We start from the raw sequence: 144,179 nt of genomic DNA on the forward strand, positions 1-144,179 counted from the left end.
GTGCTAATTGATATTTGGTTCTGGCATGTATAGAGAAGACGAGGGATTTGTCTTGTTGAGTAACTCTAATGTAGACAGAAGCACTAAGTGGAATAGTGCCACAACGACAGAGTTAGCTCGTGTTCCACTTTCTAAAAAAAAAAATTTTGAAAAAAGAAGTTAATTTCAAACTCAAATATAATAAAAATGAAAAATATTTTTTCAATTTTTTTTGCACCGTTTAAAAAATCTTAATGAGATCTATTAAATAAGATCCATATTAGTAAAAAAATTATTTGCATATACACATGATTTTTGAGCTTAAAATTACCTTTTTTTTTTCAAAAAGTTACTTTTCCACGAAAGTGGAACACCCCCTACAAAAGCCGATAGGAAAAAACTGACAGAGTTACAAAAAGTTATATTTAGGCCGGGTGAAGAAATAAGAATCGCATACTTTTGGTTTGAATGTTCTGTAAATGAGCTACTCTGTTGTCGGGATGAGGCTTTTGGGAACATTTTGCTATCTTATTGTTTCTTTGTTTTTCTTTCTCTAATCTGTTTGATGTCATTTGATCCATGACAAGGCCACTTCGATGAATGATCTTTACTGGTCTTGCCAGATCATTGAAGCATATTTATACTCCTTTGCAGATTCTACTCATGTTTGACACTATCATGTTTGACACTATCTCATAGATCTTTTCGTATTGAGTTGTGGTTTGCAAAGGTATGAATCCCGTACCGTACCAGCCTGTATCGATCGGTACGTGCCGGATCTATGTGAAACCGGTACCCCACACCTTTAATACCTTCCCAGCTCCAATACCACTGCTTTCCGTATTGAGTTTGTGGTTTGCAAAGGTATGAATTCCGTACCGTTCCAGCTTGTATTGGCTGGTACGTGCCGGATCTATGTGAAACCGGTACCCCACACCTTTAAGACCTTTCCGGCTCCAATACCGCTGCTTACCGGCAAGTACTGGAGATTCTGGCCAATCTCGGGTGAGATGGAGGTACTGGTGAATTCATCTACTACGTTTTTGAACTGGCTGTGACTGGTGACTGGATTTTCGCAATTCTGGCCAAAGCCTTCTCCGAGAGAGAGAGAGAGAGCCGGAGGCCCGCATCAAAGAAACGAGGAAGGAATGAAAAGCTGCTAGGGTTTGAGAAGGTTTGTAAATTTATATTGAGGCCCTAAGAGACCAAATTACCCTCTTTTCTCTTTACTGTCTACATTTACAACTTTACATGATGAGGCCCTACGGTTCACTCTTTTTATTTTTGTTTGAACTCTCAACTTTTGGTAGTTAGAATGATAATTTCAAGTACAACAAAGACAATATCATGATTGTATTTTTATAGATTCTGGGATGAATTAGATGGTATAAAAAAATTATTGATATATAATTATATAAAACAATGTACTCAAGTCAGTACAGTATTCAGAACCTTGGTGGTTTGTCTTTTTGGCTTTTTTTTTTCCAGGTTTGATCTCTCCCTCACTGGCTCTCGGGGACAGAAATGTGAAAATTAAACGGGGTTCACGGAAAGATTGGCCCCGTTCCCTTGGCTTCTTTGGAGCTTGAATAATGGGAATTATTGGTTGAACTCCTGGTAATTTGCTGTCCAAATCCCCATGATCAATTTGACCATTGTTCATAAACTTGCAGATACAAGGGAACTGACAGAATTAAGCCCATATCCTATCCTCCAAGCATCCATGAGTACTGTTGTTTAAGGAGAAAGAGTGTGTAGGTTATTGTTTAAACCTCACACATATAATCGTTATTTATATTAAACAATAACTCCTTACAAGACTTAGATAATCAATGTGGGACAATGTCAAATACTAACAATATCTTAACACTCCCCCTCAAGCTGCGGAGTAGACATCAAAAAGTCCCAGCTTGCTACATAACAACTCTAACCGCGGTTTGAACAGTAATTTAGTAAACATGTTAGCCAACTGAGCGCCGGTGGATACAAAGGGAGTAGCTATCATACCACTTGTTAACTTCTCCCGTACAAGATGACAGTCCACTTCAATATGTTTTGTTCTTTCATGAAAGACTGCATTTGATGCAATGTGAATTGCTGCCTGATTATCACAGTAATACATTAGTTTAGAGGCGATCTGGCTCTTGTTGTTGGGTTCGTCGTTGATCAGGCATTGGGGCTCCGGCTCTGGGTATTCAAGTCGGGCCTCGGTCAAACAATTGAAGACCACGGGGAAACACGAGACGTGAAAGCATATTCATGGTGTCTTCACCACATCCAAGTTCCATATGCTATTGCTAACCGCGACCTCAAATTCCTTGCGAACCTCCCCACAGGGGAGGTGTTAATGACTGGCATAGAAGAAGAAGAAGAAGCAGCAGCTGCTGCCAATAGTAATTGCAACTCACCTTTCCCCATGCCTATTTATTCATACGATCACACTAGTCGAAAGTCTGAAAAATTTATAACCGGCAAGAATTACCCGTCTTCAAGACGAAATAAGCACGCCAGGAAGTTGGAAGTATTCTACTACGAGGAAGATATTACGCCATTGGACCATTTGAGAACCGATAAGTAACTTTTTATTTTCGAGAACCGCCAAGTGTACTAGTAGTAATTCTGCTTTGCTGTTATCTTGTTGCTGAGAATGCAGTCTATGACTCGATGTTCAGATCTTACGGTTGGCTTGCGTTGCATTGTGCTTATCAAAGGAAGAGTACAACGCAAAGGTTACGCCCCAAACAGCAAAACGAAACGAAACCCATCACACCCATCAAAAAGAATTTCAAAATGTCATCATTAGAAATAACAGAATTTCAAAACATGCGACGAATTTTTCCAGTGCCATCAAATGCATAGTTATCTTCAATACTCATACTGTTTTTTTTTCCCCATCTTCTGTTCGACATTGAAATTTTTGAAGTACTACTAGTAGTAATAGTATCTGTCAATTGTCATCCGTATCATCGAATGCACGAGCATAATTAATTATTCCGATAATAAAATTCGATAATACTACGTGCGTGGATGCTCAAAATCTTGAAATCGCAGTAAGTTGATCGGAGATCACAAGATTGGCAATATATGGAATTTGTTGTTCCTCCATCAGATTCATCAGTCTTTTTCCCTTTATCAGTGCATTTTACTGCTGTAAGTATGTTTAGCGACCTAAAGGTTTGCCTCTCCTTTCCTTATTTCAGTGCGTCTTAAGGCTCTTACATCCCCCTCACATACATACCTCATTCTTTTCTTGATTTAGGAAAAAAATGTTATGAAAGTAGAGATCGTGTCATGGAGTAATTGATTTAACATGTAGTGATACAACAGATCCATGGCATGCATAAAGAAGGCGATATTTAGCCCTACTTTTTGTATGTTATCTACTGGCGATGCCGTTCTGTTTTGAGTTTGAGGAACATTGTGCGATTTTGCATGATTGATCGCAAAGCTTTTGCATGTCTCCCAAGTTTGCACAGAGGACGATCCTGTCCACGGAGAACATCCAAGTGGCGTGACTTATGCAATATTCAATTGTTACCTCTCATTGAATTGAGAAGTTACACCGGGCTTTTACATTACTTGTGTGTTGAAGATTCAGAGTTTCCAAACGTCTTTTGTCCTTGCGTTTTCACTATCTTTTCTGCTGTACAAATAACTCATAAAACGGATGGTTAGTCATTTTCTTGTATCACCCGTGCCCAAAACAACACACATAAATTATGATCTAACTAATATTCTGAAACTTCAATGATGTATAAATGGATGTTTTTCGTAAGTTCAGTAATGTTCAAATTAAATTTATGTTTTCCCGAAGATTTTCAATCTTTAAGTTCAGTGATGTTTAAATTTTTGTTTCTCAAAGGTAGAAAATTTGTTAAATGTGGGGGTTCAAAAGAAACAGAACAAAAACCTCAGTAAATTACGTCTCCGACATCACGCAGGGAACAAACCCATTCCTGGTAGGAATAGGATGTCAGGATCCCCCACTTCATGGTAGCAATGGGATCTCACGTTATTATGCAGTGCCGATATAAACAAACATGAAACATCCACATGAGGCATGGTACCACACAGAGAGAGAGAGAGAGAGAGAGAGAGAGAGAGAGAGAAATAATAAAGCCCACGATCAGATAGTCTGATGGTGAAGGAGAGGAACAGAGCTTGTGGCCGTGGCGGAGGAGGAGTTGTTCCAAGGGATCTTCCCCATGACTTAGTGGCCGGGGAAGTGCTCACAAGGCTTCCAGCCAAGTCCCTGATGCGATTCAAGTGTGTTTCAAAGCTCTGGCGCTCAACCATCAGCCACCCTTGCTTTTGCAAGGCTCACCGTGCTCGTTCCCGCCTGTCTCGCCGCGCTGGTGGTGGTGGTTTAATAATGGTATTTCCCGAAACTATTATCGATGACGACGATAATGATTTACTAGTAGGCGTAGGCTTCTTTTATGCAACCCTCCCCAGCAGCCAGGGTCCTCCTGTAATTGATTTGCTTTACCAGTTTCGTATTGGGTCCCCACGCACGGAGGAGGAGGAAGGCGTTAGCCATATGAAGGATTACCAAGGTTATACCGATTTCATTAACGGCCTCTTTTGCCTGTACACTGCAGATCGCGTGTCGGTTTGCAACTTCTCCACTCGTGAAATTATAGATCTTCCGGCCCCCCCAACGCGTCCTTTCCAAGAGTGTCTTCATTACCTCAGGTTCGATTCTACTACCAACGAATACAAGGTTCTCAAAGTATGCTCGGTGAAGTGCCGCAAGGATGAGGATAATGAGGAGGAGGGGAAAATCTTTACTTCGAATCCAAGTTCGACGTTCTTACTCTGGGCAGGGACATGTCTTGGAGAAGCCTCCATGATGCTCCGGCAATTGACGCGTGGAAGCGGAGCGCTTGCATTGATGGACGACTCTATTGGTGGGATCCTGCCGGACGTGAACTCGTTCATTTCAGCTTCAACAACGAGCGCTTTGGATTTACTTCCCGGCCACCAAGGACTGGAAGACATGTGGGTGAAATACATCAGTTTAGAGGCGATCTGGCTCTTGTTGTTGGGTTCGTCGTTGATCAGGCAATGGTGCTCCGGCTCTGGGTATTCGAGTCGGGCCTCGGTCAAACAATTGAAGACCACGGGGAAACACGAGACGTGAAAGCACATTCATGGTGTCTTCGCCACATCCAAGTTCCATATGCTATTGCTAACCGCGACCTCAAATTCCTTGTGAACCTCCCCACAGGGGAGGTCTTAATGACTGGCATAGAAGAAGAAGAAGAAGCAGCAGCAGCTGCCAATAGTAATAGCAACTCACCTTTCCCCATGCCTATTTATTCATACGATCACACTTGTCGAAAGTCCGAAAAATTTATAACCGGCAAGAATTACCCGTCTTCAAGACGAAATAAGCACTCCAGGAAGTTGGAAGTATTCTACTACGAGGAAGATATTATGCCGTTGGACCATTTGATCACCAATAAGTAACTTTTTATTTTCAAGAACCGCCATGTGTACTAGTAGTAATTCTGCTTCGCTTTTATCTTGTTGCTGAGATGCAGTCTACGACTCGATGTTCAGATCTTACGGTTGGCTTGCATTGAATTGTGCTTATCAAAGGAAGAGTACCACGCAAAGGTTACCCCCCAAACAGCAAAACGAAACGCATCACACCCATCAAAAAGAATTTCAAAACGTTATCATTGGAAATAACAGAATTTCAAAACATGCGACAAAATTTTCCAGTGCCATCGAATGCATAGTTATCTTCAATACTAGTACTGTTTTTTTTTTTTCCCCTGTTTGACATAGAAATTTCTGAAGTACTACTAGTAGTAATAGTATCTGTCAATTGTCATCCGTGTCATCAAACACACGAGCATAATCAATTATTCCAATAATAAAATTTGATAACACTACGCGCGGGGACACTCAAAATCTTGAAATCGCAGTAAGTCGATAGGAGATCACAAGATTGGCAATAAATGGTTTTTCAAACACCTAAGTCATGGCAAGAATGGCTTGCTCACTCTTTTCACATGCTTTTTCTTTAATTTCCTTCTAAATTGCTCGACATATCATTCTTTTTCCTGCAAACATGGTAACTTGTTCAATTCTAATAACCCCTTTTGGATATAGAGATTCCAAGACTGGAATTAATTCAGTTTCCTCTACAAGTTTTTTACTGTATGTTTTACTAGTAATTAGAGAAAAGGGAATTCAAGATATGAAATCTAACGCTATTAATTAAGTTTCCCAGATATATTGAAATCTTCCCAAAAACACAAATATGAACATACATATATATTATGCCATCAGATTTCAGTACAGAACCACTCTCTCTCCTCTCTTTTTTCCTAGATTGAGGGAAAATGGAAGGACGTCAAAGTGTTGCTAACGATGCCAATGTGCATGCTTGTGCTGCATGCAAGCACCAGCGAAAGAGATGTGATTTTGATGCTTGCCCCTTAGCCCCGTATTTTCCGGCCAGCAAAAGCGAAGAATTTCAAAATGTTCACCGGATTTACGGCGTTGTTGAAATCAGCACATGGGCTGCTGAAGTGTGGCTCCAATTCTCTCATTGGTCAAAGATGGCAGCCTTGGCAGCCTTTGTAGACTTCAAAAGATTTGCCTAAATCTTGAAAATCCCAGGCATGGGATTGCAGTAAATGAGCCTCTCGTGGCTCATGAATAGGGCTCCAGGTTTTGGCTATAAATTGGAGTCCTCTGCTTGGGGTTTGTATCTCTCTTGAGTGAGAGACCATTGAAGGAAATTGTGAGGTCTGTTTGCAGTAGAAATGTAGGTCAGAGATGAGAGAGTGTGGTGAGGTGAGAGACCTCACTTGTAAAGCTTCCTTTGTTTGAATAATTGCTCCGGTTTACCCCCGTGGATGTACCCGATTTTGGGGAACCACGTAAATCTTTGTCTCTGTGTTTGTGTGTGTGTTTGTGTTCTGGTTTGGTCCTTAGTTTCCGCAACAATTGGTATCAAAGCGCCGGGTTCGGGCTGCGGACATCACCGGAGGAGCACGGACAGCACGATCGGAAGAAAGCACGGAGCATGGCCTAAGCTGGGTTCTCGGTTGAGCCGTCTGAAAACTCAATCGGACCAGTAAGGGTTGTGCACCTCACTGAGACGAGTCTATAGGAGGTGACGGGGTCGAGTTTCGTCACCGGATGAAGGCTCGGGAGCCATTCGATCGCTGTGGGCGGAGTCGGCGACGGGCAGAGAGGCTGTTTTGAAAAGCCCGATATTGTGGTTGCTCGAATTGAAGGTTGGAGCACAGGGTCGGATGGGGCTTGAAGAGACGATCACAACGGTGGTCGGAACGTCGCCGGAGGTGGCCGGAGGAGCGAGCACGCGCCGGTCAAAGGTGGGGCGTGCGAAGCGCGTCAGATCTGCGCGCGCGCGTGGATAGCGCACGCTGGCCGCGGAGAGCACACGCTGGCGTGTGGAGAGCGTGTGCCAGTCAACGCCACATGGGCGGTCAACGCTGACTAGGCGATGAGTCAGCGGCCCAGTAAGCAGCCACGTCAGCGACCACGTGGCGGTGCCACGTCAGCAGGAATGTCCCATTTTGGTGACACGTCAGCAGGTCAACGCTGACATGGCAGTCCAGTCAGCGGTACAGTGGCTGGTCAATGGTCAAACTGCCAGTTTTGGTTTTTTGCGATTTCGGGGCCATTCGGACTCCGTTTTTCGCGTATGATTAGTCGATTTTGACTATCTCGACGTTCCGGACGCAACCGCGGGCTCCATTTTCGGATTGGGGGCTCCTAGGCCGGTGCGAGCGCTTAGCGGAGCAGACTTGCAGAGATCGGAGGTTGATCGAGGCAAACATGCGCGGAGCTAGTGAGCAAGGATACACTCGGGTTGGTAGTGACACAGGCGCTCACTAGTGCATTGGTTTGCGGAGATGATTGACAGTGATCGGAAGCAGTCTGGTTCAATCGGATTTTGTGCTCTGTGATTGGGCACGGTGCGTTCGGGGTTCAGTCGCGGAAGATCTGGTCTTGCAAGGAGACACTCGGTCAGTTGGTAGATACACTTCCGGTGTGGGGGTGGTGAAACTTCTGATGGCTAGCAGTGACACAGGCGCTTGACTAGAGGGGCAGAACGGGATTGACGAACGCGGATTACAGCATCCAGGGGGTGATGCGGGCGCTCAAGCAGCAGAGGAGCGCGGATAGAAATGGACTTTGCTGCGGATATCTCGGGATTGGGATGTGGAGCATCCGGGTTTGGATGCGGAGCACTCGGTTGAGGGGGTGCAATGTATCGGCGGTGTTGCCGATATGAGTCACGGATATCTAGCTGGGTTGTTTTAGCCTCCTCGTAGGTGATGTGTGAGATTATCTGGCGAGTGGAGCCTCTGGTGTGAGCAGGGGATAGCTGTGGTGCTAGAGTGGCGGATTGCAGTCGGACAACGCTGCGGATTCAACGATTACCCCACTCGGGTGTAGGGGGTGATTGTTGGGGTACACCCTTAGTGGGTGGATGTGACCACAGGGGATCACTTCCCCTTGTTGTATGAAAAGTGCAGTGTGTGCACTGTGTGTGTGTGAGTAAAGCTGAAGGTGGAGCTGCCACCGTTATTGGGGAATTTGATTTTGAATCTACTGCAGATCTGTCCGCTGAAGTTATTGGGAGTGAGTTTGATGGTGGTTCAAGCTCAGTCCACCTGATTCAATGTTAAGCACCTTCGGGGTGCATGCGCCTCTGGGGCGCCTGGCTCAATCGAGGTTGAGCATTTGGCTTGATGTGGGTCAAGCATCTGAATTTGTATATGAATCTGTTGCCGGGACTTTTGAGTTGTCGCACGACTTGTCTGAATCTTTTCTGAAGTTTACTCGAAGACTTCAAAAATCTGGCTCTTCTGTTGGTTTGTTCCGGTATTCTGAATTTGTTAAGAGCATCTGTTATCTGCAGTCAGTCTGTTTGTTTGTTCTGTTTTGAGAGCACTGTTGTTTGCTTCTATAGTTTGCTCTCTTGTCTCTCTTTGTTTGTTCGAGTTTGTAGAGAGTCTGTTTGTTCTGTTTTTGGATTGTATTTGGGGGCAGCATCGGACTTTTTGGAGAATTGTCGTCAAGGTGGAGATTGTTGAAATCAGCACATGGGCTGCTGAAGTGTGGCTCCAATTCTCTCATTGGTCAAAGATGGCAGCCTTGGCAGCCTTTGTAGACTTCAAAAGATTTGCCTAAATCTTGAAAATCCCAGGCATGGGATTGCAGTAAATGAGCCTCTCGTGGCTCATGAATAGGGCTCCAGGTTTTGGCTATAAATTGGAGTCCTCTGCTTGGGGTTTGTATCTCTCTTGAGTGAGAGACCATTGAAGGAAATTGTGAGGTCTGTTTGCAGTAGAAATGTAGGTCAGAGATGAGAGAGTGTGGTGAGGTGAGAGACCTCACTTGTAAAGCTTCCTTTGTTTGAATAATTGCTCCGGTTTACCCCCGTGGATGTACCCGATTTTGGGGAACCACGTAAATCTTTGTCTCTGTGTTTGTGTGTGTGTTTGTGTTCTGGTTTGGTCCTTAGTTTCCGCAACAATTGGTATCAAAGCGCCGGGTTCGGGCTGCGGACATCACCGGAGGAGCACGGACAGCACGATCGGAAGAAAGCACGGAGCATGGCCTAAGCTGGGTTCTCGGTTGAGCCGTCTGAAAACTCAATCGGACCAGTAAGGGTTGTGCACCTCACTGAGACGAGTCTATAGGAGGTGACGGGGTCGAGTTTCGTCACCGGATGAAGGCTCGGGAGCCATTCGATCGCTGTGGGCGGAGTCGGCGACGGGCAGAGAGGCTGTTTTGAAAAGCCCGATATTGTGGTTGCTCGAATTGAAGGTTGGAGCACAGGGTCGGATGGGGCTTGAAGAGACGATCACAACGGTGGTCGGAACGTCGCCGGAGGTGGCCGGAGGAGCGAGCACGCGCCGGTCAAAGGTGGGGCGTGCGAAGCGCGTCAGATCTGCGCGCGCGCGTGGATAGCGCACGCTGGCCGCGGAGAGCACACGCTGGCGTGTGGAGAGCGTGTGCCAGTCAACGCCACATGGGCGGTCAACGCTGACTAGGCGATGAGTCAGCGGCCCAGTAAGCAGCCACGTCAGCGACCACGTGGCGGTGCCACGTCAGCAGGAATGTCCCATTTTGGTGACACGTCAGCAGGTCAACGCTGACATGGCAGTCCAGTCAGCGGTACAGTGGCTGGTCAATGGTCAAACTGCCAGTTTTGGTTTTTTGCGATTTCGGGGCCATTCGGACTCCGTTTTTCGCGTATGATTAGTCGATTTTGACTATCTCGACGTTCCGGACGCAACCGCGGGCTCCATTTTCGGATTGGGGGCTCCTAGGCCGGTGCGAGCGCTTAGCGGAGCAGACTTGCAGAGATCGGAGGTTGATCGAGGCAAACATGCGCGGAGCTAGTGAGCAAGGATACACTCGGGTTGGTAGTGACACAGGCGCTCACTAGTGCATTGGTTTGCGGAGATGATTGACAGTGATCGGAAGCAGTCTGGTTCAATCGGATTTTGTGCTCTGTGATTGGGCACGGTGCGTTCGGGGTTCAGTCGCGGAAGATCTGGTCTTGCAAGGAGACACTCGGTCAGTTGGTAGATACACTTCCGGTGTGGGGGTGGTGAAACTTCTGATGGCTAGCAGTGACACAGGCGCTTGACTAGAGGGGCAGAACGGGATTGACGAACGCGGATTACAGCATCCAGGGGGTGATGCGGGCGCTCAAGCAGCAGAGGAGCGCGGATAGAAATGGACTTTGCTGCGGATATCTCGGGATTGGGATGTGGAGCATCCGGGTTTGGATGCGGAGCACTCGGTTGAGGGGGTGCAATGTATCGGCGGTGTTGCCGATATGAGTCACGGATATCTAGCTGGGTTGTTTTAGCCTCCTCGTAGGTGATGTGTGAGATTATCTGGCGAGTGGAGCCTCTGGTGTGAGCAGGGGATAGCTGTGGTGCTAGAGTGGCGGATTGCAGTCGGACAACGCTGCGGATTCAACGATTACCCCACTCGGGTGTAGGGGGTGATTGTTGGGGTACACCCTTAGTGGGTGGATGTGACCACAGGGGATCACTTCCCCTTGTTGTATGAAAAGTGCAGTGTGTGCACTGTGTGTGTGTGAGTAAAGCTGAAGGTGGAGCTGCCACCGTTATTGGGGAATTTGATTTTGAATCTACTGCAGATCTGTCCGCTGAAGTTATTGGGAGTGAGTTTGATGGTGGTTCAAGCTCAGTCCACCTGATTCAATGTTAAGCACCTTCGGGGTGCATGCGCCTCTGGGGCGCCTGGCTCAATCGAGGTTGAGCATTTGGCTTGATGTGGGTCAAGCATCTGAATTTGTATATGAATCTGTTGCCGGGACTTTTGAGTTGTCGCACGACTTGTCTGAATCTTTTCTGAAGTTTACTCGAAGACTTCAAAAATCTGGCTCTTCTGTTGGTTTGTTCCGGTATTCTGAATTTGTTAAGAGCATCTGTTATCTGCAGTCAGTCTGTTTGTTTGTTCTGTTTTGAGAGCACTGTTGTTTGCTTCTATAGTTTGCTCTCTTGTCTCTCTTTGTTTGTTCGAGTTTGTAGAGAGTCTGTTTGTTCTGTTTTTGGATTGTATTTGGGGGCAGCATCGGACTTTTTGGAGAATTGTCGTCAAGGTGGAGATTGTTGAAATCAGCACATGGGCTGCTGAAGTGTGGCTCCAATTCTCTCATTGGTCAAAGATGGCAGCCTTGGCAGCCTTTGTAGACTTCAAAAGATTTGCCTAAATCTTGAAAATCCCAGGCATGGGATTGCAGTAAATGAGCCTCTCGTGGCTCATGAATAGGGCTCCAGGTTTTGGCTATAAATTGGAGTCCTCTGCTTGGGGTTTGTATCTCTCTTGAGTGAGAGACCATTGAAGGAAATTGTGAGGTCTGTTTGCAGTAGAAATGTAGGTCAGAGATGAGAGAGTGTGGTGAGGTGAGAGACCTCACTTGTAAAGCTTCCTTTGTTTGAATAATTGCTCCGGTTTACCCCCGTGGATGTACCCGATTTTGGGGAACCACGTAAATCTTTGTCTCTGTGTTTGTGTGTGTGTTTGTGTTCTGGTTTGGTCCTTAGTTTCCGCAACAGGCGTAACCAATTTGATAAGAATCTTGCACTCTGTTCCCGAGCATCTCAGGCATAAGACCTCGGAGACCCTAATCTTGGAGGCAACGATGAGGAAGGAGTTTCCGGTGAGTGGCAGTCTGGCGGTCCAAGCGCAGGCCCGGGTACTAATACACGAGTACGAGAAAGAGCTCGAGTTTGTCAAGAAACAAATAGCCTTTTTCAAGGAGATGAAGAGAGTGATCCCGCATACGTATAACCATATCTATGGGTCTTGCCTCCAGCCACCACCAACGACAATCGAATCAGTACGTCTTTCTTTATTCGTGATATCCCGCCAATTTTAAATTTGTAAATTGTTTTTGGGAGTTAAATATATACCATGTAATTTTAATTCGTCGATCGGGATCTACGGAATTAAGATTTTTCTTCTTTCGTTACAGACAAGAGATGCAAATTTGGTGAGTGATGCAATCACTTGAGAGAACAATCATGAGTCAAGTGGGGAAGACACTGGAGAATTCGAAAGTTCGGATAGGCAGCGTTTGGATGAACTGATTGATTCTTATCACGCTTTTACCAACTTTGGGGTATTGGCAGAACCCAGGTTTGAACGTCGTAGTATTTCTTTTCGAGATTAGATGTCAGAGCAAGCTTGCGCGCACCTTGACTAATACCGAGACACTGAAGTTAACGCGATTCAAAGAGAAGCTTATTTTAAATGTTTGAATAAGTAAACTTCTTTTCCCGCGCCCGTGCATCTTCTAGGCTACATTAATCGAATTTTATCACACGATTACAAAATCTGTGCACGCGGGCAAAAAAAAGCACGTAATACTCATGCTGGTGCGGGTCCCGCCCTAGTATTCATGCACAGTATTTTTTCGTCGACCACTCTAATGTAGTAAAGTTAGAATTTTATTTATTCTCAAGTGTCCGGGCCAACTTACACTTGCTCAATCATGGGGGATTTCATTTATTTGATTTCAATATTACTAATTGCGGCCATCATAATGTATGCCCATGTATAGATAATTTCCTAGCTACTGGAGAATTTGATTTGTTTAAAAATCATATAGTGTCTTGGTTATTAATGGTACAAATCTCTGAAATGTAACTCTAGATCCGAGGATTGTGGGAATTAAAGCATGGGCACAAGGAGGATTAGAGAAGGATACACCAATGGAATTAAGGTTTGCAAAGTCTTGTTAAAGAAGTTCGATAGTTCGGTTCGACACACAATAACACAGACGCAACTGAGTAACAACTGGCTAATAAAAAGAGTGATCTAAGAAACGACAACGGTGTTACTGGTGATTTGATCAGTTCAATCGATGGCCTTCTGATCTAGCTAGCGTCTAGCGGACATTGCACCTATGAACATCTTTTGAGATGATGTAGTTTCGATCTCATGTTGTTTGTTGTTAATTTTTTCCTTCCTTCGAAACTTGTTACTACAATTTTTTTGAGCGGTAATTCTGGATGGTGGGTGTAGGACCGCTGTTTTGAATTCATATGCAGGAGTAACATTCAATCAAGACGGAATGGATCCCCAATAGTAAAGGCAGCATGAGTAGTTTCAGAATCGACAGCAAATCATCAGTTTCTCGAAAAAGTATATAGTTAGAGATGATTGTTTTCATGATTTGAGAGAGAAGTCTCTGAAACATTCTAGGCTACAGTTGGGGCCATGGTGGTAGGTTGCTGTGCTAGTCTTCTCCGAGGTTTGGATTGCACAGTCGGGTTCAATAGTGGCTCGGCTGCAGAGTTGTTCTTCGGTTACCAAAAAAAAATAAAATTCTAGGCTACATGCCCTTTTTCTTCTTTTTCTTTCGCATGCACCTCATGTATTTATGGGGTCTTGAAGTCAATACATGGACAAATCTTCCGGTGGCGTCTCATGTAAAAAATATATGCATAAAAATAATAATTTAGTAATTTCACATAGATAATAACTAAAAAAAGAACATGAGGATAAAATAGGAGTGTGGAAGTTATTCTTTTCACAGTTTAAACAATCTTTAAGAGCATCTCTTTAACAAAATTGTGTGGCCCGTGATCTCTGGTTCGAATCCTTCCTCCGCTAGTTCAGTGGTCTCCTAGCCTTCTCCACGCAGCCTGCACAGTGAGCGCACGACTAAGACCTGGCCGGGGGTTGCCCGGCAAGGCCCTCCGGCGAGAGGATAAGTATGTGTAGGAAGAGAGTAAAGAGATTAGGGTTTTGAGTGGGTATTCGCGTGTAAGAATGCGTACCTCTGCAGAGGCGTTATCCTTCAGTATTTATAGAGTCTCCTTGACTTGCTCTCCAAGCACAGGCACGTGCCTTGCATGGGTCAGGCGACGTCATCGTGATGCCATCGAACAAATCTGGTAACCGCTTTTGGGGTGAGCTGGTGATAAGCACCCGAGAATGTAATGTAGGGTGCGCTAGTATCTAGTTTTAGTCTAATTTAATTACTTATTAGTTATCATTAACGTGTTTGCTCGTATAGTGTTCTAGTTCTATTTTGTAGGTAAATTGCCACAAAAGGAGTGTTCGTTGCATAAGTCATGTCTTTGCCCGAGCAGAAGATGATTTGCCCGAGCAGAAGATGTTTTGCCCGAGCAGAAGCATTTTTGGCCCGAGCAGAGCCTGTTTTGCCCGAGCAAGAGGAAGGACAGCCAGGGCAGAATTCTGAGCTATTGAGCTCGGCATCGATGGGATGCCATTTGTTACATCGATGCCGAGCCCCTTAGTGGTCCAGTCTCTTATTTAGCTCGGCATCGATGGGATGAAATGCTTTACATCGATGCCGAGCCCCATAGCAGAGCTTTCTAAGGCCGTTGCCATCGATGCCGAAGGGTTTAAGGGCGAATTTTCAGAGCATCTAAGGAATATTCCAGGCGCGGAGCTTAGAAGTATAAAAGCTTATTTCATTGTTAAGTAAAAAAAAGTAGAGTAGATAGAAAGTAGAATTAGATTTGCTTACCTAATTTTAGATCTAGATCTAGATTCAAATTGTTCTTGAGTGTTCTTATTGTTTTTCATTTTTCCAGCACTTATCTTTTAATTTTCTGTCCTTAGTTGTTACTTTTTGATATTGTCGCCTTAATTAAAGTTGTTTATCTTCTCCCGATCTATCTTAATCTCTAATTTTCTTCTAGTCTTGTTATTTCAATTATGTCAAGTAGATTTTTGCTTGCTTTTATCTCTCTAGATATGAGTGAGTAGTTTCAAGGGTTAGGTCATGGGATGATTAGCATCTCATGACTCGGGCAAAAATTGCATTTTGCACTCAATAAAGCTTTAAACTTTGATTTGAAAATTGATGTGGGGTTCGGATTTGTTTGTCAAATCACCGAGGTGTTAACCTCTTTGATCATGTGTAGGTGGGAGCTTCGCCTACCCACCACACATGATGCTTAGAGCTCTTTCGCACGAGGTATTTGCCAAATGAATTCTAGAGCTAACTTGATTCTCAAATTATTTTATTTTCCGATTTGAGAACTTTAACCGAGTATCTTGAATTGTGTAGTTGGGTGAAAAGTGTGATTTAGCTCGGGTCTTGGGTGTTAATAATTCCTAGACCTAACCTATCTTTTCCCTAGTTAATTCCTTTTTAATTTAGCCTTTTATTTCCACCGTTTAAAGTAAAACAAAGTTGGCTGTCTAAAAGCCGAAAGCCCGTACTTCCATCTACAAATCCGAGCAAGCCATATAATTATTCCCTTGGGTACGATCCCGGATTTCCGGTTTATTATGCTTCAAACGACGTGTTAAACCCTACGCTTAGGGTATTATTCCGCATTATTATTATCATCGGAGCGAAACGAAGCAGCTGGCATGATCCATGTGCGCCCTTGATTATCCCATAGCGTAACCGTCTTCGCACATGGGTGGACATGTGGCCGCGCAGGTGGCCGAGCCCAGAGGTGTGTGTTGGTACGCCTAGCCCGAAGGGAAGCCGAGCACGAAGGGAACCCGCGTTAGGCGTCAGTCTGCGTGGCCGTCCCTAAATGGTAGCCGAGCTTGGCGTAGATCTTTTCTGTTTGTCGGACACAAGGTAAATCAGCCGACGACTAACATGTCTCGGCTCAGGCCGAGCATAGATGAAATGGGTTAACAGCCTTTGCAGAGGCTGACGACGTCAAAAGGAGTAGATGTGGTCCAAGGTGGAATCATAATTAAGCTCGGCCTGCTACAAAATCAAACCAATTTTGTATCCTCATTGCACTTAAATACGACTATAAAACCGTTGGTGCCAAGTGTCCTGGTTTTGTTTGACAAACCTTGTGTTCTTTTCTTTTTTATAAATATTTTTGGTTCGCTCTCTTGAAGGAATTAACTTACTCATAGAAAGAGCATTGCAGTACTAATAGCGTAACGTAGGCCCAAACCTGAATTGATAGATCCTTATATAGTTTCAAATCGAAACTGTTATTCTGATAAAACAACTTTGTTCGGTTGCCAATTTAGTTTTAGTTTTAGTTTTGCTTTCAATCATTACCCTATATATTTCTCCAATTATTACCCTATATCTCTAATTATTAATTTCATTTCTCTCTCTATCTCTCTCCAATCATTACCCCTATCTCCAATCATTACCCTATTTCTCTCTCCACCCACTACCAAAACTAAACTAAACTAAACTACCAACCAAACATAAACAATTTACCCAATTGGTTTGCCCAAGTGGGAATTGAAAAAGAAAATTAAAGGGCTTGCCCATTCAAGAAGACGCAAGTACGAATTTCACGAAGGCCAAACATTCTAAGTCTCGGGATCACTGGAGGTTTGTCCGGCTGTTAATTTCAAGGTCCCGAAATTAGTCGATGTGAGGACAAAATGACCCGTACACACTGACGACTTCAGGATTTTGAAAACGTGGGGTCATTCATAAGCATAAATTCTCTTACTAATTATAAATAGAAAAATCAATAGTAATGACAGTTAATAATTGCATCCGATAGGATTTCGCCAAGTGGTGCCCTAACACCTTTCAACGCCACATATTTTTATAGTGTCCATACACGTAGCGGTGAACTTGATGAAAATGTGTAGTGTTTAGAAATATTAGGGTACTTCGTAGCAGTGACCCGAGACCATTCAATAGTAATTTTTTACAAAGGTGAGGTGGGTTTCAATTGTGGAAATAATCTAATTGGGTGTGGTCATCAAATTGTGATGGGTTGATAAAACTTTTAACCGAAGAGGTTGGATTTTAAGCGAGGAAATAATCAAGTGTGTTGTCATCATCAAATTACAATGGTGTCAATTATTATTAATTGGAATAAAAAATGCACCCTACGGGATAGCCCTTCACTTCGTAGTGCATTGGCACTCTAATGGAACCTTGGTCCGACTTTTTGCGGTTACACCAATGAGAGGAGGATGGATAAGTACGGAGAAATTTTTGCTACACGGGTGTGCTACTCGGGCACCACGTCAGTCGTATCCTATTTGCACCCAAAAATTTCTATGGTACGGCTGACGTGGTACTCGTGTAGCATATCCGAGCCATCTGAAAATGCAATCAACGGCTTGGATTGAAAGGTACCGAGCGGATTTAAAAAAGAGAGAGAGAGAGAGAGAGAGAGAAAAGAAAAGGAAAAGAGCGTTACAATCCGAGCTGTTAGTTGCATTGTCTTGACCACTTGAATGTGCTGCACGGATACCACGTGGTACCTGATTTGCAACAAAAAATTTCTCCTATTTTCACCCAAAAAAATTTCGTACGTGTTTGCTCCAGCGCGATGGGCGGTAGAAGGAAGCAGAAGCACCACTGATTAACTAAGTAAATGGAGACCGGATCAGGTTAGCGAAAGAGGTGGATATGGGATAGTCACCTAAAATTATGGCTCGCCACAGATAATCGAATAGAGACGTCTATATATAGTTGGGAAAAGCTCATAAAAATTAACGTAAAAGGCAACTCCAGACGTCTTTCGGACTATGAGCCTCTCAAGAATGGAGGGTGATGGACCTCTGGAGAATGGAGGGCGATGGACCTATGGAGAATGCTCAAAGCTCTGTGGCGAGTAGTAAAATTATTGTGGATATGCCTTTTCGGATTTTTATTCAAATTCTTTTGGACATTGAATTTGAGTTCAATCCGGTGACTCTTGGTCTCCTTGCTTGTTATATGTGTTATATATGTATATCTGATTATAGGGCGCATAAATTAAACTTTGCACTTGAAATCCCTAACCGGGGTTTGCATAGTTTTGGCAATCATAAGGAGGAGGGTCGGTTGTGTAAATGCCATACCATACGCTAGACGTGGACCTCCAGCAACAAACAAGGGAAATGGGTGCAATAAACGAAGGAAGTGGATCTCTGGCGACACAAAGAGAGCCGCCAGTTGATGACATTAGGGATGTAAATTTTGTGGCTACAACTACTGAAGGCCAACGAAGACCGCAAGTGCTAGAGACACACATCCCAAAAAATGTTGGATCCACACCTCCTGCTACAGAAGTGTTGGAGAACTAGGGTTGTTTGGGAGCCTCAATTTTTGGCTTTTTGCATTTTGCTTGTGGAGTTTTTGATTTTTTCGATTATGATCAGAATGTGTTTTGAATCTGGTAAAGTGTTTGGGAGATATGTGCCAAATGTATTTTGCAATAGAAATAATGTTTGGGAGATAAATGATGAAAATGAATTATGGGTTGATTTTTTACCATGTTACCTTTGGTTCTTATTATGGTATTATAACATGTATAAATAATGTTTTTAGCCAATTTTTTAAATTCATATTGTGAGATATGTTTATTTTTTCTTAACAAAAATTTGTACATATCCCTTAATTGAAAGTCTACAAATTTTTTTATTTTGTCATTTAGAATTAAGAATCAAATATTTCTAGCCAAGTAATGGCAAAAAATATAACGATTAATTCCTTAGAATAAGATTAAACTCAAATCCAAAAAAAACACTATGAATTGTCAGTAACGCAAACATATTCAGGTATTTTGGTTATTACCCAACTAAAGATGAAAATATCTTTTATGTGTGCGTATTTTGACGATTTGATTGAACTATATATATAAAAAGTAATCACTTATTCGATTCCTGTAAAAAAAAAAAATGGAACACAATTTTTTTGTTGTTCAAGTGGACGTGACCTTTGAACAGCCGGTTGTTTTATATCAACCTGTGAGGTTTTAATTGGATATTCTTGCACTGTTTCAGATACCCAAACAAATAGAAAAAGACAGAGAAAAAAAACAAAAAACAGAAGGAAAATGAAACAATAACCCTCCTCAAGAAACCTCTGTATATGTCTATATCAAACATCGGATTAGTGCTGTGCAGTATTGTGCATAGCACGGTGCTGTGAACCTCCGAGCCGTCGGATCAATCTCATTTCGACAACCAACGATCGAGAGTCGTTCATTGCCGAGATGAGATTTGAGCCGTCGCGATCCGACAGCTCAGAGGTGCGCAACATGGTATTACGCATACCACTGCTCGGTACCATCCCCCAATGGATCTATATCACATCATGGAGGTCCCTCCGTAGTGCAAACTAGCTAGAGGCTTCGATCGGCAGCATCCAACATGAGTTTTTTCTGCCGATACACTAATATTTCCCAAAAAATTCACCAAAAAATGTAATTTTCTAAACATTTTGTAAAGTAGTGCAAAACACACTTCATGTATGCATTACCCTAATTGCGTATACAGAGATTGCATGGTATCTAAATTCACGCAAGCAAATAGCGCATTCGTCAAATGTGTTTTTTCAACCGGGTAGCGCATTCTCCAAGTGCTTTTCTATGGCAGGTGCGGAGAAGACTTCAGGGTGGCCGTGGGATAGGCCCACATAGTGGTGGCGCAACAAACACTTATTGTTTTCTCAAAAACTTGGCCAACCCGCTTTGGTGATAGAAAAGCTCAAATCATGGCGATGAGTAAATTTTGTACTTGCCTAAGGATGAAGGTGAAATTGTCAGTCATCAAGGTGCACGAGAGCTGTAAATTTAAGGTTTCATATTTGCACAAAAATAGTGAATTACTCAAAAGAAATTGCACAATTCGTTCTCAGAATCCCTACCCAACACTTGCATATAATCTAGAAACAAGTGGTACGGAACCGCTCCCAAACACCCTCTTAAAAACAGGAATGGGGGATGTTGCCAAGCCCAAGCGGGTGTCGGGCGGCCGATCCGACCGTTCATCTCGGCAATCGACGACTCAAATCTTTACTGAGCAATGAACGATTCAAATCTGTATGCACTCAGATACAATCCGAACTGTCCATGTCAAAAGGAACTGTTGGATGCCGCTCGGCACCCGCTCGGCAGCATTACCGGGTTCCTTGAAACAGGAGGCTTGAATCATCAGCTTAGAAAAGGACTCCATGCCACACAAGCATGGGGTGACGATTTTTTGCGCGGTGGGTGTGACGACCGATCTAGAGATTAGAAAAGGACTCTCTATCTCTCTATGTCGTTTTGTTTGGTTTGTATGGGGATAGTTTTAGATTTTGTGGTGATTGTGGTTGGGATGATTAACCTAAAGATGGTCTCGTGGACCTCGTGGTTCTTTGGCGTCTTTCTGTTTACGGCCAGGACATTGTCCTGGGTTGATTTTTTTTGAGGGTACCGACACAGATCGAAATGTGGAGCCTACTTTAAGATTTGATGCAAATGATTCGATCGAGCCCTTCATTAATTGCAAAATAATCTTTCAAGTGGCCTGGTAAAAATTGAGCTCAAAAGAATAATTGTGAGTGCTTCATACAATGTTCAAAATTTTCATTTATGATCCTAAATTCTAAATTTTGAAGAGAATTTGACAATTGGATCAACAACTTACACTCAATTAAGCAGAATTTTTCCGATTTTTTTTTTGAATTTATTGACTGGCTTGAAAAATTTGTGTGAGACCCCGAAGTGGGCCCACATGTCAATTTATGCACCATCGGTGCGCTCCCCAATGATACCAATTATGATTTTTTGTTGTAATTTTTTTTTGAACGGAGATTTTTATTTTTATTTTCATTGGTTAAAAGAATTTATGCTGCCTCAAATCCCTCCACAACCCATCGTATTAATTTTCTTGTCTATGGTAAATAAATTCGTATCCTCATTGCACGTAAGTACAGCTACATAACCGTTGGTGCCAAGTGTCCTGGTTTTGTTTGACGATTCTCCAAGTTAAACCTTTGGTTCAATTTTTTGTTTTCTAATATTTTTAATTGGTTCACTCTCTTAAATGATACTCATAAAAAGAGCATTGCATTACTAATAGCGTAACGTACTATACAACACTAATCAATCCGTGCCACAAATTTTCAACACAGGCCCAAACCTGAATTGATAGAACCTTACAGTTTCAAATCGGAATTGTTATTTTCTCATAAAACAAAATCACTACTATTCCATGGGATGCGAAAACAATTAACCCAAGTGGAAATTGAAAACCTCTTCAAAAAAAAAAAAAAAAAGTGGGAATTGAAAAGAAAATTAAAGGGCTTGCCCATCTAAAAAGACGCAAGTATGAATTTCACGAAGGCCAAATATTTCAAGTCTTGGGGCCATTGGAGATTTGTCATGCTGTTAATTTTGAGGTCCTAAAATTAGTTAATGTGCACACAAGTTAACTTGTACACTGTAGCGAGACTCCAAGGTTATTAATTTATTATACACAAAAAGCACATGGGATTACCAGATCAGTCAATTTCCATAGTCCAATTCCTAAATTTCTATACATAAAAATCAATTCCAATTCCTATTCCTCTAAATTTCTTCAACACAAAAACTAATTATCCTAGCTTTCTATACAAGAAAACCTATTCCTATTCTATATAAAGCTAACATGGTAAATACTTTAATTACCCTAATTTATCTTCGTAATTTTAAGTACTTGAAATATTTTTTGAAGATGATAGCTTAGTTCAAAGCAAACCATGGTTTTAAACTGATACCGATCCGTATTTTAATGGTTTGGATTGGTTTGGTTCTACGTCTTTTGTGAGTTGGTTTGGTTCTCAAAATTCCTAATCCGTAGTTATTGATTTGGTTCTTGGTTTATTATAAAACTAAACCAATTCAGACTATGCTCACCCCTAATTCATTGGCATAAATTCTCCTACTAATTACAAATAGAAAAATCAATAGTAATGACAGTTAATAATTGCATTTGATGGAGTTTCGCCAATTGGTGCTCTAACACCTTTCAACGCCACATAGTTTTGTGATGTCCACACATTTAGTGGTGGACTGATGGAAATATGTAGTGTTTAGGAATATTAGGGCACTATGTGGCAGTGCTCCAAGACCACTTAATTATTTTTTTTACAAAGGGTGAGGTGGGTTTCAATTGGGGAAATAATTTAATTGAGTGTGGTCATCAAATTGTGATGGGATTGGTAAAACTTTCACCGAGGAGAGGTTGGATTTTAAGTGAGGAAATAATCTAACGTGGTATCATCATCAAATTCTGAAGGTGTCAATTATTAATTTGGAAAAAAAATGCGCCCTCCGAGATAGCCCTTCAATTCGTAGTGCATTGGCGCTCTCATGGAACCTTGGTCCGACTTTTTCTGGTTACACCAATGAGAGGAGGATGGGTACATAGGGAGAAATTTTTGCTAATCGGGTGTGCTATCCAGGTACCACGTCAATCGTACCCTATTTGCATATAAACTCCACAAACGGCTCGGATTGAACAGTATCAAACGGATTAAAAAAAGAAAAGGACAAGGAAAAGAGTGTTACAATCCGAGCTGTCAGTTGCATTGTTTGGACGACTCGAATGTGTTGCACGTATACCACGTAGTACATGATTTGCAACAAAAAATTTCTCCTATTTTAACCCAAAAATTTCTCGTACGTGTGTGCTCCAGCGCTATGGGCGGTAGAAGAAAGCAGAACACCACTAACCAAGTAAAATGGAGACCGGATCAGGTCAGCGAAAGAGGTGGATGTGGGATAGTCACCCAAAATTATGGATCGCCACAGATAATCTAATAGAGAAGTCTATATATAGTTGGGGAAAGCTCATAAAAATTAACGAAAAAAGTAATTCGAGACCCCTTCCGGATGATGGTAAAAACTAAAAAGCAATTCGAGACGCCTTTCGGACGATGGAGCGATGAACCACTGAAAAATGCTCAAAGCTCTGTGGCAAGTAGTAAAATTTTTGTGGACGCCTTTCGGACGATCGACCTCTGGAGAATGGAGGGCAATGGACCTCTTAAGGATGCTCAAAGCTTTGTGGCGAGTGGTAAAGTTTTTGTGGATACGCCTTTCGGATTTTTATTCAAATGCATATGTGTTCTTTTGGATATTGAATTCAAATTTAATCCAGTGAGTCTTGGTCTCGTTGCGTATTATTTATATATGGATTATAGGGCGTGTAAACTAAACTTCACACTTGAAAGCCCTAATATATTAGTATTAGTATTAGATGATAAAAAGCGCTACAATGTTGAACGTGATAAATTATGGTTGCAGATGATTGGGGTTTGCATAGTTTTGGCAATCATAAAGAGGAAGATCGATCGTGCAAACGCCACACCAAATGCCGAACGTGGACCTCCGGCAACAAACGAGCGGAATGAGCATAAGTGTAACCTCCCCCGACTGTCGAGTAGCTTTCGTTCATACGCACGAGGATGGAAAACAATGAAAAAAAGTTCATATTGTAACTGATGCACTAGGACCCCAACCCCTTGGTCGATTTTGACCCTTTGGCTTGTTTATGTTTTTTCCATATAAAGTGGGTTTCAATAAAGAAAAAACTTTGCTGTATGATTTTGTTCAAAAAAGGTGATCCACGATATATGCCTGACGATAAACGAAGGAAGTGGGTCTCCGGCGATACAAAGTAAGCTCGTTGGCAGATGACAGTAGGGATGCTAGTTCCGAGGCTACGACTACTGAAGGTCAACGAAGACCGCAAATGATAGAGAAGTACATCCCAAAAAATGTTGGATCCACACCTCCTCCTACAAAAGTGTTGGAGAACTGGGGACTCTTTGGGAGACTCAATTTTTGGTTTTTTGCATTGGACTTTTTGGTTTTTTGAATTATGATCAGAATGTGTTTTGAATCTGGTAAAATGTTTGGGAGATATGTGCAGAATATATTTAGCAATAGGAATAATGTTTGAGAGATAAATGATGAAAATGAATTATGGCTTGATTTTTTTACCATGTTACCCTTGGTTCTTATTGTGGTATTATAACATGTATGAGTAATGTTTTTACCCAATTTTTTAAAGTCATATTGTGAGATATGTTTATTTGTTCTTAACAAATATTTGTATCCCTTAATTGAAAGTCTCCAATTTTTTATTTTTTTTTGGTCATTTAGGAATTAAGAATCAAATATTTCCAACCAAGTAAAGGCAAAAAAGAAAACAATTAATTTGTTAGAATAAGATTAAACTCAAATCCAACTAAATGCACAAAAAAAAAAAAAAAAAACGATGAATTATCAGTAACGCAAATGTATTCAGGTATTTTGGCTTTTATGTTTCTGTATTTGGACGAGTTGATTAAAAACTTATTTGAGTCAAAAAAAAAAAAATTACAGTGGGGGCCCGTGCCCCTGGTTGACCTACATTGACTCTACTGGGATCCCCTGCGCTGCAACCAAAGTTGGTGACGGGAAGAGAGCCAAACAGACAAGAACAATAAGCTAGTTTTGAGGATAACACTAAATATGCATTGAATTTTCCTTAAGTTAGGAATATGGCCATATTGGGTTTCTGTAGTGAAAAAGTTGATCACTAAAAGTATATTGGACGTTCCAGATTGAAACGATTTATCACCTCTCACACCACTACTCTTTCTCAAAATCAAATGGGACGGTCAGGATGCGCCGAGCGGATATCACATAATACCCACCCAACACCCATAAATTTCTCCTGCCTGCCGTTTCCATCTATAGCAATTATCCCCTACGGATCGAAGTCAAGATGGCCGAGTTGGTCTAAGGCGCCAGTTTCAGGTACCGGTCCGAACAGGAGGCTTGAATCTTGAGCTTAGAAAAGAACTCTATGCCACACATGGGGTGACGATTTTTTGCGCAGTGGGTGTGACAATCGATCTGGAGATTAGAAAAGGACTCTCTCTATGTCGTTTTGGAATTGGGGGATGGTGCTATGCATTGGTGTGTGCAGCACCATGCTGCGCACCTCTATGCCGTCGGATTGTTCATCCGACGGCTCGGATCTCATCTCAACAATGAATGACTTTCGATTGTTGGTTACCGAGATGAGATCCGAGCAGTCAGATGCACGAGCCGATAACTCGGAGGTGTGCAGCACGGTGCTGCGCACACCACTGCACAGCACCAACACGAAGTCCGTCGTTTTGTTTGGTTGTATGGGGTGGTTTTAGATGTGTGGTGATTGTGGTTGGGATGACTAACCTAGATGGTTTGTGGACCTTGTGCTTCTTTGGCTTCTCTGATTACCAGGGCATTGTCCTGGGTTGATTTTGTTTGAGGATACCGACTCGGATCGGAATGTGGAGCCTATTTTAGGATTTAGTACAAACGATCCAATCGAGCCCTTCATTATTGTAAAATAAATTTTCAAGTGGCTAGGTAAAAATTGAGCTCAAACGAATAATTGTAAACGCTTCATTCAATGTTCGAATTTTTCATTTACGATCCTAAATTCTAAATTTTGAAAAGAATTTGACAATTGGATCAACAACTTACACTTGATTAAGCAGAATTTTTTTCGAATGTGTTTTGAATTTATTGACTGGCTCGGATCATTTGTGTAAGATCCCAAAGTGGGCCCACATGTTGATTTATGCACCATCGGTGCACTCCCTGATGATACCCATAGAATTATGATTTTTTGTTGTCTTTTTTTTTTTTTGAACGGGGATTTTTTTGTTTTCATAGGTTTAAAGAATTTATACTGCCTCTAATCCCTCCACAACCCATGGTTTTAAATTTTTTTCTATGATAAATAAATTCGTATCCTCATTGCACGTAAATACAGCTACATAACCATTGGTTTCAAATGTCCTGATTTTGTTTGACGATTCTCCAAGTTAAACCTTTGGTTTTTATTTTTATTTTTTCTAACTTACTCATAAAAAGAGCATTGTAGTACTAAGACCCCGTTCCAGAAACCTTCTTAAAAAATAAACAGCTTATTTCACATTTTCAAACTCAAAAATAATGTAAATGAAAAATAAATTTTTAATTTTTTTTGCATCGTATAAAAGATCTCAATGAGATCTTTCAAACAAGATCCATAATGTATATTTTTAGATTTCAATAAACCCCTCATTTTTGAGCTTGAAATTGCCTTCTTAAAAAATAAGGGCTTTTTTCCGTTTCCGGAACGGAGCCTAACAGTCCTTTTGGACGGAGGAATAAGAAAAAAAAGAAAGTGGTGTGTTCTCTTTTATTATTGAGAAAAGAAAAGAAAAGAAAAGGGTGTGATCTCTCTCTCTCTCTCTCTCTCTCTCGGCGACGCACAACCACTCATCCGATGACGATCTAACGAGGGGTTGGATCACACGCTCTCCTTTCTTATGGAATCTCGTCACTTTTGGCGAGAAACGGAACTGGTCTTGGGAGGGATTCTGGTCTCTCTTCGTCTCACACCCTCTCTCGCCTTGTTCCCCTTCCAAACGAGGGAGATATTGAGTTATCTCCCCATCTCTTTTCTTCTCACGCGAACTCTCGGATACCAAACAGGCTGTAAAAGCGTAACGTACTATACAACACTAATCAATGCGTGCCACCAATTTCCAACACAGGCCCAAACCTGAATTGACAGATCCGTACAGTTTCAAATCGAAATTGTTATTCTGATAAAACAAATTACTATGGGTGTTCGGACAAATAAGTCAAAGTGGCTTATTTTTTGTCCTTATTCAAATTTTTTTCGTATCACTTGGCTTATTGTCATTTTTTTTGGAGATTATTGCATCTTCACGACAAGAGGAATTTAAAAAGTAAAAAATTTTGACCGAAATCCAATTTTTTTGAATAAAGACGAAAAAATTGGCTTATTAATTTTTTTCGTCTTTATTCAAAAAAAAATTGGATTTCGATCAAAATTTTATACTTTTTAGATTTCTCTCGTCATGAAGATGCAATAATTCCCAAAAAAATGAGGATAAGCCAAATGATACGAAAAAAATTTGAATAAGGACAAAAAATAAGCCATTTTGGCTTATTTGTCTAAACACCCAATCACTACTATTCCATGGGATGTGAAAACAATTAACCCAAGTGGTTTGTCCGAGTGGGAACTGGGAATTGAAAAAGAAAATTAAAGGGCTTGCCCGTCTAAGAAGACGCAATTACAAATTTTAGTTAATGTGCGCACAAATTGACCCGTACACAGTGGCGACTTCAAGATTTTGGAAACGTGGGGTCTTTCATAAGCATAAATTCTCCTACTAATTATAAATAGAAAAATCAATAGTAATGAGAGATAATAATTGCATTCGACGGGGTTTCACTAAGTGGTGCCCTAACACCTTTCAACGCTACATAGTTTTGTGGTGTCTATAGACTTAGCAGTAGAAATATTGGAGTACCACGTGGCAGTGCCCCAATACCATTCAATAATTTTTTTACAAAGAGTGAGGTGGGTTTCGAGAGGGGAAATAATTTTCCGAGGAGAGGTTGGATTTTAAGAGAGGAAATAATAGTGTGGTGTGTCATCGTCAAATTATAATGGTGCCAATTATTAATTTGGAAAAAAAAAATTACGAGTAATAGTTAGTTTTTTTTTTCGACCCCACGACTAAACACTGTGATGTCCCCACTGCACCAAGGCGCCCTATGGGACAGCCCTTCAATCCGTAGACTAGTTTTGGATTAGTAAGTCAAGTGACATTTTTTTGTTTTTATTCAAAAAAAAATTTGCATTTATTTGTTTTGCGTTAAATTTTTATGATTTATTGATTTCTCGTTGAGTGAAATCAGAAAAGTAAAAAAATATGATCAAAACTATAATTTTTTGAATAAAGACAAAAATTAGTCAATAAAACAACTTTTTTTTGTCTTTTTTGGAAAAAATTATGAGTTTCGATCAAATTTTTTTAATTTTCCGATTCCTTTTGTTGAGACGAATCAATAAATCAAAAAAATTTGATGCGAAAGTAACAAATGCGATAAAAATTTGAATAAAAATAAAAAATAAATTACTATTCTACTTTTTAAGCCAAATCAGCCTGTAGTTCATTGGTGCTCTAATGGAACCTTGGTCCACTTTTTGTGGTTACACCAGCGAGAGGAGGCTGGGTATGTACGGAGAATTTTTCTATACGGATGTGTTATCCGGTTACTACGTCAATCATATCCTATTTGCATCCAAAAATTTATCCGCAAATAGGTATGGCTTACTTGGTACCCGTATAAAACATCCGAATCATCCAAAAATACAATCGATGGCTCGGATTGAAAGGTATCGAACGGATTTTTTTTTAAAAAGAAAAAGGAAAAGAGTGTTTCAATCGGAGCCGTCGATTGCATTGTTTTGATGGCTCGAATGTGGTGCACGGGTACCGATTTGCAACAAAAAATTTCTTCTATTTGCAACCAAAATTTTCTCGTACATGTGTGCTCCAGCGCTATGGGCGGTAGAAGGAAGCAGAATCAGCACTAACCATGTAAATGGAGACCGGATCAGGTCAGCGAAAGAGGTGGATGTGGGATAGTCACCCAAAATTATGGATCACCACAGATAATCTATATATAATTGGGGAAAGCTCATAAAATTATATTAACATATAAAGCAACTCGAGACGCCTTTCTAACGATGGAGTGATGGACCTCTCGAGAATGCTAAAAGCTCTGTGATGAGTAGTAAAGTTTTTGTGGACGCCTTTCAGACGATGGACCTCTGGAGAATGGAGAGTGATGGACCTCTTAAGGATGCTCAAAGCTTTGTGGTGAGTGGTAAAGTTTTCGTAGATGCGCCTTTCGGATTTTTATTCAAATGCTTATGTGTTCTTTTGGATATTGAATTCGAATTTAATCCGGTGAGTCTTAGTCTCATTGTGTATTATTTATATATGGATTATAGGACGTGTAAACTAAACTTCGCACTTGAAAGCTCTAATATGTTAGTATTATTAGATGATAAAAAGCGCTACAATGCTAAATGTGATAAATTATGATTGCAGATGATTGGAGTTTACATAATTTTGGCAATCATAATTAAGGAGGAGGGTCGATCATGCAAACGCTGCACCAGACGCCGAACGTGGACCTCCGGCAACAAATGAGGGGAATGAGCATAAGAGTAACCTCCCCCACGACTGTCGAGTAGCTTTCCTTAATAATTAAGGCGTATATATGCAAAACAAAGGAAAAGAATGAAAAAACATATCATACTGCAACTTATGCACTAGAACCCCAACCCCTTGGTCGATTTGGACTCTTGTGACATGTTTATGTTTTTGCCATACAAAGTGGGTTTCAATAAAGAAAAAATCTTGCCGTCTGATTTTGTTCAAAAAAGGTGATCCACGATATATGCCCGACGATAAACGAAGGAAGTGGGTCTCCGGCGACACAAAGTGAGCGAGTCGACTAATGACATTAGGGATGTTAGTTCTGAGGCTACAACTACTGAAGGCCAACAAAGACCGCAAATGATAGAGATGCACATCCCAAAAAACGTTGGATCCACACCTCCTGCTACAGAGTGTTGGAGAACTACTGTTTGGGAGCCTCAATTTTTGTTTTTTTGCATTTTGCTTTGGACTTTTTGGTTTTTTGAATTATGATTAGAATGTGTTTTGAATCTGGTAAAATATTTTGGAGATATGTGCAGAATATATTTAGCAATAGGAATAATGTTTGGGATATAAATAATGAAAATGAATTATGGCTTGATTTTTTTACCATGTTACCTTTGGTTCTTATTATGGTATTATAACATGTATGAGTAATGTTTTTACCCAATTTTTTAAAGTCATATTGTGAGATACGTTTATTTGTTCTTAACAAATATTTGAATCCCTTAATTGAAAGTCTCCAATTTTTTATTTTTTTTTTGGTCATTTAGGAATTAAGAATCAAATATTTCCAACCAAGTAAAGGCAAAAAAAAAAAAGGGGTTAATTTTTTAGAATAAGATTAAACTCAAATCCAACTATAAATGCCAAAAAAAAAAAAAAAAACTATGAATTATCAATAACACAAACGTATTCAGGTGTTTTGGTTATTACCCAACTAAAGAGGAGAATATCTCTCATGTGTGCCTATTTTGACGATTTGATTGAACTATATAAAAAGTAATAACTTATTCGATTCTAAGTAACAAAACAAATGGAACACAATATATATATATATATATATATATATATATATATATATATATTTTTTTTTTTTTTTTTTGTTCAAGTGGCCGTGACCTTTGAACAGCCGGTTGTTTAATACTCTTACATGTGGAAGGTGCAGGATTTATATCAACCTGTGACAAGACAAACAAATGTAACAAGACAAAAAAACAGAAAGAAAATGAAACAACAACGTACGTCCCTCGAGACACCTCCTTGTCCTGTGTACGTCTATCAACATCATGGAGGTCCCTCCATAGTGCAGACTAGCTAGAGGCTTCGGCAGCATCCAACGTGAGTTTTTTTTTTGCCATATACTACTATTTTTTAAGAAATTAATTCCCCAACATATATCATTTTCTTAACATTTTGTAAAAGTAGTGCAAAGCACACTTCCTGTATGCGTTACCCTAATCGCGCATACAGAGAATTGCATGGCTTCTGAATCCACGCATGCAAATAACGCATTCCCCATATGCGATTTTCAACCGGCTAGCGCATTCTCCTATTGCGTTTTTACGACAGGGGCGGAGAAGACTCCTGGGTGGCCGTGGGGTGGGCCCACCTGGTGGTGGTTTGCGATGGTGGGGGGAGGTTGCGTCGGTGGTATGGCTTTGCTCGAGAGGGATAGATGAGAAAGACTGTAGAGGGAGTTGAAACTGCAGCTCGATCTAAATAACAATAATTGCTACTTGGAAGTTTGCTCCTCCTGCCTACGTCTCATATTCAAAACTTCTTTTGAACAATTTATATATCAAATCTTTGTGGAACTAGTTTATAGTAGATTTTGTTCGACATTAATGGACTCCTTTGGTAATAAATGGTGAAATTAATCTCTTAAAAAATAGTCGACTTGTATGTTAATATGTCAAGACACTTTAAGATACTACAATAAACAATTCCTCAAGTTTTGTCTTGAAAGGGTGATAGGATAAAAGTGACTCTTGATGATAGCTATTTATGTTGAATTCCGTTGGCAAGAGGTCCTTTTCTACGGGTGTTTGGAACTCGGATCGAAGGAAGAAAATTAATCAGTTGTAATTTAGCAGCTTCTTGATTAATTCAACCAAAAACGTTTTGTATACGCAAAAGAAATAACCTCTGAGCCCATGTCCTGATACGAGACCCAGACAACTTGTTAATTGTGTCATTTTATTCTAATTTTGATAACTAATCAGGTGTTCCGGACTAACTTACGTATGTCTTGATTAATCGTGGGGCTCAATCCCGCCGCCCAAATATACGATCTCTTTACTCATGTAAAGGACCTTGATTCAATCGAAGAAATAAAGAAAACAATAAACAAACAAACTTGATTATACAGTAAGTTAAAACATGCACACAAAAAAAAAGGCGCAACTGAAGGCCCTAAAGGATAGGAGTATTTTCTTTTTTCTAAACTTTTAATGATTTGGATGCTGACCCACATGCACCCTTTTCTTCTTTTCCTCAAAATGTACAAACAGTACTTTTGGTTTGTGAATTTGGAAAGTGCTTCAACATGAGGTAATTTGGTTGACGAAACTTTGGAATATTTACCAATAAAACCATGCACAGAGAGCAATTTAAACTTTTATGCTACCTTACTTTTTAACTTAGCTAGGGCAGTTGATCTTTATGAGGCTGATGGGCATGTGAAGTTGTGAACCTCAGTTGATCTTTATGAGGTAGATGGGCATGTGAAGTTGTGAACCTCTATGCTCTCCCTTTCAAGAGCTAGGAGTGTCCAATTCTCTAGTGTAAGAAGTTTATGTGTACTCTTGGTCCAACATGATTATCAATTCAAAATAGTAACACGCTACTCCACATGATATATTACGTACGGCATGTTTGTTTTCACCGTCTTGTATATCATAGTACAGTAATGTGGCAAGATATATCCAAAGTGCGTGCAAACTGCAATTTCCATTTTACAATATCGCCCTCCTAATCTATATCTCCTTCCATCTACAATTCAATTTAAGCTTAATTACTTTTAGAGCATTTGATATAATCAAGACGGAAGACTACATAAATTGGAGAAACTAGTCGGCATGATCGAAGCTCTGCATAGCTTGTCAACAATAATGAAAAAAAAAAAAAATTAGAACTCTAAAATATTTTTGCTCCAAAGAGTACCTTAATTTAGGTCTCTCGGTCAATTTGAATTAGAGTACCAGTAAGATGAAGTTGTTAAACTCTGCTTATCAACTTGATCAAGTTACCTTGTCAACTCCAATTCAGCCAAGGAGTCACAATCTCCAAAATGAGAATTTCAAAACGTTATCATTGGAAACGACAGAATCAACCACCTATGTCAACAAACATGCGATAAGTTTTAGTAATTTGCCAGTGCCATCAAATGCATAGTTATCTTCAATATATAGTACTGTTTTCCTTTCTTCTAGTCGACGTTGAGATTTTTGAAGTACCAGTTTCCCTATAGTATCTGTCAGTTGTCATCCCTCTGTCATCAATTGCACGAGCATAATTTAATTATTGCAATCTTTGAAATTTGATAGATACTATATATGCACGGTAGGAGATGCGGCCTCGTTTATTTTTTGAGTCTCAAAATTTTTGGGCACAGTCTTTAATAAATTTTCTCGATTTATTTCTCTCTATTCATTCCTCTAAAAAAAAATCTTCCTCAAAACCCAAACAGAATAGGGGATTGGCAATAAATGGTTTCAAATTTAACCATTTGACTCTCAACTATGTTGGGGATGTTTCAAGAAATGACCACGATTGAGTAAGTAAATAAATAATAATCCACTCTGAACAACAAAGCTATTTATGTATAAGTCGAACATTTCATTCCGCAAGTGAGCGGTGAGATTGAGCCAAAAGATTTGTTAATTAGGTGCCAATAAACAAGCCCGAAGTACACCTGAGTTGTACATTAAAAAAAAAGTTGAACATGTCTTTCCTTGGCGAGAAATCATGAACATGTCTGAACCTTTGTGAGAAATCATTTCGTCTTTTCCTTTATAATATTACGGCTCCGTTTGTTAAACTTTACTGTACTAATTACATAGTACTTATTTGTAGTATTTTTTATTTTTATTTACTTCTCAATATAAAATAATCCATCTTAATTAAATTGTCTCGAACCTACTTTAAGTTATTAGTATTATTTCAGTTTCAAACGCCATAAATCATTGATGTATTACAAGTTACAACTATCACACTTTTACTTCTTGATTGATGTTTTATATCCTTCATTACTTCCCGTGTACCTTCAACTCAAATAAACCTTTACGAACAAAAATTGCAACATGAGCCATCATTGACGGAGCCAGGATTCAGATTCGAGGGGAGCCCTATGAAGAGATCAATTTTTCTTAGAAATGATATATACGCTTTTTATATTAAAATAAATTTTTGGTGTTCTAAGCATTATATAAACAGAAATCCTATTGGTACTGACCGGACCATAGGGAAAATTCACCGACGGCCATCGGACGGCACTCTCCGGCCACCGGACGGCCGATCCGAGCCGTCCAAAAATATACATGAAAAAGGGGTGCTCGGATCAAGTACCCTACACACCTCGGATGCCATTGATTCTCGCGTAGGCCCACTCGGTTTTATTTTTTAAAATTTTTGGACGGCTCGGATCGGCCGTCCGGTGGCCGGAGACAGCCATCCGGTGGCCGTCGGTGCATTTTCCCTATGGTCCGGTCAGTACCAATAGCAGTACCCTTATATAAAATATATTTCGTTAGTTTTGGCCTAATGTATCGATAATTACTACGTAAATATGGTATACTTTTTCTTCAATTACTAAAGCGCGTCCGCATATATACACGAAAAAGGGGTGCTCGGATCAAGTACCCTACACACCTCGGATGCCATTGATTCTCGCGTAGGCCCACTCGGTTTTATTTTTTAAAATTTTTGGACCGCTCGGAACGGCCGTCCGGTGGCCGGAGACTGCTGTCCGGTGGCCGTCGGTGCATTTTCCCTATGGTCCGGTCGGTACCCATAGCAGTACCCTTATATAAAATATATTTCGTTAGTTTTGGCCTAATGTATCGATAATTACTACGTAAATATGCTATACTTTTTCTTCAATTACTAAAGCGTGCCCGCACACCCACATATATACTACTTCTTGTCTAGCTACCAAAGTAATACATAAAAAATTAGTAAGCTGATTTAAAGGAACCGGGAATCCTATAGGACGCGCTGCGGCTCAGATTTGATTCAAACAATAAACGGCTTGAATTAATAGGAGTTGTGATTAAATCAGAGTCATCGGCGGAATGCACTACAGGATTTCCAAATTCGATTTTAAATTATGTAAAATTAACATAGCTTAAACCATAGACTAAAAGATACTGTAGTACTAATATACAAACTTATAAAAATAAAAAATTAGACTTGTACCTCAATAATATATATATATATATATATATATATATATATATATATATATTTTAAATGTGTGATTGGCGGGACCCCTCCGACCCCACTAGAGCTCCGCCATTGTGAGCCGTTGGAAAGCATTCCAGATTCCTTCCTTTCTTGTTGGCTGTCGCTGACTCGCTGCTCTCACGTTCTTGGAAACCCCCTTTTGGCTTAAATCGATCCCTTCAATTCACTTTCTCATCGATTGACAAGAGTGCTTTTTGACTCATTTTTGACAAAAATCTAAGGAGAAAACGGTTTTGGATATTCAACAACAGGTTCCTGAGATACTCTCGTTTTTACTAGATCAAAAGGTTCTTGGTTTTTTTATTTTCTCCTTAAAATGTGCACGGAGTATTTTTCTTATTTTTCTTAGCATCACGTACTTACTGACATAGCCATTTGTAAGAAATTCAACGTATTGAACCTATGTGGGGGACCAAAACTAAAGTCTCACGGCATGCAAAAGACGCACATATAGTATGGTTAATTTAGTCCTACCAAGCAACTATGGAAACTTGAACAACTCGAGAATTGTAAACTAGAAACTCGAATACTTACCCACTAAACCAACCTGTGTGATGCATATATATGTTATTGTGATAGTAGCTCTTGGAAACCAGTTCAACTAGAGAAATGGTATGAGAAAATACATAAATAGCCATAAAGCCATTAGAAAATTCTAGCAAAACAAGAGGACAGTTTTGGTATATTCAATATTCTCTCGCTCACCTCTTCCATAGGCATGGCATCACCATTCCCTGGAACTTCCAGTACATTCTGCCCACTCCACCATGTGATGGTGACGTGTTACCGACATCACCATAAAAACACCCTCAGAAACTCAGATAACGTAAATACCCTAAGGCCGTGTTTGGAATGTCCAAAGAATCTTTTTACTGTAAGGGTTTTTTTTTTTCCAATTTTTTGCAAAAGATATTATTCTTTCAATTTGTCTCAAGTAAGGCTGCAAACGAACCGAGCGGTTCGCAGCTCGGCTCGTTAGTGGCTCGTTCAAACTCGGCTCGGAAGTTAAACGAACGAGCTCCAGCCGATTTTTTCAGCTCGTTTTGTAAACAAGCTGAGCTTGAGCTAGGATAAGCTCGGCTCGAGTCGGCTCGCGAGCCGGGGTATATATCTTAAATTTAGAATTTTTATTGTTATTTCATTTTTTTTTTCCCGTTTTTACTTTCTAGTCAACCAAGGGAAGCGAGAGCACACGCATACCAGTACACTCCCGCTCCATAGGAAAATGAAAGATATATACCTTCATAATCAAAATAATTTTGGTTATATTAGGCCTATGTGAGGATATATATACATTTTTCGTTAGTTCGTTAAGGCTCGTGAACAAATTCGAGCTCGAGTCAAGCCAAGGCCTGTTCGGCTTGAGCTTAACTCGTTAAGTTTTCACTACAAGTTTGAACACTGTAAAATTCGGCTCGATCGACTCGTTTGCAGCCCTAGTCTCAAGAGCAGCCAAAATCTAAGTCCTTAAAAAATAGTAACAAAAAACAAGAAAACACAGAACTGGTATTTTTATACATTCCTAGAATCTTAAATTTCCCAAATTCTTACACACCCACACATCATTGTATTTTATCAAATTTTTAAGAAATAAAAAAGAAAAAGTTGTCACAAACGGCCAGAAATGCACCAGTACACGTTACACAAGAATTCCGGGGGGAGAAAATAAACTCCCCAAACATAGCCTAAGCACCTTCAACGGAAAAGAGGGTAACACATAACTACATGAGTGGCATAATTGTCAACGTGCAAGACATCATCATCTCCCGTGAAAAAACCTCGCTACTTCCAACGCTATACATACATAATTTTAAAACACAACCCGAACACAATCATATCCCGAAGCTATTCAATGCATATGGGCTCATATGCATCCAACCATCGAACCGTTCAGTGACAAATACATTCAGAATATAATTCTGAACATACTAGCTGTTCAGACACAAATACGTTCAGAATATAATTCCGAACATACTTGTGTCTGTTTAGAGCTGACCGATGCGTGAGGGTCCACCCACATCAAATGACTTCAGACACAAGTACGTTCAGAATTATGTTTTAAAATTGTGTTCGCCGTGGAAATCACCTCGAAGACCCTCTGGTCAGCATCTCCCTGTACCTCAACAGGGAGTCCAGCCTCTGCAACTTCAACTGCTGCTTGAACCTGTTGATGAAATCATCCGCCTTGGCATCCACCTCTTCCTCCTCCTCCCCGAAGAACCCGGCCGCCGTCGTCCCCTTCCCCTCCCTCACCGTCGCCGGCCGCCGCAGCTCTTCCTCCTCCTCCTCCGCCGCCGTCTCCTCCGCCTCCCTCCACTTCTCGCTCACCGACTTCCTCATCCTTGCCGCCGCCGCCGCAGCCGCGTGTCCCTCGCCCTCACTGGTTGTATCAGACTTGCTCCTCGTCACGTGATCCAGTTTGGAATGGTGCTTCGGGTCAGGATGGTCGTACCCGTAGAGAGAGAAATTGAATGACTTGACTCGCTCTAGAATAGACGGGGCTCGGGTGAGTTGGGGTTGTACCGGGTCGGGTTGTTGGGGTTCGGGATGTTGGGGTTCGGGTTGTGCTGGGTCGAGTGAGTCGGATTGGTCCGAAGAGAAGTAATTGATGGACCTGACTCGGTCCAGGATAGACGGGGCTCGGGCGAGCTGGGTTTGTAATGGGTCGGGTTGTAATGCGTCGAGTGAGTCAGATCGGTAGAGGGAGAAATTGATGGACCTGACTCGGTCCAGGATGGAGGGGGCTCGGGCGAGTTGGGTCGGGTTGTGGTCGGAGTGGTTTTGGTTTTGGTATGGTGGGTTTTTGTGGTGGGATTTGAAGTTGGAGGAGAGGAAGATGGTGCCGATTGTGAGGTTGAGGAGGCAGAAGAGAACTGTAGGGGTGAACCAGCTCGAAATTGACGCCCATGCGGTGAAGATTGCTGCACTCATGGCTGTAGCCTGGAGGGAGGGAGGGAGAGAGAGAGAGAGAGAGTGGGAGGGGAGATGTGGGTGAAGAGATATTTATGGCCTCAAAAAATAAAGCTAGGAGCAGTCTTACTATAAATATACTTACGACTGTATGCGGAGCCCACTCTGGGTCATTGGATTCCGTCCAATCCGTATGGTCTAATTTTTTGTATTTGAGTCGTCTAAGGATATTTTGAATAGTCTAAATTTTTTCGGGAGTTTTTTGGATATTTTATGGAGAATAAATTTGTTATATTGTTGGTGTAAACATTTGTTTCTTCCAAATCAATTATATTGCGTCACGTCGCCAAGTTTTATTAATTAGGACCACTGTTTTGATACTTGTCGCAATGCAATTGATTTGAAGAAAACAAATGTTTATACCAGCGGTGTAAAGAATTTATTCTCTCATGATGTAGATGTATCCGAATAAATTTGGACTGTCCAAAAGTATTTTAGATTGTCAGGATGCAAAAATTGGACCAAATTGGTCTGGATGGACTGGATGGAATCCTCCCCTATGCTCCAATGATTTGAGCTGTTCAATAATTTTAAAAGAAAATTTGAATGGTCTAGGAAAAAACAGTTCAATTCAATATGTATAGTTTTTCTCGATCTCTCTCTTTTTTTTTTTACATGTACGCTAATCATGTGACTTGAGTTTAGAGGACCTTAGGGGTGACACAAAAGTAGGAGAGGAACATGTGGAGAAATGGTGAACTAATTTTTAATAATCATAAGTCTACGTCAACATGATAATAGTTTAGGATTTGTTGGTTTATTTAAAATACAAAGGCATAATTTAAAGTAGTGCTCGCGAAGTTCAATGACATAAAGATTGCATAAAAAACATGTGGTTTGGGTTCAAGCGACGCAGCGCAAAAATTAAGTCATAATCATTCGATTAAGGGGAATTGTGGTACTACGAAAGAGACTTAATTATACGAAACATTTGGCCCAATGGACACGGAAAAGTAAATTTTAAGATTGCATGGTCAAATCTCATAAAGATTAAAACATTTTAAAATTTGGAATTGCTGAAGGGTTTGTTGGGTCATAAAATGCTCTAAAATTAGTCGAGGCCCGGACATCTATCTATCCAAATAAGTAAAAGACGCATATCTCAACGTATCTGGATGCTGCTTTGTCCTTCCGGTAATTACATTATAATATCTTCAGTTTAAAGAATAAAGGCGAGTTGTGATTTATAAATACTACCCATTAATACAATTACATTAATGAGACGTTCCTCGTAAATGAAACTTGTTCAAAGAAAAAAAACAGTAAAGAAATTGAGGCCCATACGTGAAAGATTGCTCCTCTCATGGGTGGAGAGAGAATGTGTGTGTTTTTTGAGATGGGGTGGAGTGATATTTGTGGACATTTGTGATCTCAGAAAATAAAGCAAGGAGCATATAGTCTTATAAATACGACTATGGGCACTATACCATTGTGTTTAGAGTTGTTCGATACGTGGTCATACCATTGTGTTTAGAGTTATTTAGAGTTGTTCGATACGTGGTCATACCATTGTGTTTAGAGTTGTTCGATACGTGGGTGAACGTATTTATGGCCTGAGAAAAAAGCTGGGAGTAGAGTTATAAATATATACGACTCTAGACACGATTGACAGTGACACAATGGCATTCACTTTTTTTGGCCTAATTAAGAAAATAAAGCTAGGAAAAGAGTCTTATAAATAGGACTCTGGACACAATCGACACAATTGTGTTCAGAGTTGTTCGATACGTAGGTGCGCATAGATTAAGGCCCCGTTCCACTAAGGAATTATTTTTTGAATTAAATGTGATGTATTGTAAGAAAATGACATGTCTCGTAAAATATGAAATAAGTACTTCAAAAATAAGAACCTTAGCGGAATGAGACCTAAATGGCCCTCGCCACAATTGTGACAAAAGTTGTTCGATACACAGGTGCACCTGTATTAATTAAACGGCTCCTAACATAATTGTGGCAAGAGTTCGATACGAGGGTGCACACGTATTAGTTGGCTCTGGATACAATTGTGACAATAGCTGCTCGATACTTCATGCACGTATGTTTCTTGGCTCTGGATAAAATTATATTCGGAGTAATGTTTAAAGTCGTATTTTTAGACTTTTTGGTTGTTAAGGTTATGGTTTGGAGCTTGGTGATGTAATCTTTAAGTATAATCATTTGCTATCGGTGGGAGATTTATATATCTACACTTATTTTCCCAGTTGTATTGTTACTTTATTGTATGTGGATTTGATTGGGGTTGCATATCCTAGAATTGTAAACGCTTAATTTTAATTAAGGAATTGTCTTTTTTTAAAAATAAAATAAAATACTCCCTCTGTCCCAAATTACTTGTCCCTTTTGGGAAATTCAACTTATTAAGTGCAGTACAACAGTACAATTGCCTTAAACTTGACTTTCTATATTGTCCTTACTTTACAGTACAATTGGTTTTAAGAAATGGTAGATTGAGAAAGAGAAAGGGCAAAACAGGAATCTTCTTAAAATCTATTAGTCATTTGTGGAAAACGGACATTTATTTTGGGACATTCTAAAATAGAAAGAGAGACCAGCAATTTGGAACGGAAGGAGTAATCATTTGCTATCGGGCTCAAATTATGTTTTACGTACTCGCTTTCAATTCTCGCATATTCGTAATGTGAAAACATTATGGAGTACTTTCTTTAAACACGCTTTTAGGCATGTGCTGGGTACTCATTTTACGCTAATCATGTGACTTTGGGTTAGGAGGTTAATTAGTGGGTGACACAAAAGTAGGAGAGGAACGTGTGGAGAAATGGGAAACTAAATTTTTAATAATCAAGAAGAAGTCTACGTCGGTATGATAAAGTTTAGGATTTGTTTGTTTAATTAAATAGAAAGGCATAATCTAATTTAAAGTAGTGCTCATGAAGTTAGTTCAATGGCATAATGATGTGATAAAATACCGGTGGTTTGGGTTTAAGCGACGCAAAGCAAAAGTTAGTCCATAAGTAATCATTTTGTTTAGGAAAATTGTGGTACTAAACAAAAACTTATCTGGATGCTTTAAATTTGATCCTTTTGGCAATTGCATATATCTTTAGCTGCATTTTCACCCTCGTTAAAAAGCGGTTCGAGAAGTTTTTATATCGTATTTTTTTTCTAAATGAGATACCTTATAGCTTTTAACCTAACTGTAGGCCGACTATTGGTTATTTATGTAGCTCGAACTGAACGCGATGGGAATTCGGCCTTCCTTTGTGGAATTCGAACTTGCAACCTCATGGGAGGCAAACCCTTTAGTTACTCTTTCATATCCGCTTGACCAAACCCCTTTTGGTTGAACATATATAATTACCAAAGAATTTTAGTTGTTTATTATTTTGTGCTCATTGTTTGGTTTTTTTTTTTTCACCTCGACTAATCATGGAACATCAATCCCACCATCTACTAATAGGAGGCCACATTTAAAGCCGGAGCTAATTAAGCTTAGTGTGAATTGTCTCCAATGAAGTTGATAGCACCTGGTAGATTTTGAATTTGAAATCTTATGAGGGAACAAACTCCTTGTTAGTCAAGTTCTAGGCCTTGACCACAGGTCAACTCCTTAAGTTTGGTGTAATATCTGTGAAGTTTGGTTTAATGGTTTTGAAATCAGGTTTTATAATTCTTATGATGACAAATACAAAAAATAAAAAATAAAAAAGTTTGTCACCATTTGAAAAACAAGAATAATAAAAGAGCTAAGTTTATACTAGTATACAAATAAGCTTGTCGAGCTTGGTTTCGAGGAAACAAAAAAAAAAAAAAATCCATCTCAAGCAGTCAAGCTCACTAGCATACAAACAACATAATAGCATGGGAAAGTCTTCAACACATATCCCTTTAAGATGTGTACCATATGCACCTATTGTGTGGTTCATATTGTGTCACCTCATAAAAAATTATTTGTAGAACCGGTCATTCATAACATTTTGTTTTGTATCATAACTATTATACTAAAAATTCGCAACTTTTCATCAATATGATTGGTAACTTTTTAGCAATAAATTCATAACATTTTGAAAATTATAACAATAAAGGTATATATAACACACACTAAAATAAGATATGTGTATTATAGAACTATTGCTCGTGGCTTCATTTCTTTGTTGTGGAAGTCTTCCTAGTCTCCTCAATCGTACACGGCCCTCTAGGCCACACATTTTTGTTAATGAAAAAGCTAGGCCACATAAATATTGCTGAGGGTGAAGTTCGGTCTTGGTCTTTGAGGAAATTGGGGGCACACGGGGGACAGGTCACATGATGCTATTGGTTAAAACGAATAAAGATTTTTCCATGACCGAATTGTCAAATGTTTTGTTTGAAAGGTTACCTACTTGCACAAAACCTTGATTTTATCTACAACTCATTTATTTTTGGAAGCGTAAGACACTTCATTAACAGCAAGAAAATGGCAACTGTGATATCACAATGGGATAGAGAGCGCCGGCGACGAGGATAACCAACAAAGGCCTAAGAAACATTATTTCCAACTCATTATTATTTTCGTAAAATAAGAGGCTGTTTGGGAGCTGGATTCTGCATTCTGATTATGTATTTTTCAAGTTTTTTTCGTTTGGGAGATCAATTGTGAGAATGATTCTCTCACAATGTATTTTGAAAACTACACTTTAGAAGCACAATTTGAGAATTATCACTGGAGGAGCTTTTTCATTCTCATTTTGGATTATCTTTCCAAATTCATAATCTATTTTGAGTGTTATCCTCAAAATATTTATTCAAAATCTATTTTGAGCATTATGCCATTATCCTCCCAAACACTACATTAAGCAAAATATATTTTGCACATATCTCCAAAATACTCTACTAGATTCATAATCTATTCTGGCCACAATCTAAAATCAGTTAAAAAATTACTCACAAATCGAATTGTAAAATGAAAAAATAATTAAGCTCTCAAACAAGTCCTAAATAAGACTACAGAATGTGGTGATAGCGAATTAGCCATGATACTCTCTAGATATTTATGTTGACCTAATCAACGCATTCAAAGCAGCACACCTCCTTTAAATTGTTAAACACACAAATAAAATAAAATAAATTGATCGTGGACAGTTAATGTTGCTATGAAATATAGATAAACATTGGTACTTGGAAACAAAGGATCTTGTAAATGTTACTTTTATGCCATTTGCTACCTACTCCGTCCCGTAATTTTAGTCCGAAATTATGGAACTCCTTGTAAATCTATGCGGAGGGTAGGTGCGGATCCACGTTGGGGCACGTAGGGTCACATGTCCTTGCGCTTTTTTTTTTAAATAAAAAATAAAAGTTTGATATAGATACACAAAAGTCTCCTACTTTAGTACTAAACATTGGCATTGTGTGGTGGTTAAAGATGCGGTGAAAGCTTCCAAGCCCTTGGGTTCAAATCTTAGGCACTCCATTCCTTGTTTTTTTTTTTTTTTTCTATTTTGTTCTACCTTTTTCCTTTATTTCTCCATTTTTGTTCTATTTTTTTCCTTTATTTTTTCATTTTTATTCTACCTGTTTCCTTTATTTCTTCATTTTTGTCCTATCTCTTTATATTTTCCTTCCAATCCAAAATATTACAAAAATTAAATTACTATTCTTTAGTTTACTTTTTCTTGACTTTGGCATTAATCTTTACTAGTTTATTTTCAACCAAGAAGATTGTCAAAAATCGGTTGCGAAATAGAATGAAGGATAAAATGTTTAATGATTGAGCGATAATTTAATGGTATACATACAGAGAAATATTTTTTAAGATTGTGAATAATAGGTGTGCCCAGTATATATAATTTATGGATCTGCCACTGGCCGAGAGCCGACGTATATATGAGAGAAATGTGGATAGATTTGTGTACTAGCTGTGCTTTTTTAGTAATTATTTTGGGAGTTTCAATATTTTAAGTGAACACACATTTAACGCACCTCAAGTCAGATCAAAAGGTTTCTTTTTTCGCTATAATTGTCTCTATGTTTCAAATTTTCAAAGCGTTGATACGCTTTCGTGAAAGATAGTATTTTGAAAAACTACAAAGCTTTGTTTATGAATTCTAAAGTGGACGTGTAATTTTAAACATCCCAAAATAAAAATATGGACTAAGAAATGGGAATATATCATAGTGTATAATTAACATCAACTCGTGTGATTAATAAGGTAACACATCGTGTGAACTCTAGGATCATAGGATATAATTAACATTAAACTCGTGTGATTAGTACTGTAAGAGCATCTCTAGCAGAGTCTCTTATCCCTCAACCTCGTCTGTTACCTGAGCAAAACCCTCCAATCCGCCTCCCAATGGACTCGCGTCACACCTCGCCATGGCAAGCGAGTTGCGAAAACCTCGTCAGGACCAGCGAGTACGGAACCCTCACTTAGGCTTCTCTCGCTCTCTCCCTCCCTCTGTCACTCTCGCTCTTTCTCACGCTGGGTCTCTCTCCCCGTCCCTCTATCACTCCAAATCAACAGCAAAGGCTATGGTGGTGGTCAGGTTTTGGCCAGAAACGACCCTAGATTGAACTGTGGGTTTTGGCTGGAAACCTAGATTGGACTCTTGCACGGTGGATCTGGCCATATCCGCCGCCGTTGGGCCATCTTTAGGCATCGTTGGGGTCGTCGGCGAAGGTATAGGAACAGTTGCCGTTGTTGGTCGTTGGCGAAGGTAAGAACAGTTGCCGTCATTTGGCTTCGATGGGTCATTGTTGTGCGTCGTTGGTTGCCATCGGTCACAAAAACAAGGGCTGGAGAAGATACAAAAGCCGAGAAACAACTTGAGCCTGTTGGGAACCTCAACATTTGGTGGCTAGCTTAAACTACTTTTTGGAGGATTTCCTAGTCAATTAGCCGAGAAAGAGCTTGAGGCTCTTGGAGATGCTCTAACCCTTCGTATTCCAGCTAGTATTTCCCAAGGAACCTTTTCATCCAACGTAATTAATCATGTTTAGATATCAGTACTAATAAGAAAGCGGTTGACTTCCGAATGCAAAGTAATTGTTCGTTATCTTCAGGACTACAGAATTAGTCAAGGTGTGGATAACTTGACCCACACATCCGGTTTTAAAAAAAAATGCTATGTTGCTCCTAGTGACTGAAAAAGACACTGAGTTGTTTGGTGAACTTGAGGGTCTTCTTCACACGTGAAGTAATTCTTCAATTAACTAATAAGAAAGCCATTATTCGTTATCTTCGGAAGTACAGAATTAATTAAGGTGCAGAGCGAACGACCTGACCCACACATCCGGTTTTAAAAAGAAAAAAGTTTTTCTCCTAGTAACAGGAAAAGACAACGAGCTGTTTGGTGAACTTGAGGGTCGGTCTTCTTCACACGTGAAGCAATTCTTCAACTAATATAAGAAAGCAATTGACTTCCGATTGTGAAATAGTAGTGTGAACAAGTCAACATGTTCATACCTGAGGATCTATTAATTAATCAACATGTGGTAGTCAGAGTCACATGGGATTCCATTCAACTTATGCTGGCAAAGGAGTACAAAATCATAATCATTTACCGAAGAGTAAATGTCTTAATTAATGCACCAGGAATCAGGGACCCATAGTGCATGTAGGGGTTTAGTGCACGGTCCGAATTGTCCAAAAGTGTTTTTAATGGTTCATATTTGTTAAAAGTATACCCTTATTTTACACGTTGGATACTTTTTGAAATTTGGACCATTGATTACAGAGATGGACAACTCGATGGATCGCGCGCTGCACCCCTGTAATGTATGCACTACAGGATCCTCGTGCGAACTGTCTAAAAGTGTTTTTAATAGTCCATATTTGCTAAAAGTATACTCTTATTTTACAAGTTGGATACTTTTTAAAATATGAACTATTGATTACAGAGATGGACGACTCGTCGAATCGCGCACCAAACCCTGCAGTGTATACATTAGAGGATTCCCGTTTCCGTACGGAGCATGCTTTGGTTTTTTTCATGATGGGAATAGAGGTGGATGTAAGGTCAACACAATTAAAGTCTACATGGATTTTACATAGTGGAGGATATACAAGAAGAAGAGAAAGATTGCTCTCGAGAAGAAGAAAAAAAGAAAAAGAAAAATTACTTTAGTGATTGTATGACCATTGGAACTTCACAAATCATCATTAAGTCTCCTATGGCTTGGATCATGTGGATGAGACACTTCCTGATATACACCAATTCTTATCGTTCAGAAACGTCTTCTCTTCCTCTAGTTCAATGTAAACGTAAAGTTCTATAACCGGGACCCAAGAGCGCACAGGTGCACTACAGGAATATAATGATGCACAATCCAAACCATCAAAAAGTGTTACATGGTCAGAAGTTCAAAAAGTATCTGATATAAAAGATTTATGATACTTTCAGCAAATCTGAATCATTAATTGTAGACATGAACGGCTCGAATTGTGCATAGACTCCTGTCTCCTGTAGTGCAGTTGTGCACTATAGGCTCCCTGGTTCCCAAATACAAAGAGTGGCGATTGGTCACTGGCCCAAAAATTTAAAAAGTTTCTCGTTAGCTTCGCATAGATTTTGGTACTTGCGAAATTAATTAGTAATTCGACTCCTCCAACATCAAGTCAATTTTGCTTCTGTCTTTTCAATATCTAAATAATTACTACTAGTAATTTTTGAGTCACCCAAAATCTAATTTAATTCTACCTCTTTCCCTTGGCCCTTGCAAAATTTATTGGGTGCTGCCATTTTCATAATTATCTATTAACCTTGAATGAGTATCATTTTTAACTTGGATACATTTGGTGATTGTAATTTTGCATTCTGAGTTGTTAACATTTTTCGAAATAAATTGGTAAAAGGCATGGACACAGTGGTTAGGGTATCGCTGTATATATCCAATTGCATTGTAGGCTTGGCACCACAGATGCACTGCTGTATGATTTTGTCCGCGTCCATGAACCGAAAGAATCGATTTCAATGAGAGGAGTCTATAGAGGTTGATAATCCTGGCCTTTTACTTGCCGAAGTTATCCAGGTTCCAAATGTATGCTACCCAGTATGGCAGTATGTAATATGTAATAAAGGAAAATGCATTAAAAGAGGTGGCAAGCGGGAAAGGTGGATAAATAAAAACTAAAAGGACGAGAGAAAGAACAACTAAGAGCATCGATCTCCGGTCTTGACCCAATTTGGGTCAAAATTTGGATGAAAACTCATTTTGGTCAACCTCATTCCAATGGCAAAATGATCTTTTACCCAAATATATTATTTTTTTAGTATTCAATGGCAATAATGTAAATAAGAGAGGTGAACAAATTTGATTTGGGGTAAAGAGTGACTGCTGTGGAAAAGAAGAAGAAGATCACAGAGAAGAAGAAGAAGAACACAGTTGTGAGTTTGAATCCCGTTTTGCAGGTAGTAATTCTCATGAACCAAATGCTGTGCATTGAGCACCATCAGCCTAGTTTGCACATTGGTGGGGTTGTAGTAATGGACTACCGTCCCATGAATTGGGATTACAATGAAAGGACGCCCATGGCTCACTGACTGAACATGCTACGGCGGTTGGGAGCCCCTTTCCCCCGAGGTGGGTTGCAACTCTAATCTCCGCCTCCCAACCTGAGTTAGCCAAAAAAAAAATAAAGTTTACCAAAAACCAATTCACAGTGAAATAATACAAATTGTTTACTCTAACTTTTTTTTGAGGAAGGGCAAGAGGATAATTTCACCTACCAAACTCACCTAGGCAATTGCTGACTAGGGAGAGGTAGAGTGAACCTTTTAAACACACACACACAAACCCAAACTCCCAATGTGGGAGCCAGCCCATCGGACGCAGGCCCAAGAGCCTCGCCGTGAAACGCAGCACAATGACAGCGGGCCCAAGGGGCCTACACCAGAGGTCGGATCCCTCCACAACGGGTGGGCACGACTTAGTTTTTTTGAGGAAGGGCAAGAAGGTAATTGTTTACTCTAACTCGGAAAATAAAAAGCCTCTAATTTAAAGTTCCAACATTGACTAGCATTAAAGAACATAAGCCCTCTGAAAAGCCCAACCAAAACCCAGCCCAAGCCCAACCTATATTCACACAACACTTCCCCTTACGGGCCTTACCAGAACCCGGCCCACGTAAAAGCTGGGCTCCAATCTCACTGCCCCCACGTTGTGTATTTGCCTTCTTCACTCTGTTCGATTCTCAGTCACGGTTTACAGCTGAACACACTCTCTCTCTCTCTCTCTCTCTCTCTCTCTCTCTCTCTTACACACACAGATGGCTCCTCCCAGAATTCTTCTCTGCGGCGACGTTCTCGGCCGCCTCAATCAGCTCTTCAAACGAGTCTCATCGGTATCTCTCTCTCTCTCTCTCTCAATTCGTATACGTTTGTATAGATATTGCTTTTGCGCATGCATGTATGTATCAACACACTCTCTCAACCTTTGCTATCGCGAATTGTTAGTAGTTTGAGATTTCGTGAAATTGCACTCACGCACGTGCATTATGTGACCTAAGTATCAACTAAGGCTTTTCTACACTTGAGTATCTTCATTCCCTTCGTTTTGCAGGTCAATAAATCAGCTGGTCCATTCGACGCGCTTCTCTGCGTGGGCCAGTTCTTCCCGGACTCGTCTGACCTGCTGGAGGAGTTCACGGACTACATCGAAGGACGGTCCGACATCCCTCTCCCGACTTACTTCATTGGCGACTACGGCGCCGGTGCTCTGAAGGTTCTGTCGGCGGCCACGAGGGATCCGGCAAACCTAGGGTTTAAGATGGAGGGTTTGAGAATTCGTGAGAATTTGTATTGGTTGAAAGGCGGTGGCAAGTTCACCCTCCATGGTACGAGGAAAAACCTTGAATTTAGGGCTCCAAACGAACTGAGGTGTTTGCAAGCAGCTCAAGGCTCGGCCTGGCTTGTTAGTAAATGAGTCGAGCTCGAGTTTTAAGCTCATTTAGTAAATGAGCCGAGCTTGAGTTATTCGTAACTCAACAACTCAGCTCATTCATAAAAACACGGCTTATTTGCAGTGACTCAGCCTGTTTAGTAAATAAAGCGAGCTTGAACACCTCAAAACTAAACGAGCCGAGCTTGAGGTAGACTAGTTTTGAACAAGCAGAGCTCGAACACTTCAAAGCTCGGCTCGGGTCATTCACAGTCCTAATTGAATTATGGTATAGTTGAATTGAATTATAAGTATGTCATAGTATAGTTCAATTATATCATATTACAATTGAACATTGTAATCGGGTGGCATTCTCTAAATGCCTAATATATTTATTTACTTATCAAAAAAAATTTATATCATAGTATAGTATGGTTCAAGATTGGGTAGTTTTTTGAATGAATAAAATGCTGTCAATTCTAAATCAACAATCTATTTTTAATGTTGCATTGTAGTTTGGACATCATTTTGATTTGCACCACAGAGTGGCGTGAGGTTATGTCTTATCTATAAACCTTGAACTATATCATTTTTTAATTTTTACTTGATTACATTTGGTGAATGTAATTTTGCGTTCAAAGTTGGCGAACATTTTCGAAGTAAATTGGTAAAAGGTATTGATACAGCCAGGCAATCGCTGTATCCAAATTGTATTGTAGGTTAACAACAGGGTTGATTGGCACCACTGATGGCAGTATGGTTTATTGATTCCAATGAGAGGAGTCTATTGAGGTTGATAATCCTGGCCTTTTACTTGCCCAAGTTATCCAAGTTCCAAATGTATGTTAACCAGTTGGTCCCTAAACTTGTTATTAAGTAGGTAATTAAGGATAATGCATTAAAAATTAGAGGAGATGGCAAGAGGGGCAGCATGCAAGTGGGAAAGGGGGAAAATAAATATTGAAAGGATGGGAGGAGTAGAAAAAACAACTAAAGGCTTAATTCTGGGCCGGGATATATTCCATTGGGATTTAGTGGTAAGATGTTGCCTTCCAGAAGCTTTTGGTGAGTAGGATGGGCCAATAATCTGAATTCACTGCTAGTCCTACTGATTCCGGCGTCTGCTGACTGATACTTTCCTTCCTAAATCTCAAATTCAGATATTTCCTTAAAAGTTTCTTTGAAATGAAAATTGTGAGGGCTCAAGTAGTTTGAATATATTTTTCTTTCGAAGGAATATCGAAATTTCCCCAAAAGTAAAAAAGCTAGCTGGAAATCGGTTTTGGACCAGAATTTATACTTCAACTCTTGTCTTTATGGAATCATGTCTTTCTTTGGTAATGCTTTGTCAGATGTAGTTTATATGAAATTCGTAGTCAGTTCTCTGCTCACCGTTGTTTTCACCAAATTTGGAATGAAGTATTGTACCTAAGATGAAGTTAGGCAAGTATTCTCTATTGACTCCCATCATACAGGTCTCTTTAAACTTGGGGGGCTGATTTACTGCACTCGTGTACAGGGCTGTCTGTGGTATACTTATCTGGCAGGCATTCGACAAGTAGCCAACAATTTGGAACATACAGCCAAGATGATGTTGATGCACTTCGAGCATTAGCTGAGGAACCTGGCATAGTGGACTTGTTCCTTACATATCCTTGCTGTTTGAGAAACAATCTTTGTCTAGAGTGATTCATTGTTCTTTTGTTCGTACCTTTTAGTAGCTAGTAGTTGTCCTATTTCTTTTTATGCTCTCTGCTTTCTTCAGTTCCTTAACTGGACATACTAATGAGTGGCCAAGCGGGGTCACAAATGGTGCTGTTACTTCTGATCTTCCTCTTGGAGTCTTTGATTCGTATGGTAGCAGTTCCACTGTGTCAGAATTAGTAGCGGAGATCAAGCCTCGGTAAGTAGTGATCATCTACTTTTCTATGAGAGTAACTGTATTTTCTTTTTTAATGATTGAACCAGGTTTGATATTAAAAAAAACCCAGGTTTTGAGCTCCTAGTTAGAATCTCATCCTCAAAAGAAAGTATGAGTAATAAAAGTACCTTTTGAACATTACTGTACGTTTCTTTTCAGAAAAAAATGAAAAACATTTTAGTATGTTTCTGTTATCTATAACTGCATATAAAGAGTGCAGATTGTTTTTGTTTTAGTTCTACCTTGATTGGACAACCCTGTCTTATTTAGCGCCTTCTGTATCTGTGGCTTCAAGTATCTCATCCTTTAGCCTAGTCTTTGGAAGCTTGTGCTTGGCCTTCTTGAAATTTGTCTTCCAAGTAAAGCTACTCCAAAGTTTTGGTTTTCCCATTATTTGTTGGAATTAGTTGATAAGCTTTGTTTACCTTCCGGTTGGTTAAGCTTCTATTCAATAGTAGAACAAGAAAGGATGGTAATAATTCTGAAGGTTGGCAGGCCCAGCACATTCTCGGCACAAACTAGATAGTTAGATATTGTGAGACAGCATCTCATTGCCATTCTTTGTAATTTTTGTGAAACTTACCGAATTCACTACTCTGTCCAGCAGAAGATTGTGTGCTTTTTGGTCTGCTTTATGGCCAAATTCAAGGGGAAATGATTTTGCCACACCATTTTTTGATAATGCCACACCCTGCAAGTGTATTTTTGCACCAAAAAATACATTTGCAGGGTGTGGCATTATCAAAAAAGGGTGTGGCAAGATCACTACCCATATTGAAGTTCTAATATAACTTGTTATCTTGAACAAATCTTGCACTGTATTGCAGCTACCATGTTGCAGCTACTAAGGGTATATTTTATGCTCGAGAACCCTATACCAATGTTGAAGCTGTACATATAACACGTTTCTTAGGTCTTGCTCCTGTTGGAAACAAAGATAAACAGGTCTGGCTTCTTTTTTTTTCTTTTCGTTAGTATGATTTTCTGTTGTTTCTCCATCTTTTCTTTTCTAGTGGATTTCTACTTTGGGAAATTTCTCCAGAATTTGCATCAAAGTGACAGATTTGTTTCCGGTTTGCTTTGTTGTAAAACCTTAGCTTTTGAAGTATATGCTCACATTTGTCAGTTTGTGTACGTTAAGTCTCCACAAGTTCGACAGTTAGGAACTGGATGGCAAAGTTTAGCTTATTGGTCATAGTTAAAGTTTTAACTTATCAGGGACATTAGCCTTCTTAATTTTTATCTTGTACTGGAAAATTCAATGAGATGCTTTTGGTACAGATTTGACCTGATGCATCTGCTGTTTGCTAGCAGCATTTGTGTGTTTCTGTGTTTTAGGGTACAATTTATGCGTTCTGGATATTATACAAGCTGTGAATACTACTACTCTCAATTTTCTTGCTTCTAATTGAACTCATTGTTATAAACTGGGGAGAACTAAATCAAATTTATTTTCTTCTTGTGTACAAATATTTGAAAGTTTCTTTATTATTTCTACATGGACCGAATTGGGCTTCTAGTTGTTTTATAACATTTGGTTCTGGCTCCTGCTCAGAAATTCTTACATGCAATATCTCCTACTCCAGCATCTGTCATGGCTTCTTCTGAGATTGGCATGAAGACAACAAATACAACCTTATTTCCATTTTCATCCGTTGAGAAAGCTACCCATACTACTGATGGAGCACCAAAGAGATCTAGTGATACTGCCTCTGACTCACAATATTGGCGGTATGATACCTCCCAGAAACGGCAGAAACATGGCGATAGCGATGGCAATAAGCTGTGCTTTAAATATCTGTCTTCGGGTTCTTGTGATCGAGGAGAGAAATGCCACTTTCAGCACAATGAAGGCGCAAGAGACCAATATTTAAGTGGTGTGTGCTTTGATTTTCTCATCAAAGGCAAGTGCGAAAGGGGTCCAGATTGCGCCTTTAAGCACGGTGCAGAGGAAGAAGGTAACAGCTTTCCTAGCGGGAGACCTAGATCGGGAAATGCAAACTCTGAAAGGTTTGTTCAATGAGAAATCGCTCCTATTTTACCGTGACTAGTCATACCAATGGGGTTTGTTTTAGTTCAAGATGTGTCAGTTATTTTACCGTGTCAATAACACATATTTTAATGTCTGACTTTAACTTAATGTTTTCTTAACCAGTTAATCCAGTTTGTGTTGGAATGACCACCCAACTTGTGCTTTTCAGGTCAAGAGATTGCTGGTTTTGTTTATCAAGTCCCAGTTTGGAGTCACATCTAATCACAAGTATAGGGGAACACTACTACTGTGCACTTGCTAAAGGACCCCTAGTGGAAGATCATGTGCTGGTTATACCCATTGAACACATACCTACTACCCTTGTATCTTCCCCTGAATGTGAAACAGAGTTAATTAGATTCCAGAACAGCCTGAAAATGTATTTCAAGAACCAAGGGAAGGAAGCTGTATTTTTTGAGTGGGTTTTCAAGCGAGGCAGTCATGCTAATCTTCAGGTTAAAAATTCATCTCCCTTGCATCTCCTTCGTGCTCTCTCTCTTCTCTGTGCTTTGTCTGTTGGGTGTGTGCACACGCGTTTGTTTGTTTTTAGTTCTGAAGAACCCCTTAAAAGATAATCAAATGTCTCTATATGTCCATATCATTGCATGTTATACCCTCTCAATATTAGCATTGGATTGGAGAACGATGCCACTACTCATAATTCCATTGTCTATGTCCATATATGTATTCAAGATGGAGGATATAAACTTACTTTTTGTACCACTGTTAATACATTTGTTTATTTCTTCAGGCGTTTATTTCTTATCTTATTTTGTCTTCTGCTTTTATTCTTATAAGAACTATCTCCATTTTGTGGTAGGCTATTCCTATTCTGCCATCCAGAGTATCTGCTATTCAAGATATCTTTAATTTAGCTGCTCAAAAGTTGGGGTTCAAGTTCATGGTTATTAAAAGTAAGTTAGCTCTTCTAGTAGCTACATTTTTATGGCGTGTCTAGTGTCTTTTGGCATCTTGTCACTCTTTCAAATGTTCTCAAGCTACCTGTGTTGGCTTGATTGTGCAGGATTGTCACTCTCTCTCTCTCTCTCTCACACACACACACACGTGCGCGTGCGCGCACACACACGGACATACAGACATTAGAGCTTGTCCCATATCAAGAAAAGCACCTCCCAAACTAGTAAATAAACCTTGTGGGCTCCCGTTTATCTGTAGTGCAAGTTCCCTTTGTTCTATTGTGTTATTCTCATGTTTTGGATTCTCTCTTTACCTCTCCAAGTGCAAGCAGGGTTTGCTCGCGGGGGTTCCAAATTACATAGAAAACACCTCCCATATTATTATTTGAATCTTGTTGCTTTTCCACTCATTGGCTGTTGGTCCATGGATTTTGAGTTTGATTCTTTTTTTTCCCCATGCGAATTTGCCGCTTTTTTTGTTTTGTTTGTTGATCTCATTTTGTGATATGACATTGTGCTTTACCCCTTTTTTTTTTTTCCCTTCGTTGACTCACTGTGCGTAGGAATAGCTGAATTAATTTACTCGTAACAATTTATCTTGTGGATTCAGCATCTTATGTCTTTTTACTTGCAGATGATGACAGTTCTGAAGGGAGAAAAATGCTGCAAATGAAGTTTGATAGAAAATGCAGTTTATTCTATGTGGAACTACCTGGAGGAACAATACTGTATCATTTAGTTGATGAAAATGAGAAATTCCCCACCCAATTTGGTCGCGAGGTAGATATTCATGCGCGAATAAGAACCATCTCAGCTAATTATTTTCATGTTTTGCTGAGTGAGACTTGGATTATTAGGTTCACAATGACTTATCTTTATATGCATTGTTTGGATGTTATGTTTGGTTTGTACTATTCAAATTTGAGTTCATTGTGGTAGTCATAATTCAACTTTCACCTTAAGATCAAATGTTGCCTTTCCCTAGGAAGTTATCTCCACTGTTGTGGCTTCATTGTCATTTGCAATAACCTGTTTGCTAGTATTTTATGATTTTGCTATCTGCTGATAACATGGTTCGTATCTGTGTGTTTTTGTACTACATATAGGCAAAATGTGTGTGAGATGTCAACATTTTCCTTAAATGTTATGGTTGGATCAACATTATAATTTTGGTCAAGGAAGAGGACTGAAGTGCTTGTATTGGATGTAAACACGTATGCATTCTTAGTGCCCAGCCAAATCTACAAAATCACAAGCAGAGAGTTTTTGACATTTTGCTAAATCGTCAACCCAATAAATTGAATTTGGTTTTACCACTAACCAAAATGGTGTTAAGCCATATTGCCACTATTGTGGTAGCAGACTAGCACCACCCTACACATGGGCATCTATGGCCGCAATATATTTGTATATTGTCTTGGAATGATTTGAGTACTTTTAGTTTCTTTGTCTGGCGTGCTTCCTTATGAAGAAGAACTAGGAGGAAGAGGCATGGAGATTTTACTTTTTTGGTCACTTAATTGGTTGGTTAGGATCTTGGTTTTTTGATCTAATCATCTCACTAAGAGAGTATTTAATTAGTTGGTTAGGTTTAGGTGTGTTTACATCCAACTATCTGTTGGATGTTTGTTTTATTTTCTTTTTCATTCACTCCCTCGATGTGTCCCTTCGAGTTTATAAAAGTTTTGTTTGCCGAGAAAAAAAGAAAGAAGAGAGTATTTATTCTGTGGTTTTTAACTAAGCAAGTTGATTCTGTGTGCAACACAGGTTTTGGCAGGCTTACTGAACAAAGCCGACAGGGCTGATTGGAGGAATTGTAAGCTCAGCAAAGAAGAAGAAGAAAAGACGGTTGGGAATTTCAAGAATCGTTTTAAAGAGTATAACCCAAACCCATGACTTTGCACGTGAGGTACGGAAGCTGAAATCTAAATGCTTCTGCTATTGGTTTCTAGAAATGCCACTCAAGTGCCTAACACTAGGAAGCATAGGCATGTTGGATGGTTCAACACGTGCCCAAAAAACTCAAACTCAAGTATGTGTCCGTTGTCTTCTTTTCATCAGACACGCTAGACAAATATGAAGGGCACTTTCCATCAGACACGCTAGACAAATATGAAGGGCACTTTCCGGAATCGGAATGCATTTTTAAAGAGTTTGGGGTAGGGTTAAAATTTCCATTGATGGTTAGTCTTGGACGCTTATGTGGTGATTAATCATTTCTCCTTGATAAGCCACTCTCTAATTTATATCTTGGATATGATAATATTATTTGGTTTACATCTCCGTAATTTGATAGAAGTATGTTTTCACTGTCTCTGTATACGTAGACTATATACCTATAATATACAACCCTCTGTATCCAAAATGTCCCCTCAGTGTATTGTCCTACTTCTTGGGAACATAACAAACATGTCCACGCGTCTGTGTTATGTCTGTTTCCGTGCCCCTATCCGTACTTCTCTGGACTAAGAAGCTGGCGATTCCAGGCATTCTCTTACTTTTCCATTCGCTGATCATCGAATGCGTCTTAGCTCAATTGGTTTGCTTGATTTTATTCCTACTGTTTCTAGGATTAGATCATCATCTGGCAAGTGGAATGGCGCCAACTTGGATGTCATCTGTATGCAGTCCCACTTGTCTCGCCACAAATTGCCATCGGTTATCTCGTCTATCGGAATCAGATATCATTAAGAGGTGGCCGGCCTTATGTTCTTGGGCCTTGGGTCCTCTCTCTCAACATCCTATATGAAGGAGGAAATTTTGGGACCATTGATGTCAGGAGGAGCTGCATTACCGGTTCACATATTTCCGTCTTCACTTGTTGAGGTTGGCTGTTGCGTAACTTTAAGAAGTGACATCTTTCTTCCACCAGGGTTGTACTCGTTCGGAGTTTAACATGCAGGCGATGTTTCAGTTTTGGCGTTCCTCGAGGCAGTTATGATGTCATTTTCGGTTTTAGATTGTTCTTCTGCTGATCATTTAGGCTATGTTATGCGCTCTTTTCGTATGTTGCTTTTGTTTGTTGGCTTATATCATGAGCAACTTTTTGGATTCCTTTGTTAGTTATGAAATGGAGTTCTCATTATGGCCTAAAGAAAGAAGTATTTTCGTGATCTAACTAGGTTTTCTTACCTCTGAGGATGCATACTCAAAGGTGTTGCATTTCTGGTCAATCTAGTCTCGTTCCATGCGAACGAAATCATCTAATGATATATTTGCCAATATAATGAGTTTTCAAGGTTCCTAAATCTTACGTATTTGCGAAATTAGAGTCATGGTCAAGCAGTCTCCTAATAGAATGTAGATGCTTTTGTATCCTCTTGTTACTGACTTACTGATGCTGAATCATTGGTGCAGGGTTTTGGATCCTTGTTTTCACTCCTTGATTGTGTGTTCACGTTTGATTTTTGGTCATGGGTTTAATTTTAAAGCGTCTTGAGGAATCAATCGGGATCAAAAAAAAAAAAAAAAAAATTTAGAATTGAGGATTACCTCCCTTATTGCATTAAAATTTCCCTTTGCTTTTGAGGGTCTGTCTGCTGGAGAATCCTAACTTCTGTAACCTGTTCTTTGATCTTTTTAAGCAGCTCATATCTTCTATGAGAAAATCTTCTTTACGAAGGTGCTGTACTTGTTTACAACACTTAATCGTGACTGTCTAAAAGTGTTTTGAAAGGTCAAGATGTTGATGAAACTTTTTCAGAAAAGAGTTAATTGTGATTGGTCGTAATTGAAAATGAATCTGAGTCATTGATTGCGCGAATAGACGGTTGAGATTGGTCGGTGCTATTAGCACCTCCGTAAATAAGACCATCTCATCTTCTATACGTAGTTTTTTGATAAAAACATCGTATCTGGTTTCAACATTAGGGGATTGTTTCATGGGGCAAAGGTCACGGAACAATTTTCGATAACTCTACCACAGATGCAAGATTCTTTGTGCTGAAAACTCTTGTGTTTCTGTGCCGAGGGATTTTCCGACCGTAGGAAACTCTTGTGTCTCTGTACCGAGGAATTTTCCGGCTGTAGGATTTAAAATATATAATAAAAAAATTACACGATTTGATGGCCGTTTCTCTGCACAGTGGCATATGGGTTTTTAGGACAGAGGAGATCGCACTCCTCTACCACGTAAAATATCTCAAAATAAAATGATAAGCAAATAAAATGTAAAAGAGGAAATACTGAAAAATGGAATTAGTGGAGAGTTTTTATTTTACTTCTCACCGACGTCACCGTCCTCTTATGTTTTTACGTTTTTCCTCTCTTTCTCGTTGTTATTTCAAATTCCAAATACATCCCAAACTTACTTTCCGTTTCGAACTTGTGCAAAGTAGAAAAGAGAAAACCAACGAAGAAAACAAGTTTTCACTTTTTTGTTTTTAATAAACTTTTTTAGAGTTTTGTAAACTATGGAAACTACAAAAAGATTTTTCCCCAATTTTTTTTTTTGAGAAATACAAATATTACAATGTTTCTTGTTTTTGTTTTTATGAAAATATAAATCTATTTTTATTTTTAGTTTTTTAAAAATAAAAAATAAAAAACTGAAAATGTTACCAAACGCAATAATTAAGAATGAAAAATCCAAGAAAAATTAAAGGAAAATTTTACTATTCTTTGAACTACTATATTTTAGTATTACCTTCTCTTCTCCTTCCTCTCAATTCTCAAACCGAACAAGAAAAAAAAAAAACTCTGAAACTTTCATTTCCTTTCCTTCCTTCTCTTAGGACATGTTTGGAACTTGGAGAAAGAAAAGAAAAAAGGGAAAGAAAAAATTTGGGAAAAAAGTATAGTGGAAAATTTGCAGTGCTTAATTTTTTGTTTGTTATTTTCTCTTCCATTTCCTTTAAAACCAAACAAGAAAAAAGTACAACTAGTATTTTTCTTTTCTTTCCTTTTTTTTCCATTGGGTTCCAAACAAACCCTAAGGCTCTGTTTGGAACTCAAAGGAAAGGAAAGGAAAATTAATTTTTTTTATCATCTATTGTTTGATTAGAAGAGAAAAAGAGAAGAAAGTAAAATTTCAAGTTTAGTTTAGTTAATAGTAAATTTTTTTGTCCTATTTTCCTTTTATTTTCTTTTCCTTTTCTTCCAAACGGACCCTTAAGAAATACGGTATAAATTGCTAGATTCTCTCTCTCCCATTTATCCAAATAGGTTTCATCCCGATTTCACCACCTGTAAATTAGTAGGTGGGTGGTAGGTCCCAAAACCAGTACACCAGTCCCATTCCCTAGGGTTTTAACCTCAAGAGAGTGAAAAATGCCTCCCATGGAAGAGGAAGAAGAAGAAGCAGCAGCAACTCCAACGCCGCTGCCGAAGAAGAGAGGCCGACCGAGGAAAGACAAGCCCAAGGAGGAGAGAGAGAGGGAAGAGACTCCGGCCGAGAAGATGAGGGAGAAGAAGCAGCCCCACCATGCCTCCACCGTCGACGAGAAGTACATGCAGTGGAAGTCTCTCGTGCCTGTGCTCTACGACTGGCTCGCCAATCACAACCTCCTCTGGCCCTCTCTCTCCTGCCGGTAACATTTCCCTCTCTCTCTCTCTCTCTCTCTCTCTCTCTCTTGGTGTATATGTCTGATGGATTTACAGTATGCGAAGCCCTAGGTCTTGTAAATTCATAAACTGATATACATTGTGTGTATCTGTGTGTGTGTGCGTGTGCGCTGCTTAGTCTGTCGTTTGAATCTGTTTGTTAGCTTGAAATGTCCGCCACTAGGGTTTATTTTCTTTCTTTCTGTTTTTGTGAGAATTAGTAGGGTTTCTTTTCATGTTAGTAGTTTGATGGATTTACAGGCTGTAAAACCCTAGGATCTTGGTCAGATTCAGTTTGTAGCTCCATTCTCTCTCTTCTTTGTTGTTTTGTTCGACATTTCTGAGTTTTTGTTAGATTAGCGTCTGGATTAATTATCCGTCTCGATGATGAGAAGAGTCTAAAAAGTAAAAATTATGGCAAAAAAAAAAAGAAGTTCACTGAAGACAGGAAAAATACCAAACAACACTCTTTTTTGCCTACAGTGTCGTCCTATATGATTTTTTTAAACATCCGTCTACATTTTTGTACTTTTCTGATTCCTAACATCGAGACGAAAGATTTCCCAAAAATTATGATGAAAAGCTAAAATATAGTTGCGAAAAGCAAAAAAATACTGAAGAAGTACGGTACAAAAAAGTCAGGAAGAGTGGAGCCTTGTTCTGAAAAAATGTCAACTCATATACATTGTAGTCGTGACTAGGGCCCGTTTTAATCTTTGTAACCGACATTCAAAAAATATTAAGTTCCGTTCTTTTGCGGATGAGTAAAAAAAGTACACATTGAATATGTGTACTCGTTTGCGGCTTGATCTAGGACTTTGAATCTGTTTGTTAGCATGAAATGTGCAAGTAGGGTTTGCTTTCATGTCAGGAGTTTGGTTGATTTAGAGGCTGTAAAATCGTACATCAGCTTTCAGCTTGTGAATTTCGAGGGAAGATTGTGTGAAGGTGCTGCCCAGTCTGGCGTCTTAATCTGCTTGTTAGATTGAAATGTTCACTAGTGGGGTCCGTTTTGAAGCTAGTAATTTTATGGATTTACAGTCTGTAAGACCCTAGGTCAGCTTGCAGCTTGTTGGTTCTTGCAGAATGTGAATTCATGATGACTGTACGTCTCTATATGTTTGCCGTTCTTTGTGGTATATGTGAATGTGCTGCTTAGTCTATGATTTTGAATTTGTTTGTGAGATTCTGCTACTAAGGTTTCTTTTGATGCTAGTAGTTTGATGGATTTCCTGACTGTAAAACTTTAGGTCATCTTTTCAGCTTGTGATTCTCAAAGAATGTCAGTTTATACACATTGTATACTGGGAGGTATGTATGTTCCTGCTGCAGAGTCCAATGTATATACCTGTTAGCATGAAATGTGCGAAAGTAGGTTTCTTTTTCTTTTTGATAATAGGAGTTTGGATTGATTTCAGGTCTGTAAGGAGTTGTGAATGTGATACTCAGTCCAGGGTCTTAATCTGTTTGTTAGCTCGAAATGTTCACTAGTAGTGTTCGTTTTCACGCTAGAAATTCCATGGATTTACAGTGTTAGACCCGAGGTCATCTTGCTGTTCGTAGGTTCTTGCAGAATGTGAATTTATGCTAATTATACATCTAGATATATTTGGTGAGCTGCTCAGTCTAGGTTTCTGTGTCTGATTGCTACCTTGAAATGTGCTATCATAGGGCTTCTTTTCATGATAGGAGTTTGATGGATTACATTGTAAAACCGGAGTCAGCCTTCGGCTAGTTGATTGTCGCAAAAAGTGAATACACGTTACGCATATGCATTTGTTTGGAAGTTTATGTGGATTTACTGCTCAGTCCAGGGTTTTGATTCTCTTTTTAAGCTCGAAATGAGTGCTAGTTTGTTTTCTTTTCAAGCTAGAGATTTCATCGATTTACGGTCTGTAAAAGTAAAACCCTAGATTCTCGCAGAATTGAGTTTGTACAAATAGATTATGTGTATATGTGTATCCCCTTATATAAGCTCAGGTAAGAAGTTTTGTGTAGATGTATGGCTATGATTGGAATTATGTTACTAGTATTTGTTAGGGTTGAATTGTATGATTTGCGTGTAGGTGGGGTCCACAACTTGAACAAGGGAAATTTAAGAATAGGCAACGTCTCTACCTTTCGGAGCAGGTAATTGTCGATAATTTCATTTTTGAAAACTACTTGTATTAGTTTTTATTATCCGTTCAATATGACTTTGTTTCTGCAATGTTGGTCTATCTGGTTCAGCTCACCTCCATACCTTATCCTCCAAACCCCGCCAAGCTTCAATTTTTTCAGCCTTGATGGGTCCCACTATGGTAATCCAAACCATTCATCTTGTACTTCTTGCTAAAGACAACGTATGTGGAAAAGATTAGCTTGATTGGTCATCGATAGATACATTAACAATTTGTATAAACTGGGCAGTTCACATGATTTTGAACATGAACTGTTGATCTTATACAATGTGGTTGTGTATATATTGATGACCAATCAAGTTGAATTTTTTTTTTTCCCGATTGTTGTTCTCAGCTAGAAGTACATGATGCACGGTCCGGATCACAGATGTGGACTCACGATGGGGCCTAGAAAAATAAGTTTGGAGCAGTTCGGTTGGATAGTAGTATGGAGGTGAGCTGACCCCTGATGTATCTTTCTACCAGCGTAATGATGTATTCATCATCTCATATGCTCATGTAGCAATTATCTATGTAGCACCGACACTCCAAAAGGGCGCCGTGTCCACGTATTGGACACGGGGACACGGCTAGGGGTCAAAATGTAATATTTTTTAAAATTTTAGGGGTTAATATGAAATTATTCAAAACATTTGGGTTAAACTGTAATTTTTACTTTGAATTTTTTTTATACAATTGAGAAATTATTCATATACAATGGTTCGTAATTATATATATATATATATATATATATATATATACATATATTTATTTTTTATTTATTTATACATGTGGCGTGTCCCCTGCCGTGTCCGTATCCCCATTTTTTTAGAATTCCCGTGTCCCGTGTCTGTATCCGTGTCCGTATCCGTATCCGTGTCTGTGCTACATAGGCAATTATTCTGAGTTGGCAGTACAACTAATAGATCTTTGGCCTGTGCAAACGTGGATGGAGTTGGTTTTCATTTTTTGAAAGAATGCTTGTAAAATGATTTTTTTAATAAAATAAGTAGTTTCTTACATTTTCCACTAACTATTGCTTAATTATGTTAAAAGATTTTCCATGAGCTTGAATATCTTCCATAACTGTTTCTTTCTTTTGACAAATCCCTTTTCTCATTTCTTGTATTTGTGCAAATGTAGCCATCTCTAATGTCATTGTTCTTTTCTCCCTCAACTCTCCCCTCTTCTTGCTTGGCAGACTGACGGCAGTGTTCCGAATACACTTGTTATTGCAAATTGTGAAGTTGTCAAATCTAGAGTTGCAGCTGCGGAGCATGTAGCTGAGGTCATCCCATTTTGACATGATATTTTGAAGTTTTCATGATCATGAACTATTCCCACTGGTGCTGTTTTGCTTACTGTTGGACCTCTTAATTTTTCAGTTCAATGAAGAAGCACGCTCGCCATTCGTGAAGAAGTACAAAACTATCATACATCCTGGAGAGGTATGAGTTATGAACTATGCAGATAAACTTAAAATGCTCAACATAACTTCAACTTTCTCTGTATACGTGTTTGCGTTGTGTTTTGCACGGTCCATTACTTCATTACGAGGTTTTTATGCCGTTTCAGTAGGGGAATATCCCGTGTTACACAGCTACATTTCCCACCTTACCACCCTCGGGCCTTGACGATGCCATGGAAATGCTGCCTTCATAATGGATGCAACCTGCCAAACTGTTGGATATGCCTTTTCATCACTGTTATGTCTATGCTTGCGAATCATCCATTTTGGAACTTGAGGCTCTTCATTTTCTATCATCTAAATGATCTGGTTGGTTGTATTGTGCTTCAAAATGAGGTGTAACATCTATTTTTCCTTCAGTGTATGAGGAAAGCGTATAGATATTCGACATGGCTGTTTGTTGTTCATATGGGCTCATTTATTGTGCCTTGCTATATTCTATATGCTCCAATAACCTGTGAGATTGGATATTTGCCCCATTATCAAAGTGATTAATATTGTTTGCCATGAACATGAAATCTCCTTGCAGGTTAATAGAATCAGGGAACTTCCGCAAAACAATAACATAGTCGCAACCCATACTGACTGTCCTGAAGTAAGTGTTTGAGTTTTTATGTATTCTGTGCACAATTTCTTAGAAAGTTTCACTTTCTAGTGGTCTCACTTGGTTGATTGGAAGAGGTTAAAGTTCACTTTTTTTGTAATATCCGTCAGGTTTTCATTTGGGATGTTGAAGCCCAACCTAACCGTCATGCTGTCCTTGGAGCAGCTGATTCTCGTCCAGATTTGGTGCGTCACTTTTGCCAAAGTATATATTCCCGTATGGTCTTGCATTCATTGGGTATTGTGTTTTTTCACAATTCATCCAATGAATATTCTTTTGTTATTTTTTTGATCGGTTATATTTGTTTTTACATCTATCAGTGATTGGATAAGCAACAAATTTCTTTCTCTATTGGCTTGCAGTGATTATATCTGTGATTATTAATGTTCTGTTGCATTTCCACTTTATTATTACCAGAGAAGTGGTCTTTCACATTTTTAAGACTTCAGTTTTTTTTTGGTACATAGGAAAAATGATACTGTTCTGTATGGCTGCAAAAGAATTACATAAAGTCAACTTAGAAGTTTTCTTTTTGTAGGTATTGACTGGACATCAAGAGAATGCCGAATTTGCACTGGCCATGTGTCCTTCTGAGCCTTTGGTGCTCTCTGGAGGTTTGCAACTGCTTGTAATGGGTTTCTATTCTTAATTTTTTTGATGAACTTTCTATTCTTATTTGAATCCTCTAAGTTCTAACTTGTTTGGAAGGTGGTTTTGTTGCATATGGCTTTTGCCATCATAGATTTTGGAATTTCAAAGTTAGTTTGTTTTCCAAGTTTTAGTCTTGCATTAGGTATTCGTTTGTTCGTATTCAGTGGGAACACCCTTCTTTCCCCCCTTTTTTCTGTAGATTATTGTTCTTGGCTGATGCTGTTCCTATTTTGAATGGGATTTTAAATTCACTTCTAACAGAGGAAACTTTTTGTTTTAGGGAGAGACAAGTCTGTTGTTTTGTGGAGTATTCAAGATCATGTATCGACATTGACAACCGATGCAGCCACCAAACCTGCAGGATCTTCTGGATCAGTCATTAAATCTGCTGATAACTCTTCAATTGGGCCACGAGGGATCTTCCAGGGCCATGAGGACACAGTTGAAGATGTGCAGTTCTGTCCATCCAGGTAACTTCATGAATTTGCTCAGATTGTTCCAGTCATCAAATCTCTCTCTCTCTCTCTCTCTCTCTCTCTCTCTCTCTCTCTCTCTCTCTCTCTCTCTCTGTGTGTGTGTGTGTGTGGCTTGGGCGGTCTGCCTTATTAGGAGATGGAGTTCAGTATTTTAACCCTACTTTCTATCTCTAAGATTCTAATTGAAATATTTCATTTTGATTTCACATCTGCAACTATTGCGAAGTATCAGACCAAAAAAGAGAGAAGTTAATGTCAATCCACTTAAATTCCCCTTCTGCAATCATTTTAGCTTTTTAGCTTGCTTGTTAGATTTATTGTGGGCCCTTTTGTCCTGACGCTTTTCTAAATTTTATGAAGTGCACAGGAGTTCTGCAGCGTAGGTGATGATTCCTGCCTAATATTATGGGATGCACGAGTCGGCTTGAACCCAACTGTCAAGGTCAGTTGCCTCACTCTTTATTGGTTCGTATCTCACCTTTTTTTTGTGTATGGGATAAATCGCTGGATTTATGAAAATGCATAGTTGATATGTATTTACGTTCTGCCAGCTATGGCTGCAGAGATGGGCTGATTCATGATTGTGTCCTCAGCACAACATGCTCCGAAAATATGCTATCCTTGTTCAATAAGGGATGTTAGATGTGTACCCAATACCGGATACCGCAATAGAAATAACTAAATTGGAAGTACCGGATATTTTGGTTATTATGCTGTGGGCTACAAGTCAAGTTTATGAAACTGTTGTTTTTATATCCTCATTTTTTGAGTAAGCGTTATGGTTTGTGTTTTTCCTGCTGTTAATGTCATTCTCATGTAGGGGTGATAGCGTTACTCGTTGGGGGCATGGGTTTTATAATCTGCTTATACTTTAGTTTCATATTTATTTCATTGCAAAATAACTTAGTTTGGAATTTAACTAATTGCTCTCAGTATTGATGTCCTTTTGTTCCAAACAAGTTAGGCAACTTCAATGGTTTCATAGTAGAACCATTACTTAATTAAGTGTATTTGTGTCTTTTCTTACTTCTGGATTTTACTATTTGTTTTGCCGTTTGTTTGCCGACAGCACGTTATGATGATTTGTGAATCGCTATTTGTTCGTGAAACAGGTTGAAAAAGCACATAATGCTGATCTTCACTGTGTTGATTGGAATCCTCATGATTCAAACCTTATTCTAACTGGGTATAATCTTTGTCCTCATATATTTTTGGTGTTAACTGAGCTATGGGACATGAAATATTTGGTATGTGGAATACTTCTTAATGTTGATCAAAATGAACTTTGGTAAGGGTTTTCGGGGATAGAAAAATGGAAGGGGCTGTTAGGGGTGTGGCTGTTACACTGAATTAGTGCTGTTGGGTGGTTCAGAATAGGTTTACAGCAAAGTAAATAGAAGAAAAAGGTGAGGAAGAGAAGTCTGGGCCTCTTAAGTAGATTCGCTTAGGCATCATATCTAAGGCCTCTTTGGGATTACGCCAATGATCAAGGTTGCAACACAGAAACCTCAAGAATTTAAAAGTTGCTTGCAATTCTGTATTTGCATTGATTCATCATCTTGTATTGGGTTTTATTGGCTTTCCAGTAGGAACATTACAACTATCAAGCTTCTCCGTAAGTGAAGAGAATTCGTGTTGATTCTCATAGAATATCCCTCTAAGGGAAGATATCTGATAGCACATGCTTATTTCAGGACTTGTTCAAAAGAAACTGATGGATCTTTCACTCTGATAGGAATGTGATGTTGAATATTCTGATCCAACCTGTTTGCATCCTGAGGATAGAGTAACACTTGGAAGAGTCATGTTAATGTCAGCCCATTGGTTGAGACCTATCTGGTGTTTATGGACCTTTTGATGTCTCTCTTGAGGATCTCATTAGTTTTTGTCAGAATCCATGATCCACCGCAGCTTTCCCTTAAATCTCGTTGAGTTAGAGTTGTCCTACGTCCGCTCTAGGTTTCTAGCCTTTGTTCGTTTTCTGCAGATTTTTGGATTTGTGAAAATTTTAGGTGCTTTTGGTTTTGAATGATGTCATTTCAGGTCTGCTGATCAATCTGTTCGCATGTTTGATCGTCGAAATCTAATTTCCAATGGAGTGGGGTCACCCATCCATAAGTTTGAAAGTCACAAAGCTGCTGTTCTCTGCGTTCAGGTCTTAAACAAGCTTTTCCTCTTCTTTACTTAACTTATATAGATATATGTAATATATTCATTGCGTGGTAAATCAAGAGCATTCTGCGCTGCTGTAGGGTTGGGCAGGTCGTCTGTCTTTGTTTCTTTTCTTTTTTTTTTGACTCAAGTTCTCCATGGATTTGACAGTGGTCACCGGACAGGCCATCTGTCTTTGGAAGTTCTGCAGAGGATGGCTTATTAAATATTTGGGACTACGAGAAGGTGGGTTAAATACTTATACCCTCAATAGTACCCTTGTTTTCTTGCTCCGTTTGCGCGACTTCGTTGATGTCTTCATGTTTCTAGATACACACTGCTCACCTCACAGGCTCACAGACAAGTGTGCCTATAATTCAGCTCTGAGGAAGTCATGATTTGTTATTTTCTGAATAGAGGTTTTGGAAACCTTTATTGTGCAGATTCCTATTTTTCCTGGAAATGTTATTCCCGGGTTTTCTGTTTTACACATGTTCAAAGAAAGAGCTACTGAGTTGAAAAGGAAATATTTTCTGTTATGCTTACATGTCTAAAGTACCTTTTATTTGCATCAACCATGCACATTTGACGCAAGGAACCTGTTGGTTTTGCTGTCCCCACCAGTTGTCTCTTCCGATGGCTGGATGAGGGTCTGTTTCTGTACTCATCTTCCTTCACTGCATTTACTTTCTTGTCTTGCTCATAACCAAGAGAAGGATGTATGACGGATATTTCAACAATTTAACGGCCGAATTGTGAGTTGATGGATGCTGTTTTGCAATTAGTAATGTGATATTGTCTGTACTGCTCTTCCAGCTTATTATTGCACCTACTCTTTTCTGTGTAGGAATAACTTACGACGTCTACTCTTTTCTGTGTAGGAATGACTTACGTTTCTTACATCCTCTTGTAGGTTGGTGAAACACGGGAACATGGGGGAAGAACACCACATTCTCCACCAGGATTGTTTTTCCAACATGCTGGGCACAGGTTTGAATCTGTTTTTCTTAGAACTTGCATTAGGAGAGCCTTGTCCAGATTATTCGGGATTTCGACTTTCTGAAATGTATTGATTTTAATGATGTAGAGGAGACTTTTTTGACTAGGTGTTGCACATGACACTGCCAGCCACTTTTCATTTTAGGTCTTTTAAATTCAGGCATTTGCACATTCTTACCGTAGTTTTTTTCTTTGGCAGTTAGATATGTCTAGCTGTTTCATCTTTTCTTCCTATCCATCGTTAGTTTGATGGGTTCTTTCTATCTTTTTTTCATTATTTTGATGACCAATACTTCGCAAACTGGATGACACCGAGACTTTGGAAGAGAAATTGGGCCTTAATTCCATCCGAAGTTCTGTTTTTGTGCATCATGCTCGTGCCAATTCGTTTTACTTTGAAGCTTCAATGAGCTGTAAAACTGGGAATGTAACTGCAGATTGAAAATTGAGTATTGTCTCTGCTGTGTCAATTAAATCTGAATACATATATAGCGGAGGGGCAAATGGTCCACTTTAATGGGATGTGACTTGGGTTAGTTATATTAGTCATTCCCTGAGTCCTCTGGTAAAAATTAATTGAAAATCTTGAAGGAAGCTTTCTTGTTAGAGAGTTCGTCGATTGGTAAGCAGAATTGTTTACATGGGACTAAACTCTAAAGCTATGGACTGGCACTATAGAAGATGCTAGTAGTTGTTATGCCATGAATCATGATTGGGATTTTCCAAGGAAGTTAAGGGGGTCTCTGTTATCCTGTGAGATTATTTGATTTTGGTGACTGAAATGTTTTTTCTCCTTTTTTAATTGACTCTGTATTTTTTTATCGTTCCTTGTAATGCATCCAGGGACAAAGTTGTGGACTTCCACTGGAATGCAGCTGACCCGTGGACCATTGTTAGTGTGTCTGACGACTGTGATACGTCCGGTGGAGGTGGAACATTACAGGTGACCGTTTTTCTACTTATTCCTTTTCTTCAAATTTAGGTTTTTAATTAGTAATGGAAATAATGGATTAGAACATGAAAAAGAGATACTCATAGGGAGTTGAAAAAAAAAAAAATGTGGCCTACCTTGATTACTTGTGAGATAATGCTCAGTTTAGTATGTCTCTTCTTATTTTTTTCCTTTATATTGTTCCTGTCATCTGTAGATCTCTGACATATTTATAAACCAAGAACAGACTTAGTCAGAGTTTGGTTCACTGAAATGAAGGTGGTCAGGGAATAGTCATTCCAGAAACATCGTCAGTTGATGAGGATGGTGATTCCATGGGGAAGCCAAGAATGATCATTCCTTTCATTCTCAAAATCCTTCCAATGAACCAAACACTGCCTTAAAGTTCTAATTGTAGCAGTATTAACTGCCTTAAAATTCCAGAATCATCGTCAGTTGATGAGGATGGTGATACCATGGGGAAGCCAAGAATGATCATTCCTTTCATTCTCAAAATCCTTCCAATGAACCGAACGCTGCCTTAAAGTTCAAATTGTAGCAGTATTAACTGTATAATCTCCTCCCCAGATATGGCGAATGAGCGATTTGATCTACCGGCCCGAAGAGGAGGTTGTGGCTGAGCTTGAGAAGTTCAAGTCCCACGTGATCGAATGTACTTCAAAGTCTTGAAAATCATGCGAGAGGCGCGATGCTGAAGAGGATTGTTGAGGACTCTTATTAATTAGCTGTAGAAGTTTCCATCACGTTGTTAGGAGAAAATGATTGGAATGAATTAGTGACAGTATAGTTGACTAGTTTAGCTGTTTCAGATGCTGGAAGTGAAATCGAGTATGGAGATTGTAGAATGTGGAGCTTGGTCTGTATTTTGGTTTGCTTTCCATTAAAACGGTAGTATGTACTAAAGCTTATGAGGCCAAGTTGGATCTTGATACGAAAGCACTGTTCTGGTTACATGGAAGGGCATCCAATTCAATGACATCCTATTTCATGGTGTCCTATGCTCGGTGGGGAATCATATTTCCTAATTTGACGGGGTTTCACTTTGAGATTTATGCTTGTCAATGGACTGGATTGGATCCGAATCCGATAGATTGGAATGGAATTGTATTAGCAGGAAACTGAGGAATATGCAGATAATACTGAAGTTATGTTGCATAAAGAAACTAGTGGCTTGTTTGCCGGGCAGATAAGGTTTTGGGTGGATATGGAAAAAGGGTGGATAAGAGGTGGATGTGTTATAAGATGATTAGTATGGAGGGGTGATTAGCTTATAATCGAGTTTCAATTTTCGTACTATGTACTTTGAATTTTATCTAGGGCTACTCATCACCAGTACATTTAAAAGTTTTTTTGCTTTCAGATAAGAAACTTCTTAGGTGAGAAATAAATTTTGTGCTTCATCAAACTCTATAAATTTCTTCCGGCAAACTCTGAATTTTATCTGGGGCTATTAAATGACTAGCTCTATAAATAAGTTGAGCTATAACTAACTCGAGTTTTAAGCTCATTTAGAAAGTGAGAAGAGCTTGGGTTAGTTATCGCTCAACTTATTATTTGTAGAGCAAGAGTCATTTAGTAAACCAATCAAACTTAGAAAGAAATCGAGAGAGGGGGTGGTATTGTGAGGGTTCAGAGAGATGGACAATTCAAATTCAATACTAAATGAGCTGAGCTCAAGGTCGAGATAGACTAGTTTGGAACCAACACTTGAAATCTTGCTCTAAAGATAATAATGAAAAAAACTTGTGTTTTTCTATGACGGTGGGTTAGGAAGTTTGAACAGCGTAGCGCACCTCAAAGGCTCAAAGTCTCAAACTACAACGTTAACCATATAACGAAGAACGTGGATTTCCCTCCCCTTCACTTTTCTAGACAAGTCTTTCCTTCCTTTGAGAAACGCAAAAATTTCCTTTTCAAAAACGACCATGACGACGATGAAGTAGAGGTCTCCGCTGTCTCCTTACATAGAACACCATCTCTCTCTCTCTGAAACGAGAAGTCTAGTGTAACAGAAGGTTGTGGGGTGCATGGATTGCCAGTCTCTGCTCTCTGCTTGCTCTGCTCCTGCCATCCAACGTATTCCTTCTACCTCCCTGGCGATGCCCCTCGCGATTTCAAAATGGTCCATCCTCTCTCTCTCTCTGATCTTTTTTGTACTTCAGGAGTACATTTCAATTTCTTATCCTAAGGTTTTTGAATTTTCGGTCTCTAACGATGAATTAATAAACCTCCAGTGTATATATAACGGAAATTCTGGTTTTGGATTGCAAAGAGCAGTTAGTATAATTTCAACGGTCTAAAAGTATTTTTAATTATTTAGACCAGCAAGAATCTTTTAATTGAATCTGAACAACCAGTTGCTGAGATGGGCGGTTGAGATGCAATCGCTTCTCACCGTCCAGTTTTGAATTGCAGAGAAGCCGGTTCTGTATAAATGTATCTATCGAAAACATAGATGTGTGGCTGTAGGCTGTACATTCTCCCTCCGATCCTTGAGTTGATAGTGTATCATGATTTCTATTATCCATGTTACATTCTGCTCATAATGCATTGTGTGCTACAGTATGCTCCCTACCACATCTCTCCTTACTCGAACTCGTGGGCCGTTCATCTCGCACTCGTGGGCCGTTCATCTCGCGGCCCTCACAAAAAAGAACTGTCTTTGCAAATAGTCGTCTTGATTGCACAGATCGGAAAATTAGGAAGATGAAATTCCAGGCCAGGACCCGAGCCGTTCATCTCGTTGCCCCATATAAGAGAAAACTTTTGCAAAAGTCTAATTGATTAATTGAACACCGATAGGCACATAAACTACTGATGATGTTTTGTCATGTGGGCTTTAGATGGGACCGTCGCAGTGGAGTTGGGAGGGGTAACGAGAGATAGGGTACGGAGGGGAGCTTAACCAATATAGGTGAGCAGAGCCCTTTTACTCTGGGGAAGGTGATTAATCGTGTTTCACCCATGGGCTATGGTGATTTCTGTTAGTCTTAATCCCATATTGCTCATCTAAGTCATCCAAACTTGGTTAATATAGTCTAGAGGTTACTCCACCTACTGCAACTTGGTTTTAGGTTGAAACCCTCCAAAAAATTTAATATAGTATCAGAGCTAGGGTTTCATAGAATTTGTTCTCCCTTGTTTGTGCCATAAGTGCACCGTTGTTTGTTGTAATCCAAGTGTTATGGATCCTTTGTTTACCTCTCCACGTGTGAGTCGGGGATCGCACGTGTGGGAGAGTGTTGGGATTTGTCCCACATTATATGAACTTAGGCGGCCTCTCCGCTCTTTGCTAATTGGTTTGGAGTTTGATGCTTTAATTCAAGTCCTTTTGAATCATAGACAATAGCAAGACAAGACTGAGGAAATTCTTGTCATTTCTTCATAGTTTATTTCCAGTTCTGAGCTTAAGTTTGGCATCAGGAATGATTCTGAAATTTCTGGTCTTTCAGTACACATAACGAGATCAATAGCACGCATCGAATGAGTCGAGAAAAAAAATTCAAACTATCTTTTTTAACAACTAGCGTTGCGTCCGTTTGATACTCAGGGTCGAAAAAAATATCGATGTGATTTTTTTATCCTGCACATCAAACAAGCACAATGCTAGTATAAGGGACAATAGTGGTATTCAAGTCAAGTAAGTAACGTTAGAAACATGAGGGAGTGGTTGGTTGGTAACCACTTTGACGAAGTCTACTGGTTTTTCTCCTAGAAATGAGATCTTTACCTTTTTCTGCGTAACGAACTGACGTTACAATTACTGGCTATATATATTATTTGGCTCCTGTGCTCTACTCGGAAAATTGAAAGCTTTTGTTGCTTGTTTTACTCCAAGCTTAAGGTTGCTTTCCATTGATTATTTTGATTGTAGGGAAACCACAGTGGTTCGTGAGCTTAATTCCCGGTACAAAAGAGAGAGTTCAAAGGTCCTTCAATTTTGGAGAAAGAACACCATTCAACCCTGTGAAGAAGGGGTGTATCCTTCCGAAGAAGAGCGCAATCTCTCGACCACTCCACAGGCTATTCTAACCTTTTCTCTATTGATAGTTTTGTTTCCTATATTTGGTTGATTATTATTCTTGTTAAGGCATTTAATTAGTTCCTAGTATAATTTACCCAACAAAACTTGCAGTGCTGTGAATTTTTTTCCAAATTAATATAATTCTGATACTTGAATCTCCTACCACTTGTAATAAGAAAAAATGACTATATATCACGATGTGAGGCAGAGATCTCCGCTGTCTCTTAACTTCACTCTTAAGACTCCAAATCGCATCTTAAATGAATCTTATGCAAAGCAAAAGGACATCTAGATATCAGATATGTGTGCGCGCGTTATATATTACCTACATAGAACCACCTTCTTGCATGCATGTACGCAATTCAAAAGCAGAAGCTACATGCAATCGGACTCCACAACTACATCTCCCCCAGGGTTGGCCCCGAGATTTTTGGGGCCTTAGGCGAACTAGCTTGTAACATAGAGTCCTAAGATTTTTTTTTTTAAAGTAATAAATAAGTAAATATGAAATATATATATGAAAGTATAGTCACTCCTCCCATATATATATCTTGTCTTTTTCCGTAAGTCATGTCATTATTTCGATGAAAGTAACTTTTAATTCTAGAAAAGAAGAATATAAAAATAAAATAATTTGACCGAAACATAAGAAAAATTATTACAACATTGTTAAGTTAACCGATAAACCCTTCAACTTTTCCAAATGAGAAAAAAGAGGACATTCGATCGGTTCATGTAATTTAACACTAAGAAAAAGGAAATGGGGCCATTTGAGTTCTGAACCTGGTAACTTACATTGAAAATATTTACCTTTCACCAACATATCCACCGCCATCAATGACCCGACCCGATCGACCACCATTACCATAGACACAACCCGCTTCGAACCACTCACTACCGGTTGAGGCCGACTACTATTTCTGCCATAGCCGGCCACCTCCACGTCGACCAATTTCCAAAGAAGATGATGACTCATGGGTTGAACCTCTGTTGGTTCTCTTTCTTTTATGGCTGTTCACATAGTCTTGGTAGGTAGAATTGTAAGCGAAAATCATACAAATATAGCAATGGAGCCTGTGGGCTAGCCCAAATTCCGAAGTTGATGCAAGTCTTTTTTCTCTCTACAATGTCTCCTCATTTGGAATAACCACAAAAGGAGATATTACTTTTAGTGTCTCAAAGCCTCTTGATTGATTTGCTTCGTTGTACGACAAGAGGCTTTGGTGCCCCGTAAAACACAACATACAAAGCAATCAAGAGGCTTCGCAACATTGAAAATAATCCCTCCTTTTTGTGGTGACATTGTAGAGAAAAAAAAGATGTTGCATGAACTTGGATTTTTGGTCTAGCCATGGGCTCCAACAGGAGTGGGCGGGGTTTGTGCACTACCCGTTTGGTTGGAGGGATGAAATTCAGACAGGTAAGACTATAGGGTGTACGTAAAGGACCAACTTTGATTATATTTTTTAAACAATCTAATGTCATTGCGATAGCTAATCAAAGTTTTGAATGGCAAATATTGTAAGTAGTGATAGGTGAGGTACTACATTTGTTCATGATGCTCTCTGGTGTATCACAGAATTTCTCTTTTGTATCATTTTTAATGATATGAAAACCTTTCTTTCCTGATAAAAAAGAAAATGTGACATTTTTTTGCTAGGCCAATGCTTCTCTGAGCGCTAAATAAAAGAGTATTATTATCTAGTGATTATACCTATTTGGAGGGCCAGCCCAATATTGGGGGCAAAGTTCAGGGGTCCTAGGGGCAGCCTGGTGGGCCTGTGCGTGCTCAGGGCTTGCAATTTCTCTCTCTTTCCCAAAGTTAATACGAAGCTTTCTCTCTCTAGAAGAAAAAGGAAATCTTAGAAATGAGCACACAAACTTTAAAATATCCTATTAATATATCAGTATGTAAAAGATTTTCCCAAAAGAAAGTTCAACGTACCTCTGTCCCTGGGTTGAAATATTAGCTAGCAACCCAGGAGAACCAATTTGTGTCACTTGACAGAAAAATAAAAAACTCAAATGCAGTGAAATTCTAGACTCAAATCAAATGCAGTGAAATTCTCATAAAAAAACCCTATCGTGGCGGGATAAACTTGACCAGATATGGAAACTTCGTTAAAATTGCTGATTACAGTGGCAGAGCCACTCTATTCCCACTGGGGGCACCTGCCCCCACTGCACCTTTTTTTTTTTTTTTTTGAAATTGGTAGTTTGAGTTAACCAAATATTTAAAGCAAGCACATGTTATTAGATTAAATACTTGTTAAAATATGAATGACTTGTTTGAATTGTTACACAAATAAGCTCCACAAAATCAATGTCTGCAATCATATCAAAGTAAAGATTCGGTGAATTTATTGAAGAGTGAGTAATTTTTACCTAGTATGAACAGTGAGTAATATGCACATATTCACCTAGTGTTTAGGTGCAGGAGTGAACAAAATAGTACTCCAAACCTTGAAAACTCTCCTTTGTAACATGATGTAACAACCAACACGAAAATCACGTTGCATCACCAACAACCATCAAGTCATGGGTCGGTGGGATGTCGTCGGGAGTTGGTTATCGTTAGAGATTTTGTTTATATAATGCCTCCACTGATGTATATTCTTGGCTATGCCACTGGCTGATTATAGCAGCTTTTGACAACTTTCGGTTGAATAGAGACGAGAGACGAGAGACGAGGTTGACTCGGTAGTGAAAAAATTAACAAATTAGACTGACTTGGCAATGAAGATACAGAACTCGAAGGTAAAGAAGAGAATAACGCGATTAAAAGCGTCTGAACACACAATTCCTCAAATTTTGACCGACAAAATAAAACAATAGCGCCTATAAACGAGGCCTACACATGCACGCACCGACGTAAGTGGACTAAATTCATGCCTATTTTAGTTGAAGGCAAGTTCACAAATTTGAACAAGAATCACGTTCCTCTCGAAAATGCCTCTTTACTGCTTTTGTGATGCATTTTCATCATCTATCTTCTGTGCGATCCCGTGCTAGATAATGTCAAACCAAATTAAGGTCGTTGCGCTTAATTTAGACATTCGGTGAAAAAAATTCTATATAATGCCCCCCATCTTCCCTCAAATCGCTGTCCCTCTACCCTTTATTTTTCACAAAGCCATATCCATTTTTTTTTATCGCTCACCTACGTATGTCTCTCTTTCTCTATTTGCTCTGTTAGAGCACCCGTCGCCACAGTTGGCCTAGTGCAACCGAAGCGATGGTAGGTTTTTCTCTTTGAATCATGTCGTCATCTTTTAAAAAAATGGAACGGCTTTTATAACAAACGGGGAAATTATTTACCTAGGAACTCTATTTTAAAATATTGCAATGTGTTATTTTTAACTTTTATTGATTTTATGCAGCAGATGTATTTACAGTTATTGAAGTTGTAATCTTTTGTTTTGAATCATTTTATGCAAAAAAAAAGTTTATTTGGAATTAATAGTTAATTTGCATAAGGGGATTTTATATTCAAATAAATAATATAATTTACACAAGTTCCATAGTCATGCAGGCGCCATCTAGGTCGGCGAACCATGTCCTTGAAATTAGTTGCCTGAGCCCCATCACTAATCCATAATTGAAGCTCTTTAATCCACCTAGGATTGGTGACACCAAGGACCGAAAAAAGGCAAACATCAAAACCGAACAATTCTGAAGACCGTAGAAGGATCGGTGTCACCGAGGATTGTAGAAAAGAAATCATTTCAAAAATAGTCCTAATTATGCATTAGCCACTCTAATTATGATCTTATATTAGGATAGGAGCTCCATTCTTCCATTTTTGTACCGCATGTCCATAGCCGCATTGCAGCAGTGATCAATAGAAACAGTCCCGTTTTCTGTTCATAGTTTATCAATTTCCTCGTATGGCGCATCGATTTCAGCGAATGGAAGTCGACAACGCGCCCATTCCTCCATGGCAAAGGTGGTGGACAGGATGGCCCCAATGGATTATCTCTGCATACTTGTGATTATCCTTTTGGACGGGTGTGGTTGGGATGGACGACCCTCGGGGGAGACAAAAAGGATAACGAAACAAAGTATTTTATGTATCCTCATCGGGGAATTTACATAAAAAAGAAAAGTGGCATACATAAAATTACTTTGTTTCGTTATCCTTTTTGTCTGCCTCGAGAGTCGTCCATCCCAACTCCCCTCCAAAAGGATAATCACAAGTTCGTAGAGATAATCCATCGGGGCCATCCTATTCCACCACCTTTGCCATGGAGGAACGAGCTCATTGTCGACTTCCATTTGCCGAAATCGATGCGTATACGAAAAAACTGATAAACTATGAACAGAAAACGGGACTGTTTTTATTGATCACTGCTGCAATGCTGCTATGGACATGCAGTACAAAAATGGAAGAATGGAGCTCCTATCCTATCCCGGAGAATATAAGATCGAAATTAGAGTGGCTAATGCATAATTAGGACTGTTTTTGAAATGATTTCTTTTTTACGATCCTCGGTGACACCGATCCTTCTACAGTATTCGGAATTGTTCGGCTTCGATGTTTGCATTTTTTCTTTCCTCTGTGTCACCGATCCTAGGCGGATTAAAGAGCTTCAATTATGGATTTGTGATGAGGCTCAGGCGACTAATTTTAGGGATATGGTTCGCCGACCTAGATGGCGCCCGCATGGCTATGGAGCTCGTGTAAATTATATTATTTATTTGAATCTAAAATCCCTCAAATTAACTATTCCAAATAAACTTTTTTTGCATAATGATTTAGAACAAAATATTACAACTTCAATAACTGTAAATACACCTGCTGCATAAAATCAATAAAAGTTAAAAATAACACATTGCAATATTTTAAAATAGAGTTCTTGGGTAAATAATTTCCCCGTTTTATATAAAAGCCATTGCATTTTGTGAAAAGACGACATGATTCAAAAAGAAACACAAACCATTCGCTTCGGGCCAACGGTTGCGACGGGTGGTCTAACCGAGAGAATAGAGATAGTGAGAGATGTAGGTATGCGATAAAAAAAGAGATATTGCTCTGTTAATTAAAATAGAGGGAAGAGGGACAACGATTTGAGGGAAGTTTGGGGGCATCATTGAAGCTGCGCAGCTTCATGGAGGAATGGTGAAATTTGAATGCTGTATAAGAAATTTGAATGCTGTATAAGATCATGCTTTTACTAACTAATAATTAATAATAAAAAGAAAACATACTTTAACGTAACGTACTTGGCCTACGAACTTAATTTTTCAAAATTGGTTCAACATGAGCATGTCCATGCACATACTTCAATTCGTTCACCCTAGGCCCCCCAAAATTGTACCACAATGACGATCCCCCCAAAAACTTGCGTAGTATTTATCAATAATACAGGTCTATCATACTATATTGGTTCCACATGAGCATGTCAAATAAGCGTGAATTGATTATACGATTAATACTTTTGCCGCCAAAAAATGCAAAAAAGATTGATCACTAAGAGACTATCTTAAATCTTTGTAATGATATGCATTATTGCTGTCCTCGGTTGCTAGCTAATATGTCAACTCTGGGACGGAGGTACGCAGAACTTTTTAGGAAATTTTTTAACAAACTAAAATTAATAGGATATTTTAAAGTTTGTGTGTAACGGAAGGAGGATGTGGGAGTCTATGGATTGCAAGTTTCTTCTCTCTGCTTGTTCTGCTCGTACCGTGCACTCATATCCCTTCTATCTGTTAAGAATTACTCTTGGTCGCGAATAATTATTTCTGGCTGCGAAGAATTATTGTTGGTCACAAAAAATAACACGTGGCGGCAAGGAATTATCCCTGGCTGCAAAGAATTACTGCTGACCGCGAACAATTACTCCTGGCACAAAGAATTCTCCTTGGCCGTGGAGAATTACTCTTAGCCGCGAAGAATTACACGTGGCCACGAAGAATTGCTCATGGCCATGCGAAATTACTCTTGGCCACACAAAATTACCCTTGGCCGCACAGAATTGCACTTGGTCACACAGAATTATACTTGGCCGCAAATAATTACTCTTGGCCGCATAGAATTACACTTGGCCGCAAAGCCGAGAATTACACGAGGCTGCGAAGAATTACTCTTGGCAGTGAAAAATTACTCTTAGATGCGATTTCGAAATGGTCCCTCCTTTCTCTCTATGATCATCTTTGTTCTTTATGATTCCAATTCAATTTCATACCGTACATGTATAATTTTGCCCGATCTGTTATGAATGAATTAATCAACTTCCGTTGTATGTACGTATGCTTTCATATACTGCAACTGACAAACTGTGTCCCCTCTCTCTCTCTCGGACATCATTTTGGTTCGTCATAAGTTAAATTCAATTTATTCTCTGCATGGGTTGAGGGCCTTGAGGCAGACCGAGAGCACTAATGTTCAAATGCTCATTGAATAGACTCTTGATAATAGTTTCCCTTTTTCCATGTTACATTCTGCTCATAATTTATATTGGATCCACAGGCACACACTATGGTTCTTATGGAGACGTCTTCATGGGCTTATTTGCTGATTACTCCTCGGCGCTCGTCTGTACACAATGTTCAAAGCCACAGAGTGGAAAGAAAATTGCTTTGAAAACAGCGTTTAAGTTTGCGTCCGTTCTTTTTCATGCTCAAAGCTCTTATTTGAGGGGAAATCATCCGGAGCTGTCCCCATTTCGACAAATTTTTCCCTAGTCCTCGTATGGTTTGGCACATCGACGCCATTGGTTTTTGTTGGCAGTTTCTTGGGTTTTAAAAGGCCGATCAAGGAGGATCCAGTCAAAACAAAAAAAAAATCCCCCGTCCTATTTCTGATCAGCCATGGTATTATGTTCTTGCCTACAAACTTCTTTTTTCCAAACTGATGCGACGCGCATTCGTAAAGCCTGGATTCAAAGTATGAACCATTTAATCAAGTGACTGGAACAAGTTTGTAAACTCTCTGTATGAAATATTATCTCGTAGATCAATAATCGGTTACTTATTTGGTTAGTTTTGTTAATAGGTTTTCTATTGGGATTAACTCAGTAAAACAATTTCCCTTCCTTTCTTCATTGGATTGTGCCACAGGTACATGAATGCTGTCTTTCCTTTGGCTTCTTGGGGGAATTATAAATAGTGGTCTTCATTGATTCTTCATCTTGATATCGATCTGGCTGAACCAATTCTACTACATCTTCGGCTTCCTCTTCGTCGTCTTCATGATCCTTCTCGTAACCTGTTCCAAGTCAGCAATCGTGCTATGCTACTTCCAGTTATGCAGCGAAGATTACTGTTGGTGGTAGAGAGCTCATTTGACTGCTGGATCGTCCACATTGTACCTGGTACTCCACCTTCTATTTCTTCACCAAGCTGGAGATTACAAAGGTGGTTTCCGGCATATCCTCAATTTTGACTTCATGTTGCTTGGGACATATGCGCTCTTTGTCCTGACTGGAACGATTGGGTTCTACGCATGCCTGTGGTTTGTTCAGAAAATTTAATCTGCTGTCAAGATTGATTAACAAGAAATTAACAAGCATTGGCAAGCTTACAAGAAATTCAACCACTGTAAAATGGAGAGCTTACTATTGGAAAGAAACACACCCTTTCTGGCAGCACTTTTTACAATTCCATCGAACCTTAGCACAGCATATGAGGCTATACACAGCTTATTCTCCTCTTGAACTCCATGCATCTATTGATGTATTTGATGTTGGCTACTTGTATTTTGTTTTCTTGAGAACTCCCATTTCTTTATGGTACAAAATACTAAAGGGCCGAGACAAAGAAATATATTGATGTTTTTCTGATGTCACCGCACCAGACGAAAGGAAGATCGTAACTTTGTGGTAGTGTTTGTGCAAGTTTTTGCGGTTGCAGAGATTTTGGATGTGGCCAGTTTGTTTGCCAAAAGAATCTTTAGAATTTTGCAACATGAGTACTTGCTGTATAGGTAATTTTTTATTTTTTGATACGATCAAGAGAGCTTGCAAAGAAAACCAAAAGGAACGGCTTAAGAGGAAACCTCCTTAGCCAGAATCAAATCTAACTCGGGCGGAATACAACCCGTAAAAGAAAGTGATTTCCTACTCAGACAATTAGGAGCAATCCAGTGAGCAATTCTTCTCACGGTTGCACCACTCGAATGACCACTGCCGTGACGCTGACCAGCTCTTAATGTCTTCCATCATCGCAGTGGAATATGCATCTGCCATATGCTATTTTTTCAGGACTTGCAGAATTTCCAGTATCGCGGAACAGAAATGAGACCATGATGGCATGATGCCAACTAACTCTTAGAACGCCTGCCTTCACAGAAGCGCGGCACTATAACGTGCGCCCCCGATGAACACAAATTGCAGAGTATAATATATGCGGAGTGAATTGGAAAGTACAAACGAGTACCAAAATGCAGAATTGGGCGACGATCCAAAAAACAAAAAAACCAGCGGCAGAATTGGGCTGGAATTTCTCTGCATTAAGACACTTTCCCAGGATAGGTGAATGGACACAAAATGGCGAACGGTCATTCCCGAACGGTAGGGGTGAGCATGGACCGGATTGGTCCAGTTTTATATTCAGTAAACCAAAAACTAAACCATTACCTACGGATTATGAATTTGGAGAATCAAACTAACCCACAAAATTCATATAACCAAATCAATCCAAACTATTAAAAGGCGGTTCGGTTTGGATTTTGATCCATAGTTTGCTTGAATTGAGACATCATCTCCATAAATTATTTGAAGTAGTACTTAAAGTTGCATATATAGAATAGCAAACATTTACAGTAAAACTAGTTATATTAAAATCACCAAAACTCACTGACATCAACTGACTAAATAAGAGTAGAATATAAGTAATTAGTGAAGGAATAGTACCATTATATTAGAAAATTAGTTTTTTTGATAAAAATAAGTGGAAAATCTTTTGATTAAGCTCAAGCCGTGTATGTTTAGTGCATTGAAATTATAGGAATAGGTTATCATATTTAAAAGTTTAGAAAATTAAATAATCTTGGAATTGAAAGATTAGGATGGTGGAATAGAGCATTAGATTACAAAATTAAATTTATTCAGTGTATCTAAAACAAATATATACTCTTTATACGGTTCGGATTGATTTGGAGCCAAAATTGTTAATGTAAATTTACAGACCAAACCATTTAACAAGGTTTCTATTTTTCTAAAACCGAGACCAAATCACTTTACTAAAAAACTGAACCAAATCATTCCGTTAACTTGGATTAGATTTACGATTTGACAGTTATTTTACTCACCCCTATTGATCGAACGGGCAAATGCACCGGTTTGGCCCATCGATTGGATTTCAGATGGATACGCACCGGGTCAATTGGCAAGCTTCTAGAAGGGTAAATAATTTTCTGGAAAAAGAAAATAAGAATGTCGTATTCGGGCTTTAACGTAAATCCAAACTTGAGTTTAATAAACCGAAAGAACTTTTCGTACGTAACAGATGTGGGATCCAAGCAAAACTCCAAGTTCTTTTTTTATTATTTATTATTTATTTTTATTTTTTTTATAAACAACATAGGAGGTATCTCCAAATCAAAACGGGACGAGATTTATTCACATAGGGTCAGCCACATAGTAAAACACGAGCAGAAAGTTGTTAGAAGCAGTCAGGAGGGAGACTACTGGATGCCCAATCGCAAGATGCTACTCATACGGACTATCACCTCCCGACTGATTGGCCTACCTCTGATAATCAAACTTAAATCTCTAGAGTGGGAGCAAACCCTCTGTTGTAACAAACGCTATGAACGCAAGCTAAGATAGAGAAATTGAAAACTAAACAAGAAATCACAAAGACACAAGATATACGTGGTTCCCCAAGATGGGTACGTCTACGGGCGAGGAGAGAGAGGATTCACTAACCAACGTGAAGAAGAGATACAAAGAGCCGACTATAATCCGTAACTCTAGAAAGGCCACAATATGAAAGTCCAAAAGATAATTTCTAGAAGCCCCCAAAAACCCTATTTATAATAGGCTACGAAAACGGGAACAACATAATTAATCAATGTGGGACTAAAGAATACAAGGCATTCTTAACACCCCTAACTTGTGGAGACAAACCTCGTTGGGTGCACGACGTAAACAGTGTAAGTGAATACACAAAATTACTCTCCTTTTTGAGGTGAACGCCTTCTAACTAGCTGGAACCCTCTTCATATGAAGTGTGGGTTCTACTTTGACTTTGACCCAAAGTGATTTAGTTGTGACTCAAGTAAGCCAATCGTCCCTACTAAAACCGCTCGTATACTAGTATTTTAGAGCTTGTTGAAAAGATTAGTCATGCCAAAAAATCAGGCTAGCTAATTGCATATCGTTTCATATGATTTATAAACACGTGTCTTAGAACGTAACAATATTACAACACCGAATCAAAATCTATTTAATTCATTTATCTTGAAATAAAATGCATTCTGAAACTCTATCAATCGATCCGATTAACCCAAATTTTTTTTACGGGGTTATGGATGTTATCAATGGGCTCTAAAATGTGAACAATTTGAATCATCAAAGTGGGCTTGAAAAAGACCAAAAATGGACAAACTTGACAATCCAATATATTTTCATGCGCTGGAGAGAGGATCTCTTGCTATAACAAACACCTTTAACACATAAAAATAACTAATCAATTCAGATGCTCTTAATAGTTGGGTTATTATTGTTTTAGTTTAATATTCTACATATATGGAGTTCATTTTAATTTGATATTGTTATACTCACATCAATCTATAATGTGTTTTCCCTTCAAAACCACCTAAATCCTAATATTTTAGATTTTTGATGTTTTTTTATAAAAACTAAAGAGGGAGAGAAATGTGGGGAGGAGAGAGAGTAATTTGAGGGAGACGTGGAAGGGGTATGAATATGGACGGAAAAAATCAATGCCTCCAGAGCATCGCCTTTTGGTGTACGAAACTCGATCATTCTCCACCGCATCACCATATGGTGTACGAAACTCATTCTCCACCTTTCAGAACATGAGGGAGTGGTTGTTGATAACCACTTTGACGAAATCTTACAAATTTTTCTCCTAGAAATGAGGTCATTACCCTTTTTTGCGTAACAAACATTACAACTACTGGCTATATATTATTCGGCTGTGCTCTACTCGGAAAATTAGAAGCTTTTGTTGCTTATTTTACTGCATACTTGAGGTTGCTTTCCGTTGATCATTTTGAGTGTAGGGAAACTACAATGATTCGTGAGCTTAATTTGTTGTACAAAAGAGAACTCGAAGATCGTTAAAATTTGGGAAAGGAACATCATTCAACCCTGCATAGAAGAGGGTGTATCCTTCAGAAAGGGAGTGCAATCTGCGTGCCGCGACCATCCCACAGGCTATTCTAATCTTTTCTCAACTAATATTTGTTTTTCGAAGGGGAGTATTAATTTGGTTGATTATTATCTTGTTAACCCACTTATTTTTTAGTATAATTTACCAAACAAGACTTGCAGTGCTTGTGATTTTTTTTTTTCAAAATTCTGATATTTGTATCTCTTACTGCTTGTAATAAGAAAAAATTGCGGTCACAACGCGAGGTAGAGGTCTACGCTTTTATATCTATTTCGATTATTCTTGGCAACAAGAAAATAAAAAATAATAATTTGACCAAAACATAAATAAATTATTACGGCAAGGAAATTAACTACGTATTGATCAATAAGGTTCTTATCTATTTCGATTATTCTAGGCAAGAAGAATATAATATAAAATAATTCGACCAATACATAACAACAATTATTACAACAAAGCAATTATTACATTTTTTTTTCCTATCTATCTATACTAAGTACTAAAAGCAAATGTTGTTTTCAAAAACAAAATCAAGCTCCCTTGTTACTTCTCTCTCCAACGTGGCATTCTCTTAATAAAGTACATTTTTTTTCTTTTTTTTCACTACATATTTTAGACTACCACAAGTTTTTTTTAAAAAAAAAATTACTTTCAAACTTCTTTCCATGCTCAAACATTCTGTCATTAAAATTTTTACATTTAATGTTAAATCATACTAATAAGGGGTAAATAATATAACAAGATTTTAACCGTAACTATAAATAACATTAAACTGCCTTTGTTTGATTGTTTCATCATTTGTGTTTTTTTTCGTCTTTAGTAATTTTCTATCAGATTATTTATTTACTTTTTTGAATGTATATAGTACATCTCTATTCAAAAAATAAAAAGGTATATTAATGCCCGAGAGAGAGTCTCTTCAAAATCATGCATGTAGATGTTAAAAAATTCATGCATATCTCGATATATAAATAGGCTCACTTGCTTTTTGAATTTCATCCCTCCAACCAAATTGAGAATGTATCCTAAAACAAAGGCCGCTTTTATTATGAGTATATTTTGTTGGAGACAACCAAAAATGATTTTAGCTACAACCTAACCACCAGGTCGCGTTCCACTACATTTATGAGTGTTGAACCCCTCACCACCACCACCTATACCACAACCAGATACCCTACTACTAATAGGTGGTAGGTGATGGTGGTGAGGGGTCTGACGCTCATAAATCTGGTGGACTTGGTGGTTGGACTGAAGGTAGAATTATTGTCAGTGGTCTCCCACAAGATATATTCAAAATAAGATCGGGCAGGCTTTGTTTTAGGATGCATTCTTGGTTTGGTCAGAGCATTGAAATTTAGAAAGCATGCGAGATTATATATCTCGAGATATATAGTGTCAAAGTTCGGGGTCCTAGGGGCCGCCTATGAGCCGACGATGTCTCACTCACTCCGAAAGTTAATACAAAGATCTCTCTTTCTGGAAGAATAGAGAAGTCCAGTGTAACGGAAGGAGGATGTGGGGTGCGTGGATTGCGAGTGTCTTCTATCTGCTTTGCATGGATTGCGAGACTCTTCTCACTGCTTGTTCTGCTCCTACCAGGCACTCATGCCTCACCGGCGTTGCCCCTCACGATTTTGAAATGGTCTACTCTCTCTCTCTCTCTGATCATCTTTGTTCTTCATGATTGCAATTCAATTTCATATCGTACAATTATATATACTAATTTTTTCCGATCTCTTAAAAATGAATTAATCAACTTCTGTTGCAGTATGTACGTATGCTTTCATATAATGCACATGACAAACTCTCTCTCTCTTTCTCTCTCTCTCTCTCTCTCTCTCTCTCTCTCTCTCTCTCACACACACACACACAGAGTCAATTTTGTTTCTTCATGAGTTAAATTCAATTTATTCCCTACAATTTCTAAATTTTCCGTCTTTGTCGATCAGGCCACCGAATATTTTTTTTTAATATGGGCCCGTAATTTTTGAAACTCTTCTGCCTATACACAAAATTATTGGCCTAGTTATGGGCCCCAAATACCTCGGGCCGGTGCTGACTGTGAGGTATAAATTATGTTCATAGATATATTCTAGGGCCGTCTTTCAGGACAATTCCTCTAATTTTGACTGACAAAATAAAACAATAGCTCCTATAAATGAGGCCTACACATGCACCACATGGACTAAATTCATGGCTATTTTGAAGGCAAGTCCTCAAATCTGAGGTAGAATCACGATTCCTATGAAAATGGCTCGACTGCTTTTGTGGTGCAATTTCATCGTCAGTCTTCTGTGCAATCTGTGCAAGATAATGTCAAACTAGAGGTCATTGTGCTTAATTTAAAAATTTAGACTCGGTGAAAAAATCTATATATATAATGCCCCCCATCTGCCCTCAAATTGGTGTCCCTCTTCCCTCTATTTTCACAAAGCAATTTCTTTTCTTTTCTTTTTTTTTATCGCTCACCTATATATGTCTCTCTCTATCTCTATTCCCTATGTTAGACCACCCGTCGCCATCATTGTCCCAGTGCAACTAAAACGGATGGTAGGTTTTTCTCTTTTAATTATGTCGGCATCTTTTCACAAAATGTAATGGCTTTTATAATAAACGGACGAATTCTTTACGCTGAAGTCTATATATTTTAAAATATTGCAATGTGTTGTTTTGGAACTTTAAGTGATTATATGGAACATGTATATTTACAGTTATTGATGTGGTAATATTTTGTTCTAAATCATTTTATGCAAAAAAAAGTTTATCTGGAATAGTTAATTTGCATAAGGGGGTTTCAGATTCAAATAAATTAATAACATAATTTATATGAGCTCCATAGCAATGTAGGCACCATTTAGGTCGGTGAACTATGTCCCTGAAATTAGTCGCCTGAGCATCGTCACCAATCAAAAATCCCAACAGGAATATGTATTTTGCTTCATAAGGTGCAAATTGAAAATTTTCATGATGAATCATAAGATGATAGTTTTATCCTACGCCATTCATGCATCCACTCAATTGTGACATGTGTTTGTTTTGTTTGTCCACGCATTTTAAATTATTAAATAGATACTAGGTTTTTTTCCTTTAGAATGCAGGGGCATCTAATCTGCATGATGAAAGCGAAAGGGTGATTGGACGTTACAAACATTATAAGCAGAAGGTGGTTGATCTCTGTGCGTGATTGTTTTGAAGTAGGGTTCACCCTGTTGATCACAAGCGACGGTCCTTGCAAAAAGAAGACCTCCCAACAAGTTTTGCAGGGCATCCGTTTGATTGTAATAAGAGTTTCGTACGTGAGGCACCAGTTTGTGAAATATTATTGTGGACCAACGGTTACCGAAAACAAAATGACACTTTGATGGTACAGAGGTATTATGGTCTTCTTTCTCCACGCAATCGATGTTGCATGCCGAAATATGGCTTTCGGTGTTGGCCCCTAATCCTGAGTGATACTAGTGAAGAAGACAAGAGCCGAATTAATTTAATCTAGCTAGAACTTCTGATTGTTCTAAACATGATCTATATGTTCTGAATAGTTACGCGAATCAATACATTGCTACAAAACCAAAAAAGCAGGGAACTGCTGCCAACCTAAGTAGAAGGAAGGATTTCCCCATCACAAGGGGGGAAGTTACTATTATGTAAACAGACTCGAAGTGGAGCGCTAGATTGCGTCTCAAAGTACTTTGATGTTCTTTCTTTCAAATGTAAATTTAAGTGTAAGTCAACTTTTGATCAGGGATAGGACAAAGGATGGGAATGCTGGATGGAGATGGATGAGACAAAGGTAGTACAAATACCTGAAAGCAGATCTCTTTTGCATCGAAATGAAAGACTTCAATCGGTAAGTCATGCCCATTGTTTGATGAACTCCCAAATGAGGTTTCCCACGAATACACATTCAATAACAAATGCTATGATTGAAATATTATACACTTGATTTTGTCCCCACTCTTTGCTGCATCTTCGCTCATATTTGCCATTGCCAATTTCGTCACCTCCATCAAGATGACGAGTAATATTGCTGTCTTTCGAACCCGTTTTCTCCACCACCACCTCTCTAACGGAGACTGTTCATTCTCCATTTTTTTTCTAGACTAGTACGTAATACTGTAAAACATCGTTTGGAAAAAATGGAGAATGAACAACCTCCGCCAGAGAGGTGGTAGTGGAGAAAATGGGTTCGGAAGACTGCTGCGGTATTACTAGTCATCTTCATGGAGGAGACGAAATTGGCAAAAACGAAGATGTGCGATGATGCGGCGAAGAGTGGAGAGAAAATCGAGTGTATAATTTTTACAATCATAGCATTTGTATTGAATGTGTAATTGTGGGAAACCTCATTTGCGAGTTCGTCAACCAATGGGCCTGACTTACTGATTGAAGTCTTTCCTTTCGATGTGAAAGGGATCTGCTTTCTGGTATTTCTACTACCATTCTCTCATCTGTCTCCATCCAGCATTCCCATCCTCACTCTTATCCCTGATCAAAAGTTAACTTATAGTTAAATGTGTATCTTAAGAAAGAACGTCAAACTAATTTGAGACACGATCTAGCACTCCACATCGAGTTTGTATACATGCATGATAGTAACTTCCTCTGGTGGGGCAATCCTTTCTTCTACGTAGGTTGGCAGTTCTTGCTTTTGTGGTTTTGTAGCATTGTATTGATTCACGTAAAGGTTCAGGACATACAGAATGTTCAATACAATCAAAAGTCCTGGCTGGATTAAAGCAATTTGTCTCTTGTCTTCTTCACTAGCATCCCTTGGGATTAGGGCAACACCACAAGCCATATTTCGGCAACATCGATTCCGAGGAGAAAGAAGACCATAATACCTCTGTACCATCGAAGTGCCATTATGTTTTCGGTGACCATTGGTCCTCAATAATATTTCGTCAAAGTCTACTCTGTGGAGGATTTTAAAGTTTTTGAAGGAAATTAAAATTGTAATGTAGTCTAAGGTGTTTATCCAACTATCTGTTGGATGCTTTTCTTTTCGGGAGTATCCAAGGTCTTTATGCTAAGATGCTCTCTCTCGATGTACCCTTTTGAGCTATATAAAATATATGTTTCGTTTGCCGAGAAAAAAAAAAAAAATTTCACAAACAGGTTCCTTAAGAAACGCTTGTTACAATCAAAAGGACACCTTGTGAAACTTAATGGAGGGTCTTTTTTATGGTAGGAGAATCACTTGCAATCAACAGGGCGATCCCTACTTCGAAACAATCAACCACAAAGAGAACCACCTTTTGCTTATATTTGTACTGTCCAATTGCCCTTTTGCTTTCATCGTGCAGATTAGATGCCCCTGCATATTAAAGGAGAAAAAAAAAACTAGTACCTGTTTAATAATTTACAATGGGCATACGAACAAAACAAACACATGTCACAATTGAGTGGGATATAACAATTAATCATCTTATGATTCATCATGAAAATTTTCAATTTGCTCCCTATGAAGCAAAACAAGTATTTCTGTTGGGATTTTGGATTGGTGATGATGAGGTTTAGGCGATCGACTAATTTTAGGGACATGATTTGCCAAACTAGATGGCACCTGCATGACTATGGAGCTTGTGTAAATTATGTTATTCATTTGAAGTTGACATCCCCTTATACAAATTAACTATTCTAAATAATTTCTTTTTGCATAAAATTATTTAGAACAAAATATTACCACATCAATAACTATAAATACACCTGGTACATAAATAGTAAAAGTTAAAAACAAAACATTGCAATATGTTGGGTCCGAAGTGTCCCCATGGATTTGGTTATACAAGCCACTCTCTACGACCGTTCTGAAAACAAACTTGTGGGTGTGTTGTTGAATACCATAAAAGGCTTAATTAAAACCCTTCATACCACTAATTGGTTTTAAGAGAGATGATGGAAAAGTGGTCCAACAAGTGGTATTAGAGCCATGAAGTGAAGGGTTCGAGTCGCAGGAGCGTCATCTTGAGGGAGGGATTGTTGAGCCCGAAGTGCCCCCATAGATTTGGTAACACAATGCCACTCCATGCCACTGCACTAAAAACAAACATGCGGGTAAAATGTCGAATGCTATAAAAGACTTAATTAAAACCTTTTTTACCATCAATTGGTTTTAGGAGAGACGGCAAAAAAGCGGTCCGACATAATATGTTAAAATAGACTTCCAGTGTAAACAATTCGCCCATTTATTATGAATCAAAGCCATTGCATTTTGTGAAAAGATGCCGATGTAAACGATCTCCGGAGGACCTTCCCTGTTTTTTTTGGTGGGGCTATAGACGATTGGGATTCCTTTTCCTTTAATATAGTCCTCCACCCCCCGCCCCCCCTCCCCCCCCTTCCTTTTTGTTTGATGTGCACTAGATGATGGGAACTCATGTTTCTTTCATACTGCTTTCGTGGTCTTTTTACCATGGTGCCAGAATGGTTCAGAATCATGAATTGCTGTGGTGTTGCTATAGATGATTGGGTTTCTCTTTCCTTCGATATAGCTAGCTGTCCGTGGAGTATCCAGTCATGCCTCTGCTGCTGCTCCTCCTTCATACTCAAATTGTGGATCATTTAACTTTTGCATCCGGGCTCACTTGTGTCTGCGCTATCATTTGAAGACGTTTTTGCCAATTCTCTTTGCTGAAGTTTAACTCATGAGCTTAGTCTGCTATGTATCATCAGTGCTGAAGTGTTCCAAGTTTTATTCTGAAAGTCAGATATCAGTTCATTCACGCTCCTCATCTCCAGATCGACAGTCGCAGAGTTTTGTTTGGCGCTGTTCCTCTCAACCTTTCAGTTTGAGGCAGAGCTTTATTATCTATGTTTTGTTTTCCTTGGTTGGTTTTGGATATATGTTTTCCTTGGTTTGTTCTAGTTTTATTGGCTCTAGGCCATCCTCCTTTCCTTTTGGTGGTGGGTGGCATATGATTGCCTCCAACTTAGGTGCCAACATAGTTGGAATGTAGGTTGTGGATTGCGATGCCGTTTTCCGTTTCCTTTTAATCCTTGTAATTTCGGTTCTTTGATTAATAAAAATTTCTTTGCTGATAAAAAGAAAAAGAAAAAGAAGAAGATGCCGATACGATTAAAAGAGAAAAACCTACCATCTGCTTCAGTAGCACACGGCCAACGGTGGCGATGGGTGGTCTAACAGAGAGAATAGAGATAAAGAGAGACGTATGTTGGTGAGCGATAATTTGGCTTTAGTGGCTTAGGTGGTTACCGTGGTTCTATACATCTTTGGCAAATAAACACTTCAAAGAAGTATCCTACCAACATTTGAACTCAGGCGCTTTTTGTGAAAGGGAAATCATTTTACCGCTAAACCGCCAAAGGGACATCTCTTATGTTGGGCACAGGAACCAAAATAAATACTTTCCTAGAAAAGGGACCCCCATTTTTGGCCCAACATTTGGAGGCCCTAGGGGTGGTCTCTTGGGCCTTGCACTAGGGCTGGCTTTACTCATAGTAATATGTACAGTATGTTGCACGTAACCACCATTTTGTGTATTCAAACGCCTTTGACCCGCGAAAAAAAAATGCTTTTAACCATATTATTCTCTTCTTTACCTTCGAGAACAGTATCTTCATTGCCAAGGCAGTCTAATTTGGCTATTTTTTCACTGCCAAGTCAACCTTGTCTCTCGCCTCTGTTTAACCGGAAGTTGTCATAACTACCATAATCGGCAATTCCACAGAAGTTCTCATACCATTGTCCAGTTTAATTATCCCGCCACGATGGGGCTTTTTATCAGAAGTTCAATGCATTGGCTGTCTTCGGTTGCTAGCTAATATTTCAACTCTGGGATGGAGGTACATAGAACTTTTTTTTTTGGGAAAAAATTTTACATACTAATATTAATAGGATATTTTAAAGTTTGTGTGTAATGGAAGGAGGATGTGGGGATGGATTGCAAGTCTCTTCTCTTTGCTTGTTCTGCTCGTACCATGCACTCATTCAGTCTATCCGCTAAGAATTACTTTTGGCCGCGAAAATTATTCTTGGCCGCAAAGGATTACTTTTGGCCGCGAAGATTTAATCTTAGCTGCAAATAATTACTTTTGATCTCAAAGAATTACATGTAGCCGCAAAGATTTACTCTTGGACGTGAAGAATTACTCTTCGCCTCAAAGAATTACACGTAGCCGCAAAGAATTACTCATGGTGGCAAATAATTACTTATGACCGCGAAGAATTATTTTTGGCAGTGAAAAAATTGCATGTGGCCGCGAACAATTAATCTTGGCTGAAAATAATTACACTTGGCCGCACAGGATTACATTTGGCCGCCAAGAATTACTCTTGCCGCCAAGAATTACTCCTGGTCGAAAAACATGACTCATGGCCGCGAAAAATTACTCTTGGCTACCAAACATTATGCGTGGCCGCAAAGAATCACGTGAAGAATGACACTTGGCCGCCAAGAATTACTCTTGGCCGTGAAGAATTACATGTGACTGCACAAAATTACTATTAGCCGCAAAGAATTTCATGTGGCCGCGAAAAATTACACTTGGCCGCCAAGAGTTATACGTAGCCATGAATAATTGCTCTTGGCCGCAAGAAATTGCTTTTGGCCGCATAGAATTACACTTGACCAACAAGAATTACACGTGGCCGAGAAGAATTACACTTGGCCGCCAAAAATTACTCTTGGCCACCAAGAATTGCACATAGCCGCAAAGCATTACTCAGAGGCGGCTCTATGTACACTCTTCCATGGTCAACTGAACACCTGAACAATTTTTTTTTGTTTAGAATACATGTAAAAATTATGGGCTAGCCTTTCTTTGAACATTCAATGTAAATATCAATGAACACCTAACCCAAAAAGAATTGAACACCTAATCCAAAACTAATTGAACACTCAATCACAACACAATTACAGCCCATCTATCCAGATAATTCATATTTGAACATCTAACACATTACCTTAAATAAAGCTCATAATTATAATTAAAAAAATCGTAAAAGGAAAGTGAAAAGAAAAATCTATTGGTGTAAGTATTATGTTCTGCATTCTCTCTCCATATCTTTATTCTCAATGGTCTAAATGTATTAATTTTGCATTCATGACAATAACTGCTTTATTTATTTTTTCTAATTAGCTTATAAAAATATGGACAAAGCTTTAAAAAAAAATTCAACTACATTGCAAATCCTGCTAACTTGAATAATATTTCTTCAAACTTAAGACTACAATAGAAAATCTCATCATGTCATTTTAAAGAACAACATATTTTCAAGAAGATTAACTCCAACATACTCGCTACAATTTCTTTTGAAAGAATTTTAGTAGATTAATATGTTGTTTAAATATTTTCACAAAATATAAATCCTCATCTTAGACAACTGTAAAATTTTACCCCCTCCATTCTCAAAACACAATCTACTATGAAATACAATAACTTTCAAAAAAATTAAATTTTTGTTAAAAAAAATAGTTATATATTTTTAAGCATTTCGCCTCGTAGTTAATTTTTTAAGAATAAAAGTTATGTTTTTTGACCCTACTATTTATACAACTATATGAGATTTTGTACATATATTATTGGTTAATATATCAGCTAGTAGAGTTAAGGTAATTTCTGAATACCCTATTACAAATTTCTGGAGCCGTCACTGGCATTACTCTTAGCCGCAAGGAATTACTCTTGGCAGCTAAAAAATACTTTTGACCACAAAAAATTGCTCTTGGCCGCGAAGAATATTACTCTTAAACGCGATTTCGAAATGGTTCCCCCACTCTCCCTCTGTCTGATCATCTTTGTTCTTTATGATTCCAATTCAATTTCATACCGTACAAGTATAATTTTGTCCGATCTGTTATGAATGAATTAATCAACTTCCGTTGTATGTGCGTATGCTTTCATATACTGCAACTGACAAACTGTTGTGGTTTCCCCACGTTTAATGGACTTGGAAAATGGAAAGAAAAAGTTAATTAGCTTTGGGCAGTGGAGAGAGAGCATTTGAGGCGTTTAGTCGATGGCTGTTGATAAGTGCCAAAATATACATATTTTGGCTCTCCAATCTATATTTATTAGTCTTTTATATTTGTTAACTTATTTTTATTATGTGTTTTTAGATTTATAAGTTGCTCGAGCCCGTTATGCAAGACTTTGAATAAAAAGAAGATTTTAAAGAAGTTTGGAGTTAAAATATGAAATGGTTCAAAATTGAATGGTTGATATATTATTTCATGAGCTGTATGTGACTTCACATTGGGTACTCCAAGAACCTTCTCCTTGTACTTTATATATATTGTTCACCTCTGCATTGGTTCAGGCAGACCGAGAGCACAAATGTTCAAAGGCTCATTGTATAGACTCTGGATAATCATTCCCTTTTTCCATGTTACATTCTGCTCATAATTTATATTGGATCCACAGGCACACACTATGGTTCTCTTATGGTTCTTCATGGCTTATTTGCTGGTTACTCCTCGGCGCGCTCGTCTGTACACAATGTTCAAAGGCTCAGAGTGGAAAGAAAATTGCTTTCAAAACAGCTTTTAAGTTTGCATCCATTCTGTGGGAGCTCCGTTCCGGATGGTTCGTACTTTCTGATTGTTGGTTCGAAGTCAGCTCCTGTCCCTTTGCTCAGTCCTGCAAAACGAAGCACGACTAAGAGACCACGCCAGAGGTTCTCCGGGATGGCCCTCCGGTGCAAGAGTCAGTTTGCTTGCCAGGGAGAGTTAGGGATTTAGAGCTAGGGTTTTGTTTGAGCGTACCTCTTCCAAGTAGGCATAATGGGATATTTATAGGGAACCCTTAGCTTGGTCTCCAAGATTGCACCAACGCTCAACACGCGTCGGCTGATGTCACTGTTGCATCACGTTTAGGGTTTTACAACCGTTTTTATGATGAGCTGGCACCTTCACGCGCCACCATCATTGTTCCCATAACCGTTTGGATGACGTCACGACCATCATCATTGCCATGGTTACTGTTCTGATGCGGATGAGCTGGGTCGTCGGCCAAGCTTCGCTCGGCACCGAGCATGTTGCTTAACCTTCGGCAGCTATCCAAACGAACGTATCCTCCACCCCGAGCAGGTGCAGGGAATGGAGCATTAAGGGAAGTGGTAATTAGCGGGACCCTCGGCTACAGGGTCCCTCGGCTACGGTTACTGATCCGAATGTCCAAAGAAAGATGTATTGGAGTTGAAAGAAATACTGGGTTGCGTTTGGCAGCTGCTCGAGCCATTTGCTCGGCCTGCTACAATAGCCCCTCAACCCATGCCGAAGCTCTTTAATTGGCATGGGTTGATTCAAGATTTGGCCGAGCTTGAACCTTCGACAGATTAATCCGAGCCCCACATAAGGTGACAGAGTCAAGAACCTGAACGGGTGTGTCAGTTGAAAGGACGTCTTGGCAGATGAAGAGACGGCTGGCATGGGCAAGGATTTCAGTCGCCACATGTCACGTAGAGGTTGGCGAGGGGTTCGGTGGTGAAATGATGGGCGGAAAATTCGAAAAGCCCCGCTCTGTTTATAAATACCGGTGAGGGAGGAGAGAGAAAGTTCTTCTGCACTTTCTCTCTCTAGCGCTTGGAGCTTCTCTCTCTACAATTCCGTTCCAGAACTCAGCTTGAATCCAGATCCTCAACTTCAAGCCCCATTCCAACAGAAATCTTCAGGTATGTCATCGATTCTTATCGTTTCACTCTTTCTCTTGCTTTTCATGCTTATTTTCTGGGTTTTTTGGGGTGATTTTGGGGGTTTTTGTACTGTATGAACATTAGATTTTTGGGAAGAACGATGATGTTCATCCCTGAACTCAACTTGTTCTTCCGAGCCCCCATAGAATGCCTGGGGCTCGCCGAACGATTTCTTCTGATGGGGATAAATAACCGAACGATCCCCAATTCTCTGGTTTGCCTAACGTAGGGGGATTTTATAGAAGTACCGAGCCCATTATAAGTTAGCATATGACTCGTGAGCCGATAAGATGAACCGAACTTCCAAACAATCTTCTTTTGCCGACGCAGATTTCAACTGCTTAATACCCCTTTGTTCTTTTCCTAGGTCTGGCTCACGAGGTCATCGACGTGTCTTCAGACTCGGATTGCTCAGAGACCGAATCCGATCGTCAATTCATCAGCGAACTTATCGAGCTGCGTAGGTTGAGGAGTAGTCGAGCGATAGTATCATCATCAACAAGGATGTCGGCGACTTCTCCCGTATCCGACGACTCGAATGCCGAGCGAGATTACGAATATGCTGCTGACGACTTCCTCACGGAGCCCGAGATTAGTTTCTCTCTGAAAACCCAGTTTGAAACCGAGCCACAGGTGGGGCAAGAAGCCAAGTCCAGGCTTATGTTAGGAGCCGAAGCTTCGACATCGGCTCCGAGCGACGCCGACCTTTTTGACAAAGGCTTGCGATGTCCCTACGCTCACTATTTCAGTGGCAGCCCTGGGGAGTACGTAGCATTTCGAACGAAATACAATATTCCCGACGATGTTCTGATTCATAAAGTCAAGAGCACTGACATAAAAGACCATAGGGATCACCGTCCCGAGCATATAACCGTGCCTCTAATGGCAATCTGCGAGGCCGGACTTCGGTTCCCTTTACATCCTTTCCTTAGGGAGATCCTCTGGAAGTTCAGCCTAGCCCCTCACCAGCTCGCAATAAATAGTTACCGTATTATCATGTTGGTGATAGCTCTGATCGAGAGCCAGGACCTAGACTTTACCCCGACTGACCTATTTTTTACATACACCATGTCCAGACATGGCAAATCTGGCCGTCGGTATTTGCCGACGCGTCCCAAAAAGGAACCCCTGATAGACGGACTTTCGGATACCGACAAATGGGCTGATTTTTACCTCGAAGTGCACGGAAACTTCGAGTTCGGCGACGGTCTCCGTCGGTATGCTGTTCCGAAAGTGGCTGATACGAGAGGTAATAAGACCGAATGTGCTCAATTCTTTTATTAGGTTTATACTTTTGTCTTCTTTGCTACTGAGGGTTTTTCTTGATTGGTTTCTGTTGTGTTTGCAGAGCTCGGCCCAATTTCCAAGGTACTCAACACCAACTCTCGGGAGAAGGTGAGCGAGATGCTGCTTGCTTAGGTTTGCTGTCACGCTCCGACCCTCCTTGATTATCGACCCTCCTATAAAGGTGTGCTGAGGAGGAAGGAAAAAGGGAAAGAGGTCGCTCCGAGCAAGAAAAAGACATCCAGTGCTCCAGCTGCCGAGGCTGTACAAAAGAAGAAAGGAAACTCCAACACCGTCGGAATTCGAAAGAAGAGGCAACAGGGGGGAGTGAAATTGCCGAGGATTGGATTCACAGCAGAGGAGTGGCTTACTCCGTTTGATTTTGCCGAACTTCTCCAGCCCTCTTTTGAAGATATGTCAAGAAGGAACATTCCAAGGCCAGTGATCCCAACAAAGTCGGCTAATCTTGGTCGAAGCCGAAGCTCTTCTGAGCAGCAGGGTCAGAAGGAGAAGAGGCAGAAAACGTCAGAGGATGTTGTTCTGCCGAACACTTCTCAGTCTGTGCCTCTTGACACTGTCCCAGCCCCTCTATCAAAGGATCAGGGGAATCTTGTTGAACCACACATTGATCTTACTGATCCAGCAACCGAGGCCGCCGTCCGTCGCCAGTTCAGCCCTTCATACACGATGCCTGATGGCAGGGTTCCGCTTCTAAACGACTCGGTCAAAAAAGAGCCGAACCTTGCTATCACGCTTCTCAGGGGGCTGGCTCTGCCGAGGGATTATGATCAGGTTCCAACCGACCTTCTTCCAGGACTTGGTGAGATGTGTTCTCATCTTGTTCAGGTTTGTTCCCTTCTCTCTTTTCTCTATCTTTTTCCTATTTATTTCCTCTCTTTTTTCATTTTGCTCTTTTGATTAGGCTGGGCAAGCTGCGCTGAAGGCGTATGACAAAGCTTCCAAAGTCTCTGCCGAACGAGAAAGGTATAGGTCTGACCGAGATTCCTGGCGAACCAAGTTTAGGATCTCGGAGCAGCAGGTCAAGGACGAGGAGGTCGAGATGGAGAGGTTGAAAAAGGAGCTTGCTGAAACTAGAGTCGCTGCCGAGACTGCTGAGGCCGAAGTGAAAAAGCTGAAGAAGGAGGAGAAAGAGAAGATTACGGCTGCCGACGCCCGTGGTTACGAGGCCGGGATCCAAAGGGCCGCTTTAGAGTATACCCAGGTTGCTCATAAGATGGTAAACGACGAGCTTGAAGCTCGGTTACCTGACTTCTTCAGGCTGGGATATGCTGCCGGTGCCGACGCCATGGCTGGTGTTATGGCGATTCAGCCTGAGTCAGGTTTTCTGAAGCAACTTCCCGAGCCGGTTGTGCCTGACCTTGACCTTCCATATACCGAGGAGGAGTGTCAGCCTCTGCCTCCTGAGGATGATGATGAAGAGATGATCGATGTGCCTGCCGTCGATCAACAGCAGAAGGTTGGAGAAGGTGACGGTCACTCCAAGGTTCAGGACGAAGTTGCTGAAGATGCCAGAGTTTAGGATTCTCTTTAAGTTTTTTGTTTTTTGAATATTTTGAACTTTGCTTTTGGACTGGATGGCACCGAACATTTGGGATTTTGCCATACCAGATGTAATAGTTTTAAAGGGGTTGGCATCGAACGTTTCACCAAGCCGAGCCCTCTTGGTAGGTGTTTTTGAATTTCAAGTTTATGTTTAAATGACTTAGAAGAAATTCTTAACTTCGTTACTGAACTGAATATTTCTCTATGCCTTAGAAATATTTTCTGATTTTGGCCGCCGAAGGTCAAGCAACCTTGGCTTGTTTTCAAGGTTTTGGTAATTACTTATGATAGCCCTACTTTGGTGTAAGGCTCGGCTCAAAATGCCAGTCTTATGCCAAGATAATAGGTGGAGTAATTGTTTGATGTGGCCATTTAGTTTAAGTCAAATTATGAACATAGCTGTGCTGAGGACAAACTTTCAAGTTTATCTATTGTTTTGTGTTTGGACTTCAAGTTGTCCGAGTTGTTTATGATTTACTTGTTACAGCCCCTACGTTGGTATAAGGCTCAGCTCAGAATGCCAGCCTTGTACCATGGTAATATGTTAAGTAAATGTTTGAAGTGGCAATTTGTTCAAGTCAAATTATGAACATAGCCGAACCAATATGATTGATCGAGTCGTGGCTGGAAATCAAATTGTCCGAGCCATAACGTGTTTGTTAGTAAAGAAATCCGAACGTAGCTGTAATTGTCAGAATACCGAGCTATAGCGATCGAAGGTTGTATATTGTAATCAAATGTAGAGAACATTGATGCTTCAGGAGTGGGATAGACTTTCCATTAAATAAAAGATGGTCAAAACAAGTACAGTATTTTGGAAAGAGACAAGTAATAGACTTGAGAGCTGCTGTGATAGATTGAGACCGATGAGAGACTTCAAAGGTAGGCTTTCCTGAGGTTCAGAGCGTTCCAGGGGTTCTCAATTTCCCTTCCTTCTTTGTCTTCTAACTTATACGAGCCATTGCCGACCTCTTTAATCACCCTGTAGGGTCCTTCCCAATTCGGTTTGAATTTTGTCTTCTGGTTGGCTCGGACAACCTTCCTCCAGACCCAGTCGTCGGTTCTGAACTTCTTAAGCCTTATGCTTCGATTGTAGCCCCGAGCGACTTCCTGCTGATAATTGGCTAACTTGAGCTGGGCATCGTCTCGCTTTTCTTCGGCTAAAATAAGCTCGATTGCCACTGCATCATTGTTGGTTTCTGAATCAAAAGTTTCAGTGCGCAGGGTTGGGAATCTTGATTCGAGTGGGATGATAGCCTCCATGCCGAAGGCCATTGCAAAGGGAGTTTGGCCAGTGGAACGTCTTGGAGTGGAGCGATAGGCCCACAGGACCCGAGGTAGTTCTTCGGCCCATTTTCCTCGTTTAGAGTCCAGCCGACGTTTGATACCAGCGCAAACAGTTTTGTTCGTAGCTTCGGCCTGGCCGTTGCCTTGGGGGTAGGATGGGGTTGAATTGAAGAATCTAATTCCGAACTCCGCACATAGTCCAGTTAACTCTTTGCCCACGAATTGAGAGCCGTTATCTGAAACGATTGCATAAGGCACGCCGAACCTCGTGACGATGTTCCTCCAAACGAATCGCCAACTACATTGCAAATCCTGCTAACTTGAATAATATTTCTTCAAACTTAAGACTACAATAGAAAATCTCATCATGTCATTTTAAAGAACAACATATTTTCAAGAAGATTAACTCCAATATACTCGCTACAATTTCTTTTGAAAGAATTTTAGTAGATTAATACGTTGTTTAAATATTTTCACAAAATATAAATCCTCATCTTAGACAACTGTAAAATTTTACCCCCTCCATTCTCAAAACACAATCTACTATGAAATACAATAACTTTCAAAAAAATTAAATTTTTGTTAAAAAAAATAGTTATATATTTTTAAGCATTTCGCCTCGTAGTTAATTTTTTAAGAATAAAAGTTATGTTTTTTGACCCTACTATTTATACAACTATATGAGATTTTGTACATATATTATTGGTTAATATATCAGCTAGTAGAGTTAAGGTAATTTCTGAATATCCTATCACAAATTTCTGGAGCCGTCACTGGCATTACTCTTAGCCGCAAGGAATTACTCTTGGCAGCTAAAAAATACTTTTAACCATAAAAAATTGCTCTTGGCCGCGAAGAATATTACTCTTAAACGCGATTTCGAAATGGTTCCCCCACTCTCCCTCTGTCTGATCATCTTTGTTCTTTATGATTCCAATTCAATTTCATACCGTACAAGTATAATTTTGTCCGATCTGTTATGAATGAATTAATCAACTTCCGTTGTATGTACGTATGCTTTCATATACTGCAACTGACAAACTGTTGTGGTTTCCCCACGTTTAATGGACTTGGAAAATGGAAAGAAAAAGTTAATTAGCTTTGGGCAGTGGAGAGAGAGCATTTGAGGCGTTTAGTCGATGGCTGTTGATAAGTGCCAAAATATACATATTTTGGCTCTCCAATCTATATTTATTAGTCTTTTATATTTGTTAACTTATTTTTATTATGTGTTTTTAGATTTATAAGTTGCTCGAGCCCGTTATGCAAGACTTTGAATAAAAAGAAGATTTTAAAGAAGTTTGGAGTTAAAATATGAAATGGTTCAAAATTGAATGGTTGATATATTATTTCATGAGCTGTATGTGACTTCACATTGGGTACTCCAAGAACCTTCTCCTTGTACTTTATATATATTGTTCACCTCTGCATTGGTTCAGGCAGACCGAGAGCACAAATGTTCAAAGGCTCATTGTATAGACTCTGGATAATCATTCCCTTTTTCCATGTTACATTCTGCTCATAATTTATATTGGATCCACAGGCACACACTATGGTTCTCTTATGGTTCTTCATGGCTTATTTGCTGGTTACTCCTCGGCGCGCTCGTCTGTACACAATGTTCAAAGGCTCAGAGTGGAAAGAAAATTGCTTTCAAAACAGCGTTTGAGTTTGCGTCCATTCTTTTTCGTGCTCAAAGCTCTTATTTGAGGGGAAATCATCCAGAACTGTCCTCATTTTGACAATTTTTTCCCTAGTCCTTGTATGGTTTGGCACATCGACGCCATTGGTTTTTGCTAGCAATTTCTTGGGTTTCAAAAGGCCGATCGATCATGGAGGATCCGGTCAAAATAATAATAATAATCCCCCGTCCGATTTCTGATCAGCCGTGGTATTATGTTCATGCCTGCAAACTTCGTCTTTTTCAAACTGATGTGATGCGAATTCATAAAGCCTGGATTCAATGTATGAGCCATTTAATCGAGTAACAGGAACTAGTTTGTAAACTCTCTGTATGAAGTATTATCTCGTAGATCAATAATCGGTTACTTATTTGGTTAGTTTTGTTATTAGATTTTCTATTAGCATTGAACCAGTAATACAATTACCCTTCCTTTCTTCATTGAATTGTGCCACAGGTACATGAATGCTGTCTTTCCCATGGGTTCTTGGGGGAATTTTAAATAGTGGTCTTCATTGAGCTATTGTTCATCTTGACGTCGATCTGGCTGAACCAATTCTACTACATCTTCGGCTTCCTTTTCGTCGTCTTCATGATCCTTCTCATAACCTGTTCCAAGTCAGCAATCATGCTATGCTACTTCCAGTTGTGCAGCGAAGATTACTGTTGGTGGTGGAGAGCTCATTTGACTGCTGGATTGTCCACATTGTACCTATCCTTCTATTTATTCCCCAAGCTGGAGATTACAAAGGTGGTTTTCGGCATATCCTCAATATTGGCTACATGTTGCTTGGGACATATGCGTTCTTTGCCCTGACTGGAACAATTGGGTTCTACGCATGCCTGTGGTTTGTTCGGAAAATTTACTCTGCTGTCAAGATTGATTTACAAGAAATTAACAAGCAATGGCAAGCTTACAAGAAATTCAACTACTGTAAAATGGAGAGCTTACCATCGAACCTTAGCACAGCATATAAGGCTATACACCGGTTATTCTCCTCATGGGATTGAGGCCAACTACTTTCTGTCCCAAAAAACCCCCTACTTTGAGTACAAGGAGCCCCTGTCATTCTCCCCTTTCATCAATCATTATGCCCAAAAGGGTCCTGTTGAGGATAGCGAACACGTCGCTTTCTTTCTTTACTGGTTAAACAAATTTGTGTTTTGTGTCTCTGCCAATAGGGTTACCAAGGACTTCATCGATCTGGCCTGTGCCCTAGCTTCAGGGCAGAAATTGGCACTAGGCCCTCTAGTCTTGGCACATCTTTATCGTGGAATGAAAGAGTTGATAAGTAACAAGTTTATTTTTGCTCCCGGTCCATTGTGGATCATCATCTTGTGGTTGTGGTCCTATTTTCCCAAACTCGCCCCGCCCATGAACAAGAACTCAGAAAACACCTGCTACGGACTTCGCTATGTTGATGCCCGTGGCCCAAGACATGTCTTCAGTGTCTACTTTAAGTTTTTCTATCACGAACTTGTGAGTATGGGAAAAAATTGGATGCCTTTTGTGAGAGACACCGTGCCTTGGTGGTTAAAAAGAGGTGGGTCAGACCCGGGGGACGACTTTGATGACCACATGGAGATCTGGACCAGCTTCTTGATCTCCAGAGACCTTATGTATGGAATGGCTTTTGCCCCAACAAATTATAAATGTGGAGTAGAGTATTACAATGCAGCCCAATTCGCCAGACAGTTTGAACTGTGTCAACTCACCCCTGTGCCTCCTTACCAGTCCTTAAATGAGGACTTCACTGATAGGCCCGTGCTCCAACCCAGGGACCTGGAAAAAGTTAGAAACGCCCTTCCTGAGCTCAGAAAGACCTTTGCCCTTCATCTCTATGTCGAGCGTACCGATAAGGGAGCAAAATTTGATAGTTGGTGGGGAGGTTACACCAAGATGCACTTTTCCACTCCATATCTAGATGTTCTCATGAATATTTTGCCGCACCCAACTGGAGTCCCTGAACCTGGCATAACTGTCCCTTTGCAACAACTCCATCCTGCTCTGGTCTCAAGCGTCAAGAGAAAAGGTAACATTAGGTCTACTTACACGTTAACTTCTCTAAGCCTCCCAAGATCTGAATTAATTTCCTCCCTTGCTGACAGGCTCAGAAGATGAACTAAAGGAAGCCTCTGTAAACCCTCCTGCTCAGAGGTCAAAAAGGGTGAAGACCACAGCCAAGAGACAATGGCCAAAGGTATGAACTCTTTAGCCCCTTGCCTGGTCCTTCAGAATAGGGCAATCATGCCTTCATCTCTTTTGTAGGCCTCTAAAACAGTAGTTGCTAGCAGGACGAGAAGTAGTGCTAAGACCAGTTCTCCTGAAACCAATCCTTCGGGCAAGGTCTGAGCTTTCTTTGGCTCTTCCTCTTATACTCTATTTAAATGTTCTTCTAACCTTCTCTCTTACAGGCCACCTCTATTGGTGAAGAAGGGCAAGCAGAATCAGCTCCCTCCAAGAAGAAAAAATTGAGAAAGAAAGTTTCGACACCAATCGATTCTGAGAACACCGTGTCTGCCACTGAACATAACCCAATCGTAAGGATGTACTGTGACATGAATCCCCAATGTTTATGGCTCCGTATTATCATCAACTTCCCCTTGTTTTCAATCCCCAGGAACTTGATGACTACTTTGAAGAAGAAGTAGAGGCAGAAGAGAAGAAACTCGACCTGTCCGACCAAGAACCTGAGCATGAAGCATCCTCGAGGACTCCAGAGAAGCCTAGATCCCTAATCATCCAGTCCGTTCCATCAATCAACCCTCCTGTTGAGCCTGAACTTGTCAATGTGGTAGAGGAAGATGAAGATGAAGACCTGGATTCTCTGTTCAAATCTGCCCAAGATCTGTTGAAAGCAGCTACCTCTGGCACCTCAGGCAGTGGGCTTGGTTCGACCTCTCAATCCCAATTCTCCTCGGAGGAAGTTTCTGAGGCCAAGATAGCCTTCAGAATGGCCTTACTTCAGAATTTTAAAGCAGTAGCTCATCCCGCCAGAGCCTCCAATGTTAAGAAGGCCATGGACGTGCTGGTAAAGTCCCAAGCCTTAGGGATAGAAGAGGTTTCACTCCAACACTTTCAAAAAGAGTTCCCTGGCATGGTCAAGTCCTACGATTCTCTTACCCATGAGCTTAGCAAGATAAATTCCAAGCTGTCAAAGCTAGAAGCTGTTGACGTGGAGCTTACCAGGTTCAGCACTGAATGGATCCAGTTGAAGGAGGATATCAAGACCAACGAAGCAAACATCACTACTACCTCCACAGAAATCCAAGGCCTCAAGGGCAAATTGGCACAAGCTGAAGGTCATCTAGACTATCTTCGGATGGAATCCAAAACTCTGGCCCAACACCATAATGATCTGAAAGCTGGATCCAAAAGCCAGAAGATGAAACTGAACCTGTTGGTTGAAGAAATGCCAAGTCTCCGTGGACAGCGGGACACACTTGAAACTCAACTTGCTAGCCTTGACACTTCTTGGGAGAGTCTCAAAAATAGTCTTAGAGGCCTTCTATAGATCTTGATTTCTAAGAACTAACTTCCTTCTTTTGACTTGGGCCTGTAATAACTTTAAACTTGTTCTCTATCTTGTGCCTGGCCTGGAACTTTCCTTTAAATGGTCGAAGGCACTGGTTTGGTTTGATGATAGGCGGCCTGAACTTGAGGCCTTTATGAATTTTGCATAATAGGTATTACGGCCTCTGTTCAGACCTTGCCATAAAATCTCATTATGGTTTGTTAGATTGAATTTCTCCAAAGTCTCTCATCTCCCACATAGTAGGACGGTGATGCTTTAGGTACTTTCCATTTGTTAAATGCTTAAACAAACCGTCATTTAGGTCCATAAGAAGATAGACATTACCTCTAAGGACTTGAGCAATCTGGTAAGGTCCTTCCCAGGTTGGAGACCATTTGCCATATCTTGGGTTCTTTTCCCCTAAGGGGAAGACTGCCTTCCAAACCAAGTCACCCTCAGTAAAGCTCTTTCTCCTTATACGTTTGTCATAAGATCTAGCGACTCTTCTTTTCTGAACCAACATATGATCAAGGGCTGCAAGCCTAACCTCATCCAAGTCCTCAAGCTCCATCAGCATGGCCTGAGTATAATCTACAGGAGTGAGGCCATTTTGATATGCTATTCTTGCTGACTTTACTGCTACCTCCATTGGTAGGACTGGATCATGCCCATATACCAACATATAAGGAGTTATATTGGTGGCTTCCTTCTTTGAGTTTCTGTAGGCCCATAAGGCCTCAGAAAGCAATTCGTGCCAGGCCCTTGGATTATCTTCCACCATTTTCTCTATAATATTGACCAAAGTCCTATTGGTGGACTCGGCCTGGCCATTTCCTTGTGCGTAATAAGGAGTGGAGTTGGAGATAATAATATTTTGTTGTGCAGCAAAGTTGATTACTTGTTCTCCCATAAATATTGTACCCCTATCTACAACCAAATGTTCAGGTAGTCCAAACCTATGAATGATTCTTTCCTTGATCACCTTGATTACTTCTTGTTGATCCACGGATTTTAATGGCACAGCTTCTGCCCATTTGGTGAAGTAATCTGTGGCTACCAAAATGTAATTATGATTTCCAGACGAAGGAGGATAAATTTTTCCAATCACTTCAAGGGCCCAACCTCTAAATGGCCAAGACCACAGCATGATAATCAGTTGCAGGAACATGTTGAATTGGGCCATGGGCTTGGCAAGGTTGACATCCTTTAGAAAAATGAATACAATCTTCTAAGATGGTTGGCCAATAGTATCCATACCTTCTGATTAGCCATCTCATCTTTATTCCTGATTGATGAGCTCCATAGATTCCTTCATGGACTTCGCTCATGACCCTCATGGCCTCGGGGTGCCCTAAACACCTTAAAAGTAAATCATCCTCCAAGCTTTTCTTGTATAATTCTTCGCCCACGAGGATATAGCTCATAGCCCTTATCCTTAACTTCTTAGGGGTTCTGTGATAAGGCCTCTTTAGGAAGGAAATAATAGGTGTACGCCAATCATTCTTTGGTTCATCATCTGATTCTTCACTTGTGAAGTCAGAAGTAAATATCTCTAGTCCTAGCCCTCTCCTTCTAACAGAAGGTAACAACCTTTTTTGGACTGTGATGATCTTGTGGATTGTTTCTGGAGCTAGCTTTAGACCTGTGGAGGCCTGAGCCAAGCTGTTGGCTTCAGTATTCATACTCCTTGAAACGTGTTTGACAATTACATTATCAAAATCTTGAATTAATTGCACTGTTGCCATATAATAAGGGGCCAAGTCCTCACTATAGCATTTGAACGTTCCCGCCAAGTGATTGATTACAAGGTTTGAATCCCCAATAATCTTTACTTCTCTGGCCTCTAGATCTCTTAGGATCTCAAGGCCTATAACAACTGCTTCGTATTCAGCTTGGTTATTTGTACATGGGAAATCAAATTGAAAAGACAATTCAGTCCTCAGGCCTTGAGGAGAAATAATAATTACTCCACAGCCTGCGGCCTGCTGAGTCCTTCATCCGTCAAAGAGCAGTGTCCAAGGAGTAAGTGATATCTCAAGGGCATTCAGACCTAGCTCGGGCTCATCGCCGTTATCCACGCATGGATGATCAGCAAGAAAATCCGCTAAGGCCTGGCCCTTTACAGCCTTTTGAGGAATGTATTGAAAACTAAACTCCATTAGAGCTAAAGATCATTTGCCGATTCGGCCTCTCATGATTGGCCGAGAAAGCAAGTATTTAACTAGGTCTGTTTTACTCATAATGTAAACCAAAACAGGAAGCATGTAGTGCCTCAATTTTATTGCTGAGAAGTATAAGGCAAGACAAATCTTTTCAATAGGAGTGTATCTCCTTTCACAAGGAGTCAACAACCTACTCAAATAATAAACCGCCTGCTCTTTTCCTTGAGCGTTATCTTGAGCCAAAAGGCCTCCAATAGAGCCTTCAGCTGCTGAGATGTAAAGCTTCAACGGCCTGTTCTTGATGGGAAGCATAAGGACTGGAGCCGTTGCTAAATAGCCTTTGATCTCATCAAAGGCCTTTTGATGGTTTGCCTCCCAAACAAAAGCGTCATGGTCCCTCAACTTCAAGAATGGAGAAAAGACCTGAACCCTTCCAGCTAGGTTTGAGATAAACCTTCTCAAGAAGTTAAACGAACCCAAGAGCTTCTGCAACTCCTTCTTAGTGGTAGGAGGCTTTGCTTCCATAATTGCTTTGGCCTTGTTCTTGTCAACTTCAATCCCTCTGTTGTGGACCAAGAATCCAAGGAACTTGCCTGCGGAGACTCCGAAGGCACATTTCAAGGGGTTTACTTTCAAATCAAACTGTTGCATTCTCAAGAAAGACTTCCTCAAGTGTTCCAAATGTTCATCATAGGACTGAGACTTGACCACGATATCATCAATGTAGATTTCCATGAAATGGCCAATGAAATCATGAAATATGGCGTTCATTGCTCGCTAGAACGAAGCACCAGCATTCTTTAGGCCGAAGGGCATTACGACCCACTCAAAGGTTCCTAGGGCTCCAGGACACCTAAAAGCGGTCTTAGCCGTATCGGCCTCGTCAATAAAGATCTGATTGTAACCAGAATGCCCGTCCATGAATGACAAGACCTTGTGACCAGAAGCTCCATCTACCAACTGATCTACCACAGGCATTGGATACTAGTCCTTTGGGGAAGCCAAGTTCAAGTTTCTGAAGTCTACACACACTCTAACCTTGCCGTTCTTCTTAAGGACTGGCACAATATTAGAGAGCCACGTAACATACCTGGCTGTGCGTATGAATCCAGCATTGAAAAGGCGTTCGATCTCATCTTTGACCTGTAAGTAAACCTCATTGGACATCCTCTTTGGTGATTGTTTGAAAGGTCTGAATTCTGGTTGTATAGGGAACTTGTGCTCCACTAGGTCTCTGGACAGACCTGGCAGCTCTTCATAAGTCCAAGCAAAACAGGACTTGAATTCTCCTAAGAGCTGGATGAATTTTTCCTTCACGTCCTCTGGCAAAAGTTGACTAATATATACAGGTTTGGGATTCTCTGAATCTCCCAAATTAACTTCTTTCAAAGGATCTCACACGTCAGCCTTTAAATCATCCAACTTGGCTGGGGCTGCTTCAAGGTCTTCCAGGCGGATTTCATCAAGATCTTCAACCAGGTTTTCGTCTTCATTGATTACTTCGGCTGCACAGGCCGAAAAATCTTCCTCAGACTCTTGACTTCTCACCAGCCTCTTCTCAAATAAATAGGCTTCAAACTTTGACAATGTGGTCCGAAGGGCCACATGTTTCTCCGTTTCTGAAGGGCTTACTGACATTGAGAAGGGTGTTTGGATGAAGCTATAATCGGTCTGCTTGACTCCGTAATCATTGGATCGATTAATTCTTGAAAAAGTGCCTTCACTTCTTCAGCTGACTTGTTGTTATGGATGGGGGCTATTCTATGGCGGCCATACTTGTCAAGGCCTGCCACCTTCATTGGACAAACTCCTTCGTCATACAGATGGGCCTCAGCATGGTTAGGAGAGGCCTGGAATGGTCTACGGTCAGCCCATATCACCTCCATGTCATCTTGATTCCAAAAAATAAGACATTGGTGAAGGGTTGAGGGGACCGCTAGACAAGAATGAATCCAATCTCTCCCCACTAGAACATTGAAAGAAGAGTGTGAATTGACAATAAAGAAAGATGTTGTCAAGGTCTTGGACCCTATCGTTAAATTCATGATCAAAATACCTTGGCATGCTGTCTCTTTCCTAGTGAAGTCAGTCAAGGTGGCGTTGCATGAAACCAGGTCTTGATCAGTCTTCCCGAGCCTCTGCACCATGGCCTTAGGAATGAGATTGGCTGCTGAACCGTTGTCTACCAGGATATGGTTCACTGGCATCCCATCAAGGCAACCAGCAATGTACAATGGCTTGATGTGTTTGTTCATCGTAGGACTCGGCCTCTCAAAGATCACGCTAGCCGCACGATCTTCATTCTTCTCTTCGGTCTCGTCCTTTAGCACGATCACTGAAGGCCCATTCAGTCCTACAGAGAAGGACTCATTTAAAATCTCCGCTGTCTGCCCCATCTCTACAACATCTCTCTCCATAGCTGTTGGCGCATTGTCCTTGGCTTCCGATCTGTTGGTAAGAACACGACCATGTTGCATTGCATGTTATGACCCTGTCCAGGCACGAACACCTTAGCTTGTGGATTCAACTTGGACCTGCCCCCTGAGACTGGTTTTCTAGGTTCAAGGGCTGTCTTCTGGAGTAAAGAGACATGTCTTGGTGGAGGCTGAATCCTAGCCTCCTTAAGAGTTCTTTCCAGGAGAGGTTGTTTCTTGGGTACCGTTGCCTGCTTTGGAGGTGGTTTGGTAACAGCCTCTTTGTACGTCTTCTTGAACGGGACTTGCTTCTGGGGTAAAGTCCTTGGAGGAGGCTCAATGGTAGCCTCTTCCATAGTCCTTTCCAAAGGCTTGTATATTCTTTTAGCCTTAGGTTTTTCGACCATAGGCTCTTCCACCGGGATCTCCATATTCATCTTCCCCTTGGGATCATCTCCATTCACGAGGTCGTCTTCATTCATGGGATCATCAAGTAGGTCTGCCTCTTCCTCAGCCCTTCTTGCTGCCTGCCTGAATCGTTGGCGGCGCCTCTTCTGAGATTTGGACAAAGGTGGAGGTTCAGAGGGAAACTTTGGATGTTCAACCCTATGCCACTCATCTGGAGGAGTGACTGGAGGTCTCACAGCCCTTGATTTATCCCTGGAGGGAGCAGATATCCTCAAGTTGACGAGCTCATCTTCAATTTCAACTAACCCTGGCTGAATTCGGTTGAACACAGATTCGTGTACAACCCTTCTCCCTTTAGACCTGCGTGGCTCCTTAGGACTTGGTTCAGCCCTTCCCACAATAATGCTTTTCAGGACTGGCTTGCTAGGACTAGCATGATGTCCACACTCTGTGCACACCATGGAACAAGTTGGTTTCTCTGGTTTCTTCACTCCCGAAGGTCTGGACCACCAAGAGTTCAGCTTTTCGAACCTTCTAACCCGTTCAGTCCTTACATCACCCTCATCATAATAAGGATCCCAATACCTGCCTGGGCTGAACTTATAGACTGCTCTGGAAGGGGCTCCCAAACTTATCTTCTGCCTAGGAACAGTCCTAGGCATGTCCCTCGTGTTGACGGAGACCATATTTGTACTCAGCCCTGAAGGAAAGGGATTGCCATTGCTTGACGGATTTCCTAGTCCTAAATTAATGGGTTGCCCCAAGCGTAGGGCGGAGACCGACGTAGCACAATATCCGGTAAGACCGGAGTCGAATCCATAAAGACGGTGATGTGTGCTGACTAAAAATTCGGGTTGTTATAATTTAAATGGGCTCTTAGGTAGCCACCCCTTATCGTTTTGAAACATTGCGCATAAAATAAAAGAAACCCTAACTTGAAACATGCTTCTAAATACGAAATAAACAAAAGATACGAATCAAACAAATACCAAAGAACAACTTTATTAAAGAACAGAAACTGAAACGAGTTACTAGTGTGCAAGAAATTGAACAAAACTTCAAAACTTGAAAGAAAAAGAAAACATTACTGTAAAACCAATATGTGCCGCAGCCTGTCGGTTGCGTGATCCCAAGTAGAATCACGGCAGCCCCAATTCTTCCTTCTTTTCCGTGGGAATTAATCCCCTTTTTCCAAGCTGCCGCAGTCCCCCAAGTAAAAATCCATCCTTTCGTCAGTGGGAAGAATCCTCTTTAAAGCTGTTGCTGCCGACTTCTTGTATAAACCCTTGTGAGATATCATTCACTTGGGCCTAGCCTTGGTCCACCATTTAACTATTGGGTCCATCATGTAATGGAATAAATTCAAGCCCAATTCTTTGTTTACTTTCGGTGAACATCCATTCCTTGGGCAATTAGTGTTAAACTGTTAGACTTTATATTGCTAATCAAATTAAACTCAAACAGCCCAATCTTCAAGCACCATTTAATATTCCAACTTTGCACTTTTTGTATCAAACCCTCTAAATACCTACAATACGAAAATAAAGCATAAAGTTCCGAATAATATTATAAATGGGACTTAACAAAGATAAATTAGAAGGCGCTAATATGAACATTTACTCGCCTATCACACCCCCCAACTTATACTTTGCTGGTCCCGAGCAAAGAAAATAAAATGCAGCTAAAGAAAACAAATTAAAATCGATAGTTCTTTTAAACCCCCAGGCAGCCCCGGTAGGACGAGTGAAGTCTCGTGAGGATTTTCAGCAGTGATCATCCACAAAACACCGTGGATCCCTTTACACGTGGAATCCAAAACTTGTCATACAACTCATTGGTCCATCAAGTAAAGAATGCGCAGTTACCACAAAAATATAAGAAAGCATAAATAGTTCCAAACGCTATCAAGTCAAGAAATAAACCATGACACCTAGGCTTAGCATGTGTGTATGACATGGGCCTCAACCAAAAGTGTTCAATAACTAACCGCTCTCTCCGGACTGAGTCTTGACTGCAATTCTCACTGTGTCTTGCACTCAGAAATAAAATCACTCCAAACAAGGTGCATAATATGAACTCTCAAGTGTGCGGTTAGATGTTATATATATGAAATCAAAACACTCGCACACTATGACACGAAAAGAACGCTTTGTATGGTGAACACACAGTCTCATGAATAGAATACCAAGTATTGGAACTCTCTTTCACACCCATCAATCCACTTTCCATCACCCCTAGGATCAAATAGGACTTTAATTTTGGTTGTAACGTTGGGTAATTGAAAGTGTGTAAAGGCTAGGGTAAAACATCACATGTCTGAGAATAGGCAAACAACTTGGGGCTAATTTAACAATGTGTGCCCATTTTCTCACTCTTTTCAACACCACCTTATTTCCCCTTCTAACCTTTTAACATTTTTCAGCAATAAAAGTACGATTCCTCATTTTCATCTATATCGGCACCCCTTTTATTTTTCTCTTTCTTTTGTTTTTTTTTTCTATTTTGTTTTTTTTAAGGGGCACCACCAATTCAAACACAAAAGTTCACAATCTATCCAAAAATTACACCTTTATACTTTTGCCTTTCTCCAAACAAAATATGGAAAGTGGAGCTAACCAAGAAAAGGCTAAATATATAAGGCTCAAAGTGGCTTGCAAGGGATAAATATATGTAAAAAGGAACGAACTGACCCAAATATCAAGAAAATGCCTATAATCCTCTCCAAGGGGTGTAACATTCATGTGACGAACCAAAACCCAAGAGATATTGTTATGCATTCAAGTTCCAATACTCAACAATCAAGAATAATGAGACCACAGCAAATAGATTATTTCCATGACAAACTAAGAGTTAAAGTGACACCACTCCAATAAAAGATAGGGCCCAAAAGCTCACTAGGGCATAAGTCTCCACTAATCTAGCCATCAAGATTGGTTAAGTCACAACTCACAAGTGGTCAAGGCCCAAATAAACGTGACATGCAATAGTGCTATACAAAAGTGCCATGATCAACTTCTTAAGACAAGCTAGCAAGTAAAACTACCAAGCCAAAAAAAGATATCACTATGGTTGGCAACACACCTCAACTCAATTATTCAACAAGTAATCACAACAAGTGCCAAATCACATGCGAAAAGGAAAATTTTCAATTTTTTTTTTGAATTTTGTTTTGAATTTTTAAGAATTAGAAGAGTGAAAAACTTACCAAAGTAATCCATCCCCCCAACTTAAACCATTCGATGTCCTCATTGAATACAAAAGAATAAAAATATAGGACATGAAAGAAAAAGAAGGAAAAGGTATCACCTCGGAACGGAGAACTACGCAAGAAATAACATAGTGGGAAGAAGACCCCCCAACTTGAACAAAGCATCCTGCAATGTTAGTCCTCACAAAAAAAAAAGATAAAATAAAATAAAAGTAACTAATCTAAGAAAGAGAAAAAAAAAAGAAAAAACTATACAAAAAAGTTAATGACATTCAGTACTCCCATCACGTGAAATCCAACCATTCATCACACTACGAAGAGCAATCAAAATCAACATCTCAACCCACTTCAAGCACTCCGTTAAAAATTGTATGCGACCATGCCACAAAACCAAATACTTAGAATATCTTAATGGCCTTAGCCGCATTTGAAATTTAAATTCCACCAATTGCATATTCCGAACCAAATTAACTTTCAAGTTGTTTGTGAGTGTCAGAAAAAATGAATGGTAAACCATATTAAAATTATCAACACCAAGAAAGTCAATTTGTTCTAATGTGATAATCTCTTGCAATGGTGGATGCTCAATAGGAGTGATGACATCAATATCTATGGCTGGGGGTATTTGATCATCAATAACAAGTGGACTTTGCACAATTATTGGCAATGACTCCTCAAGAGTCGCGTCATGAAAATCCATCTTAAGTGTACTAGAATGTTGTTGCACTTCAAGTGAACTAACTATTTCGTTAGTTCCAAGTGACTCTGTTGTTTCATCTTCCAATACACAAGAATTAATCACTTGAAAATTTTCAACTTGATTGCAAGAAAGAGAATCAGCTAATTGATCAAAATAAGGTGGCTCTATTTCCTCTTTTTCCCTCCCATCAAAACTGATATCCTCAGAACTTTCAGTCAACTCACAAAATTGGAGCTTTTGGGTTAATTCATCTAAGAAATCCCAAGCGTCTTCAGGGGTTTTATCCAGAAATTCGTCAGTGGACCTAAAATCCACCTCGCATGACTTAAGGTTTAAACCACAGCAAAAGATAACAAGAAGACTGCCAAGCTCACAATTAAACGACCAAGAGAATACAAAAAATTTAAATCGCTCCCAACACTGTGACAAAGACTCATCATCATGTTGAGAGAAATCTGATAGTTCTTGTAAAAGCATGTGAGTCTCATATGAGGGATTGAAATGATTGAAAAATTGTATTCCAATCTCACCCCATGTCAATCTTGGACTCAAACAATTAAACCAATCTAGAGCACTATCACGCAAAGATGCTGGGAATACATGTAAAAAAGCCACTTCATCACTAGCAAAAGCTTCCTCAAGTTTATGAACATGCGAAAAATGATTTTCTGATGCAAAACCATAAAATATAGGAAGCGACACTGAACAATCAAATTATTTTGCATAACCTCCATACCTCCCTGCAAAATGGGTCTTTTTTTTTTTCAACGATAAAAAAAAAAAAAACAACTAAAAAGAAAACAAAAAAAAAATAACTACCCGAATTCTTAACACACGTTACCTTCCCCGGCAACGGCGCCAAAAATGCTTGACGGATTTCCTAGTCCTAAATTAATGGGTTGCCCCAAGCGTAGGGTGGAGACCGACGTAGCACAATATCCGGTAAGACCGGAGTCGAATCCACAAAGACGATGATGTGTGCTGACTAAAAATTCGGGTAGTTATAATTTAAATGGGCTCTTAGGTAGCCACCCCTTATCGTTTTGAAACATTGCGCATAAAATAAAAGAAACCCTAACTTGAAACATGCTTCTAAATACGAAATAAACAAAAGATACGAATCAAACAAATACCAAAGAACAACTTTATTAAAGAACAGAAACTGAAACGAGTTACTAGTGTGCGAGAAATTGAACAAAACTTCAAAACTTGAAAGAAAAAGAAAACATTACTGTAAAACCAATATGTGCCGCAGCCCATCGGTTGCGTGATCCCAAGAAGAATCACGGCAGCCCCAATTCTTCCTTCTTTTCCGTGGGAATTAATCCCCTTTTTCCAAGCTGCCGCAGTCCCCCAAGTAAAAATCCATCCTTTCGTCAGTGGGAAGAATCCTCTTTAAACCTGTTGCTGCCGACTTCTTGTATAAACCCTTGTGAGATATCATTCACTTGGGCCTAGCCTTGGTCCACCATTTAACTATTGGGTCCATCATGTAATGGAATAAATTCAAGCCCAATTCTTTGTTTACTTTCGGTGAACATCCATTCCTTGGGCAATTAGTGCTAAACTGTTAGACTTTATATTGCTAATCAAATTAAACTCAAACAGCCCAATCTTCAAGCACCATTTAATATTCCAACTTTGCACTTTTTGTATCAAACCCTCTAAATACCTACAATACAAAAATAAAGCATAAAGTTCCGAATAATATTATAAATGGGACTTAACAAAGATAAATTAGAAGGCACTAATATGAACATTTACTCGCCTATCAGCCATCCAACCCCATGGGCTGCTTGTCTTTCTCCGAGAATTTGAACTCTTCCCGCTCAATTTTGTCCTGGATATCATTTCTAAATACTATGCAGTTATTAGTAGTATGACTCCAAGAATTGTGATACTTACAATACTCTTTGCCCTTCAGTTCTTCCGGAGTTGGAATCTTGTGACCAAAGGGCAGTTTGAGCAGCTTGTCGGCCAGAAGTTGATCAAAGATAGCTTCAGCCCTACCCACGTCGAATGTATAGGTCCTGGTTGACTTATTGAAAGTGCTCTGGGTTGGCTGCTTTGTGGGCTCCATCTTGACAAAGGCCTTACAACCGTATGGCTTTTTGTTGATAATTTTAGCCACTGCCACGTCTGGGTCTGCCTCTGCTTCCACTGCAGCAACCTCGTAATTAGGGTCGCGGTAATACGTCCCTTTAGATGCCGTCTTCCTGTCCTGCTCTTCTGCCAAGAACTTTTCATAATGAGAAGCCTTAGAAGATAATTCGAACAGGTCTCTGAACTCCGTTCCATAAAACTTCTTCTTCATTTCAAAGCCCAGGCCGTTTAATGCTATACGCACGTATTCGGCCTCAGGAAGGACTATCTTGCATTTGAATCGAGCAGTTTTGAAACGTAAGAGGTAGGACTCCACAGACTCTAGATGGTTTTGACGATAGCATGACAGGTCCGCCAACGTCACTTCTAGTTCTATCCTGTAGAACTGCTGGTGGAACATCTCCTCCAACTGTGCCCAGGTCTGCACTGAGTTAGGTGGCAAGTTGATGTACCAAGTGAAGGCTGTCCCAGTAAGAGAATTGGGAAAAAGCCTCAACTTCAGTGCATCAATGGTTCCAGCTTCTCCGCATTGAACTTGAAACCTGGCAATGTGCTCCACTGTCGACTGTATGCTCTCACCATTGAAGGTCTGAAATTCTGGGACTCTATAACCCTTTGGGAAAGGTGTATTGTCCACCTCCTCGGTATGAGGCTTCCTATACATTGGGCTTCCCAAAGGTTTGAAACCAGGTCCTAACTGCTCCTAGAGCAGGTTCAAGACTTGATCCCTTCCCATGACTAGGTCTGGCTCAGGAGGCGGCTGTGGGTGCGCCTCTTGCGCCTGCTGGTTCTGGGCTGGACTTGCCCCCCGAGTATCAGAGCTTTGAGGAGTATGTGTAACTCCTTTGTCCTTTCCAGAGCCCTGGCCTCCTTGCAAAGGCCTTCTGTCTGTCTTGTCAGACTTGTCAAGCTTGTTCTGGTCCTCGACCAAAATAAACCTTTGATCGTTATTCGGAGACATCGAAGCTCCTCCAATCACGACTCCCTTCTCTTTTTGCCCCCCGAGTGCAAGGCTATTAGACGAAGTGGCATGGTAAAATGTCTGAGGAGGGGGAGGAACCCCCAATAAGCCAGCTTGGTCTTGACCGTTGCCAAAGACACCAAACTGTGGAAAGCCCTGCTGCTGAGGAGCGAGCGGTAGCCTCTCTGTAAGCGTAGCAACCATTTTGTTGACTGCTATGGTCAGAGGTTCCAAGGACTGAGTGAACGATTGCGAGATTGACTGCGTAACGTTGTTCGAGATCTCACGTCCTGCCATGAACATATAATTTTTGACGCTGTCGGTAGCGTCGCTAAGATCTTGGGTGCTGATCTGAGGACCAGCTTCCCCGAGTAATGGCACGTCGACTGCCACTCCCTCAGGACTCTGTGGTGGATCCGGGATGGGTGGATCCGATTGTTGTTGCGGCTTCCTGACCATGATAAAACCCTTAGACGATTAGGGTCCCACCGGGCGTGCCAAAAAGATGTTCGCGCGCGCGGGGTGGCTCAAAGACTAAGCGGGCGTGCCAAGACTTGTCGCGTCTAACGTAAAGGGCTGAGCGTCCCTGTTCTGACTTCTAGATCTGAGAGGGCGATAGTGCTGCAACCTAAGGGCTGGATTGCAGTGAAGGTCTGTGGTTTTGCCTCTTCGTGCGAGGACTTAATAATTTTCTAACCGTGTAGGAAAGAAAGTAACAACGTATAATTACTTTACTATATCATAATAATAAAGTAAAGGATGAAGAGAGATATGAATAACTTTATTATATTTCGTAATAATAAAGTTGGGGTACAAGAGAGATAGAAACCCGAATTACTTGGTGAAGTAATTGAGTGAGGGTGAGAAAATAGAGATAGTTGCTTCGCTGGGAAGGCTTTGGTTTTAAGCGTTGAGCTTGATTGGTGTGGAAACCCCTTTTTCCTCTTGACTTCTAGTATTTATAGGCCACGGCTTCTTGTGAGTTTGCATGGAAATGGATTTCCCGCCCTTTCTTTTCGTAATGACAAGTGTCCCATGTATCCTCTCATCATGGAATCATGGGCGGTTGAGAGGAGTGAATATCAATTTGCTCATGTGCAAATTCTTGATCATGGGCGGTTAAGAGTATAATGGGCCATGTCTTTCTCCTCCACTTCCTATTTTCATGGATAGTTAACACATAATGGGCCATATCATCCCTTTTTTCGTGGGTAACAAAACTCCCAGCCATTTGACTCGGTCAAATGGCTTTCACCAGGCAACAACCTCTTTCTTTCCCTCCACTTTTCATGGGCCACTTGGGTAATGGGCCATTTAATTAAATTAAATGGCTTATTAACATATTTAGCCCATATCAACATTTGGGCCAGCCGAATTCTTTTACAAATTGGCCCAAAATCTCCAAACTCGAGCCCGAACCAAACTAAAATTAATTGGGCCCAATCAACATGGGTTTGGCCCATTAATTTTAACCCAATTCATCTCTATTCTTTGGCCCAATTTAATTAAAAGATAATTAAATATCCTTCCAACACTTGCCCAGGACTGGATGCCAAAAACGGGTGTAAACAACTTCCAACATGAGCTACATGGTCAACAGAAAATGAAGTGATCGACTAGTTGCCAGCTGTCATAAACGATGAGCAAAAGAAAAACATTAAAATAAGGGTAAACTTATAGAAGCACCTTTAAAAAGGGGCTGAATGGGATACTGCTACAAAACAGGGTCCGCAAGGAACGGCAACAAGAAAATAGGACCGGCCGGTAATTTTCCGAAATTAATGGGCTAAAGTTATGTCTGATTGAGCCCAATTAATTTTAATCGAACTTAGTAATTAATGGATTTGGATTCAATTGAACTTTGTTGCTTGGATTTAATTTGTTAAGCGCATAGCCCACGGTAATCAATGGACTTACTCCAAAAGATTCCCTAAAATAGAGGAAGTGATTTGCTTTTTGTTCAACAAACAAAAGGTCAAATGGCCCAATATATATGATACCTTCGAAAGAAGGAAGTGGAGGAAGCCTACTATTCCTTTCCAACTTTCAATAACCCCCCATGATCTAAAGAAGGCATGTGCTTTATTCAGCTAACTCCCAAAAACTACCAATAATTCAAGACATGGGACACTTGGCGTCACGAGGGGAATGCGGGAAACTCATTTGTACGCAAAAACGTGAAAATCTTTGGCCTGTAAATACTAGTTTGCAAGACTTAGTAGGGGTTCCAACACCAATTATGTCCCGTGCTTACAACCAAAATCTTCCCAACGAAACATTTATCTTTACTTTTTCTGTCAATCCAACTCAATTACTTCATCAAGTAATTTGGGTTTTTACTTTTCCGTTGTATTCAACTTTATTATTCCAACATAATACAGTTCTTTTACGTTGTTACTTCTTTCTTACACGGTTAGAAAATTACTAAGTCCGCAACCGTTGTGGCAAACCATGAACCTCCATTGTGATCTCGCCCTTAAAGTCACAACACTTTCCCTCTCACGATTACGAAGTCAAAAAAAGGCACTCAGTCCTTTACGTTTGGACGCGACAAGTCTTGGCACGCCCGCGCTCAATCCTTGAACATTTTTGTGCTAAACACCACCAAATGAAAATGTCCCTAGGGTATTGAATAATTTTTTCTCAATTCTCCCAAAATCTCTCTCCTGCTTCTCTCACCTGTTCCCCACGTTCTCTCTCTCTCTCAAAAATTTAGAAAATTATGAATGGGAGTTTGGAGTCGTGAAACTTGAGACGCACAAACACATTTGCATAGAGTATGTATTGATGATTGATTGATGTGATAAATAATAGTACCACCACTGTCAAATTAACAGTCGATGACCCAAACTACTAAGAGCATCTGAAATGGATTACTTACTTTTAAGTGTTAAAAGTGTTAATTAGTTATGGGGAGAGGATCTTCGCCAATCCGGCCATGAAAATATGTTCGATTGTCCAGCGTGTCCATTTTCAATCTTCAGATCCTTTATCTCAGTGAGGAGAGGTGCCACGCACGTATCACAGTCCTCCGATGGTTTAACTGCTGACTCCACATCATGGCCATCTTGTGCATGCAGCAGGTTCACCTTCATTTTGCAGCAGTTTAACATGGGAGCTGACAGCTGACAAAAGGCTAGAAGAAAGGAACAATACTAGTTGAATACTGGCATAATGTTCTTTGTCCTCTGCAGAAATATCCTTTCCCTTCTTTGAGTAAGTGAGCTGCACGAGGTAGACATCCACTAGGAATAGGGCTACCAACATCAGAAACTTAAACACATTCCAGGCTCTTTCCTTTTCATTCGGTTCGTGGAGGCAATTGGCGGCTGATAGTACGTAAGACAGAGTCATCAGGAAAGCCTGTATATTGGCCCAAAATTCTTTATGCGTCTCATCCACATCATCTGCGGCCTTTGCCAAACCAGCCACGAATGCAGCTACATTAACTCCATAAATGATGAGGAGCTTAAAAAACTTATTCCAACTACGAACGAGCACAAACTTGGGCAAATGTTTCATCATTCCCCTTCCAGCTGCAAGGAAAATAAAAAACATATCAGAAAAATTACAGATGTGGGCGGAGTCAATTGGTTGGGCCACATTTGCCTGTTTATGAATTGGCCGAGTTGATATGATAGTCTGGAAAGGAGGTCACCCGAAGTGGTTACTTGCCAATAAGCAAGCTAGGCCTGGAGGGCAGGGCACAAAATACCCATAAGAGGGGTTACTCGCCAATAAGCTAGCTTTTATTTCACCAATAAGCTAGATAGCCCATGTTTTGCACAGTCACAGTGGTCAGAAACTCACATTCCCACTGGATTAAAAGCAACTACCAAATGAACTATTAGGATATGAGAGTATTAAATCTCACATCGGATAAATAGATTAAATTCATGTTGATTTTTACATATTTCGTTCGGATGACTTACACTGGTTATTTGATACATAAACAAAAATTTTGATATAACAGGTGCGTGCAGGTAAATTCTCCTAATGAAAGAGAAAGAAAACCTGAACAATGTTGTGAATCCCATGTGATTCATTAGTGCAAATGATGTATGGAAATCTATAATTGACTCAAATCGCGTTATTGATCACGAATTCCTGCAACGTATTGTTCCGTACTGTTGATTCAGTTACATCACGATCGTGTAAACACGCAATGCACAATGATTAATGCAGATTATAGATCTGTTAATCAATTAAATAAGGTGAATCAATTACTGAAATGTAAGATCAAAGAAAGAGAAAGCAAAAACGGAAAAAGTAGACAGAAAACACGTTCATGCACAAAAAAAATCAGGCCAACTTGATATCATTGCATCAAGACTGTGTAAGCAATGGATATGGATTTATTATTTATAAGCTAGCAATGATAGAAATGTGTAAGCAGATAGAGAGAAAACAAACGCCAGCATAATTTAACAATAAACACAGACGCAAAAATCTGTTAAACAAAGGAAAGAAATGGGAGCAATCATAGATATAGAAAAGCATATATAGAGTGAAAAACATTAGCATACAATCAATTACTCCCAATGAGATTTCCAATTTCAACATAAGAATGCATGTGGGTACCATTTTGTTAAGCATAATTAAAAATTGGTGTACAATCATAAAAGACGAACAATGAGGGACGTTGTGGTTTGTGGCATTCCATTTGAATTTACATCTGGAGACACCTAAGTTGAGAGCCTGGTCTCTTCATCACGGAGGAGGGATTGGGAGGCAATGGTTGAGAAGCTTCTTCAGGGTTGGGATCTGCCTAGGCCCAAGCCGCTCAACACCGTTCCGTGGTTTCATACTTGAATTATATAATTTTAATCATAGAAGCGGAATTACCATTCCGCTTTGAAGAAGAACATCCAGAGATCGCCATTCGATCAGGAGAAGACCTCTGTTGCCGAGAACCTCTGTTTCTCATTACAAAAGAATTCTGTTAGTCATAACCATACACATAAAAAATAAATAAAATAAAAAAACGAAACAATTCGACAGGGAAGTGGGAAGAAGAGAATTTACGTGAAGAAACCAAATCAATTATCCGAAGACCCTCTGTCTTTTGGGGGGCGAGGAAGAACAGAATATATAGAGTTCACATAGCCCCCCCCCCAAAAAAACCCATTACAGCCCAACAGAAACAACCAAAAATTTCTATTGTTAGGGTTTACACCCCAGATTTACCCGTTCAAAATTTTCTGTTAGAGAGAAATTTTCGTTGCAACAGTTGTAACACGTCATTCCACTTACGTGGTGCAACAAGCCAATAAAAAAAGAAAATTGATTTTTGGCACTCCAGTTTTTACCACTGGCACTCCACTTTGTGTGTTAATCATGTGAGAAAATAAAACTAAAAGTAGAGTGCCAAAATCACCACCGAAAAAAAAAAAAGGACAATTCACAGCTACACCTAACGTTTTCTGAAGATAACGTTGTTGATGTGCAAATCTAGAATCTCTCCCAAATCGATTTCAAATGTTGTTTATCTTCCTTCGTTTCGATTTGCCTGCCAATTTTAGATTTGCCCACGGTTCTTCCCCGCCAATCTTCCGTTCCCCGAATTTCTCGTTGGATATATGGTGATCCTGAAAATCTCAAACCATATCCTTGTGGATGGAAAAAAAAATTCAACTCCCTAATGATCTCAATCTCTTTGAAGCCCGGAAAGAGTCAAATCTCCGGTGGAAGTTACTTGATCTGTCCGTGAGGAAGAGCTCTGTTAGCTCCAAAAGTCGCGCTCCCTTTCGGTTGGCAATTCCATTGAAAAATCACACATTTATGTGTATCCCATTATTTATTGAGTTGTAATTTCTTTTTCAATTCTCTAAGTAGCGAATCTATAGGGCTAGAGTGGAAGGAGTCATATTTGTAATTGAGAGATGTATTGGTTTTAGGTGTTTTGGAAAGGCAAGTTACAAGAGTAAAGTTGGTCAACCTACTATCCAGAATTGGAAAGGCAATTTCCATCGAAACCCTGTCCAGAATTGGCTCGCTTGAATTTGGGAAGTCAGTCGACCGAGTTCCATAGTGGGTCGACCGAGTGGGTGAAAAACTGGATATATAAATACACGCCTATATTCATTGTCGGCAGCAACGATATATGGGAGAGCAGCCAAAGACAGTTTTGTGAGGAGAAACTTTTTAGTGGTTCGTTTTGATTGATCTTGGAGTCCGAATAAGATCGGTCGATCATTGTGCGTCAAATACAATTCCAAGAAGTTTCCATAAACCTTGATGAGTCAACTTTCAATGGATTTCTAAAAGTATTTCTGAAGGCTTGAGGATTCAAGGCATTGGCAATCAAACACTTGGTGCGGTGAACAAGGATTCGGCATTTGGTCTTTAGTCAATTGCGATAATTCTCAATTGTGAGTTAAGGTCATTTGTAATCGCACGATGTTATTTTTAGTATTTGATTGCTTTCCATGGTTTTTGCCCATTTAGGGTTTTTCCACATATATTTTGTGTCCATCGTCGTTCTTCGTTTTCCTATTTATTGCTTACTGTTTGGTTGAGTTGCAAAATAGGACTTTCAAGCTCTAAGGAATAGTTGAAGATTTTAGTGTTACATGAGTTATTTTTTTCTTGGTACTCTTGTTTTTTTGTTGCCGGAACAACGTTTTTTGTTGACTGAAAAATGAGAGTAGTAGTTTCCCTCCACAAAGATATGGTTTGAAATTTTTGCAAACACCATGTCCAGCGAGGAGAAAATCCAAAGATTGCGGGTCAGGATTCAAAAATAAGAAACCGCAATTGACGACGATGTGAAGTTTCTTCGTTTCTGCTCCTATCGTTGTGATGATTTGGAGTCTTGGATGCCTGGGGTGCCTCCATGCCCGGTTGCAACCAAATTGACATCAAAAAATTGGGAGGAACACAATAATTTGTCGTTCATCACGTACAATGTAAAATTAAAGAACTGGAAGTTTTGCAGAAAGCTCGACATAATGTCAACTACCGGGCATGTACATAACCAATGTTGATGGGCGCATATGATTGAATCAACATATGCCCGGCCCCAAAAAAAAAAAAAAAATTCCCGAAAGGCGGAAACCAACTTTGTTATCTCCAACTTGGTGAAGAAGCACGAGGATATGTACCCCTATTCGGATTTCTATGGGAGGAAATGCTTTTTTGCATTTATTTTTTTTGCAAATGATCTAATCCTTTTTTGTTAAAGCAACAAATAATAATTGTCATGCGATTAAAACCGTTCTTGATGATATTTGTAATGGATCCGGTCAAAAAATTAGTTTTGCGAAATCAAAAGTGTTGTTATCGAACAATGTGAGTTAGGATAGGCAAAATGTTCTGACAAAACATTTATTTTTTGGCAAATGACAATTAGCAAATTAAAAAACTAAATGAAAGATAAGAACCAGATCAATGCTGCAACACAATGGAGTCAACTCAACCAGTAAATACACCAGCGAGCTTAACAGATGGAGTCAGCTCAAAACCAGAAAACTCAGCAGATACGAAAAACTAATTAGCAGATTTTAGGGCATTAATATATGGACGAATTCAAATAATTAAGCAAGCTAGTTTACCCTAAGTCAAATTCAGAGATATATCAGTTTACTCAAGCAATATAGATATGGAAGACTGAAATTAAAAGAGTAGGGGAAGGAGAAATCAAATACAAGGATTTTATAATGGTTCGGTCCGCAACTTTATGGTCTACTCCACTCTCCAAGTATCCTACTCGAGAATTGCTGCAGTATCTTCAATAGTCATTACAAACGTCTAGCTTCGCGGGTGCTAGAGAATCTTACAACGAGAGATTACTCTGAATTCTCACCAACTAGTTAAGACTCCGGCGCTAGTCACACCTAAAACCCAAATGATTTTTCTACTCAAAAATCACTCACAAAAACAGTTTCAATCTCAGACAAGGGTGTAAAATCCCTTTTATAATATGGTTCAAAGAACAACACTCAAACTAGTGTAGAAATTGAAGATATAAGCGTAGAGATGGCTGACAGATTTTTCAAGTAAAAGCTCACTGGATTTTTCTTCAATAGTTGTAATAAGAGAGTTGCTATATGTACCGACGGCCGCCGGCGGGCCGTCTCCGGCCACCGGACGGCCGATCCGAGCCGTTCAAAAATTCTAAAAAAAAAAACCGATGGGGCCAGCGCGGGAATCAATGGCATCCGCGGGAATCAAGCACCCTACACACCTCGGATGCCATTGATTCCCGCGCTGGCCCCATCGGTTTTTTTTTTTAGAATTTTTGAACGGCTCGGATCGGCCGTCCGGCGGCCGTCGGTACGTTTTCCCTCCCCCAATGGTCGGTACTCATAGATTTTCTGAATTACCTTGCTCATGCTTGTCTATATAACGTTGAACACACAATTGAACGTTGAAGACTTTCACATAGCCGTTGCACAAAATCAGCTCTTTCCTTATTCTCTCCTTCCTTCAATCTTCCAGCGATAAGATTTCTTCTTTCCTTAATGAGGCTCTTTCTGATTTTCCTTAATCTCTCTCATTCTTCAATTTACTTGCCTATTGGAGATAGAAATTGTGAAGAAGAGAATCCCTCAATTTGTATCTTCGATTGACCTGAAACCCCTCTTGATTATTCAGCCGAAATACTTTCCCTTCAATAGCTCCATCGCTGTTCTTGTTTTCATCGTTGAATTTCTAGGTTAGGAAAATAATGCCCTGCATCTATCACATATTGTTTTCAAAGGAATTGCTACATAAGTCCCTATAAAAATAAGTAATGGCAGAGTTAGTTCGACAACAACATATTATTTCAATTAAGCCCAATAGACTAATTTAATTCCAACTAGGATGTGTTTGTTATCATCAAAAATCTAAAACCATGGGGCTAACATGAACAATTCCCAAAACCAATCAAATTAGTAAATATATTGGCTGCCCCATTTTCCACGATAGAACCTGCTGTGCAATCCTTTCAAATGGTGATTGATAAGTCAATAACAAATTAGCTGCCTGGAAGGCAGATGTTCGAAGAGTTGGTTGTCACAGAACTCCTTTCTCTTGGCCATTTTCATCAAAGACCAAAAAAAGGTCACATGACTAACTGGCATCTGCTAAAGCAAGGATTGAGGAAAAGGAGAGATGGAAAAGAACCAAGAGGTTTCGATATTACTTTCATCCGAATAGTTTATCAATGTCCTACAGCTTTCCCTGTTGTGAAGAATTTGCAGATGGGTTCTGAACCTGCACCTGATGTGAACCAATCATTCGATCAGAATGTTAACTGTGGGCAGCGTGCCTTTGGAATTTCCGGATTCCAAAACGCAAGGGGCCCGGGTCGAGGGGGCGCGAGCGGGGAAGTAAGCGCTCACAAAAATACAGAGTCGCCACTCGGGTTTGAAGATCCGACACCCAAGGAACCGTATTTCGAAGCACTTGCCGCGCTGATTGATTTGAAACAGTTAAGGAACCAGTCCGTCATAACCATATCGGGTTCGGGAGCCAGGTTACGAGAGGGGAAGAGTTTTATGGCACCCCTCTCGCCCAATCCGGAGATCGGTCTCTACTTAGGCATTTGCGAAAATAATTGTTTTGCGATTCTATTTGATTAATCAATTTTTAGCCAATTAGGGCGGGGGAACAGTTAATCGGGGATTTAAAACTGTAACAGTTTGCAGGATGTAATAGATATGGCGTGGATAGGCGAGATGATAAGTAATAAATGGAATAAAATTCAAAACATCGATCATACATCAAGGCAGTGCCGTGTATGATTTTGACACAAACAAACGGCCAGCTTGCATGTGTGAATCCATCTGCATGCAAGCAAACCGTCGCGCGACAATACCATACACTCGCGCGAGTGTTGACGTCTCACCAATGGTTTGAATTTCACCCCCTTCTGGGCTCTGGAAGGACCAGTGCACACCCAGATGCAAACCAAGCAGTTTATAAGTACTTGAAAGTAAACAATATTACAATAGACAGATGGAAATATGATGAAAACATGACCCCTAAACAGTGGGGGTGTCTAAACAGAGGCCAAAGCCAAGCTGCTCATGCAATGGCAGTCCCTGGAAAACACAAAATCGTCGCGCGAGGGAGTGATACACGCGCGCGATTGTTCAAACTAGACTTCCAGGGATTGCTTTGCAGGCTTAGGGCTCTGAGACATATTCCAGAGCATCCCAAGAGCATTCCGAACCGAGAGAAGTTACTCCCTCCGTCCCTTTTTAAGTGTCCTGCTTCGTAATTCCAACTTATTAAAAAGGCATCATCATTATACCTTTCACATCAACTTTTTCCTCCACTTTCCCTATTTACCCATCATTATTACACTTTTACTCACTTACTTTTTAAAATGGAATCTACTTTTATGGACAAAATAGACAATTCACCAACTTTTACCCACTAACTTTACAAAATTGACACTTATTAAGGGACAGCCCAAAATGAAATACCAAACTATAAATAAGGGACGGAGGGAGTATAAACTAAGCTAAACTGTGATTTTTAGCATACAAAGTAGCGAGCTAATACTTTTAAAAGACTTGAAAGTGACTATGAACACAACAAGAAACTTAAAGACCAGCATCCTTTCCCCACGTGGTCCAATCTCACGCAGACAGAACTGTCGCGTGAGTGTGTGGGACCATCGCGCGAGGGATTGCTTGGTAACGGCTCTTAAAACCTTGCTAGCTTTAGGGCCAGAACTGGTATCGATTACCAGCCTTGACCCTGCCAGCCCCCCTCAGGGGTTCGAACAGTGAGCAGAAAGGTATTATACCTTTGCTTGAGTGTCTTGGAGGTGGCTTTAATGAGGTGGTGAGGCTTGAAGGGTGATCATGTGGGAGTGAGTGTAATGTGGGATGCTTTTGTTCAAGCTTTCCTTCTTCTTTCTTGAGGAGAGATTGGTAACCCCTTGAAATGAAGCATGAGGGGGGGGGGGGGGTGGTTTATAGAAGAATGGGTTGGTTGGCGGCTCGACAAGGCCATGTAACCAGCCAACAAGGCTGATCACAATTGCTTGGTGGAGAAGTGGGGTGGCAAAGGTGATGCGAGAATGGGGGTTGAGGTGGTGCAAGGGGAGCCCCCCAAAACGCTGTCCAGTCGACGAAACGGGGTCACATAGGCCTGTAGCCCCCTGACCACCGCGCAATCCGGGTGAAAATGACAGGTGTTGACCATCGCGTGAGACAGTGAGACCATCGCGCGAGGGTCAAGCTATCCCCGCGAGGGTCAATAGTCAAAACTTTGACTTTGACCACCACCTGGCAAACAAAGTATCGCGCGATGGTTCCAGTCCGTCGCGCGACTATCAAACCTGATGCCCAGGTTTGGATTCAAGGGTTTTCAGGGCTAAGGATGGGTTTCCACACACGCCAAACTCAAGCCATTCCAAGTTCTCGAGACTGTTTTTGACCTGATTCATCATCGGGGAAACGAGAAACCGAAAAACAAAGTAAAACAATCAGGAAACCAGATCGGAGTGTCTACAGTAGTCCCTCTTTGACGGCATGTGGAGCACCATTGGCTGGTACGGGTAACGTCAAAAATTTCTAGACACCCATCCAATTCACCCAAAAGCCGATTAAACGAAAAGTGCAAGCAAGTATACGCAAATACCGTGCATCAAGAGATCGAAGAGCAGATCGATCGCTGTTTTGGATTTGGACGGATAGATCGTCGCTGATTGATAATCGGACTGATAGATCGTCCCTGATTGAAATTGGACGGATGGATCGTCGCTGATTGAAATTGGACGGATAGATCGTCGCTGATTTGATAATCGGACGGATAGATCGTCCCTAATTGAAATTGGACGGATGGATTGTCGCTGATTGAAATTGGACGGATGGATCGTCGCTGATTTGATAATCGGACGGATGGATCGTCGCTGATTGAAATTGGACGGATGGATCGTCGCTGATTGAAATTGGACGCATGGATCGTCGCTGATTTGATAATCGGACGGATGGATCATCGCTGATTGAAATTGAACGGATGGATCGTCGCTGATGGAAATTGGACGGATGGATCGTCGCTGATTGAAATTGGACGGATGGATCGTCGCTGATTTGATAATCGGACGGATGGATCGTCGCTGATTGAAATTGGACGAATGGATCGTCGCTGATTGAAATTGGACGGATGGATCGTCGCTGATTTGATAATCGGACGGATAGACCGTCCCTGATTGAAATTGGACGAATGGATCGTCGCTGATTTGAAATTGGATGAATGGATCGTCGCTGATTTGAAATCGGTAATAAAGGATATCACGAAGGGATCCAATTGCAAGGCCCGAGTAAAACTCCTGGACTTCATTAAAGCAACACATACGATAGGGCCTGAACCTGGCCAACGGCCCAGTTGGAGCATCGCGCGAGGAAGCCATACCATCGCGCGATGGTTCCCTGTTAGGGCTTGGATCTGAAACCAGCCCAGACCCGGCCCGAGGCCGCCTTCTTCCTTTTAATCGACGGGGACATTCGAAAACCGCTCACAGCAGTTTCGAACTCCCTTCAACACTATTCTCTCTCAAACTCTTCCTCTCCAAACCCTTGATTTCGTCAAAAAACCAAGTAAACCCACACGCGTTCCATCATCTATGGCTGATCACGGCGTTACTCGGGGTAGCGGGGAAGTAGTTGATCATCCGGAGGATGAGGGAAGACCAATGGTGGTCGAAACAGAGGATCGGCTGCCAATGGGGGTTGTTGTAGACACCGGTGCAGAGGTAACGGGCAGCGGCGATGGCGAACAGGGCCGCATGCAGGAGACTGGTGGCAAAGGCGACCATCGCGCGATGCAGTCAGATCGTCGCGCGACAGTGGAGGTCGGGGCCGTGAGGGCTGAAGTCGTGCAACTGGACCCGAGCGAGGCCATGAGTGGCTCGGTAGTAGTTGGTGGCAGTTCCGAGGGTGTAGGCAGTGGAGGCGCCGAGGATGGTGGTGCCGGGTCAAGCGAGACTCTGTTGAGGGATCCGGCAAAGGGCAAGGGTGTAGCAACCGAGGAGGAGGGTGCCACAGAGGTTCCTGAAGATGAGGTACTGTTTCGGCCAGCGGCAACATCGTCGGGCCACAGACCAATCACGAGACAGGATCTTGCCGAGTTCCTGAGTGAGGAGAGGCTAGCCTGGCTCCTCGAGGGGGATCCCATGATTGGGGCCACTGTTTTGGAGGCACGAGAGGAGCGAGAGCGGGAGATAGCCGCTTCAGAGGTCGCAGAGAGAGCCGAAAGGGCGAGAGCCGCTGAGGAGGAGGTTCTGAGGGATGCGGAGGCCGAGGAGCGGGTTGGAGCGAGGGGACAGGGGCCCAGGGTGACAGCGGTGTCGGAGGCAGAGGGTTTGACTCGTGCTCCATTTTCAGCAGAGGGGTACAGGCCACCGGTTCCACATTTGTTTGTACCATCGGGTCTTGCGGCATACAGGCCACGGTAGGCGGAGTACGACCCCGAGCTGGTTCTGAGAGATCCTGATACCCACATTTCGAGCAGCTGGGCTGAGGTAAATTTCTGAGAATCCCTCATTTCCTTTTGTGATTGCAAATTTAATACAATGTATTAACGTAGTGTAATCCTTTGAAGTAGTTTCGAATAGTGACACTATAGTTTCACGTTGAATGCCATGCATGAGACGTAATAACTTGAACCAACCATCTACTGTCAGGTTACATTGATTACCTAGAACTTGAGAATGAAAGCTTCACATGTTGATATATCCCCTGTTGCTTGTTTCCATGTCTAATGCAGGAAAGAGCGAGGCAGAGAGACATTCGAGGTTTTGGGGGCGCCTGCAGTTCCTTGGCGTTGTACCAGGGCTTGCCTGAGAGGATGAGGCAGTTGGTGGATGAGGCAAGCTTCGGGGAGTTCATACAGACCCTTACTCCGGCCAGAAATGACCATGCGGTCCTGGTTGCGCTTGCAGAGAGGTGGAGGGATACCTCCAACACCTTCCACCTACCGCTCGGGGAGATGACAGTGACGCCTACTGACTTCGCGGCGATTACTGGTTTGAGGGTTGGAGGTGACCCTATCCCGTTTCACTCGGGCATTCAGGAGGACCAGGCGGCCCTGGAATGGTTCTTGGGAGAGGTGCCCAAGGTTGAGGAGGGGACGGCGAGATACGGACAGTTCACGAGATACCTTGCAAAGGAGGTGGCGACTGAGCAAGAAGCGGAGCAGATGGCCCGAGCGTACTTGCTGTATCTCTTTGGTGCTACCCTGTACCCGAATAGGCATAGTAAGGTTCACCTATCGTATTTGCCTGCACTGAGAGATCTTAGGACGGCCTCACGCTTTGACTGGGGAGGAGCTGCGCTTGGCGCAGCTTATGGCTTTATGGGGGACTCGTCGAGGACTGAGATGAGCACTGCTGGATACTGGCGGATTTGGGAGGTATGATCATAATTGAGTAAAGCACATTTCCAATATGCACTTATCTATTTGAATACATGAACTGCTCAAAAATATTCCTGCATTGCACTAATGATTTGAACTTTGATAACTGTGCAGCTCTGGGCCTATGAGGTTTTGAACATGTGCCGTCCAGTGACAAAGAGCCTGGACTTGGGGATCCTCCCGCGTGCTCATATCTGGAGCAAGAAGAACATGGGAGAGAAAAGAGGGAGAGGTGACCTGAACGGCTTCAGGATATACCTAGACGAGCTCCGACCCTCACAGGTATGACATCACTTTGTCAAATGGAAATATGCATCCCTTTTTATCGCTTTAATGCTGTCGCTGACCGATGCTTGCATTGCTTGCTTGTGCAGGTAGAGTGGGACCCTTGGAGAGTGGCAGAGCCAGAGCCTGAATACTTGACAAGGAGCAGGGTCGTGACGGCGAGCAGAGTGCTGCTGGAGTCGGCCTTTGGTTGGCAGTGGTACTTGGGTGACCGAGTGACACGCCAGTCACTTGGCCATGCAGGGTTCCAGGTGCCCAGTCCGCTTCCACCACGGGCCTCTCACACAGGGGAGTACACGCTGGCCGAGCTAGAGATCTTCACGCGGCCTGACACCGACTTGACACTCTATTTGCGTCCCGGCATGGACTATGCAGTTTACCAGAGAGAGCGTTTGGCGGGGCTGCTGAGAGTGCGAGAATTCAGGGAGGTCCGGAGTCAGGCCCGCGGAGCTGCCGAGGAGAGAAAGGCCATCACAGTGAGGCAGAGCAGTGGTGAGAGTCGCGCGAGACGGGGTCCGAGCGGACCTGTGAGAGGTGGGCCACCAGAGTTGTCGTGGCATATAGCAGTGGTGGACTCTCAGGGCAATCCAGTTGAGCTACACCTAGTTCCTGCCAGAGTTGAGCCAGCGCCCGTCACTGTGCCGGTAAGACATTGTAGCCTTCATTATTGTATTTTCATAAAATCTTGAAACATTGCTCCATTGCTTATATTCAAATCATTCTTGCAGGTGCCCAATGAGTGGGCGAACGAGGCCATTCGGCGCATGCTTGCACTGGAGAACGTGATAAGGCGGGCGGCAAGTGGCCTGCCTTTGGACTTGCGCTACCCACCACCGGCAGCTCAGAGATCTCAGGTATACCCTTCAGAGAAACGATACATTCTTGCATTCGATACTTGACATATGCATGCTTTGCTCGATACATAGTATACTTTAGTTGCTGTTAACTTTGAAATTGGTTGTACCTGCCTGCAAACATACAACACATAAAATATATACTAAATGTGCAAAAATTTACAATGCAGACACAGGGACGGGCGGCTCCTAGGAGAAAAAGTGCCAGAGACCCTCCACAAAAGAAGCTAGCAAGCAGGACTCCTGCTCCTCCACCTACTACTAGACCACAGACACGGGGCGTACAGCCACCTGTTGCGAGTGAGGAGGCGGCCCGAGAGGCCGTGGCGCGCGCTGAGGAGAGGTATCAACTGAAGATGCGCCAAAGGTCCTCACAAGATGAGCCAGTCCACAAGAAGCGGCTGATCCTGCCCGAGGATTCCGAGGAAGAAGGGGAAGAGGAGGAAGAGGAAGAAGGAGAAGACGAGGAGGCGCCTGACAGCAGTGGCTCAGACGACTCGACCGACGATCCCGGTTTTAGACAGGATCCTAGAGAGAGAGACGACGACGACGACGACGGAGATGGTGATTGGTTCGGGGAGGACTGAGGGCTACTAAGAAGCCTCATTTCACTTTTCGCATTCTTGATTTTTGCTTCTGGGCCTGCGCGCCCACGTAGATAGATGGAAGGCCGGAGTGCCTTAGTTGATACTTGATACATGTTTTTGGGGCCTGTGTGCCTTTTTGATTTGATGGGCGAATGTGCCCGCGTTGACATGATGACTTTGAGCTGCCGAAGCGCCGCACACACAGTAGTCTTCTTTACTTTGACATGGATAGATTATGGCTTAGCTACAAAATTTGCATTTTCGGTTTATTTTACTCTTGTAATGAACTTAGAATAAATAAATGCTTGCCACTAATACCATGCTTGCATTGATAATGTACCGAGACTGCTCACAAACGCACACGTACGCACGGACAAAACTAACTCAGAGAAAAACGAAAATGTACCCCAGGATACGAGGATACGAGAGAATGAAATATTGGACATTTACAAGTCAAAACCTAAAATACCCCAACTTGGACAAAAGGGGCGCTTCCATGAGGTCATGTATATACAAAATGACCTACGAGAGCTGACAGATTCGAGAAACACCTCCCGAAACGCAAAATTGCCCGAAAACCTTACGAAGGACACAAAACGGACACGAGATGGAAAAACATGACTCTATTATGTCCCGGACTGAAACTGACACCTCCGTACAGTCATATTAGGCCGCCATGACCTGTACGGCCTAAGAGAAAAAGACACGAACCTTCAGACCGAGTTTCGAACTCCCGAAATGCTCATTTGGCCTTGAAACGGGCCACCAAGGGCTCAAAAACCTCGTTAAACGCAAAATCTCGAATCTGATACTTGGAAGTAGTTGCATATGCTCATAGTGACTTGCCGGAATCATAAAAGTTGCAAAAGTATCCCTGGAACAAGAAGCGACCAAAATTGGACAGTAGCTGGTGCAATCTGTCAAAATGCAGGCTGAACCATCGCGCGAGACACTGAGTCCATCGCGCGATGAAGTGGATAAGGGTCACTCGCGCGACTGTATGGTACCGTTGCGCGATAGTTGGCCCGGGCCAGGCCACCCCTCTTTGACCATTTCAGATTTTTAGGACGGCCCAGCCTTGTCATCCACCTTTAACTGCTCAGAGTACTTCAGGGGACAATGCAAAGATGTCTTCACTTTGGAGAAGAGGATGCCACATTGTATAGATATTTGCACTGGGAAAAGACAACACTCTATGCATTCTGTCTATAAAGAGGCCAATACTCTACAAATGGAAAGCATCCCTCCCACAGTTTGAGAATCCCACGAGAAGCAGAATGGCAAATAACCTTCCGGCCTTGATTAGCCCATGGCTTTCGGCTTTTGTTGCCGGGGATTGGCTATCATTCCGGTTTCACGGGCTGGCTGCATTCCGTTTCCTCCGCAATGTGAGGGTCCGTCCTGAATTTCTGAGGGCAGCCCTACAATTCTGGGACCCGGAGGTTCATGTGTTCAGGTTCGGGGTTAACGAGCTGTGCCCAACCGTGGAGGAATTCCAAGCATACCTCCAAGGAGTCGCCTCGAGCGTGATTGTCGTGCCGCCTTATAGGAAAAGCATGCCAAAGCTCCTACAGTCAAGTCTTGGCATCACTCGGGGAGCGGCCGAAAGTTTGCTAACTGGAGGGCAAATCAACATCATGCGCCTAATGGAGTGGTATGGGCCAGAGGGGGACGTAGAGAATATAGCCATGCAGGCTCGACGTCGATTTGCCCTGGCAATCGGCGTGCTGGCCGCTTATTTACTTGTGTCTCCGAATGGGCAAGTCAACCCCATGCTGGTGAGCGTCGCCGCTCAAATGGGTGCCCGAAGAAACGTGGTACCACTGGTTCTGGCAGAGACACTCATAGGTTTGGATTTGGTTTCTTCCGGCCAAACAGACGTGTTCGGCGGTAGTCCACTATTACTGCAGGTTAGCTTAGTTCTCACTCAGCTCACCTTTTTCCGGCTTTCACACGTTCTATTTTTACCTCATCTCTCAGCTAAGGCTATATCGAAGTTCCTCAGTTGTCTTTTCTCTCAAGCTTTATGTAACTTCTCACTTGTTTTTCCACTCATGCAGCTCTGGTTATCCGACAAATTGGGATTGCTTATAGCACCGGAAGCAAGCTGGCCTCATCTGCCCGGCCGAATGCATCAGCGGGGTATGATCTATCCGAAAATGTCTGTGCGTCAATGGTGCACATTTATGAGGGAAATGCTGCCGAACGAGATCACATGGCGGCATGAAGCCTTGAATATTCCAGACATGGCCCTGAGTTCTGCAGGTTTCGAGAGAGTAGTGATAGCTGGGCTGACCGCTTTCACGTTCTACATCCTCGGACGCATCCTTCGTCAGCTAGGAATGAGCTAAGGACTCCACCGAGCCGGGACTGAAGATTTCCAAGTCCCTGCTTTCACTGCTCGGAATTTGAGAGGATACGAGCACAACTGGGGCTTGAAGCAACTCGGGGGAGCTGACCCAGACTTCAGTACGGAACTTACGCATCGATATCAAACATGGCTAAGAAGGGAAATCGCAAGCAGGCAAAACAACAATTGACTTCTGACGAACCCTGATGATCTAGAATAAACCGTGACCCTGTTAAGGCCTCGAGCACTTTATTCTGTTTTCATGCTTTACTCTTTTTTAAGACTGCTCAGCCTGTGTAATAGAAGTTATAATTTGAATAAAAATGAAAGTTCGAGAGTTTTCCCCTTTTGATCCAAGTGTTGAACCGCCGTGTCACCCAAGTATTGAGTCGACTCCTGGTAATAGGAAACCGTGGATCAAGTTGATGGATTGTGACCGAATCTCACGGAGAGGTTGCCTACGTATCCCTTTTTAGGGAATCAGGTCAGCACGTAGTTCAGGCTAGGGTTCACTCGAGTATTTTACCTCACCTTTTACGCTCTAAATTTTGCCTAGTGCTGCCACTTCGGGTTTTCAGCCTAGTGAGCTTTGAATGATGCCTATTTATTTTTGCCTAAACCGCCTTCTCAGGTTTTCGGTCTAGCAGGCTTGCTCTAATTTTTGCTTGAAACCACCCACCCTTGTGGTTTTCGGCCCAACGAGCTTCTCTCAGGGATAGTATCGTTTGAGTTGATCCAGGTTAACCAGAGAACTGAATTCGTTGCCGTCGAGATCGATGAGCTGAGCCGCTCCCCCAGAAAGGATGGTCTTGATGTGTAGAGACCCGTAAATTTCCTTATTTTAATTTTAATATTTTATAAAGGGATAAGTGATGGTTTAGTGTGGAATTTGTGGTTGCGGGTTAATGTGCAAGAGTATGAAAAATGTGGGTGTTAGTGTAATATAGTGCATGTGTGTATATGTGTGTGTGCCAGGAGAGAAAATTCATTTCTCTCCTCCCTCTCCATCTCTCGGTTCTCTCTCTCCTCTCCCGGCTCTCTTCATCTCTCTCACTCTCTCACCCAAAAACTCGCCTCTAAACTCAAAACCCAAAACTATCAACCTCAACTCCATTTTCTACTTGTGTAATCGGGCTCGTATCGCATTGGATAGAGCTCGGTTCGGTGTATTTAGCTCGGTTGGGATTCCGGAAGCTAGGGCTTGCAGAATCTCTTTGGTTTCGGCTTGGATACTCGAGGTAGGGAATTCTACCTCTCTTTATATGTTTTATGGGTGATTTGGTGCATGAATCGTGCTTGTAATGTCGTGTTTAAGTTTGGATTGAAAATTCGTAGTTGCTGTTAGAATTGTCTGTTTTTCCTAGATTCCTACCGGTAGGCCTGTCCTTTCTACCGGTAGAACGTTGTTACTTTACAAGAAAATCGATTCCCTACCGGTAGGAGCCTTTTCCCTACCGGTAGAACAATTGAGAAATTTCTTCGTAACCAGCTCAAACGTACAGCAGCAGCTCAAAAGCTGCTCAACGTATCGAACTTCTACCGGTAGGAATTCCATACCTACCGGTAGGTCAAGCACAAATTCGAATGTTGACCTTTCTGTTTCCAAGTTCTACCGGTAGGACTTGCTTGCCTACCGGTAGGTTGCGTGAATTGGAGTTTCTACCGGTAGGACTTGTTCACCTACCGGTAGGTCTAGGTTCTACCGAAATGTTGGCCTTTCTGTCTTCAAGTTCTACCGGTAGGACTTGCCTACCTACCGGTAGGAGACTAGGAGTTTGAGCTGCTTTCAGCTGCTTCCTTGAGCTGCTGCAGTATCTTTCAGCTGCTTTCCTATATCCTTCAACTCGCGTGTCGAAGCTTTTCATTGACTCTATTGGGTTCGTTTACGCATCATTTCTAGTGTTTGGAGAATAATACATATTTCATACCTAAAAACATGCCCGATGGACTTGAATGAACTTATTGAGTTAATTATCACGGAAACTAGGATCAACGGATTGACTTTAATGGATTACGAATATAATGTGATATGCTACCGCCTAATTTGAACTGAAAACCGCAGTGAGTAGTTGATGCGTGGGTCATGGGTTTAACTTGAAGTAAAAGGTTAGTAGATTGCTTAAAGGGGAATTAATGACGGTTTACGAACATGTGAAGAACACAATGATATAAAAGATAGCTATTCGATGTAACGTGAAGCACGTATTGTGAATGTTGATATCTTTGAAACCTGAAGCTGAGAATAAAACATGAGAATCAGATGTACGGGGTCTTAAGAACCCGGAATGAGAATCGGATGTACGGGGTCCCGAGAACCCGGAATGAGAATTGGATGTACGGGGTCATGATCACCCGGAATGTAAATTGGGTATACGGGGTCCTAATGCCCGGAATGTCTTTTGATTGATATCATAAGGTGACGATGTGAAAGATTTCTTGCGTGCCCATCAAGGATCCATAGGGAACTTATGAGATACTAAGCGGTTGTAACGTAACCATATGAGGTGGATGCGTGAAGATCGAAAGATGAGTAAAAATGAATTCGAAGGACAAAGATAGGTTAACTGTCAAGAGTGAAGTGTTCGTTTACGTTCTAAATTTCTAATATAGTACTTGTGTCTCATCCATGCTCCCTTTGTTATTCGAAAGTCTATGTTTCATCGACATCTTTCATCTCATTTGCATATAGAGTTTGCGTAGACTTTTCTACTGGGCTAGTGTAGCTCAAGCCTTATATTATTTTCAGGTGCTAACCCGGAACCATAGCTTGCATTGCTTGGCGTGCTTGGAGTGTGGACATTATTTTTGAAAGTTAACCGAAGGAGTTGCCTATTCATCTTTGTAAATTTATTTTGAAAGATGTATTTGTAACTAAAATTGTAATTCTTTTGACTCGAAATATTGTAACCACTAATTCTTTTTCGAACTTCGCTACTTATGATAATCTGGGGCCGTCGAGCCAATGTTGTAATATGTTGGAACATTATGGACTTGGAAGCTTAATTGAGGGAATGGGAACACAGTGATCTTTTGGGTACAGTACGGATATTTGTGAGTATTTTAGTATGAAAATCATTTATAATTATGTTAAAATTCGAGGGCGTGACATGATGATGTAAGGTCCAGAACGCTTGGGTTGAAATTTGCCGCGGGGGTCAAAAACTGGCGCCCGAATCTCTTTTGTGACCATGTCTCCTTCAACCAAGTCTCTAGACTTCACTTTTTTGTTGAATGCCCGGGCGATTCTCCGCTGATACCCTTGAACATGATATAAAGCCCGGAGCCTCCTCTCATCAAAAAGCATGAGTTCAACAAATCTCCCACTGAGCCATTCAGATTCCGAGAGTTCCGATTCCACCATGATCCTCAAAGATGGTACCTCAAGCTCTATAGGGAGAACTGCTTCCATTTCGTAGACCAAGGAATAGGGGGTTGCCCCCGTTGATGTTCGGATCGACGTTCGATATACCCAAAGAGCTAAAGGCAGTTGCTCGTGCCAGTCCCTAGCGAACTCTGCAGACTTCTTGATGATTGTCTCGACATTCTTGTTGGCCGCTTCAACCGCTCCATTTGTTTGGGGACGATAGACCGTTGAGTGATGGACTTGGATCTTGAATTCTTCGAAGAGCTCCAGGACCCTGCCTTTGAAATGACTCCCATTGTCTGATACGAACGCTTGCGGAACCCCGTATCGGTAGATGATGTTTTTCCTGATGAAGTGAGCAACTTGAACCGCCGTTAGGGTTTTATAAGATTCGGCCTCCACCCATTTGGTAAAATAATCTATCGCCATGAGAATAAACCTATGACCATTTGATGCAGACGGTCTAACCATGCCGATGACGTCGATGCCCCATACAGAGAAAGGCCAAGGCGAAGCCATGCCAAATAGGTTAGAAGGTGGAACATGCATTAGATTAGCATGAATTTGGCATTTGTGACATCGCCGCACATAATCCACACACTGAGATTCCATAGTAGACCAGAAATAGCCTTGGCGCAAGATTTTCCTAGCGAGCATGATGCCGCTCATATGAGGGCCACAGACCCCCTCGTGGATCTCTTCCATGATTCTAGCAGCCTCGGTCCCGTTGACACAGAGCTTATACATTCCGCAATGAGTCCTCCTATATAACTTTCCCCCACAAATGATGTACTGGGCAGCTATCCTCCGCAATGCAGTCTGATCCTTTTTAGAGGCCTCAGCCGGATACGTGCCATTCTCGACGAAGTTCCATATGTCATGGTACCAGGGTAGGCCATCATCAACATCATCGATGGCGTTGACGTATTGATAAGCGGGGCGGTCCCGCTGTTCGATTAAGACTGGGGGAAGCTGGACTCCCAAAGGTAATTCGACCATGGAAGCCAAGTGTAGGGGGATGAAAACAATTGATGCCTTCTAATCAACTGGATTGCAACGGCTTTCTCGTGCCTCTTCACCGGAACCCTAATTCGTCGTCGGAACCCTAATCTGCAAAATAGACGGGGGGTGAGCGCACCTCTGCCTCTCGTGGCAAAGGCCCTCCGATGCCTTTGTTAGTATCTCGTACTAGCAGTCAAACCCTAATTATCAGTAGGAAAGCATGAATGCAAAGTATTGCGTACCTTTTACCTCTAGTTTTACTCTGTTTATATAGACATTCGTATGCTTGGCGCCCAAGCATCCCTATTGCCATAGGATTCCCAACTCGTATAGGAAGCCCAGGATATCAAGGATTCTCGTTTCCTTTATCAGTTTATTAGAAAGGAGTCCTTTTAGGATTCTTTTTCCTTTACTGGCCGGACATCCCATTCTCGTTGGGTATCTTTCTCAGATCCTATATTCTTGGGATCTTATTCTTTAACGGAATACTATTGTTTCTAGATTCTTCCAGAATGTTCCTTATGCTCCAATACTTGACTGAAGTTCTTTCTTTTGTTCGGTCATCTCATTGCCGAACAGACTACCTGGACCAAGGACTTCACATGTAACTTGGTCCAAACGTAATCAGAATGTCTCTTATCTGCCGAACAGATAGTTTACACCAGTGACTTGTCATGTCATTGGCCTTTATTCAGCCGAACAGATTGCATGGACCAAGGACTTCACATGTCATTGTTCCATATCGCTGTTCTTCATACTGCCCGGCGATAAGTCCAGTCGTATTCACCACGTGCTCCCAAACATCACGTGTTCGGCAACTAGATGTATGTTCTCGGGAATACCTCCCTACAATTGCTCCCCAGCTTCATCTTGTTACCACTGTTCGGGGGCAATATATGAAGCTTTAGAAACAAAAAATTATTTAGATCAGAATCTTCTAATCCCGTGCAGTCATAATTTCAATATTTCATTGATGCCTTTTGGCGCCTCTGTCATTATACCATCTTGGGGTAAATGACTCCACGTGGCACGTTTCGTATGCCCAACATTAATTTCGAACTGACGTTCTATGAAACGGCGTCATAACGGTTTCTGCTCTCCGTCACTTTAACCTGTAACGGCGTGAGAGGAGACGTTTCATCTCCGTCTCTTACTTTTAAACCCCTGAAAGGGCGCTGTTTTGGGTTTTTACCCACAATATAACTTGAACTTTCAGTTTCTTCTCTCTCTAAGCCTTCCGCCATCGCCGCCGTCTGCAAACTCGATTGCACTCCAGGGAATCGTCACAGTATTCTTGTAAGATTTCTCGTTCTCACTCTATTTCGTCTGCTTAGATTTCCATCTGAGATCTCATTCTCAGATTCGTGGGTCGTATCTAGGGTTTTAATTCGTACCCATTTGCATTTTTTGTCCTTTTCTGAATATACTCATGGCGGATGACAACCCTCCTAGACCCAGTAAGTTTAGGAAGCTTTGTGATACCCCTGCTGCCATGGCGGCATTTAGAGAAAAATACAATATTCCTGAAAACGTAGGGCTTGAACTCGCCCCATTAGGAGCGGATAGGGATGCTGGATCGTGGGATAGAATGTGTATCCCAATCGTGTCCATTGTCGAAGGCGGGGTGCGTTTCCCTCTTCATCCATTACTTCGCCAGATTTTAAGCTGGTACCGTCTTACACCCATGCAAGTTTCTACAAACGTTTTCAGACTGATAATGGGGACTATAGCCCTAAATGGGATTCTAGAGACCAATTTAGGAATCTGGGACATCCAGTGGTGGTATAGTATTGGTAGGTCGTTTTTCACACCAAAAATAAATAATTAAAACTGAGCGAAAACCTCAATTCAAATAGAATAGTGGTTTAAGTCCAGGTATCGTACCACGGAGATCAAGAGGCTAAGTTGTTGTATTTCTAAAATTAATTCCTAATTCAATTCAAGAAAGAGTGATTGGATTTTGATTAACTAAAATTATCTAAGTAATTAAAAGCAAGAGAGATGTTTGACTTCAAATATGGAAAAAGGTCTTAGGGTTTCGAATCCACCCTAACTTCGTAACCAAACGATTATATTAATTTAAGAACCCGACTACCAAAACGACATTGATTCACTAAAAGCTACAAACCCTAGTGATATCGCCAAGAAAATTGCATGTGATTGAAAACCGGACATAATCTATCTTCGGTTGGCACGAATCGTCTTCGATTTTATAACTAATTAATCTAGGCACGATTCGTCTTTCCTAGGCATAGATTATTCTAATTTTCAATTTCATGCACGAAGAATATCGGTGTATAACTATGTATTTGCAATCACAGAAAACAAATACATAATACTAGATTGGAAGAATAACGGTGAATCATAAAAACAAGTCTCAATGTTATACAACCATCGTTTCGGCAATCGAAATTCATAATCAACATAAAAACATAGTTACTTGGTTAGGGTTTCATCACACCCTAAGAGGGAGAATTAGTTGCTCATGGAACGGAAAAGAGAATCGGAAGGCGCTAATGTGATCTCCATGATCAGTAGGCTTGAAAGCTTGCGCTCGTCCACGTTTTCTTTTCCACGGCCAAAGCTGCTGCTGACGTTGAAACCCAATTCCCCGTTCTTCCGAAAGCTGCTGCCCAAAGTCAGTCCATCCAATGACTTATATATAGGAGTAGGTTTCAATGCACTATTAACATAAATGCCCTTGGACTTCACGTTATCAAAAATCAGTAATTCAACTTCGAAGGACTTGCACTTTAACCTCGAACCTCTATAAATTCTTCTTTTTATCCAAATTCTTAAAAACCGAGTTCGAGCAACCTATAAACAGAAAAACACGTAATAAATACCAACTAACAAATATAAAAGACTGATAAATGTATATTGGAGGGCCAAAATATGTATATTTTGGCACTTAACACACCCCCCAACTTACACTTTGCTAGTCCCAAGCAAAGAAAACAATTAAGATAAATTCTAACTACGCCACTTTCGTAGGACTCACGATTGCACTTAGCTTGTGCAACAAGCCTTTTAAACCTCTAGGCGATCCCTAGAGGACGAGTGGAGTCTCGTGAGGGTTTACAGCAATGAACTCCCACAAACACTGTGAATCTTTTTCACATGAGACCAAAAACCTGTATGACAACTCATCAATATCTCAAGCAAATAAAATGAAACCATCGCAGAAACATACTAAACAAGAGTAGTTCTAGAGGCTATCAAATCATAAAAATAAACCATGGCACCTACACTCAACGTGTCTGAATAAGGGCCTCGGTCGCAAGGTGAGTAACAACTAAAAATTCTCTCCGGACCGAGTCTCAACTTCAAATCTCACCATGTCATGCACTCAACAAATGAATTCACTTCAAAACAAGGTGCATTTTATGTACTCTCAACATGTGCGGGTGGAAGTTATGCAACATGAAAACAAAGTACTCCGCACACAAAGACACGAAAGAATGCTCTATGAACTGGACACATGATCTCATGAATGAAATGCAAGCATCGGAAACTCTCTCTTTCCATCAATCCACATCCCATTGCCCCTAGGATCAAATAGGACTTTCAATTATGGTTGTAGCTTTAGGTAAGGGAAAATGTATTAAGGCTAGGGTAAAATATTCAAGTGTTTGAGAATAGGCTCACAATAACTCATCTAGGGCATGTTTTTTCACAAAGTGCCCTCTTCTCATTCTCTTTTTTTTTTTAACTTCGCCACATCTCTCTTTCCTATCCTTCAACATCCTTTCAAAATAATATCATTTACACATTCTTCAATAAGCTTGGTGTTCTCTTTTTTCAATTCAATTTTTTTTTTCTTTTTTTTTTTTTCGAAGGACTACCATAAACAAAGCTCTATGACCAACTCCGCTTACCCCATCTTTTGTTAATAGTTCACCTCCACATAATTAATTAAGCCTTCTCAAGACACATTTTTTATGGTGGAGCTCAACAAGAAAAGGCTATCATGCAAGAGGCTCAAATGGGCTCACAAGGGATAAGTGTATGAAAGAAATAAACGAACTAGCCCAAAGTATCAAAGATGGCCTATGATCCTCTCCTAGGGGCAACACAACCATGCACATTTTCGAACCCAAGAGAATAGTCAATGCTATTAATATGTTCCCAATACTTGACAACAAAGATAATGAGATCAACTACGAATCTGCTCTTTTGTGACAATGAGAGTTTATGTGACACCTCTCCAAGAAAAAGGTAAGGCTCTAAACTCACATGGGCATATAAGTCTCCACTAAACAAGCCATTAAGAACAGTCAGTATGTAGCTCACAAAGCGACCAAAGCCCACATAAACATGAAGTGCAAAATTGCTAAGAATAAGTGCCATGACAAATTTCTCACGATAAGCTAGCAAAAAGAACTACAATGTCATAGAGATATCCAAGCAATGATCATCATATCTCAGCTCAATCAACCAAGAACTAAACTCAACAAGTTTCAATTCTCATGCAAAAATAATCCAACGATTTTTTCAAAAATTTTCAATTTTTTTTTCTAACTATGAAGCAATGTGATCTTTCCCCCCAACTTACACCATTCAATGTCCTCATTGAAACCATGAACATGAAAAGATAGGACAAATAGAAAAAGAAAGGAAAGATATCACCTCAAACAGGAGTGACTATGCATGGTATAATATAGCGAGAGGGAGACCCTCCAATGTGAATGGACGAACCTGCAAAATGTTAGCCTCCACAA

General features: G+C 40.6%; 6 protein-coding genes across 10 annotated transcripts in view; 3 read left to right on the forward strand and 3 right to left on the reverse strand.

The window, feature by feature from the left end:
- Window positions 1–5,229: 5,229 nt before the first annotated feature.
- LOC131325429 (WD-40 repeat-containing protein MSI4-like) lies at window positions 5,230–69,370 on the forward strand. Of its 2 annotated transcripts, XM_058357691.1 has the most exons (16): window positions 5,230–5,249; window positions 58,691–58,921; window positions 61,001–61,064; window positions 62,295–62,381; window positions 62,479–62,541; window positions 63,091–63,156; window positions 63,276–63,350; window positions 63,704–63,779; window positions 64,097–64,286; window positions 64,653–64,734; window positions 65,405–65,478; window positions 66,336–66,447; window positions 66,615–66,689; window positions 67,357–67,433; window positions 68,286–68,385; window positions 68,962–69,370. In XM_058357691.1, the coding sequence occupies exons 2-16, from the start codon at window positions 58,791–58,793 to the stop codon at window positions 69,061–69,063; spliced, it is 1,374 nt and encodes a 457-aa protein (XP_058213674.1). In that variant the 5' UTR covers window positions 5,230–5,249; window positions 58,691–58,790; the 3' UTR covers window positions 69,064–69,370. The 2 variants fall into 2 exon arrangements, with proteins under 2 accessions (XP_058213674.1, XP_058213673.1); XM_058357690.1 differs by lacking the exon at window positions 5,230–5,249 and having other exon boundaries at window positions 58,544–58,921.
- LOC131325432 (uncharacterized) lies at window positions 23,066–29,474 on the forward strand. The gene is made up of 3 exons (XM_058357698.1): window positions 23,066–23,348; window positions 23,496–23,571; window positions 29,274–29,474. The coding sequence occupies exons 1-3, from the start codon at window positions 23,082–23,084 to the stop codon at window positions 29,276–29,278; spliced, it is 348 nt and encodes a 115-aa protein (XP_058213681.1). The 5' UTR covers window positions 23,066–23,081; the 3' UTR covers window positions 29,279–29,474.
- On the reverse strand, window positions 36,229–37,752 carry LOC131325431 (pathogen-associated molecular patterns-induced protein A70). Its single transcript, XM_058357697.1, has one exon. The coding sequence runs from the start codon at window positions 37,664–37,666 to the stop codon at window positions 36,818–36,820; it is 849 nt and encodes a 282-aa protein (XP_058213680.1). The 5' UTR covers window positions 37,667–37,752; the 3' UTR covers window positions 36,229–36,817.
- LOC131325430 (zinc finger CCCH domain-containing protein 64) lies at window positions 47,847–57,035 on the forward strand. 4 transcript variants are annotated; one of them, XM_058357696.1, is made up of 11 exons: window positions 47,847–47,987; window positions 48,206–48,479; window positions 50,043–50,172; window positions 50,307–50,426; window positions 51,272–51,389; window positions 52,000–52,454; window positions 52,646–52,931; window positions 53,297–53,390; window positions 54,028–54,173; window positions 55,161–55,302; window positions 55,964–56,511. In XM_058357696.1, exons 1-10 carry the CDS (start codon window positions 47,913–47,915, stop codon window positions 55,287–55,289), a joined length of 1,827 nt encoding a protein of 608 aa, XP_058213679.1. In that variant the 5' UTR covers window positions 47,847–47,912; the 3' UTR covers window positions 55,290–55,302; window positions 55,964–56,511. The 4 variants fall into 4 exon arrangements, with proteins under 4 accessions (XP_058213679.1, XP_058213678.1, XP_058213675.1 ...); XM_058357695.1 differs by lacking the exons at window positions 47,847–47,987; window positions 55,964–56,511 and adding an exon at window positions 56,751–57,035 and having other exon boundaries at window positions 48,362–48,479; window positions 49,243–50,426; XM_058357692.1 differs by lacking the exon at window positions 47,847–47,987 and having other exon boundaries at window positions 48,363–48,479; window positions 49,243–50,426.
- A 50,348-nt stretch (window positions 69,371–119,718) lies between the features above and the next one.
- LOC131326866 (uncharacterized) lies at window positions 119,719–121,573 on the reverse strand. Its single transcript, XM_058359767.1, has 2 exons — window positions 121,507–121,573; window positions 119,719–120,197 (listed from the first exon to the last, which is right to left on the reverse strand). Exons 1-2 carry the CDS (start codon window positions 121,541–121,543, stop codon window positions 119,719–119,721), a joined length of 516 nt encoding a protein of 171 aa, XP_058215750.1. The 5' UTR covers window positions 121,544–121,573.
- A 21,713-nt stretch (window positions 121,574–143,286) lies between these two features.
- Window positions 143,287–144,179, reverse strand: part of LOC131325434 (uncharacterized) — a 7,414-nt gene continuing 6,521 nt past the window's right edge. Inside the window, exon 1 of the mRNA XM_058357699.1 lies at window positions 143,287–144,179. This exon is cut by the window's right edge and continues 6,521 nt beyond it. The gene's annotated coding sequence lies outside the window, so the exon portion shown is untranslated.

Source organism: Rhododendron vialii, chromosome 5a (genome assembly GCF_030253575.1).
Source record: "Rhododendron vialii isolate Sample 1 chromosome 5a, ASM3025357v1".
In the NCBI taxonomy this organism is placed as follows: Eukaryota; Viridiplantae; Streptophyta; class Magnoliopsida; order Ericales; family Ericaceae; genus Rhododendron; species Rhododendron vialii.

What these genes read in the sequence shown, in the direction of transcription:
- LOC131326866 (XM_058359767.1), bottom strand. Translation starts at nt 121,543, where the DNA reads ATGGCGATCTCTGGATGTTCTTCTTCAAAGCGGAATG. An exon ending in TTCTTCTTCAAAGCGGAATG is followed by an intron (nt 120,198 to 121,506) that starts GTAATTCCGCTT and finishes TTTTCCTTGCAG; the next exon opens with CTGGAAGGGGAATGATGAAA.
- LOC131325431 (XM_058357697.1), bottom strand. Translation starts at nt 37,666, where the DNA reads ATGAGTGCAGCAATCTTCACCGCATGGGCGTCAATTTCGAGCTGGTTC.
- LOC131325432 (XM_058357698.1), top strand. Translation starts at nt 23,082, where the DNA reads ATGATGGTAAAAACTAAAAAGCAATTCGAGACGCCTTTCGGACGATGG. An exon ending in TTGAATTCAAATTTAATCCA is followed by an intron (nt 23,349 to 23,495) that starts GTGAGTCTTGGT and finishes TTATGGTTGCAG; the next exon opens with ATGATTGGGGTTTGCATAGT.
- LOC131325429 (XM_058357690.1), top strand. Translation starts at nt 58,662, where the DNA reads ATGCCTCCCATGGAAGAGGAAGAAGAAGAAGCAGCAGCAACTCCAACG. An exon ending in GTCTCTACCTTTCGGAGCAG is followed by an intron (nt 61,065 to 62,294) that starts GTAATTGTCGAT and finishes CTTGCTTGGCAG; the next exon opens with ACTGACGGCAGTGTTCCGAA. An exon ending in CTGATTCTCGTCCAGATTTG is followed by an intron (nt 63,351 to 63,703) that starts GTGCGTCACTTT and finishes TTCTTTTTGTAG; the next exon opens with GTATTGACTGGACATCAAGA.
- LOC131325430 (XM_058357696.1), top strand. Translation starts at nt 47,913, where the DNA reads ATGGCTCCTCCCAGAATTCTTCTCTGCGGCGACGTTCTCGGCCGCCTC. An exon ending in TCTTCAAACGAGTCTCATCG is followed by an intron (nt 47,988 to 48,205) that starts GTATCTCTCTCT and finishes TTCGTTTTGCAG; the next exon opens with GTCAATAAATCAGCTGGTCC. An exon ending in TTGGAAACAAAGATAAACAG is followed by an intron (nt 51,390 to 51,999) that starts GTCTGGCTTCTT and finishes GCTCCTGCTCAG; the next exon opens with AAATTCTTACATGCAATATC.